Source organism: Camelus dromedarius, unplaced genomic scaffold (genome assembly GCF_036321535.1).
Source record: "Camelus dromedarius isolate mCamDro1 unplaced genomic scaffold, mCamDro1.pat HAP1_SCAFFOLD_48, whole genome shotgun sequence".
In the NCBI taxonomy this organism is placed as follows: Eukaryota; Metazoa; Chordata; class Mammalia; order Artiodactyla; family Camelidae; genus Camelus; species Camelus dromedarius.
Window position 1 is genome coordinate 436,542 of NW_026989843.1, and position 144,179 is coordinate 580,720.

At 44.4% G+C, this 144,179-nt stretch overlaps 4 protein-coding genes and 1 non-coding gene across 5 annotated transcripts; 2 read left to right on the top strand and 3 right to left on the bottom strand.

The window, feature by feature from the left end:
- Nucleotides 1–20,259: 20,259 nt before the first annotated feature.
- LOC105105916 (mitogen-activated protein kinase kinase kinase kinase 1) lies at nucleotides 20,260–32,564 on the bottom strand. Its single transcript, XM_064484150.1, is given in 27 exon segments — nucleotides 20,260–20,417; nucleotides 20,715–20,889; nucleotides 21,430–21,533; nucleotides 21,721–21,779; nucleotides 21,866–21,974; nucleotides 22,782–22,831; nucleotides 22,917–23,016; nucleotides 23,904–23,988; nucleotides 24,369–24,451; nucleotides 24,545–24,707; nucleotides 25,150–25,192; nucleotides 25,955–25,999; nucleotides 26,076–26,119; nucleotides 26,193–26,248; nucleotides 26,752–26,833; nucleotides 27,061–27,177; nucleotides 27,680–27,761; nucleotides 27,986–28,048; nucleotides 28,456–28,587; nucleotides 29,125–29,197; nucleotides 29,291–29,333; nucleotides 29,499–29,546; nucleotides 29,638–29,698; nucleotides 31,134–31,193; nucleotides 31,924–32,014; nucleotides 32,127–32,184; nucleotides 32,353–32,564. Coding segments are annotated over 27 exon segments (2,283 nt in total). The 5' UTR covers nucleotides 32,452–32,564.
- Nucleotides 32,565–33,286: 722 nt separating this feature from the next.
- LOC116151323 (ryanodine receptor 1-like) lies at nucleotides 33,287–85,805 on the top strand. The gene is given in 14 exon segments (XM_064484151.1): nucleotides 33,287–33,291; nucleotides 33,659–33,796; nucleotides 34,629–34,727; nucleotides 51,248–51,290; nucleotides 52,558–52,688; nucleotides 52,790–52,850; nucleotides 53,258–53,404; nucleotides 53,661–53,696; nucleotides 53,698–53,796; nucleotides 84,324–84,480; nucleotides 84,881–84,945; nucleotides 85,039–85,145; nucleotides 85,335–85,386; nucleotides 85,533–85,805. Coding segments are annotated over 14 exon segments (1,236 nt in total). The 3' UTR covers nucleotides 85,629–85,805.
- LOC135320919 (ryanodine receptor 3-like) lies at nucleotides 53,803–56,953 on the top strand. Its single transcript, XM_064484148.1, has 4 exons — nucleotides 53,803–56,045; nucleotides 56,136–56,242; nucleotides 56,417–56,483; nucleotides 56,630–56,953. The coding sequence occupies exons 1-4, from the start codon at nucleotides 56,028–56,030 to the stop codon at nucleotides 56,723–56,725; spliced, it is 288 nt and encodes a 95-aa protein (XP_064340218.1). The 5' UTR covers nucleotides 53,803–56,027; the 3' UTR covers nucleotides 56,726–56,953.
- Nucleotides 56,982–83,931, bottom strand: LOC116151628 (mitogen-activated protein kinase kinase kinase kinase 1-like). The gene is given in 54 exon segments (XM_064484149.1): nucleotides 56,982–57,153; nucleotides 58,955–59,014; nucleotides 59,675–59,741; nucleotides 59,824–59,914; nucleotides 60,113–60,174; nucleotides 60,472–60,646; nucleotides 61,187–61,290; nucleotides 61,478–61,536; nucleotides 61,633–61,742; nucleotides 62,541–62,630; nucleotides 62,712–62,788; nucleotides 63,674–63,758; nucleotides 64,128–64,181; nucleotides 64,183–64,223; nucleotides 64,319–64,475; nucleotides 64,923–64,965; nucleotides 66,533–66,577; nucleotides 66,655–66,698; nucleotides 66,772–66,830; nucleotides 67,335–67,413; nucleotides 67,641–67,757; nucleotides 68,260–68,341; nucleotides 68,574–68,636; nucleotides 69,045–69,176; nucleotides 69,716–69,788; nucleotides 69,882–69,924; nucleotides 70,090–70,137; nucleotides 70,259–70,314; nucleotides 71,685–71,871; nucleotides 72,412–72,515; nucleotides 72,703–72,761; nucleotides 72,858–72,967; nucleotides 73,766–73,855; nucleotides 73,936–73,997; nucleotides 74,000–74,011; nucleotides 74,896–74,980; nucleotides 75,365–75,406; nucleotides 75,408–75,448; nucleotides 75,544–75,700; nucleotides 76,136–76,190; nucleotides 77,754–77,798; nucleotides 77,876–77,919; nucleotides 77,993–78,051; nucleotides 78,556–78,634; nucleotides 78,862–78,978; nucleotides 79,481–79,562; nucleotides 79,796–79,858; nucleotides 80,267–80,398; nucleotides 80,938–81,010; nucleotides 81,104–81,146; nucleotides 81,312–81,359; nucleotides 81,481–81,494; nucleotides 81,497–81,535; nucleotides 83,871–83,931. Coding segments are annotated over 54 exon segments (4,089 nt in total). The 3' UTR covers nucleotides 56,982–57,083.
- Nucleotides 85,806–130,387: 44,582 nt separating the features above from the next.
- On the bottom strand, nucleotides 130,388–130,459 carry TRNAV-AAC (transfer RNA valine (anticodon AAC)). The gene has a single exon. It is a non-coding gene; the product is annotated as a tRNA-Val (tRNA).
- Between the last annotated feature and the right edge of the window lie 13,720 nt (nucleotides 130,460–144,179).

Sequence of the window (144,179 nt, forward strand, 5' to 3'; positions counted from 1 at the left end):
TTAGGTCTGTTAAGATTTGGTAACTTGTGTGTTCTTAGGAATATATTCATTTAATTTAGGTTCTCAATTTGTTTTTGTACAATTTCTCATAGTGTTTTCTTATAACCTACTCTGCTTCTATATTTTAATGTCCCTTCTTTCATTTTTAATTTTAGTTATTTGAGTCCTCTCTTTTTCTTAGTTATTTTAGACAATATTCATTAATTTTGTTAATATTTTAAAATATACAACTCAGTTTCACTGATCTTCTGTATAGTTTTGGATGATTATTACTGATAAGTAGATGTCTTAAACATCAATACAAATAGGAAAAATTACTGAGTAGAAAAAGTCAAATGTAATAGTGGGCAATTCATATTAGAGGAAATCTGAAAAATGAAATAATATACAAAATTTTAACAGGCAAGTTGAAGTTGCAATTAGAACTATACTTATTCCCTGATCCTTTTTTTTTTTTAACTGAATGATTAAGGTATAAACGCATTAGGTAGGGCAGAGCAAGGTAGTAGCTGAAGTGGGTGTGGTGGGGTGGGAGGCCAAGATGGCCCAAAGTGGAGTATCAGAGCTCAAGGTAAAGAGAGCATCCATGTGGTTGTGAGAATGGAGATAAGCTCACTATAGAGGGAGAGAACCAGAATAAAGTCAACAGCACATCAACACATGAGGGTTGCCTGACATGGGGTATCAGAGCCTGAGTAGGATGAGGAGGGTGCCCATGCAGAGAAGGAATTTGACATATCATATCCAAAATAAGTTATGGAGGGTATTAATGTTGAAAATATGGCCTGCCCTAGTAATTCAGCATCTAAGAATGGTATGGAAGATATCCACATGGGGAGAATGTCCTTTTATAGATTATTAGAGCAAGAGCAGTATAAAGGATTTTTACATCTAGAGGAGTGATCAGACTTGGGGAAGGTTTTTATGCAATGGCAAATGTAGATGAGATGAAAGCCTGGAGATGGAGTCCTGGAGTCTGAGTACAGTGAGGAGTGTAAATGGACAAAAGTAGGTGTGGCAATATTGAAGAAAGATGTATTAAACACATGGAGGGTAATCAAGCAATATAATATGCAAAAATATTAAGAATTTTGAGGTTTCTTATTGAGAAGGAAGATACAGAAATAAAAAGTGAGAGAACTGGAAAGATCCTTCTGATATTAGGCTGCAATTGGAGGTACTGGAGTGATCACATAGGTTTCAATATATAAAGATGGAAACAAGAATAAGTATACATGACGTGTGTTTGTGTGTATGCATGTGTATGATTCCCTAGCTCTGTCCCATGGTTTTGTGGTGGTTATATAACAGAATACTCTCATTAGCTTAACATTTTCAGACATGATGAGACATTAGATTAGCAACTTACAAGTAGTTCAGGAACATGAAAGTTATTTGTATTACATATATAAATTTTCTTTAGGTTTGTGACTGTTTTGATTATAAAATAAAATAGAGCAAACTGAATTTATGTTTTCTTATATATGAGCTCCGGAAAAACATACATACTTGAGATTACCAAGTATTGGTACAAATGTGGAACAAAAGGATCTCTTATATGCTTATGTAAGGACGTCAATAGGTGTACTTTGGAGAGTATAGTAAAAGACAGGTTAGCCAATGATTCAGTCATTTCCCTCTCAGCTATGCACCATAAAGAAAGAAATAGTAAGCTTGGAATACTTTTCAGCAGTAAAAAGGAATGGATTAGATAGACCAGGGGTCAGCAAACTACAGCTCACAGGCTAAATTCATTCTGCTGTCTATTTCTATACAATCCACAACAAAGAATGTTCTTAAAAGTTTTAAATGATTCATAAAAAATAGAGAACAATATTTTGCGACATTCTGAAAATTATGTGAAATTTAAATTGTGGTACTCATAAACAAAGTTTTATTGGAAGGCAGTCACAATTCTAAATTTATGTATTGTCTATGAAACTGTAGAGTTGGAACACAGACCATCTGGCCTGTAAAGCTTAAAATATTTACTATCTGGCCCTTTACCAAAAAAGTTTGATGACCTGTAGATCTATATACATCAATTTGTATAAGTCCCCAAAAACAATGTTGCATGAAATAACTAAATCTAAAATGTGATGAAATATCTACATGATCAATACTGTATTTTTAAGCAGCCTTACAGAAATTCTGTAGAAAGAACTTTTTTTTTTTACTGGTTTTACATAGATGTTATATCTCTACTGATTAAATTCAATCACATCTATTTTTCTACTTTATATTAACATGCACACATCCTATATTCTCTACAAATAAAAAGGTCTTGTAAATTTCCAGAGGGGTTAATTCACCTCTGTAACTCTATATGACAAAGAAAAGTGCTTTGAATTAGGAGGTATCAATGGATATTTATGAAAAAGTGAATACATTAAATAAAGTGAATTTTTCTCTAGTAATTTCTAGTAATGAGATAAGGGAGGACTTCTACTGAATTACCTCATATGCCAAACAGTGTCACGAAAAGCACTAGATGATACAACTGCAACTGAATAAATATTTTTCAGCTTGACTTTCTCTAAAACTCTTGATTTGTTAAAAAAAAAAGTTCATGTTATTTTATCAAAGATACATTCAAAATTGTTAGCATGCTAAAATTCTTAGCAAGGCATTCAATGTCCGTTTAAATTCTAGTCTCATATTCTTCTATTTGCCCTTGCAAATAATTGACTCAAGTCACTAAATTGACTCTATCCACTGAATTCCTCACTACTTCTTTCACATAATTTGTGGCCTTGTTTTCCTCTCTTCATCTCTGCTTTGTGAACAACTAGTCATCCTTCAAGTTGCAGTAATATAAGTATCTTTTCCCAAACATGCCAGGAAGAATCATTGTTCGATATGACACTTTATTCCCATTTCTATTATAACCTTGATTACATTGCAAAGCAACATACATATTTCTGTAAGTGTCTACAACTTGACTGAGAATTTTTGATGGTATCAGTGACCTTTTACCATGGTGAATTTCCAGTGTCTAATCCATAATCTGGATTCTCAATAAATATTTGTTTTAAATGAATGAATTAAAAATATACATTTGAAGCAGTAAATAAAACATGAAAATAATAACTTCACAGGAATGTAATGCTTTTATCTTTGAAAACCGCGTGTACTTTGATACCTTTTAGTTTATTCAAGCAGCAGTCCTAAAAGGTAAGGACACATTTATGTCTTGTGAAGGGTAAGCATTTGTAGAATAAAGAAAATGAAGCTGGAGGAGTGCCAAGATGGCAGAGTAAAAGGATGTACAGCTCACGCCAGCCCATGAATACACCAAAAATAGCATCTAAAGACCCATCCATTCATGCAGAACACCTACTGGACTTCGGCAGAATATCTCTTACTTTGAAATACAAGAAGATTCCTCACAAAAACAGGTAGAAAAAAAAAAAAAAAGGAAAGTGGTGCGGGGCCTGTCCCACAGGGAAGAAGCGGTAAACGAGGACAAACACCTTCATGCTGTGATGCCCCATCTCCAGAACAGAAAGGGAACTTTGGAAGCTCTGGGGAGAAAGGAACAACTGCTTGGTAGACAGAACTGGCAGAAACCAGCACACAGGGTTCCTGTGATCCCCAGGCTGAGATGCAAGTGGTGGGGGCGGGTTACAGGCAGGCCAGGACTAGCTGCTGGAGTTCGGTTATGACCCCAGGGAAAGAGCTAGGGCTCACTGCATAAAGGCAGCCTCACGGGGCTGGAGTTGCAAGATATGGCTTGGATTATGGACAGAAGAGAACAGCCTGGGACACCCACAAAAAAGCAGCATTGCTAGTGTGCATGGTGGGGAGGGGCATAACGCAGCCAGACCAGAGGCACTGCCCCCACTAGCCCGGAGGGATGGCACAGCACCAGTGTTGGCACGGCCTCGCAAGAAGAGAGGCAGGGCTCTGTCATAGCCATCACAATCACTGGTGTGAGGCTTCCAGGGAGAGGCAGGGCTGAAACCTGAATCCAGACCCAGTGGCCTTGCAACTTCATAGGTAGCGCTTAGATTTGTTTATAGCTCCAGGCAGAGGAGGCAGATATGCTCCGCTAGTGCCTTTCTGGGCCTGCACCTCTAAGACAAACGAGTTCTGATGCACGGTGGGGGAGGGTTTAGCATTTACAGTGGGCCTGTGTACCATATGTGGGCACTGGGCTAAAGTCCACACTGAACCTGTAGCACACCACAGATCCAGATGCATGAATGCACACTTGTTACGGCGGGTCCTAGTGCCTGACATCGGTGGGTCTGCACCGGTGGCTCTGCGGGCACACAACCCGGGTGGACACGGGAGCTGGTTGCTCACATTACTACAGCAGAGGTGGAGACAAGGGCAGTGTCAACAAGGAGAACTCTGTAAGCCTGCATAACAAGTGACAGACAGCACCACAGAGAGCATTTCCTGCAGAGGGACATCTCCAGCAGAGAAATACTTGGCAGCTCTTCTTCCAGCTGAAACATTCATACTAAAGACAGTGCTCATGACATAAATATAAGACATGCACAGTCTACACAGGAAATCTCCTACTTAAAAAAAAAGCCCTTCAAGACAAGTAGATAACTGATAACCCTAAATCCATAAAGCCAGAGAAATACAAGTAAAATGAGGAAGCAGAGGAACCACTCCTAATTAAAAGAAGAGAAGTTGCCTGAAAGAACCATCAACGAAATAGACCTCAATAGTCTACTAGATCATGACTTCAAAAATGAGGTGTAAAGGCACTGAAGGAAATAAGAGAAACTCTAGACAGACATGCACAACATTATAAAAAGGAAATAGAAACTATAAAATGGAGCCAATTGAATTCAGAAAACTCAATGGCTGAGGTAAGAGCTGAGCTAAAGTCAGTCAAAAGCAGGATAATGCAGAGGAATGAATAAGTGACTTAGAAGACAAGATAACAGAAATCACACAATCAGAACAGTAGACAGAAAAGCAAGTGAAAACCAACGAAAGCAATATAAGGGACCTATGGGATAATATAAAGTGTACCAATCTATCTACAATAGGGGTCCTTGAAAGAGAAGAAAGAGAAAAGGGGATTGAAAAGGTATTTGAAGAAATCATGATTGAAAACTTCCTAAATCTAAAGAAGGAAATAGATATCCAGAGAAATGCAAATCAAAACTACAATGAGGTATCACCTCACACCAGTCAGAATGGCCATCATTCAAAAATCCACAAATGACAAATGCTGGAGAGGCTGTGGAGAAAAGGGAACCCTCCTTCACTGCTGGTGGGAATGCAGTTTGGTGCAGCCACTGTGGAAAACAGTATGGAGATTCCTCGAAAGACTAGGAATAGACTTACCGTATGACCCAGGAATCCGGCTCCTGGGCATATATTCAGAAGGAACCCTACTTCAGGATGACATCTGCACCCCAATGTTCACAGAAGCACTATTTACAATAGCCAAGACATGGAAACAGCCTAAATGTCCATCAACAGATGACTGGATAAAGAAGAGGTGGTATATTTATACAATGGAATACTACTCAGCCATAAAAACCGACAACATAATGCCATTTGCAGCAACATGGTGTTCCTGGAGACTGTCATTCTAAGTGAAGTAAGACAGAAAGAGAAAGAAAAATACCATATGAGATCGCTCATATGTGGAATCTGAAAAAAAACAAACAAAGCATAAATACAAAACAGAAATAGACTCACAGACATAGAATATAAACTTGTGGTTGCCAAGGGGGTTGGGGGTGGGAAGAGATAGACTGGGATTTCAAAATTGTAGAATAGATAAACAAGATTATACTGTATAGCACAGGGAAATATATACAAGACCTTATGGTAGCTCACAGAGAAAAAAAATGTGACAATGAATATATACATGTTCATGTATAACTGAAAAATTGTGCTGAACACTGGAATTTGACACAACATTGTAAAATGATTACAAATCAATAAAAAAAAGTTAAAAAAAAAAAACGAAATAGATATTCAAGTACAGGATGCACAGAGAGTCCCAAACAAGAACTGAAACAGACCTTCACCAAGACATATTATAATTAAGATGGCCAAAGTTAAAAAAATGATTCTAAAGGCAGAAAGAGAAAAAGAGTTATTACAAGGAAACACCCATAAAGTTTTCAGCTGATTTCTCTACACAAACACCACTGGCCAGAAGGTAGCAGCAAGATATATTCAAAGTCCTGAATGAGAAAAAGCTACAACCTAGGTACTCTATCCAGCAAGCCTATCCTGTAGAATAGAAGGGGAGATAAAGAATTTCATGAAAAAACAAAAGCTAAAATAATACAGCAATACTAAACCTATCCTAAAAGAAATATTGAAAGGTCTACTTTAAATAGGAAAGAAGCTATAGAAAGGAGAGAACCATAATTGGAAATGTGATAACCACAATGAGTTGTAAGAAAAAAAAATGAAGATGTAAAAGAAGGCATCAAAATCATGACAGATGGGAGAGGGGAGCAAGAAAATATACATTTTTTCTTTTTTTTCATTCTTTTCAGAATGTGCTTGAGTTTATATGACAACCAGTTTAAAGCAAACAGATATATTACAGGATTAACATACTTGAAAAACAGGGTAACCACAAATCAAAAGCAGGCAACAGAGCCACAAAACCCAAAAAGAATCCAAGCTAATACAAAAGAATAAAATAAGAGCCTACAATATGCTGCCTAAAGAGACCCACTTTAGGGTGAAGGACACAAATAGATTTAAAGTAAGAGGATGGAAAAAAGATATTTCATGCAAATGGAAATGACAAGAAAGTGCGGTTACCAATACTGATATCAGACAAAATAGACTTTAAAACAAAGGCCATAAAGAAAGATAAAAAAAGGACACTATATAATGATCAAAGGAGCCATACAAGATAAGGATATTACACTCATTAATGTACTCAATATAGGAGCACCTAAATATATAAAACAAATACTACAAGACATAAAAGGAGAAATAGATGGAAACACAATAATAATAGGGGACTTTAACACTCCATTAACAACATTGGACAGACCTTCCAGACAGAAAGTCAATAAGGCACTGGAGGTACTAAATGACACAATGGAACAGTTGGGCTTGGTTGATATTTTTAGGACATTACATCCCCTGAAAACAGAATATACATTGTTTTTAAGTGTGCATGGAACATTCTCTAGGCTAGACCACATACTCAGGCACAAAAGAAGACTAAACAAATGTAAAAAGAAAAATTATTTCAAGTATCTTTTCTGACCACAATGGCATGAAGCTAGAAATCAATCAGAGAAAAACAAATGAGAAAAAAATGACTGCATGTAGATTAAAAAACATGTTACAAAAAACCAAGGGGTCAACGATGAAATCAAAGAAGAAATTAAAAAATACTTTGAGGCAAATGACAATGAAAACACAATCACACAACATATATGGGATACAGCAAAAGCAATCCCAAGAGGGAAGTTCATAGTGATACAGGCCTTCCTCAAAAAAGATGAAAAATCACAAATAAATAGCCTAACCTATTACCTAAAATAATTAGAAAAAGAAGAGCAAACAAAACCTAAAGTCATCAGAAGGAAGGAAATAATAATGATCAGGGAGAAAATAAATAAAATAGAGATTAAAAAGCAATAGAAAAAGCCCAATCAAATTAAGAGCTGATTTTTTGAAAAAGTAAACAAAATCGACAAACCTTTGGCCAGGCTCACCAAGAAGAGAAGCGAGAGGACACAAACAAAATAAGAAAGGAAAATGGAAAAATTACAATCAATACCATAGAAATACAAAAAACAGTAAGAGCTTAATATGAACAACTATATGGAAACAAATTGGATGACCTGGAAGAAATGCACAAGTTTCTAGAAACATTTAGTCTACCAAGACTGAATCAAGAAGGAATAAATCACTTGAACAGACTGATCATTAGAAGTGAAACAGAATCAGAAATAAAAAACCTCCCTGCAAAAAAAATGTCCAGGACCAGATGGCTTCCCTAGGAAGTCTAATTTGAAAAGATACATGCACCCCAATGTTCATAGCAGCACTATATACAACAGGCAAGACATGGAAACAACCTAAATGTCCATTGACAGATGACTGGATAAAGAAGCTGTGGTATATTTACACACTGGAATACTACTCAGACATAATAAAGAATAAAATAATGTCACTTGAAGCAACATAGGTAGAGCTGGAGATCGTCATTCTAAGTAAAGTAAGCCAGGAAGAGAAAGAAAAATACCATTATGATATCACTCATTTTAAAAAAGAAAAAAAAAAAAGAAGGCATTAATGAAATCATCTACAAAACAGAAAAAGACTCACAGACAGTAAATAATTTTATGGTTACCAGGGGAAACAGGATGGGAAGGGGTAAATGGGGAGTTTGAGATTTTCAAATATTAACTATTATATATAAAAATAGATAGAAAAGCAGATTTCTTCTGTATAGCATAGGGAACTATATTCAATATCTTATAGTAACCTATGATTAAAAAGAATATGAAAATGAGCACATGTATGTCTATGTATGACTGGGGCATTATGCTCTACATCAGAAATGATACATTGTAACTGAGTATACTTCAATTTGAAAAAAAGAAAATAAAGCTAATTTTCTGCATTATTTTGTTCTTATTTCTTCATGATCCTATTTTCTGACACCTCTGCCAATTTCACGCTGTGTACATTTATCTTGCTAAGTTCTTCCCATGACGGAACCTTACTTAATCTGGCAAGAACAACTATATCAAGTATATATGCTTTTTGTTTTCATTTTACTTCCTTGTTCCTCAAATTAACATCATCATCATCATCATCATCATCATCATCATCATCATCATCATCATCATCATCATCATCATTATCATCATCATCCTCCTCCTCCAAGAAAAGATTCAAATGAATAACTTTTCTAAACCCCTCCAAGGTAGTATGCTAGCCTGATTTTGGAAGCTCTATCTGGTATACAAGAATCAATTCTTTTCTGGAATTCACTCACTTTACCAAACCTATTCCTGTCCCTACACATAGCACAAAATCCTGTTTGGATTAATGAAATATAGCCATTTAGCATAAGCTAGTATTTAAAATATAAAATGGTCAGAAATTTGTATAATTTGTCCTTCCATGTTTAAGAGTTAATGGTCTTTTGATAATTTATACAATATATTCTTTGTACATATCTATTTTACTAGTTGAAATGAATAAAAATTATACAGTGAAACAATTTTTTGCTTTATTGTGATGAAAGTTTAAAACTAAATCTGACTTGCTTTTTTGAGTCTTTTAAATCCTCAAACATGTTTTTTAATAGTAATATGATTATTCATAGAACAATATTGAAGTAATTAGAATTAAATATGGACGGATTAATTATCACATCAGGTGAACTCACCAATATTTATCAAAATATTTGACTGCTTCTCTTTTTAATGATTCAAAGAATCATTCTACCAGTGATTATACAGTGTTAGACTAGCTTCATTTTCCAACAATAATACCTTGATCAGAGCATAATATTCCTGCATAAAAAAGGGAAAATACATTTTGAAAAATTAAAACTCACATAAATAAATCCATCAATCTAATTCACTTTAGAAACACACTCCTCAGTCTGATACAAAGGTATTCTTAAAAAGGGAAGGTCTCAATTATATACTATTACATAACAAAGTATTTTAAAATGTAGTGGCTTAAACACTATTGTTTCTCACAATTTTCTGGATTACCTAGAATCAACTGGACAGTTATATACCACATGTTTTCAGCTCTAGCTACATTTATCTGTGAGCTGAGATGGGTTTGGGATTCGTAAGATAACTTTTCTCACTTATCTAGCAACTCAGTTTAGGTAGCTGGAATGGATATTAGACAGCTGTCCTCTTTCTCCTCGTGTTTTCTCACCATCCAGTAGTTTTACCTGAGCTCTGATACATGGCACTGGATCTCAATGGACAGAAACTGGAAGCTACAAGACTTTTTATAGAGTCTGGGTTTGGAAATGTCAGACTATAATTTTCATCACATTTCAATGGTCAAAAGGTCAAAGTAAGTCAAAAGATCAGCCCACACTTTAAGGAAAAGCAAATACAACCTACCTCTTGATAGGGGGAGGGCAGAAATGTAAAAGTATGGGAATAATTGATGGTGGCATCTTAGCAAACAACCTATCACAAGACACCCTCTGACCACAACAATCCACATACCTCCCAGGTGCAAAATATATTAATTCCCATCCCTCATCCCATCTAAAGTCATTCCTCACTATGGCATCATTTCAAAATCAAGGGTCTCATTAGCGTACTATGTTCAGAAGTATTTAAGGCCTCTCAAGGATGGATAGTCTGTAATTCTATGAACTCAAATTATCTGCCCCTAGACACCGAACATACCATGGTAACACAGAACTAAAATAATCATCATCACAGTTTCTGTCATTCAAAAAAAAGGCACACTAGCACACTGGACTGTTAAAAAGATATAAAACTGTGCCAGGGATACATAACGAGTTCCACCTTCTTGCTCACAGAAGATGTCCCTTGATTAAGGTACAATTCTACTTTTATGGGAACAGTTCCTTAATCCATTGTTCTTAGTGGTTCTTGACTCCACCCTTTAGGTCCTCTGTACTTTTCCATTAAATGTGACCTATGTTTGCAATTGAATAATCCCCTCAGTCTTCTTATTGCCAATTGAAATTTGGTAGACAGGGTCTTCTTTTTACTTGAACTATCTCTATAACTTTTAGTCCAGGATGCTTTTGCAAATATGATTTTCTTAAAACATTTGTGGGGTTTCTGTGAAGCTTATTTGGAGTCATCTCATGCCACACTCATAATTCTTTCTTAGATTTACCTTTCTGTAGTGTGAAAGTGTCAGGCTGCTGTGGGACAATATTTAAAAAAAAAATATTTATCTAGTGAAGGGGAACAAACTTTAACTATTGTTGAGGTCTTTACAAAAATTTTAACTGTACAATTTGTACAAGCTGTACAATTTGATTAGACTACTGGCTTTACTATGATCTGTGCCATTTGGCATTTCTTACTTTTAAAATATTTTGCCAACTGGAGAGACTTGGGTCCAAATTAATTTTCCTTATTTAGCTTAACTTTATATTGCAATACTTGCGATACTTATCATATTCTACCACTAAAGCAAGCTGTTTGACTCTTCCAGCTTTCTGATCAGAAATTTCCCTAGCCAGATCCTCAAATTTATTAGGTTCATTTTCTTTCTTCCATATTATCTCAGGCGGCAGTGTTATTTAACTTATTTGCCAGTACGTAATATAGGTTACTTATTTTCCAGCTTTCAATGAACCAATTTCCTAGCTGGTCTTCTAGTCTCTACTAACAGTCTCCTCATCACTCTTCTGCCTCTGACTCACATTTGTTCTCAAAACCAGTGCATATGTTTTAGCTTGTTGTCCAAGTAGCATTCTATATTTAGATACTAATTTCTGTATCAGCTATCTATTGCAGCATAACAAAATCTTAACACATGATGGTTTGAAATACAGTAATTATTTCTAATAATTCTGTGAGTTGTCTTGGCTTCATTGTGTACTCTTCAACAACATGTGTGCTGGTGTCATTCTTGAAATTGTGTTGAGCTGGGATCTTGGCTGAGGTGGAAACACCCAAGATGAATTCAGTCAAAGTCTTGGCAACTTTGTGGGGATTGCTGGAATAGCTGAAGGCCAGATAGGCTTCTTTCTCCCTTATGATTTCCTCAGTAGGTTATCCAGACTTCTTTACATGGCGACTGGTTTGTAAGAAAGCAAACACAAATGTGTATTGTCTCTCAAGACGTAGGTAGAGATGGCATGGTATTAATTCTATCATATGTGATTGTTTACAGTAAGTCACATTGCCATTCCAGATCCATGTGAAAAGGAAACAGACTACCTTTTCATGAAAGAAATGGCATATAGTTAGAGGAATAGGAAGAATTAGAAGGCTACTTTTGCATATGATCCACCAGACATCGTGTTTTATTCTATGTAACACAAAAAAAAAACAATTGATTAGTTAGGATTTTGATACTGTGATTAGGGATATACTTATGACATCTCGGATATGTTTAGCTATAAAACAGAAGTTAACTAGAATCCAATTTGCTATATCTCTCAAATAATCAGTATTTGTGACATTTCAACCTTTCTTGCAGAGACTAATAGAAAATAACAAGTTAATGTAAGAAGAATATAATTCACTGCTAACTTTCAAGAGATGCTCCAGATTTAGTATACAGTTAGGATAGTCTCCTACATCTTTAACACATAAACTCATGTACACTATGAACTGCTGTACTGGCAGATGACCCTGAAATCACTGTATGGTTTTCAAAGAGAAATTCTATTAAAATCACTTTAATATAGGAGGTACATAAAAGTAGACACAGGCATTTTAGAACACTTAAAAAAAAACAAAATGTAAAACAATGGGCTTTTTGCTTAATTGTCAGTTAAGCAGAGCATTTCAACAAAAAGACTACCTATTTCTTAGGCATTCTAGTTAACCTGGGTTTTAATACATTCTGTGAACTCTAAGTTTTAAAATTAGTTCTATTCAAAGTGTTTTATGTATTCCGAAATCTCAAATATGAACTGGAGATACAATAAACTAAAAGATTTAAAAAGCATATTTTTAAAACTCAGAAGGACGAGTTAGATACAATCATAATTGAATCCAAATGAAGGCAAATTAAATTGATCAGAGTAGAGGAACAATTCTCATAAGTAGAAAAGAAGCCTTTATTCAGGATACAATATTAAATGAAAAAATTACATTCAAAACCATGAAATAAGCAATATTTCTTCATCAAATTTAAACTAGTTTACAATAACTACTTTCTCTTGATACTTACTCAAAGATTTAAAAAACACTAAACTCTGGAGTTTTAAAGAAATTAATCTCTTCCTCTTTTAATTCTTTATACTGATATTTAAACATTGAGAGAAGAAATAGGTAAATCATGGGGTTTATATTTTTGTTTTAGAACAACCCAAAGTAATGAATTAAATAAAGGAAACATGGCAACACAATAAAGAATATTTTTATATTTGGTATTCCATTTAAAAATTATAATTGTTATAATATTGTGGGTGAAAATGAGTAGGAAACAAAATAATACTAACAGAAATAATAAATTAATGTACAGATACAGCAAATATGTATCATGACTGAAAATAACAATTTGTGTTCAAAAATTTCAATTGCATGCCAGCTATTTATAACTTGGAATTCATTTCTCCGATGTATAGCATATAGAACCAATGCTATAATTGAAGGTCATTTCCTCAGATAATGCAGTATTTAAAACAAGTCCTCCACCAGATTTGCTGTCCTGCTCCTAGGTTTTGAGGAAATTTTTACTGTCTCCATGATATTAGGATCAGATTAAAAATATTTATTTTGTGAAAGGAATCTTACTTTTCAGAAGTCTCTCCATACAATATCCTCTCTGCATACAATATCCTAACATCTCATTTTCCAACGATGTATTTTTTATTAAATATAATTTTATTAAATATCTTAAAATCTTTCAGTCCATTATTTTTCCTTCTGCTCTGCCTAATCTGTTATTTAATCCATTCATTTTAGTGAGATATATAGACAGATACTGATATAGATATGTATATATTGATTTATAGTTATTTACACATGTTCATTTATAGAAATATATTCCTTTTATATATGCCATATATTTACTTAGAGAAGTTCTATTTGCCTTTAATTTTATCATTTGAGGGAAACATACACCTGTTTTTATAGAAGTTCTACTTGGAGCACTAGTCAGGAGGAGCCATGTAGGGGTGATGGAAATGTTCTATATCTTATCAGTGGTGATAGTTATGGTGTTTCCACATTGACTTGTACACTTAAAATGAATGAATTGTATTGTATGCAAATTATTCCTCAATAAAAGCAAATCTAAATTATAACTGGAATTAATTTTACCATTGTAAATTTTATTTTGAACTAATTATATCTAACATTAATAGTCATTACTAACCAAAAAGAAATCTAATAGTAGTTATTTCTTCAGTTCTACTAGGAGAATTGTGAATATTTTCATCAGATAATCCAGGACTGTTCTCTTATACTGTTAATCCAATTACTCTGAATACCTGTCATCATTTTCTGTACCAAATTTTAGTTATTTACAGCACTGGTGAAATGAAATTCAAACAGCTGATTTAAAACAAGTCAAAATAGTTCCTTAATTTAGCTGATATTTTCAACCATTCAAGCACTTTTCATATCTTTCCTCAATGTTCCTAAAATATATACAGATTTTCTCTGGTTCCACTACATTGAATAAAGGATAGTTGATTAAATAGTTTTAAGGAACTAAAGCATACTTTCTTTACTCAAAGAATGTAACAACCACGGTTAAAACAGGAAACATCAAAATTGTCATTAGAGTACTCAAGGACAGACTGCTTGAACTTGATAGTATTGTAGGGGGGGCAAACTTCTAACTTTGCCCTCTTAGAGTTCTTTTGGCTGGGCCTGAGAATTAAATTAACATAAGACAGAGCAACAGAAATAAAGCTTTCAAGTTTATGTAATAAAAATTCTATATGGTATGAGAGCTTTCACAGGGAATGAAGACTCAAAGAAATAGTGAAATCCACTTGCTATTAGATTGAACAAAGATAGGCAATTGTGGAAAAGTGACTAAACCATGTGTGGAGGCTGGAGGAAGATAAGAATTATTTTAACAGGATCTGTTTGTAAAGAATTCTCTAAGTCTCAACTTCTCATCCTTGATCATAATAATGTTACTTTATTTCTGGTATAGGGAGAACATCTTTTATTCTGGGAATATTATCTCCTCCTCTAAAAAAAAGAAGGAAGGAAGGTCAGGGTTTTTCTTGTATTTGCTGATTTTTAAGTGCCTTTGACTCAAAAGAGTCAATATGCCACAGTGGCATACTTTGGGGTGGCATGTTTGCAATTCCTTCAGTATTTAAAATCCCTGTTTCAAACATTGATATTCTATTAATATAATTGGCCTAGATTTGTGCCATCTGCCAATTTGATTAGCATGCTATATAACTGGATTTGCATCATCAATAAAATATAGAAAAGAATAAAGCATCCATTTGTCTCACTAACTACTTCCTTTATCAAGGCTTAAATCAATATATTAATCATGACTGTTTGGAAAAATTTAAGTATTTCTTCATCTGTCAGTGTGATAGCTCATGTTATTATTACTCGTTATAATGACCACTATTCTCATACATAATTATATGTTCAATAATCCAGTCAGAATTTTGGCTGGATAGTATCACAAACTGTATATAGCAATTGTTATACAGTTAATTGTGAAAGCTCTAGAATCAGACAGTTATGTGCTGAATCCTGTCTGTCATTTGTAAGAGATGTAGAGCAAAGTTTTTAACTTTCCTAAATATTTTATCTGAAAAAAGCTGGAACGTCTTTTTGTCTATCTCTGCCGACCTCTATGAATTTCCCATCAGTGGTTAGTGTTTTTTGGTTACAAGTAAATGAGAGCTTTATTATTACATTCTTAGCAATTTATAATTATAGGAATTGATCTTTGTAGGAATGATCTTATTTTTCATTTAACAAATCAAGTTCTTTTTCTGATCTGATTTTTTATAGAAGCATTTGCCTTCTTCTTTGACTCTTTAAATATTTTCAGCAGTGTTTCTCTCTGTATTCTGAAATATCAGTATCCTGGCATATAATATGTGTAAACAAGGAGACTTGACTTCATCTGGAACAAAGATTCTCACTTAGAGTCTCTTGTATAGACAGTCTCCTATTTTAATTTTTTACTCAATTTATATCCAATCTTCACCATACTTAAATGGATCCTCCTATATACAGAAAATAGAAGTAAGGGGTGGGGAAATTTGCTTTATTTTTGTTTTCAGCCACCAATAAATGTGCCCCAAACAGTGGACTTAAATTTTCCATTATTCTTGGATACACTGATTTCTTAATGTTTTGTTTTACTGCTCCAAAATAAAACATTGCTTACATTGTACTTGGCAAACGCACATCACCAGGAGAACTGTTTTGTCAACCATGCTGTGTCTTCTTTGATATTTTCAAGATAGGGAACAGGAGGTGGAATCTTGGTGGGCAAGTGTAAGTTACTTGTAGAGGTCAAGTAATGTATGTAAGTAACATCAAAAACTAAAGATTAATAGGACATCTTCTCAAGTGGAATGGCTTTAAAGGAATGAGAAGATATCATCCCCAAATATACACTTTTGTTATAAAATTATTTTGGCTGAAGGCAATTAAGAAGCAGTAAATGCAGAAGAAGTTCCTCATTTTCTGCTTCAAGTCAGGAAATAAATTCTCCTTTTATTGAAGATGGACTCTTAGCCCAGAAATGGCATCAAAGGAATCTGGAAACAAATTTTGTTAAACTCTCCCTTGTTTTCCTAGTTACTTTTAAACCATTTACTACCCCTAGCTCAAATCACAGAGGGTGATAGTTGAGGGAAGCCCATAAATTTTTATTCTATAATTGTCACAAAAGAGGAAAATTGACACAAAAACCCCTGTGTCTTCTGACAAAGCTTTAATTCCAGTGAATACTGCATGGTCAAAGAATTTGAATAAATGAAAAGAGTCTGGTACATTAGTAATATAAATTGTTATCATAAAGAAGAAGGAAAAAATTAAGCATCTATTTTACAGCCTTGAACAGAAGGTGGGCTATTTTGCAGTCATGCCAAATTATTCTTAAATCCAGTTACAAGACAATGTCACTTGATGACAGCTTTCAGCAGATGGATACTAGCATATGTGCACTGTTCAGTCTGATTAATTAAATGACCACAGATTAAGTTTCCTAGAATTTTTTAAAAGGGGAGAAAGAAAGAGATCTCTAAAGGCACATCCTGTCAAATTTAAGGCTTGTAAACTTTCTTCAAATACTATTCATTTTACACAGATGATGCTTCAAAACAAGTCATTACGATTAGTTTTCAACAGTTCACTAACTAAATCCATTTCTTTGGCAAATTAAAAGTGTTTATTCTTTTTAATTTAAAAGTTTTGTCTATATTTTTCTAATTCATAAAGGTGCTAAAGAATGTCACATCAAGAAATAATAAGATGGGGAAAATTGTCATTGAATTCTCAGAGGAATTATGTTGCTAACTATCAGAGTTATCTTTACATCTTCTTGTAAAGAAGAGGATCACTATTCTCTCTCCATCCCATGATACACATGTGTCATATGGTAATGTACAACCATGCCAATGGATAATGAAAATCCTGATGAGAATGGCTAAGAGAAGTAACTGGTACATTTCTGATTGAACCATAGCTTCCCAGGGAAATTCTCTGTTCTGCCGGCTATGAAAATGTGAAGAAAATCATTCACATTTTCAATTTTTTCCTTAAATAAAGTGAAAATCATCAATCAGAAGAAAAGCTCATTTGTATTCACTTTCAAAACCTAAATAACTGTCATTGCTCATTTGATGCTATTTTTTTTTTTGCCTAGTTATAAACAAAAATTCTGGAAGTATCAAATTTAGTTTGAAGTTACACAATCAACATTGTATGTATATATCAGACATTTACATTCTTTAAATTTTTACATATCACACGTTTATACATTTCCTGTGTCATACATTTACACAATAACTTAATAGTTACGAAAATTTACATTAAATGCTGCAGTAGCTGGAGACAACAATCACTATATCTGTTCCCATACTGTTGTCATACAAAGAACAGTATCAAAAGTTTTACTAGCAGTCTCTGCATCAAAGGAAGCAAAATACATACATATCTGATGTGTCAAAGTAAACACAAGTACTGGTATGAAAATTAAGTATTTTTTTATTGCTCTGTGTGTATTTAGACACTAGTATACGATCAAGAGAAATTTACAAGCTCATTATTAACAAGTCACAGAAGCGATGATAGAAGTTTATCCAAAGACAGATTGGAAAGATTTCAATGTAACCTATGTAGATTTAAATAAAGAAATGAATACTATACTCTATTTGCTGCCCCTCCATAAAACACCCAAATGCAAATATAACACCTTAATATGGTAGAAAATTACTTATCAAACACCAACTGTAGGCTAAATACTCTGTGGCATACCTTTATTAGATGCTTATCATGGTAGTTTGAATGAGTTTTTCAACCTAGCAAGAAAACCCTTATTTTTCAGGTTCTTTTCAGGTGCATTTATTTAGCACACACACAGAATAAAGTCAATAGCAGGATGACAACTGACAGTAATGAAGTGTTTTAATTAGTTTTAGCATTTGAAGACAATGGGTGTTTTTACTAAGCACAGCATATGTGCTGGACAAAGGTACCTGCTTGTACAATTTTGCTTGGGTGGACATGAAAAATTTTGAATAATAATAAAAATTCCTACATATCTTCAAGGGCCTATTGGCAAGAACTTAAAATCTATGCAGAGATATTAAGGAAAGTTTTTGTGTTCTTAAATTTGCACAAAAATAAGCTCATGTGTATACATTTGATTAAATGAATTTTTATGAAGGATTTTCAATAAATATATATTTTTAAAAGTTTAAAATTAAACTTTGTCAAATCCTCTAAAGTTCTAAAGAACACAGTTTGAAAACCAGAGCCCTTGAAGACGACAGACTGGAGTAACGTATTCATTCCAAGGTAAAATGTTACCTCTGAGTTCACAACTTAATACGCTGAATAATGTAAATTTCATATTCTATTCTATCATATCTAAAATGGTTCCATGGAAGTTACAAATATCTGCAGTACTCCCTCTATCATCCTAACTGCTACAACTGCTGTAAGTAAGTGAGGTCAAGAAAGCACAAAGTAAGGAAGATAGATGATCTGATGTTGGTGCCATAGTGAGAGGATAAATAGACAAAGAAATAGTGGGGATATGACTTTGAACACCTATCCTGTTGTATTAGTGTGTATATATATATACACACACACACTATATATATATTATATATATGTAGTATATATAATATATCCATCAAACATGAAACTGTCACTCAGATTAATCTAACACAGAATTTCCTCAAAGTAATATGATCCAGAAAAGTTGCTTATATTTGTCAAATAACCTTGCTTCTTTAAAATATTTCATTTGCCCAGACACTTGTGTGAACACTGAGGTAAAATTGCTTTTTTCTTCTCTAAAACAGATTAAGTCAGTTGAAAAATAATTATATTGGAACTTTTATGTGCCAGACCATGCTATAGATATTTGGGATATATAAAGGAACTAGAAAGATGTAACACTCACCTTTTATCCTAATAGGCAGAGATCATAATAAATACAATAAATAATACCAAGTACTGATAAGTTCTATGGTGTCACTAAAACAGAGCAGTGCATTAGAATGTAACCATGGTTTAAGAGAACGATTTTAGTTTGATTGGTTGGGTAAGTGCTTATCTGGATGATTCAAACTTTGATCTGACACAGGAATTATGGGGAGAGACAGTATGAAAAGATCCGAAGAATGGTGCTACAAGCAGGAGGAATAGGAATAGTTAAGTCCCTGAGACAGAGATAAGCTAGACTAATTGAGTAACAAAAAACCCCAGCATCCTAGAGTTCAATCAGGTAGATGTTAAGTTGTAAATTTCTCTCAGACATCGATGTTGAAATGTCCATTAGGCAACTGTATATACAAGGATGAAGACAATGAGTATGTCCAAAGGGATAGAATCAAATGGAGATTTAGGTCTTTATAAAAGAAACATATCTTCCATCATAAAAGGAGACAAAGGAGAAAAATGTGGGTATAAATGTTAATAGGTTGGCAAAATTTAAGGCAATATATTAGTTAAGTGTATAGTTCTCTGCATTTTTTCTTCATGAATTATGCACTGAAGTTATTAGGTAAGACAGAGGTGGCAATTTTAGAAGACATAAGCTGTAAATCACTTCTTGTAGAAAGTGACAAAGTAATAAAACAAGGAAACCTGGGGTGGTTGTGGGTGTCAGACTCGAGTGCTGTGATGCGAAATTTGGGCTTATTGTTGGAGGGAAATGGAAGGCTTGGGAGGGCTCTGAGCAGGAGGTGATGTGACTTTGTTAAAATGAGGAAAGTCAGAGGGAGACAGAGACAGGGACAGAAAATCAGAAACAGATCCAAACTGAGGCAGACAAAGAACGAGCTGGGCAGAGACCAAGAAGTGGGAAAACAGACACACTGAGAAACAGAGATTCAGAGGGGACAATATAGACACAGACAGAGAGGGCACAGAGCAGGTCTGACAGCTGGTGATGTGAGTCACTTCCTCTCTGTGGGCCTTAGATTCCCCGCCTAGGACTTCCTAATGAAGTCCTTCCTTTCCTGAGCTTTGTGGAGACAGGGAGATGGTCAGAGACAGAGGTGCACATCCGAAATCCAGAAGTGACCATCACCTTGTCTTCCTCGACCTGAGTCACTTGTACTGGTCCCTTGTGCTCTGCTTGAGAGGCGGAAGTGCAAGGACCAATTCCACCTCATTCCCCTAAACTCTGCTAGGCATCCTCTGTATCCCCAGGCAAGCAGGCTAAACCCCACCCATCACAGAGTTCCTCACCCCCTCCTTCTCCCCCTCCCCGTCATCCATCTCACCAGTTATATATACCCAACGTTCTCCAGTCCCCTCTTAGTTCAGCCCGCTTCCCAGTTACGCTTCTGGTTAAGCACCGCCCAGCTACCCAGACCCAACGCCGCTAACCTGATAAGCCGCACCCCTCCCAGGACCTGTCCCACTCACCTGCGCTCATCTAGCCCCGCCAGCAGGAGAGCGCGCCGAAGCGCACGGCGTGGAAGAACACCGACTTCGCCGGCTGCCCGGGGCTCACGCCGATGCACACGGCGGGCAGCTCGGAGCCTGGCCCGGTCAGCAGTGAGAACACCGGTAGAGGCGTGGGTAGCGGGAAGAGCACCTGCTGCGGGCCGCTCGGGAAGGGGCGGACTCAGAGGAGGTTTGGGGCGGGGCCTGGGAGGGGCGGGGCCTTGGAAGAGAGTCGGCCTGGGGCTCCCGAATGATTTCCGGAGCCCTCAGTCTTGGGAGGTGCCACCTAGAAACTTGAGGGGCTGAGGCTTCAGAAGGCTCAGAAGTTGAGGGGTGTGGTCTCAGAGTGGGCGTGGCTTCCACTAGGGGGCGTGCCGCCTTGGTGACAGAAAGGCCGGGCCCCCAGTGGGCGTGGCCTCCAAGGCACCAGTCTTAGAGGCTCCAAGAACCTGAATAGGGTCTCCTAAGAGACCTGGCGGGGCACAGGGCCTGAAGAAGAATTAGGCCCGGGGCGAAGGGCGGGGCTTAAAGAACCGGAGGGCCTCAGAAGGAGGAGCCTCCAGGAGAGCAGGCTCTTGGGGAGATTGGGAAGAGACCTCGGGTGGAAGCCCGACTTCAAAGAGCTCTCAGCAGAAGAGTGGAAGGCCCCCGCCACAGAACCTGACAAAGTCCCCAGTGCTTACAGGCCCCCTACCCGGAGAAGCAGGAACTTGTTCATGGGCTGCTGCCACTGAAGCAGGACCACGGATGTCTCCAATGCCCCACACAGGAACGGGCCCCCGGAGCTAGCGCCCTCCTCTGTGGAGGTGGGGAAGGATGGGTTAGGGTCAATCCTGTCTCCCCTGCCCCGCGCCCCCAAAGGCCACACATCTTTCCCCGGGCTCTGCACACCCTGCCTTAATTCTGCAACCCTCTTCAGTGGCTACAGTCCAAGTCATGCCCCTGGCCCCGCTCCCCTCTGAATATCCACGAGTTTCTCGCTCACCCACACAGCACGCCTGGCAGCCTTTGGTATCCTGGATCTTAGTGGAGACCATGTTCTTTCTGCAGAAGAAGGTAGGCGTGAGTGGGGGCGGTGGGGGCAGGAATCAGATATTAGCGGGGTCTGTGGTTCCACAGGGGTCTCGTACCTTGCTAGTAGCCGGTGGGGACTGATGTGAGCAAAGGGTCTTCCTGCTCTGGCCTCTTTCCGTTCCAGCAGGCCCAGGATCTTATGAGAATACAGGTGGGGGGTCTTTCCTGCAGGGTGTGTGTAGGTAGGGGAAGCAGGAATTTATAGGGTACTGCACAATCCCAGCTTTCCCCATCCCTTCCCTAGGCCACATCCCTTTGAAATGCCCAAGCCATTAAATCTCAAGCACCTGTATATGTTAATTTCTCACTTAACATATTTTAAATGCCCACGGGAGGCCAGGCAGTGTGCTTGGCTCTGGTGAACAATGGTGCCTAAAATAAGTACATTCCTAACCCTAGTGGTGCCTGTAGTCACATGAGAAACTATGGACACTTAACCAGTCAGCTGAAGTTACACATATTAAAAAAGTTTAAGAAGAAACATACCTAGAGATTCTGTAAAAGTTTCTCATCCCACATGTGATATTAATGAGCTCACAAATCCTATTTGGCTTGGTGTTTCCTCACAAATGAGAAATTCTTTACACAAAGCATGTGTAAAACAATGACACAAAATTTTAACATACAGCTCGCTCATTCTAGTTTAGTAAAGTGTGGGATAAGGACTGTCATATGACCATCAAAGAAATGTAAAGACTAACTCACTGTAGGAATGACCTCAAAACTGACTTGAGACGTGGCAGTATTGTGAGTCCCATTTTACAGATGGGGAAACAGAGGCTTCGGAAGCCAAAGTCTCTTGCCCCAAGTCCTACATTGAAAACGTGGCTGGGATTTGAATTGTGGGCTCTGTGGAAGGGGATCCTAAGTGTTTTTTTCAGCTGTGCCCAGCTAGCTCCCACACCCTGACCATTGACTCCTTAAGTTCTGACTCCCCCACCCCAACCCATCCCTACCAACCCACAGCCAGACCTGAGAGAGACATGAGGACATTGTTGATGGAGAACACCCAGGTAGTCCGGCTAGAAGAGAGCTGCAGAGCATGGAGGAGACAGCTCCTATAAGACTCCAGCACCTCCCAATTCCAGCCTCCCACCCTTGGCTCACCCGAGGTGCTTGCTGGCCCTCATCATCTCCAGCGTGGCCTCCTGATCATATCGGTTCAGAATGAAAATGCCTTCCTCAGCTCCCAGGAGTGAGTGCTGGTCTTGGGGAACAGATATGAAGTTGCTGGGACCTGCCTCATCATCGAGGACCTCCCAGGCCCCCTCATCTGACCCCAAACACGGGTACTCTGTTCCCAGCCCTGACCCTCAATTCTCTACTTGCCTCCAACACTGACATTTCCAGTCCCTGTTTTCCCAAATCTGAATTCAAACCCTGACCTGTTCCCTGGAGCCGGTCTCACTCTCCCCCCAGCCTCTGACCTCCCACGTTCTGCTGGTTCTTCCATCTCTGACCCACAAATCCTGACCCTCTGTCTCCTCAATTCTGACCTCAACACTAAACATGCCTCCAGTAATAGCCCTCTAAATTCTATCCCCCCTTCTCACCAGTCTGCTCCCTAAATGCTACTCCTATCTCAACACTGATCCTCAAATTCAGATGCCCTGACGTATAGCTTTTTCTGTCCAGTGTGACAGAAAGTAAATTCTTATACTGTTTCCTTAACATTTACCCTTCACTGACCTTGTCTCCACATCTTTGATCCCCAAATACTTTCCCTTTCGGCTACATTCTAATCCCTAAAACTCCTGACCCCAAAATGCTGATCTTCGCCACTCTGCCACTAACCTCCAACTGAGGTAAATGGGGTCCATCTGTCCCTAGGCTTGTACCCCAAACGCTGGCCTTTCTGCCTTATCTGACACTCCTGGCCTCCAAACTCTAATTTTTCTGGTTTTCACTCTCAAACTCATCTTCACTCTACCCATCTTTGATCCTTAAACCCCAACTGTCACCCCTGGCTCTGCCCCCAACACAGCTCGGCCACTCCAACCCCATTAAGACCCTCCCCTTGTCCCTGCATCTGCACCTCCATTAAGGACCCTCCCCATCCCCATCACATACTCTGAGACTCTCCTGAATGCTCACATTTGTTGGAGGGGTGTGTCGAAGCCGCCGTGCTGTGGATCCGGAGAGGGCAGCCATTGAACAACTTTACAAGAAGGGCACAACCCTGGGGGGGCCATAGGGGCAGAGCAGCAGCCCATCCAGCAGAAGAGAGGAGGGGACTGGAAGGTGCCCTGGTTAAGACTCTGGAGTGCCAAGGTTCATATCCTGCCTCTGCCTCCTCAAAGGTTTATGACCTTCGAAATCTACTTACCCCGCTGTTCCTCAGTTTCCCCATTTTGAAATGGGGGACAATATCTAACTCTGTGCTATCTAACTCCATCTGTGAAGGCATATATCATGTAAAGACATGAGGTCAGTGTCTGGCACAGAGGAGTTGCTCAACAAATGTCACCTGTCATCATTATTAGTCTTCAGCCCCGCAACCCCAACCAGGCATCCCCAGCCCCGATCAGCGCTGTGAGTCCTCAGCACAGCTGGCCTCACCTTTCTCTTCATCTTTTCCTTCATGGGGGGCAACAGCGGGGGCTGGTCAGGCTCCCGGAGGGCTGGGTTCCAGAGGGAAGGTTCTGAGATGGGGTGGGGAAAATCAGCTCCCAAAGCACCCCTGCCCTGCCCAACCCCCACCTCTGCCCACCTCCTACCCCAGCCTGCCCTGTTACCTGAGTGAGCGGTTAGGTGGGGGCTTCGGGTGGCTGCGGGAGGCTCAAGTTGGGTTGTGCGGTGGGGAGGCCCACTGGCACAGCGGACCAGTACCCCTGGGCTCAGCTGCCCCTCATCCGCACTCCCCCAAGGACCCTCGTCAGATGGAGAACGGAACTTGGGCTTTGGAAACAGAGAGGGAGAGTGGGGAAATACATGAGATGATCTCCGAGAGAGGGCACCCTGCAGTCTGCCCCTGACAGAACTGATGCTGCATCCTGGGTCTGACCCTCCCCACAATATCCGACCACCACTCCAGCCTTCCCATCTAACCGCCCCCCCAACAATATCAACATACTCTGGCAACTAAAGGGTGAATCCTGGGTACAGCAGGAGTTTCCAAGGAAAAGCTACTGATGAGTGTTCATAAGGTTAAATATTTTGAGTCCCACACCTAGGTTCAGGGATGCCACTTCCAGATCCCAGTAGGATCATCATGATGGTCGTCCAGGACTTCAAGAGACCTAGTGTCTCCTAGACTCCAGCCTTGGAGAGCTCGGTATCCCAGCATCTGTGGACCATTGCCTCCTGGCCCCAGCCCCCCAGCTGTGGCCCAGGACCTAACTTTGGGGGGTAGAGGAGGAGGTATGTCTTCTGCGAGTGTGGGGCTGAAACACACAGATGGGTTAAGTGGGGGAAGAGGGTTTTGGGAGAAAGAACTGGGGTGGGTTAGGGCTGGAAGTCTGAGCTCATGACGGCCAGGATTTGACTGTGTCTGGGCTGGAGCTGAGGGTGAAATTACTAATAACCATGACGATCATAGTAACAGCAACACTTGGATATCAGTGTTGACAGTGCATTAGGTCTCTGCATCATCACAGCCACCTAGTAACACAGGTCCGATGAGCTCCTGGGGGTCGGGTTCTGACTTGGTGCCGGGCATGCCGCATGGGAGCCTACTACAGACGAGATGTGTGGAATGGATCTCCCGCAGGCCTGTGGCTGAGGGAGATGGGGACCTGGGTTGATTCCTGGGGTTGAGGTTGAGTTCTGGGCCTGAGGGTCTGGAGGGGGAAGAATTCCCAGGGGCTGAGATTCAGTCTGAGTTTGGGAGAGAAGATAAAGAAAAATGAGGTCAGGGGTTGGGGGTTATGGCTGCAGTTGAGGTCTGGGTGTTGGAGCAACATCTAGGTGTAGCTGGGGACTAGGATGTGGCAGGGGGTCCAGGGTTGATTTGGGGTGAGTTTAGGGGTCAAGGGTTGGTGGAGAGGAGAGTGGGGGCTGGTCTGGGAGGGTCAGGGTTAGGGTGATTGTAGGTGTGGTTACTGAGTGTGCAGCCAGGGGTCATGGGTGAGTGGTAGAAGGAAAGCAGGGGCTGAGGTTGGGGTCATGGATGGTGGGGCTGGGTGGGGTCTGAGGCGTTCTCTCACATGTCCACGTTGTCGTAGTCATCTTCGGACTCTGACAGGTTCCTCCTGAGGAGGGACAGGTATGAGCCTCGGGTGGTCCCCACACCTATCCCAGACCCCTCCCACGCTGAGGGTCCCTGACCTAGGACTGCTGCTCTTGAAGCCTCCAGGGGGTTGTAAGCGAGCCTGTGGGATAGGAAAGAGTCAGCAGTGGCCCAGGGGGAGGGGAGGGCGGCGGGGCAGTGGGGAGGCGTCTCACCGTGTCAGCTGTGGGTCTGGACTACATGCCTCTGAGCTTCCTGATCTCCATGTGCCACCATGGGGGTTGGGGTGGGGTGGTAGGCAGGTGACACACAGTGAGCTGGGGACATGGATTCGGGAGTAGAAAGAATAGAACTGGGGTGTGGGTGTGGTCTGCAGCCAGGATCTTAGGACTGGAGCTGTCCCTTCAGGGGAGGGATCTTGGTTTACAGGGTTCTCATTTTGGGGTCAAGATTTGTGATCAGGGCGATGGGGGCTCAACATGGTTATAGAGTGTTTATTTTTAGATTCCACTTGGGTATCTGGGATCAGAACAAGGTTTCTGAGGTCTCTGGGAGTCCTGGTGGTTACAGGAAATCTTATGGGATCCGTGTGCAGAGCAGAGAGGTAGGGGTCTCTAGAATCATTTTGTAGATGAGGATCTCTGGGGCCTCTTGTGGGATCAGATGGTAATGGGGGGCCTCTGAGGGTCTGTTTAGAAGCGAGGAAAGTCTCTGGGGTCTCTGGCAATCTGATGAGGGGGTTACAAGTGTCTCCAAACTTAAGGATTCTCTACTGACGACAGCAGTCTGCATCTGGGATCCCCACAGAGCTGGATCGATGGGTGGATCGGAACCCCCGAGGGATGGCAGGGGGTAGCTGGGAAGAGCGGCAGCCGCATCAAGCCCACCGGCCTCCAGCAGCCCAGTCTGGAGCCCTCGGCTCTCCCATAACCTCTGTGCCCCCAGCTCTGTGCCAAGCCCCCCATGCTCCCTGGCTTTTCTCCTTCTAAGAGAGGCAACAAGGGGACACCCCAGGCAGGGGAGCAGCCTGAGCAAAGGTGGGGACCGTCCAGTGCTTTTGTCATCCTAGCAAGGCCCACTCACCTCAGGCTCCTCATCTTCAATCTCGCCAACTGCTGCCCCCTTCCCTGGGTTCCTCAGTTTGTCAAGAAGCTCTAGGATCAGGCCTCTGTTTAGCCCGGGCTGGGACACCAGTTAATGCTGGGGGTGGGAGGAGGAGGCGGTCAGCAGACAGAGGGCTGGGCTGCAGGGAGAGGGCTGGCACAGGGGCTTGAGAACCCATCGAAGGGAATCTGGTGGTGAAGGTGCCAAAAAAGGAAGAAGGCGGGGAAGTCTGGGCAGCTGCCACCTGGGGGATTCTGAGGTGTCTGAAGGGATCAGACGAATTTAGAGAAGTTGGAGAATTCCAGAGGTGTCTTGGGTGTCCCCTGGAATTCCATAGAACCCCCAGGAATAGGTCCTGAAGCCGTTGGCAACTTGTGAGGTTTTAGAACTCAGCATATCTTGGGGGAAAGGTCTGGGGTACAATTTGGAGGGTCTTGGAAGGCGGAGCCCTGGGGATTTCAGAGGGAGCAGGGACTTTGAAAGGGCCATAGGCGTTCTGTGGAATAAAATCATCAGTGTTCTAGGGAGCCGAGGGAGGCCCTGGGGGGTTCTCACAGGGGGTGAGTTTGGGAAGGCTGCTCAGGGAGTGGAGGTTTACACTGAGCATCTTGGTGGCGCCAGGTCGTTTCTTGGCGCTCTCGGTGAGGGTGACTTTGACGAAGATGTGGAAGGCAGCCGACCTTGGGAAGAAAAAGGCAAGTACTGGGGGAGGGTACAGTTCAAGTGTTAGAGCGCATGCTTAGCATGCAGGAGGCCCAAGGTTCAACCCCCTCCTCTAAAAGTAAATAAATAAATAACCCCCCCAAAAGGCAAGTCCTGGGATGAGGGGAACAGAGACCCTCCCATCAGACCATCAGCCCTTACTCTGCCCTCTCTCCCCCGCCTTCCCATGACTCTCTCCTACCATTTGCCTTTTTCCTTTAGCCGAGGAGGCTGTTAGCCACTCTTGGTCATGAGGAAGAAAACTCTAGAAAGCAAGGACAGAACATGGGATTCAGACTTCCCAGTGGAGGTCAGATCTCACGATGTGAGGGACCCCCGATGGCACTGAGGTCAGCAGAGAGCAGTGTGGGTCAGGAGGAGAATGAGGGGTAGGTTTTACGATGCATAGGACGCCACTTCCAGGGGATGCTGCTCATCAAGTTACAGAGTTCCAGAGGGCTCGGGGGAGCCTCAAGGCAGGACTCCCTGCACTGGGGGCTCCTGGTGTGGAGTGGCGAAATTGCATTCTTGGCTGAGGTTCTCTGGTTGGGCTTGAAGGGAGAGGGATCCCCTGTAGGGTGTCTTGATGTGGGGAAGCAGGCGAGGGGTGGTGTTCAGGGTCAGAGTCGCGTGGGATCTCTGGGACCAGGTGGACCTGCCACATCTGCCTACCTGAGAGGATGAACGTCAAAGAGGGGTGGCTGTAGCTCGGCTAATTCAATGGCTGTGATGCCCAGTGACCAGATGTCACACAGCTCGTTGTATCCCCCCTTCAGGGCCATGGCTGCCACTTCCGGAGCCATCCTATTGGCAGAGACCCTCAGAGAGACAGGCGTGACATTAGGAATGGGAGGGGAGACTTCTAGGTAGGGGGTGGGGGGAAAGGATAGAGACAGGTACTGAGCAGGAGAATGGGACACAGAGAGAGTTAGACGCACACACATAAAGAGGCAGAGAGACAGAAATAAAGACGGAGAGAGGTAAAGACAGAGAGTCAGAGATAGACTAGAAAACAGACAGAGAGAAGCAAAGAGACAGGGAGAGCCACAGACTGAAACAGACAGAAATGACAGCCACGGACAGATATGGAGAGACAGAGATCAGGATCAAAATCAACAGAAACACTGAGAAAAACACGTGGAGGGGAGACATGCACAGAAAGACCTAGGGAAATGGAAAACTCAAGGGAGAGCCACAGAGTACACAGAACGCTCAACAGAGAAAGGCAGAGGCAGGGCAAAAAGGCAGGATGGAGATTCCCAGAGATCCATGTTGGGGAAAGCCGCTGCCCACCACCACCAAGCCCGCACCACCCCTGGTTGTCAGCCAGGCACCCCTCACCAGTAGGGTGTCCCAATGATAGAGAGGCGTCGAGCCAGTGTGGCCCCGATCTGGGCCGATATACCAAAGTCAGCTGGAGGCATAGGGAGAGACATACTGACCTAGGGTCCCTGTCCCCTCTGGCTCCCAGCCAGTCCCCCTCCCCACCCCCACCAGCCACTCTCACCCAGTCTGACCTCCCCAGGGTCGTTGATGGGGATGTTGGCTCCCTGGGGAAGAGAGGGGGGATCAGAGGCTGTCAGAGACACCCCTCCCTACTGCCAGCCCAACTCTGCCTCTGCTCCCTGGTCACACACCGCCTGAGCCCTCCAAATACCACTACCATCTCCCAGAGGCCCCCACCCAACAAGGCTACTTTTCTGCCCATAGATCACCTTGATGTCCCGGTGTATCTTCTTCTGTGAGTGTAGATAGGCCAGTCCCTGGGGAGGAGGGTGGAGAGGGGTGCTGTGAGTGTTCTGGGGGTGTGAGCAGGGCCCTGCCCCCACGCAAACCCACCAAGCATCGCCTCACCTGGAGCACTTCCCGGCAGATATAGCTGATCTGGAGCTCTGACAGGGGGCTTGTGACTGCAAAGGTCACCCTGGCATGTTGTCAGATGGGGACCAGGAAACCTGGCCCCAGGAGCCCCTGGCTGCCACCCACACCATGTACCACATGGGGAGGGGGTAACAGGAGGAGACAAGGAATGGTCAGCAAAAGAGAGGCAGCGATGCAGGGAACCAGAGGCCAGAGGGAGATAGATTTATTCAACCGACTACACATTTACTGTGTGCCAGGCGCCGTGGTGGGCAATGGGGACACAGCTGTGGACACAGAGACAGAGATCCCCACCCTCGTGGAGAGAATGTTCCAGTGGGGGAAACGGACAGTAGACAAGAGAAATAGGAGAAAGAAACAGTATGTGAGATGCGAATAAATAGAAAAAACTAAAGCAAGAAAAGACAACCGGAAATACGTGTGGGAAGGGGTATGACGTTTCATACTGGGTGATCAGTGAAGGCAACTCTGCGAAGGTGACGGGGTTGAGGATGGGAGCATTCCCACTCAACGTGAACAAGATGAGCAAGTGCAAAGGCCCAGACGTAGGAAAGTGCCTGGTGGGCCTGGAAAGTGGCAAAGTGGGTGGAGTGGAGAGAAGGTGGGTCAGCCTGGGGTGGTTGTTTGCGTCAGACTCGAGTGCTGTGATGCGAAATTTGGGCTTATTGTTGGAGGGAAATGGAAGGCTTGGGAGGGCTCTGAGCAGGAGGTGATGTGACTTTGTTAAAATGAGGAAAGTCAGAGGGAGACAGAGACAGGGACAGAAAGTCAGAAACAGATCCAAACTGAGGCCGACAAAGAGCGAGCTGGGCAGAGACCAAGAAGTGGGAAAACAGACACATTGAGAAACAGAGATTCAGAGGGGACAATATGGACACAGACAGAGAGGGCACAGAGCAGGTCTGACAGCTGGTGATGTGAGTCACTTCCTCTCTGTGGGCCTCAGATTCCCCACCTAGGACTTCCTAATGAAGTCCTTCCTTTCCTGAGCTTTGTGGAGACAGGGAGATGGTCAGAGACAGAGGTGCACATCAGTAATCCAGAAGTGATCAGAGACCTACACCGCCCCCACCCTCAAATGCTCCAAGAGAGCGAAAAGCAGGCTGAGAGAAGCAGAAATGCATTCACTCCTTAAATGAACATGTGGGCATGAAATGACAATTAGCCAGAAATGCAGAAATACTCAAATTTGTGAGTAGACCTTGGCGAGGAAAAGCAAACACAGAGGAAGATGGGACGGGGGAAGGAGGAGGAGTCACTGTCTGCAGAAAGACTAGGGCTGGACTCTCAGGTCCTGGAGGACAGAGCTCAGGGCCTGCTCTGTCACATCCCCAGCATCATCCAGGTCAGGTCAGGCCCAGAGAACGGGCTCATTGTGTGAAATATGGACCAGAAAGGCAGTCCCAGGAGACACAATGGCAGAGGGACAGAAGGGGTGGATTGGAGGAGCAGGGGCTCCTCTCACCTTTTAGATACCCTGGAGAGAACCCGCCCCACAGAATTCCATGCAGATCCAGAGCCTCTGCAGCCTACAACAGTTGGAGAGCAATCACAATAGCAGTAATAAATCATTTGTAGGACAGCTCCTAGCCCACTGCCTTGTTCTAGTTCAACAAGATCTTCAGTGTAAGAGCTGCCAACTCTCTCTCGCCCACCAGAGTGAGACAGTCCCATTTCCATTTTACCGATGGGGAAGTTGAGGCTCAGAGAGGAAATAATATGTTCAAGGTCAACTGGAATCAAACCCAGGTCTTTGGGCTCCTAAGCCAGAGCACCTCTGCTGTTCCACACTAATCTAGAAGACAGGGTAGAGACTTCACAGGCTGTGAAAGTTCGGAGGCGACAGAGGAGGCCAAGGTGCCAGTTATAGGGAACAGAAGTCATTATTGAGGTGTCTGGGATATTAGTTTGAGGGTCAGGGAATTTAGGGGTTCTTATTAAAGGAACAGATATTGAAACCGGGGGACCCGATGAGTAGGAGTATGAAAGATTGGTTTTAGGGGACTTGGTTCAGGTTTGGTTACACCAGGGATCCATTTTGGGGACCCCTTGTAAGAAATGGGAGTTCTGAATTGGAGATTAGATTTGGGGATCCTTTGGTCAGAGAAGTGGGACCTTGACTTGGAGATCAAGTTAGGGGTGTCCCAGTTAAAAATGAGGATCCATGATTGAGGTCAGGGTAGGGGGTACCCTCGTCAGGAATGGGAGTTCGGGGGTAGGGGCTGGGCTGGGTCCCAGGGCAGGTCTTAAGCTCATCACCAGAGATAACTCCCATGGTAGGCCACGACATTGGCATGCCGACAAGTTTTCAAGATGAGGGTTTCCTTCTGAAGTGTAGAAACATCATCATCTGCAAGGAGGGGCCGGAGAGAAAAGGCCGCTGCAGGGAAGGGGTCTGGGAGAGATCCCAGTGTCCCAGGAGGTGGGGGTGTGGGGAAGGCACTCCTGGGTTCTCTCCTCACCAGGCTGCATCTTCACCATCTTCAGTGCCACCAGGTCCCCCGTCACCTTGTCTCGAGCCTTATAAAGGGGAAGTTGGCAGTCAGGCAGGCTCCATTCGCCTGAGCTCTCCTCAGCATCCTTGAACCAAAGCCAAGGACTGGGACCCTATTGCATCCCCTTCCCTTCTTGGGCCTCACCCCAAAGATCTCTGGTCTGAGGGTGATGGAGAAGGAGGGGATTCCTCACCTTGAAGACTTCCCCATAGGTGCCGCCGCCCAGCCGTTGCAGCAGGTCATAGTGGTCCCGGGGGTCCCTATTAAAGATGTCGGGGTCCGCAAGGTCCATTCCTGGGGGCCGGAGCTGGGCCTGTGCCCAGGGGCCAGCAGGGCCTCAGGGCTCGGAGTGCTGGCACCTCCCTCCCTCCCCACAGGCCCTGCACCCGTCTTGCCTCCACTGGCTGTGGCCTTCCCCCTCCCCACTCTGGCTTCCTGCCCCAGCAGGGCTGTGCGGCCGGCTCCACCCCCTGTCCCCAGGGCCCTGAAAGCCTGTGAGAGGCAGCTTGCCTTGGGACCCAGGGGACCCCCCTCCACCTCCAGGGCCTGGGCTGAATGTAAACCAGATGCAAACTATCTTAATTATGACCTGGGGTGGGGGGGTGCCCTAACACTCCCTCCCTCGTTCTGGGTGGCAGCTAAAAACTGTAGCTGAACCTCTGCTGAGTGCTTGAGACTTTGGCCACAACCGGTAGATGGCAGGTCTGCACGGGGATGACCATGCAGTGTCCATTACTGTTCCGGGGTGGTGGGGGGTGGGGCTCATAAGGCACTTAGTGGTAACCCCCTGTGCAGTGTGAAGACCAGTCAACGTGCACGTGTCTGGATACCCGTGTGCGTACATGTGGATGTACCCAGAGCATATACCTCCACATATACGACACATGCATGTGCTTTCATGCCTGCAGTGTGCAGAACCTGTACACACATGCGGTGCTCGCTCTCACCCACAAGACAGGAGCCTATGGGGACTGGGCGTGATCTGGCGGGGTCCAGGAGCCCCTCACCCCTGTCCCTGACAGGCAGAGCACAACAGCTTTGCAGGCCCCTAACCCTGGCGTCAGGGTGCAGCGTGGGACCGGGTTCAGGACTTGAAATTGTGGCGCTCGGATCTTGCTTTAGGGATCATGGCGTGAGGCAAAGGGGACCTCAAAAAGCACCTTCCTCGGGACTTGGCCATGGCCCAAAGGGAGACTAATACGTGCATTCCAGCACAGCTTTTGAGTTCACGGTCGCGAGCAACGCGACGTGCGTGCACGCCGTCAGGGATCCGTCTCCTTCCCTGGCAGCTCGCGCGCACACCGCAGGCACTAGAACAGGGTAGGCGAGGCCGGGGAAAACCTCAGCCCCGCCTCCTCGCCAGCGTGCCTCGAGAAGGCGCCTGCGCACTTGGCTAGACCAGGCTTTTTCTCACGCCGTTGATTCTTCTCGGGTGGAGCATACACGCATGCGCTAAGTGCGCTTAGCGAAAACAATGACGTAGTTTCCGTTTCCACCAGTCTTTCCTTTTCCGGTCCTCGAGGAGTCCGCGGCGGCCGGGTCCGCGGCTTCACCCCGGGTGTGGGAGGCGACGGAGTCCTGGCGATGTTTGAGCAGGTGAGAGCAAACGTGGGCAAGACGCTCAAGGGTATCGACAGGTCTGAGTTCGGTGGTAGGGAGCGCTTCTGGCCAAGCGGGGTGGAGGAGAGAACTTTCTGGAGTAAGGCGTGGTCAGTCCTGGGCTTGCCCTGGGGTTCTCACCTATCATCCTGGAGATGTTTAAGGAAATAGCACTGCGAAGACCTAAAGGCAGAAGATAGCGTTTCCTACCGCCACTCTCCCCTTTAATTGCCTTAATGTCTCTCTGTGTCTGCTCCTCAGTCTCTTCGTGTCTCTTAGTGCCTCTTTATCTCTCCCTTCCTTCACCTCTCATTATTCATTTAACACATGTTTACTAAAATCTAGTCTGTGAGTGCTGGGCAATGCTGCAGACCAGAGTTGACCAAGACAGCCGCAGGCCATGCTTTCATAGGGTTCCCAGTTCAGAATCCAAACAAACCAAGTAGCTAGTTAGAACCAGTAGTGGTCAGGGTGTGATGAGGGGAGCTAGGCAGGAGAGGACGGGGCTAGACCAGAATGAGATCTGGGGAGGGAAGGTAAGGGTGGGTAGCAAAGATGTCTAGGAGGCTAGGTATACAGTCTGCAATGACTGGCTGTCTGAAAGGTTGAGGAGGCAAGCTAGAAAAGACCCAAGGCTCTGATGCAGTTTAGAGCTTTGGCTTAGGTCTGGGGTGTGGATAAGTTTTATTAGAAATTATAGAGCTGATTCAGTATTTGGGTAGAGCCTAAGTGGCCAGCGACAGAGCTAAAGAAAGGGAAGAAAGGAAGAGAGAGAGGCGCAGGCTACAGTGACCCTCCTCCCTGGCCCCACAGAGTAACTGAGCTCAACTCCTGTCTCCTCTCTGTTCATCCATCTTTATTCTCCTCTAGGTATAATCCTGAGAATCTGGCCACCCTGGAGCGCTATGTGGAGACACAGGCCAAGGAGAATGCCTATGACCTGGAAGCCAACCTGGCTGTCCTAAAGCTGTGAGTTTCTACCTCCATTCCCACCCTCATGCCAGTAGCCAGCATGGTGCCACTCACAACACTGGGTGGGTGGGAGTTGGGGGTAGCCTGCAGGGTGTGGCTATCTTTTTTTTTTTTCTAATTGAAGTATGGTTGATTTACAATATTACATTAGCCTCAGATGTGAAACATAGTGGTTACGTATCTTTATAGACTATATTTTATGTAAAGTTATAAAATATCAGTTATATCCGTGTGCTGTACATTATCCTGTATCTTACTAATTTTATGCCTAGTATTTCGTACCTCGTAATCCCCTTCCCCTGTCTTCGCCTCTCCTCAACCCCACTCCCCTCTGGTAACCACTAGTTTGTTCTCTGTATCTGTGAGTCTCTTTCTGTTTTGTTACATTCACTTGTTTTATTTATTATTTTTTAGATTCCACATGTAAGTCAAAACATACAGTATTTGTCTTCTTTTGAGTCATTTCACTAAGCACAATAGCCTCGAGGTCCATTCATGTTGTTGCAAATGGCAAAATTTCATTCTTTTATGGCTGAGTGATACTCCATTTTGTGTGTGTTTAGGTGTCACATTTTCTTTATCCACTCATTTGTTGATGGACACTTAGGTTGTTTCCATATTTTGGCTGTTGTAAATAGTGCTGCCATGAAAATGTGCATGTATCTTGTGGAATTGGTATTTTTGTTTTCTTTGGATACATAGTCGTGAGTGGAATTGCTGGGTCACTTGGTAGTTCTGTTTTTAATTTTGTGGGGAACTTCCATCCTGTTTTCCAAAGTGGCTGCACCACTTTACATTTCCACCAACAAGAGTTCTCTCTTCTCCACACCTTCACCAACATTTTGTTGTTTGTTGCCTTTTTGACGATAGCCATTCTGACAGCTGTGAAGTAATATCTTATGGTGGTTTTGATTTGAATTTCCCTGGTGATTAGCAGCGTCGAACATCTTTTCTTGTGTCTGTTGGCCATCTGTACATCTTTGGGAAAATGTCTGTTCAGGTCTTCTGCCCTTTTTTTAACAGGGTGGTTTGTTTTTGTTTGTTTGGTTTGGTTTGGTTTACTTTGGTTTTTGACATTGAGTTGTATGAACTCTTTGTATATTTTGGATAAGATGTGGCTTCCTTTGATGTGCAGGATTAGGAAGCCAAGGAAGTTGGGGCAGGAGGAGGGATGGCGTTTTAAAAATTGGTTATAAAACATAAAGGCTAGTACATAAATACAGAGTTCAGCAAGTAATTGTAAATGAACACCCGCGTGATCACCATCCAAATTGCAAAGCTTTGTGTTGCTGGCGCCCCTCGTCCTTTGTCTCATATGCTTTGTGCCAACCGCCCCCACCCTGCTCACCACCTTTATGCTCTCACGGCCCAGCTTTATGTGGGTTTACCGCACACGTGTGCGTCCCGGTTAGCTTAGCTCAGGTTTGCCTGCTCTGAACTGGGAGCTCTCCTGGCATCTTCCACTCAGCCCTGGGTTTGTGAGATCCATCCCCTCTCTGTGTGGATGCAATTTGTTTGTTGTCATGGCTGTATAGTGTTCCACGTGGGACTGTTCTCCTGCTGGCGGACGTTTGATGTCTTCCTCCTCAGTGCTTTGTTGATTTTTACAGGTTGCACGGGCTCGGTTTTGACCTGTAAAATGGAGATAACTGTGCTTGTGTTTGTGAGGTTGTTACTGGTGATGACACTGCTGAGAGAGTACTCCCCACATGGTAGCTTCTGTGCTGTAAGCTTTGGTGCATGAACTCTCTTAGGTGCTGTATGGCCCTTGTGAGGTAGGTCTGGTTGTTACTGTCCCCTCGTGCAAGAGGGGAAACTGATGCACAGAGTGTTTAAGATAAGTAGTCCAAGGGCACTCAGCAGTGAAGTTTAACCCCAGGCAGTCTGTCTCCAGAGCCTTGACCGCTGTTCCAGACTGCTATTTAGGTGTTCATTTGTTTGTGAATCACTGGACATTGTCTGCCTTACTGAGTGGCTGTGAAGATTAAGTGTCCCCATCTACACAGCAGGAGAGTAGTAGGGTCAGGGAGGTTAAGGTCACACAGGCAGAGATTGGCGTGGATAGGATTGGAGCCCAGGCATGTCTGGCTCCCAGCCTCTGGGCTGAAGCAGTGGGCAGCCTGCCCTGGTGAGGCTCAGGGACCTGGGCACGCCTCTGCTACTGTGTCCCTCCTTCCCCTTCTCAGGTACCAGTTCAACCCAGCCTTCTTTCAGACCACGGTCACCGCCCAGATCCTGTTGAAGGCCCTCACCAACCTACCCCACACCGACTTCACGCTGTGCAAGTGTATGATCGACCAGGCACGTGTATCCTTCCTGGTCCCGTGCCGGGTGTGGGGGAGGGCAGGTGAGCTCACGAGAAGGTGATCGGAGTTCAGCCTCAGACACCGAGTGCCTGCTCTGGGCTTGGTCCAGTGCTGGCTGGGGCTGGGGTGCTGTGGAGGCCGAGGCAGGCCCAGCCCTGTCCTCACCGAGCTCACCGTTCAGTTGGGGAGACCCGTCCCCTGTCAGTGACAGCCTGGAATAGTCAGGGCTGGGGGTTACAGGAGCCAGAGGAGGCACCTGACCCTGCCTGGATGTGTGGAAGGCGTCCTGGAGGAGGGAAGGTCCGAGAGATGAGGAGTTGGGTGATGTGGTAGGGAAGGGTGATCCAGGCAGAGGGAACAGTATGCAGGGAAAGAAGGAGGAAAAGAATTGCTTGGTGCTATGTTTTAGAAGCAGTAGAGGAAGTTCCATACAGCCGCACCCCAGAGGTCAAAGTGGAATTCGGTCAGTTTCAGAAAGGGCACTGGGGAGCCGTGGGAGCTTTCAAGCTGCAGAGGGATATGGGTGGACTCATGCTCTACAAGGAGTCCCATGAGGGTTCCCAGCTGGGTAAAGGCAGGAGACAGGAGGGGCTGGGGGCTGGAGCAGGAGCTGGGAGGAGCCAGCTTGTCCGCTGACCTTCAGCATATGTGTCCGCAGGGCCTGGCGCAGCATCTGTCTGGCCCAGTGCTGGCCTTCAGTGAAGAAATGCTGAGGGAAAGTCAGTGAACTGGCCTGCTCACCGGTGGCTGGGCTGGGAAATGGCTTCCTCATTGAGCTTCCTCTGCCAGGCTTGTCCATGGGAGTGCCTGCCTCCAGAGAGATTGTCCCTCTTCTCCTGCGGTGTGTTCTGGTGGCTTAAAAATAGGCATGTGGTCCACTGTTAAAAGTACAACAAAGTGTGCAGTGGAAAAGCCAAGGCTTCCTCCTCCTCCTCCCACAGCACCTGCTCCCCTCCCGCAGACAGCAGTTGTTTGCATTCTTGGGTGCTTCCCACAGAGGCCCTGTAGCTGCACAGGTGCAGGCATGTGTGTTTTGATACAGATTTCTCCCCACCCAAATGGGGGCTGTTGCGCAAGTCATTCTGCGTCTTGCTGCTTTCACATGGCGGTGGGTCTCATCCCTTTCTCCAGGTCAGTTCTGTAAGGGTTGACTCCATCTCAGCGTGTGGATGGCCCGCTGTTGAATTAATCGTCCCCATCACTGGATCACTGGGTTGTCTCTTGCCTTTTGCGATTCCGAACCACGCTGCAGTGAACAAGGTGGGCGTGGACGGTCTAGGATGCAGCAGCAGCCTCCTTGGGCTCCCAGGCCTTTTTCCCTTAACACCTCCTCCCAGCAAGAAGAATGGCCGATCCGGCAGATTTTGTACCTCAGAGACCTGCTGGAGACCTGCCACTTCCAGGCCTTCTGGGTAACGTCCCTTGGGTTCCTGGGGCAGAGTGGTAACTGGGTCATGAGGGGCAGACTGCTGAAAGTCATGACCGTGCACATATATTGGCAGCCTGCGTGGTGGCGGGGACTGTGCTCAGGGCTTTGCTTGTGTGATCTCATGGGACGGTCCTCCTCACCCGGGGCCAGGACTCCCAGGTCGTCCCCTGTGCACAGGCACGCACACGCGCGCACACACACACGCACACACACATGTACCTGTACTTCCCGCAAAAGCTCTCCATCCTCTAAATTCTCTTTCCCTGTCTCTTGCACTAACTGAGCCTGGCCTTCCACTTCTGCAGTGGCTTCCCAAGTGCAAGGAAGGCCAGGTGGCCTCCTAGCTTCTCACTGCCACTCCCAGACTTATCCCCCCCTCCTCTCCCCAAGTCCCCAGCCCTGAAGCTCACCTGTTATCACTTCCTGCCCTTCTTTGTTGGTATCAGCCTCCCCACCCCCAGATGACTGCTCCTCGATTTGTGAAGACTTTAGCTCATTGCCACTCTTTACTACTCCTGTCTTCGTTCTTAGATGCCCGAAGAGGCAGATCAGTGATCCTTCCACCCTCCTGACCTCAGTTTCTGGATCTCTTGTTCTCCCTGTGCCCTCAGCCCCTCAACCCCAGTCACACCCTAGACCAGTTCTCAGCACATTGGACCCTTGAGGAGTTAGAAAAACAAATACTGGTAATTGCATCCTGCCAGAGTCTAATGTGATGGGCCTGGGTGTGCTCCAGGTTTTGGGATTTTAAACAATTATCCCAGGGGCTTCTGATGCGCCGTGAAGGCTGGGAGCCACTGGCCTATACTTGTCTTCACCAGTAATTGCTTCCTCCTCTGCCCATGAATGTCAGGCATTTCCCCCCTCTGACCACTTCCTCCTAGCTTCCCAGCTCGGCCCCGTTGGGTCCCAGCCCCGCATTCTTGTGCCTGACCGGCAGCCCCCATCCTCTGTCCTACATCCTCCTTCAGCCCAATCTGTGGGCTCCTCCTCTCCGCACCTGTGTCTGACAGGATGCCCGAGGCTGGAGAAGAGCCCATCAGGCGCAGGTGACAACGACCCAGGTCCGGTCCTGAGCCCCTCCCGGCCTAGGGTGTTGCCTCCCTCCCTGCTGTGCTAGAGGGCTCTTCTCACCACCGCCCCCACCACTCTGATTTACGTGTTTACTTTTAACAGAGGTGCTGGGGATTGAACCCAGGACCTTGTGCATGCTAGGCACACACACTACCGCTAAGCTGTTCCCCTTCCTCCCCTTCAACTTTTGATCTGGCTTCTCATTTCATGGCAAAATAGAAGCAGCCAAAGCTTCTGCCCCTGGCCCGCTGCCTGCCGACAGCTGACCGAATACTTTTCTGTTTCAGTGGGTGAGTTGTCCCTTCTCCTGTCGCAGGCACCCATCCTCCGGAGCACCGATGCCCTTCCCTCTCACCCACTCAGCGGCATCACACCAACGGTTCTCCCCATTCTCCTGTATCAGCAAACTTGGCCTTACTGGGTTGTTCCTGTCACCACAGAGCACGCCCACCCTGCAGTTAGTCCTAGCCTGAAAGAACTCTCCCTTGATCTCCATACTCCCTGCCAGCTCTGCCTCTCCTTTCCAGCCGTATTCCTGGCTGGGGGACCCACTGTCCCAGTTTGCCTGGGGCTTTCTTAGTTTTAAAGCTGCAAGTCTCAGGGGGGAGGGTACAGCTCAGTGGTAGAGCACTGGCTTAGCATGCACAGGGTCCTGGGTTCAATCCCCAGTACCGCCATTAAAATAAATAAGTAAATCTAATTACTTACAACCCCTCAAAAAAAAACATAAAAATAAAATAAAACTGCAATTCTCACATCCTAGGAAACCCTCGGTCTCAGGCGAGTCAGAACCGCTGGGCAGCCTGCTCTTGGACAGGTTACCTGTGCTCAGCCTCCCTGTCTCCCCCCCCGGCTCACTTGAACCCACTCCATCTAGTCCACTGAGGCTTTTTTGGCCAGCCCCCTGCCCCTGAACCCCCAGCCCACGCATGGTACCGCTCTCGTCCAGATCCACAGTGACGTCCCGTTAGTAGTCTGGTAGGAAGTTCTTGCCCCGTCTTCCCTGTCCAGCCAGCCGCTTCTGCTCCCTCAACCCTTCCATCCCCTGGCTTCCAGGGCAGCTGCTCTCCTGGCTTCCCTCCCATTGTCCTTGCAGGTTCCTTGTGTACCTCACTAATGTTGGGGGGAGCCCTTACTGGGAAGGTGACATTTAAGCAGAAGCCTTAAGGAGGTGAGGGCGCTAGCTATGGGGGAGGAGAGTTCCAGCCCCAGAAACAGCCAGCATGAAGGCCTGGCGGTGGGTGGTGCTTGGCATATCGGAGAGGCAGCGAGGAGCCCCTGCGGCTGGAATGAGGGGCTGAGTGGGAGGAGGTGATGGGCAGATCCTTTGAGGACTTATGAGCCACAGGAGCACAGCTGGCCGTTTCTCTTGAGTGAGACGGGAGCCAAGAGGAGGTGGTTGAGTGCAGGTCGCTAATCTGCATCTGGCTCCTCTCTCGGGACTGTGTTTTCTGCCTGCCAGGTTCAAACTCCAGCTCTGGGATTTGGGGCAAAACACTTAGCTGTTCTGAGCCTTGGTTTCCTCATCCCTAAAATGGGCATTAAGAGAGTCACTGTTACATCATAAGGCGGTACGCAGAAGAACCGTGGTATGTGGGATGCGAACTCACGTGTTCCCTTCTGTCATTGTTAGTGTTACACATGTTCTTGACGTTACCGCTGTTAACATTGTTCCTCTCACAGCAGGCCCTGGATGAAAACATGGACCTCTTGGAGGGTATAGCTGGCTTTGAAGACTCTGTCTGGAAATGTAAGTCCCTCCCTGAGCCCCGGCTCCCCAGGGTGGGGTAGTGGCAGTGGGGTCCTGGGGGTGGCCCTTCACCATCTCTGTCCCTTATTTCCACAGTTATCTGCCACGTGGTGGGCATCACTTACCAGCAAATCGATCGCTGGCTGCTGGCCGAGATGCTTGGGGATCTGACAGGTAAGGCCATCTCTGGGTCCCTAGTGCCAGTCTGGCAGGTCAGAGATGATTGGGCAGCGGGTCTCAGCCAGCTCCTCAGATGGCCCACCCCTGCCTCATCAGATCATTATAAAACATTCCTTTCCTTGGTGGAGATCCTGTGGCACTTATCCTTTCATTCTGCATGAATGCCTGCTCTGTGCCAGACACTGTTCGTGGCCCTGGGGACGCAGCCTTGAACATCACAGAATGGCTCAGATTCGTTCTCCTGGCAGTAGCACCACAGATAATGAATGAGGATGTACGTGTCCAGCGGGAATTCTTGTATGACAGCCCCTGGAGAGGGAGGGCTGGGGGCACGTGGTGGTGAGGAGGTGGCAGCATTGAACAGTTACCTCAGTGGAGTGAGGTGGGCAGCTTAAAAGATCCCTCCAAAAAGAAAAAAAGAGTGTATTTGCTCATTTTGCAAGAAGAACCAGGAAGGAAAATTCAAAAACTAAGGAAAGTGGTTACTCCTTGGGGAATGAGGGTGAAGGCAGAGAGGAGAGTGGTGAGTTGGGGGTGAGATCTGAGTGCCTTCTTGGATAGTTCTGCCTTTTTTGCTTGTCTGTTTTATGAGGGGGGTAATTAGGTTTACTTATTTATTTTTGGAGGAGGTAGTGGCGATTGAACGAACCCAGGACCTCGTGCATGCTGAGCTTGCGCTCTGCCATTTGAGCTATACTCTCCCCCCTTGGATAATTTTGCCTTTTAAGGTGGGTTTTTTTGTGGGGTGTTACTTGTTTATTTTCAGTGGAAGCTAAGTTTTATTGGACAATTTGTCTCAGGCACTATATATCTATGAATACACAGATTTCGGATTGATAAATCTATCTGTCCAACAGCAGCTGCGTTTTTTATGGGTTAGCTGTTTAAGCGGTCTAGGGCAGTTAAGCTTAATTAACGTGAGCTTAGCCTTACATTAATAAACTCCCATGGGGGCTACGAATTGAGAGGGTGAAGGAAAGTAGTCTATATAGTAGCTAATCCGAAGGCTAGTGCTTTCTTGCTGCATTATTTTCTAGAGTTTGCATACTGACAATGAAGTGTTGCTTTGACGTCCTTTTAAGTCAAGATTTAGACATCTTTTGTTTGGTAAAACTCAAAAAGGAATTAATACACCTTTTATGGGAGATGTGAGTTTTTTTTTTTTCAAACTATTATAGCATTTTTCTTGTGCCTCTAACCCAGAATGCAAACGTCTTCTTATTGGATTCGTAACAGTTTGACTGAGTCACATATAGATTTTGAGTTAATTCAGCTAAGATGAAGGAAAGTCTCATAAAAGTGCAGGGAAAGTCCAGGCTCCCTGGCCCCTAAGGCTGTTTTTAGTAATAAGTGAAGAAGTTAGAGATCTGGAGCCGGTGGCTTTGGCTTCTGACTTAATATTTGACAGAATTAAGAAGCTCCTTTAGGTACCTAATTTCCTGCCAGAAAGAAAGCTTAATGCTCAAAAACTTAAGGACTTAAGTGTATCAATTGAAATTCAGTTGTGGGAAAATAAGAAGTTTTGAGCATTCTCTTCATAATCACATGCCTGTCAAGATGAGACATTTTTTGCAACACTTTCCCGGGGTAAAGTGAACAAATCTAAGTATAAAGTCCAATGACATCGATAGCCACGTGACTGCCACACAGGTAAAAATTTAGAACCTTTCCTTCACCACGGAAAGTTCCCTTTCTCACTCGTATCACGACCCCAATTTAACCACTCTTTTGAGTTCTTTCCCCATAGGTAGGTTTGGTCTGTTTTTCAGCCTTAGGTAAAAGGACTTGTACACTATGCTTTCTTGCATAGAAATGTGTCTGGTTCCTTTCACTAGATGTAAATAGTCTTAAATTTACATACAGTTGACTTCATTGTTTTTCTACGTATACATTTCTATGAGTTTTAACACATAATAGATTCCTGTAACCACCGCCATGGTCAGGATACAGCCGCCAAATCTCCCGTTAGAATCCAAAAGCTCCTCCCCACAACGGATCCTGGCAACCAGTGATCTGTTCTCCATCCCTAGTGTTCTGCCTTTCCCAGAATGTCATATAAATCATACATATGCAACCTTTGATGCTGGCTTCTTTCAGTTAGCATAATGTGTTTGAGGTTCTTCCGTGTGCAGTAATAGCTTGTTCCTTTGTGTCATATTCATTCTGCTGTTGATGGTCATTGGTGCACTTACCGTTTTTTGTTTGTGAATAAAGCTGCTATGAACATTTCTGTACACTTTTTTTGTGGACATATAGACTAACTTATCTTTGTCATATGAGTGAGACTGCTTAATTTAAGTGTGAGTTCAGTTTTGTTGGCAACTGCTAACCAGTTTTCCAAACACGGGATGCCATTTTACAAGCAGTGTACCAAACTTCCCACTTGCCTGTGTCCTCACCAACACTTGGCATCACCAGTCTTTTAGATTTTGTCCTTTTGGGAGGATCTCTTAATATCTCACTGTGATTTAATTTATTTCCCTTGATAACTAATGATGTTGAGTATTTTTCATTCTTCTATTTTTATGATTATCTTTTTACTGTTGATTTGTAGTAATTCTTTATGCATTTTTAATACAGATCCTTTGTTAAATATATGTACTATGATTGTTTTCTACTAGTCGATAGACTGCCTTTTCACTCTCTTAATGGTGTTTCTGATGAATAAAAGTTTTGCCTTTTGATGAAGTCTATTATCATATTTTTTTCCACTTTATAATTAGTGCTTTTTGCATCTTAGCTAAGAAATCTTTGCCGCAGTTCCCAAATACATCATTTTAGGGTTTCCTCCAAAAAGCTTTATTGTTTTAGCCATCGCATTTAAGTATTAGATCCATGTCCATTGAGAGTTAATTTTGGGGGAGTGTGTACAGTGTGGAGTAATAAAGGCACTCAGTTGCTCCCATACTATATGGAAAAGAGTTTTCTTTCCCCTGCTGAATTTCATTGGTGTCTTTGTTGAAAATCGGATGGTCATATTTTCTGGGTGTATTTTTGGACTTTCTAGTCTGTCCCCATTGGCCTTCTTGTCTATTCTTATGCCAGTACTACTTGCTCTTAATTACTATAGCTTTAGAGTGTGTTTCAGAACATGGTAGTGTAAATTCTTCGCCTTTTTCATCTTCTTACTCCTTTTCATCCTCCTCCTCTTCCTCCTTCTTCAACATTGTTTTGGCTTTTTAGATCTTTTGCTTTTTGTGTAAGTTTTGTACTCCGCCTGTTCATTGAAAAAGCAGCTCCATGGAAAATGCAAACTCAAAGGCAAAAATCAAGGGGTTTTGATGGAGATGGCGTTGAATCTATAGATCAACTTGGGCAGACTTGACATCTTAATAATAGAGTCTTTCTAATCATAAATGTAGTAATTCTCTCCATTTATGCATGTCTTTGGAAAATTCTCTCAGCCATGTTTGTAGTTTTTAGGGTGGAGGATTTGCACATCTTTTATTAATTTTATTCCTAGGCATTTGATGATTTTATAAATGATTTTTTTTCTTGTGATACTATATATAATACAAAATATACCATTCTAACCATTTTTGAATGTTTAGTTCAGTGGCATTAAGTACATCCACATTGTTGTGCAACCATCACTGCTCTCCAGCTCCAGAACTTTTTTATCATCCTACATTGAAACTCTGTATCCATTAAATAATAGCTCTCCATTCCCTTGCTTAGCCCTGGAAACTACCATTCTACTTTCTGTCTGTATGATTTGACTGTTTTAGGCACCTCATATACATGGAATCATACAGTATTTGTCCTTCTGCTTTATTTCACTTAGCACAGTGCCTTTAACACCTGTCCATGTTGTAGCACATGTCATAATTTCATTCCTTTCTCAGACTGTATAATAATACTCTACTATATATAAAATACCACATTTTGCTTATCCAGTCATGTATAGATGGACATTATTTTCATCTTTTGTTTATTATGAATAATGCTGCCATGAAGATTGGTGTACAGATACCTGTTCAAGTCTCTATTTCCAATCCTTTTGTTTACATATGAGAGGTGGAATTACTGAATCATATGGTAATCCTGTGTTTAATTTTTTGAGGCTATAAATATTTTAAAATTTTATATTTCAAGTATTTGTTAGTCTTTAAAAGTAAAATGAATTTTGGGGTGTTGACTTTATACCCTGTGATACTGTTAAATTCACTCACTAGTCCTAACATTTTATAGATTCCTTTGGATTTTCTACACAGACAGTCATCATCTTTGAATAAAACAGTTTAACTTCATCTTTGATAATATTAATGCCTTTTTTTCTTTTTACCTTATTTCATTAGCTCAGACCTCCAGGGCCATATTGAATAGAAATGGTGAGAGTGGATATCCTTGTTAAATTCTTAGCCTTGGGGGGAAGGAATGTAATATTTCACTATTAAATGTTACCTTACCTGTAGAATTTTTTTAAAGCTACCTTTGTCTGATTGAGAGAATACTGTAATATTTCTAGTTTTCTAAGGAGTTTTAAAAATATCATGAATGGATATTAAATTCAGTAAATTCTTAGTGGTTTTTGATGATCTGAATATAATAACTGAATGTTATTTGTTCAACAAATATTTATTATCTACTAGCCAGCATACAGAAGTAAACAAAATGTACAAAATCACTACCCTCTTGGAACTTATGTTAAAATATATAGAGACAAAGTATAAACAACAAAAAAATAGATATTATATATTATACTAGAAGGTGGTAGTTGCTGTAAGGAAAACAATTAAACAAGGAAAGGGGGTGGGGTGTCATGGTTAGAGGGAGCAGTTGCAATTTTAAAATAGAGTGGTCAGAGAAGGACGTACTGAGTGAGTATTTGAGCTGAAGGTGGTGAGTGAGGAAGCCCTGCAGATAGCCTGGCAAGGTCTGGATGATGTCTGGGAAAAAGGGTGTTCTTGTCAAGGGGAACAGTCAGTGCAGAGTGTAAAGGCAGAACTCCACTTTGTGTGTTTGGGGGCAGCAAGAAAGTTGGTGTGGCTGGAGGGGAGCAAGTGGTGGGTGACAACACAGTGCTGGGAGTAGCAGTAGCAGTAATGGAAATAACGCTAGTGATAACAGAGCCCGGTACCCGCTGTCTAACAGCTGCCTTCTGCCAGACACTGTCCCAAGTTCATGAAACAGTAACAGCAAGGGATGAGGTCGGAGAAGTAAGTGAGGTACATGGGTCAAGTCCCTCTTGTTGGCCAGAGTAAGAACTTGGGATTCTGAATGATGTGGAGCCACTTTTAGGTTTTGAGCAGATAAATGTCAATCTAACTTGAGCATTAGTAGGAGTGCTGAGGCTGCTGTGCTGACAGTAGACGAGGGTTGAACCAGCAAGGCCAGTGAGGAAGCTGTTGTGATAATCTGCACAGTCCCTGGTGGGTTGGAGGTGGTGAGCAGGTGTTGGAATCTGGATCCGGTTTAAGGAGAGAATGGGCAAGATTCTCTGTTGGATTGGAAGTGGGTGAAGGAGAAGGAACATACAAGAACGACTCTGAGGATTTGGCTGAGGGGCTAGATGTGGAGTTTGAGGTGGAGTGGAGTAGGTTTATCTGAGTGGGGTGAGAACTAGATTTTGACACGGTAAATCAATTCTTTTGCTAAATTTTCAACTATGCTATGAGAAGGAACCATGGAAAGTTAGAAAAATAGGTTAAAAGTAATGGTGTTTAAGTTCAGCACTTTTGAAAAAAAAAGTCTTTAGATGGATCGTTTCTTTAGGAATCCATATTTGATCTTAGGATATTGGCTGCAACTTTCCCCCCCTCTGTTTCCTATGGCAGCTGCTTACTATTCTATTAAGTTTATAACTTGCAAATTCAGAGATCTGAATGTCACAAACAAGTATCCTTTAAAAGGGTTTGGAGATTGATACAAGACTGCCAATGTTTTATTTTTCCAACTCCTTTTTTACTAAGTTTTATTTCATCTCAACCTCATGTCATGAAAAGAAGGTTTTTTTGGTTTTTTTTTTCCCCCACCAAAAACTAAAAGACAACAATGGAAGGACAAAATGTCATACAGCCATTTAACTTTTGTGACTTCTCTTCAACCATATACGTTCAGAAGTACACACCTTAAAGAGTGTGGGACAGTCTGTCAGCTGTTTTGTTTCCACTTATGGAGCATTTACTCTGGACTGATGAAGGCATGGAAGGTGTGGATATTCCCTTCTCCTAGCAGGTCTGGGTGTACAGTGAATCTTCTGTTCCCCTGAGTCTACAGTCCATGTCCCTCAGCTATGTGCCATTCAGGTCTTTAAGAGGTTTGTTTTTAAAAACATCATGACACTTAAAGGAGGCCCAATTATTTCATCAGATACAGTCAACCATAGGATTAGCAATCTATTCCATGCTGTAGGAAAATTAGGCTGTGATTGGCTTGGACTTCATTTTCGTACCTTCATAAGAAATTTTGAAGGATAATTTTGGCTGTATGCAATTTTTGCAATAAGGAATGACTTTACTCCATCTTAACATATTGTTCCACTGTGGTCTCAGAACAAAGGATAACCCTTTACATAGACTATTTTAGCCTATGGATAAATGCGTTTTGTTGCCCTTATTTTTCTTATTTTGTTGTAGATGGGTCAAATTTTCATTACAGATATTCATCAATTCTCAGACCTGCAACTGAAAATCAGTAATTCAAGGAAGTGGATTAGGATTGGGATCTTGATGGAGAGAGTTATTTCCTAACCCAAAGTCACAGATAGTGGAAGTATCATCTCCAGCCTCCCTGGTGTTCTTCAGAAGTAGAATTGAAAGATCTGATGTGTCAGGGCCAGGCCCAGAGCCAGGCACATAGTGGGGGAAAAACAAATGTTAATTCCTTTCTCCAGCTTTATCATCCTTCCCGCCTTTATCCCATTTCTAAATGTCACAGCCCTGGCTAGATCAAGAGATGTCAGATGGTAGAGACAGCTGAGTCTTGAGACAAAGCTGAGGTCTCTTTGAGGTATCAGAGTGGAGGACAGGCAAGTTCAATTTCTGGAAGGTGAGATGAGCCGGTGTCCTGAAGCATAAAGGCAAAAGGCAAAAGGCAAGAAAAGTATAAGTGATGGGTGGTTGTTGATATTAGGGAACAACTGGCTAACAGGAAACTCTAGGCACTGACTGAAGGCTGTAGAGAAGAAGCCATGGGCTGAACTGATAAACAAGCTGTGAGAAATATCAGGTAGCTGGCTGGATAAGAGATGCCTACTTAATGTGTCCAGTATGGATGGCTGGATAGCCAACGACGGGTAAGATCCTCAGAGGAGGACAACCTAAGACAGGCACAGCTGGCTGGACCACAGATGGCCTACTCAGTGTGTCCAGCATGGATGGCTGGATAGCCAACGACGGGTAAGATCCTCAGAGGAGGACAACCTAAGACAGGCACAGCCGGCTGGACCACAGATGGCCTACTCAGTGTGTCCAGCATGGACGGCTGGATAGCCAACGACGGGTAAGATCCTCAGAGGAGGACAACCTAAGACAGGCACAGCTGGCTGGACCACAGATGGCCTACTCAGTGTGTCCAGCATGGACGGCTGGATAGCCAACGACGGGTAAGATCCTCAGAGGAGGACAACCTAAGACAGGCACAGCCGGCTGGACCACAGATGGCCTACTCAGTGTGTCCTGCATGGATGGCTGACTAGCCAATGACGGGTAAGATCCTCAGAGGAGGACAACCTAAGACAGGCACAGCCGGCTGGACCACAGATGGCCTACTCAGTGTGTCCATCATGGATGGCTGGATAGCCAACGACGGGTAAGATCCTCAGAGGAGGACAACCTAAGACAGGCACAGCTGGCTGGACCACAGATGGCCTACTCAGTGTGTCCATCATGGAAGGCTGGATAGCCAACGACGGGTAAGATCCTCAGAGGAGGACAACCTAAGACAGGCACAGCCGGCTGGACCACAGATGGCCTACTCAGTGTGTCCATCATGGATGGCTGGATAGCCAACGACGGGTAAGATCCTCAGAGGAGGACAACCTAAGACAGGCACAGCCGGCTGGACCACAGATGGCCTACTCAGTGTGTCCATCATGGATGGCTGGATAGCCAACGACGGGTAAGATCCTCAGAGGAGGACAACCTAAGACAGGCACAGCCGGCTGGACCACAGATGGCCTACTCAGTGTGTCCATCATGGATGGCTGGATAGCCAACGACGGGTAAGATCCTCAGAGGAGGACAACCTAAGACAGGCACAGCTGGCTGGACCACAGATGGCCTACTCAGTGTGTCCTGCATGGATGGCTGGATAGCCAACGACGGGTAAGATCCTCAGAGGAGGACAACCTAAGACAGGCACAGCTGGCTGGACCACAGATGGCCTACTCAGTGTGTCCTGCATGGATGGCTGGATAGCCAACGACGGGTAAGATCCTCAGAGGAGGACAACCTAAGACAGGCACAGCTGGCTGGACCACAGATGGCCTACTCAGTGTGTCCATCATGGATGGCTGGATAGCCAACGACGCGTAAGATCCTCAGAGGAGGACAACCTAAGACAGGCACAGCTGGCTGGACCACAGATGGCCTACTCAGTGTGTCCTGCATGGATGGCTGACTAGCCAATGACGGGTAAGATCCTCAGAGGAGGACAACCTAAGACAGGCACAGCCGGCTGGACAAGACGTGGCCTACTCAGTGTGTCCAGTATGGACTTGGATTTGGAGAGAGAAAGCATCACTGGGTCCTTGAGGTCGTATGAAGTGGCCTTATAAGCTAAGTGAATGAATGACTAAGGAGAGAGGGAGGGAGAGAGAAAAGAAGGAAGGAGGGATGGGAGGGAGGGGAAGGAGGAAGTTGTGCTTAATTAACTCTTATGAGTCTGAATTCTGAGGTGGCTTTAGTGTTCAAAGGGGGCGACATTAACTTGGGCATTTAGGACAACAAGAGAGGGGGTGTATTAGGTTATTTATTTATCTTTTTTTTTAATGGAGGTACTGGGGATTGAACCCAGGACCTCGTGCATGCTAAGCATGTGCTCTACCACTGATCTATACCTACCCACCTAAGACCTTGACTTCTAAATACCATTTTCCTCAACGAGGAACCAAGCAGCTTGGAGAAGTGGCAGATTTCAGGGCTGGGGCAGGGAAATGCAAGATGAGAGTGGATTACCTTATCAGAAAGCAAGGATGTGCTCAACGAAAAATGGTGACCGGCTGAAAGGACCCAGCCACCAGCTAGAAGGGGCCCCCACTGGGCAAATCAGGGACAATCTGAACATCAGGAAGGACAGGAAGGGCTATGAATTGAAACAGCAAATAGATCTAAATCCATGGATTCATAGTAAATCTCTGTTCCACTCCCCATCCCACCCCCTGCAAACAAAACCCATTGGCCACCTTGGCAGGATGTTAGAGCATCGACTCGTCATTTATAAAACTGGTAATGAAAGAGCCTGAGTCATCAGACAAAATTAAATGAAACAGTGAGAAGCACACCATTCCCCAGAGCCAGAGCAAGGCCAGACCGCTGGCCCTGGCTCCCCACCTGAATTCAGGTCTATGTTGTTTGTCTTTTGTTTTTTGTTTTTGCACATCCCGGCTCCAAATGCAAGCCACCTACCTCCCCTAAGCTCCCCAAAAGATGGCAGTAGGGGGGAAGGACAAACGTCACCTGGCACGGGGTCTTTAGAGCCTGACCCCGAGTGAGATGCGACCCCACTGTGTGGAGTCCCCTGTGAGAGAAGGACTGGAATTCCAAAGCCCCCTGGCCTGGCTGGTGGCTCCTCTTCCCTCCTGCCCTGACATCTTGTGGCCTCTTTCTCTCGGCAGGTCTTTCCCCAGCAACTACTGGGACAAGTTCGTCAAGTGGAAGGTGAGAGAATGTGAATGGGGCAGTGGATGGGCCTCCTGGGCTGGGTCCCTTCCTGCCACCTGGCCATCTAAGCCCCATCAGGCACTCGCTGTGTGTGTGACCTTGGGCGAGGGGATTTGCTGAGGGAGCACCTCAGTTTGCCCATCTGGAAATAGGCATGAGAACCACACACCCCTCTCTGGAAAGCGACGATGTGCATAACAAGCATGACGCAGTGCCTGGCACAGAGTAAGTACTCAATAAATACTAATTTTACGGGAGGAAGTAAAGCATTCTGTTTTAAGCACATTGACTCGGGAGCTGGACTGTCTTGTTTGTCTCCTCCTAGCTGTGTGAGCCTTTCGGTGTCTTAGTTTCCCTCACGTTCAAAGTGAGGTAATAAGAGGGCCGCCCCCACAGGGTTGTTGTAAAGTTTATATGACCTACTAGGTGCACAGTATCTGGCCCATAGGAAAACATCAGGGCTGCGGTATGCTCAGTGGCAGAGCACATGCCCACCATGCATGAGGTCCTGGGTCCAATCCCCAGTACCTGCACCTAAAAAAAAAAAATACATGTAGGCTGATACGTTCATTCACTCAGCAGATGTTTGCTGAGCACCTACTACGTGCCAAGAACAATTTTGGAGGGCGTGGAGTCCAAGCAGTAGGTACGTTTCAAGCAGTAAACACATTTTGATGCTCGAGTTGGACAGACAGATGGGGAACACGTTTATGGTGTTCAGGCGGTGATAAGTGCTGCAGAAGGAAAACATAGTCCAGCAAGAGGGTTGGGGGGTGCGTGGGTGCTGGCCCAGAGAGGTTGCTCTTTCTTGTGCAGGGTGGTAAGGGAGTGAGCCAGGGGGAAATCTGGGGGAAGACCGCCCTGGGCAGGGGGAACAGCCAGTGCAAAGGTCCTGGGGGAGGAACATGCCTGGCATATTTGAGGAGCCGTGAGGGGAGCCAGTGTGGCTGGAGCAGAGTGAGTAAGGGGGTGAGGGGGAGGAGATAAGTCCATAGATGACAGGCGGCCCAGTTGTATAGGATTCTTTGCCCACCTGCCTAATAATAATGTTATCCCAAATAATTTGGCTAATGAATTAACTGGACCTTTATCACGTTTGGACCCTCCCCCTGAGGATTTGAAAAAAGCTCTGGCCCTTCTTCTCAGAAAAATGCATTCCCAATTTTTCACACAAAATTCAGAGTGTTCCCAGATGCCTCTCCAACCCAGGCCATGACTCGCCCCACTCCAGGGCTGTCTGCTTGCCCTCTGCTCTCCTGCGCAGGTCCTGGACAAGCACGGGGACATCTGTGGGCGGGAGCGGATCGCCGAGCTGCTGGGCATGGATCTGTCCACGCTGGAGATCACAGCGCACAGTGAACGCAAGCCTGAGCCACCGCCGGGGCTGCTTACCTGGTGAGCCAGGGGTGATCCTGCCCAGGCCAGGGGCAGGCAGGGGAGGTGGCCAGGGTCTGACCCTCCGGCATCTGGCCATCCCTCTTCCCTCCACCTGACAGGCTCATGTCCATCGACATCAAGTACCAGATCTGGAAGTTCGGGGTCATCTTCACCGACAATGTGAGGAGGGACTTGTAGGTGGGGGAGGGACCTGCAGGAGAAGGGTCCTGGGAGGGTTGGGGGCTCCAGCACCAGGGAGCCCTGACCAGGGACTGAGTCCTGAGCCTCTGTGCACCTCTGTTCCTCGGGCACCCACTGAACACCCGCCCAAGGCTCCTTGTCCCCTAGAATGCTCTTGGATTTCCAGACTACGTCCTGCAGAGGGCTCCTCAACCCCACCCAGGATGGCTTCTCACCCAGAGTGCTCCATTGTTCTAGAGTGTTCCTGATCCCTCAAGTAATCCCAAGCCAGCGATGGCACCCTGACACCCCAGAGTGCACCTGACCCTCTTGAATGTTCCGGGGGCTCCCCAAGCTCTCCTTGACCCTCAGGAATGCTCTCTGACCCTGACTCTGTGTGCCCACAGTCTTTCCTGAACCTGGGCTGGTACATGGCGATGTCCCTCCTGGGGCACTACAACAACTTCTTTTTCGCTGCTCACCTCCTGGACATTGCCATGGGGGTCAAGACACTGCGCACCATCCTCTCCTCCGTCACCCACGATGGGAAACAGGTGTGGAGAGGAACTGCCTGAGGGATGTGAGCCGGGCAGGGCCAAGCATGGCAGTCTGAGCAAGGGTGGAGGGGTGAGGGCTGTGCGGCCAGGGTGAGGAGGGGCCAGGAGGGCAGGCCGAGCCAGGGTGGGTGTGGGTTGTGAGGCCCCAGCAGGGAGAGCCACCTGGGTAGCAGCAGGGTCAGGAGCCCGAAGGCTGGGCAAGGTGGAGGGTCTGGCTGAGCATGGCGCTGACCCGCCCCATGCCTGCCCCCAGCTGGTGATGACCTTGGGCCTCCTGGCGGTGGAGGCCCTACCTGTACACCGTGGTGGCCTTCAACTTCTTCCGCAAGCTCTACAACAAGAGCGAGGACGAGGACGAGCCTGACATGAAGTGTGATGACATGATGACGGTGAGCCCTTCCCCCCAACGCTCTTGGGCAACTTCCGACCACCCCTGACCCTCAGGTTTCCCATCTGCCAAGGGGCTTAGGAACAGTGCCTACCTTGTAGGCTTATCGTGAGGGTTCAGTGAGCTGATACTTGTGAGGTACTTCGAACAGTGCTCAATAAACGTTAGCCACTGTTGTTGTATTATTTGAGCTTTTAAAGCTGTTATTATTGGAAAGGTGCTCAGGCACAGTGCCTGACTAACAAGCTACATGTTTTGGGGTTGGCTACTCAGCTTCCCTATGCTCTGGTGTCCTCACCTGTGAAATGACTGTATAATAACAGTGCCTACATCCTAGGGTGGCTTTTAGGATGTAGTGATGCTCCCTGATCATCTAAGACTTAATAGTTGTAGAACACTGCCTGGTAGGGATCAAGGATCCATAGAGGTGAGCTATTGTCATCATTATCTGTAATTAAAAGTTTCACCCAAAGAATGCCATGCAGGTTTCATTTTTTTCTCTTCTAGTCTACAAGAGATGATCATAACCAAATTGAGTTTCTCCTACTAGAGGCATGGGCCACATTTAAATGAATTGTCCCAGGGCTTTATCTCAGAAGATGGCCTGTAATCAGGCACCGTGCTCCTGGGACCTATCCAGCTCCTCAGCCTGACGTTTGAGCCCCACCACCCAGACCTGGACTTGCCAATCAGCCTTGTTCCTTCCAGTCACTGGTCTTAGCCCTTACCTAAGACAACTAGGTTCTCCCACTTCCCAGGGACACAAAAAGGACAGTGTAAAATCTTTCCCACATGCCAGGCAGACCATGTTCCTCTCTCTTCTCAGAACTTCCTCTTGGTTCCCCAGTGCCTTCAGCATGGCTTATGAATAGCCAGGGAATAGCTAGCCTGGCCTGAGTCTAACCACAGTCCTTCTTGCTTTTTGCTCTCTGGCTGCCTGGTGCCCCTCAATTTCCCTAAGATCATGTATTTCCTCCCAACCCAAGCCCTTTGCATCTGACGGTCTCTCTGCCCCACCTCCACCTCAGACCCTGAGTACAAATACCCCTTCCCTTGATGCCTCACCTTTCAACTTAAGTGCTGCCTCCTACAGGAAGCCCTCCTTGACCATCGGCTGGACCTCATTCCTCTTGCTGTTCTTGCTCACGGGAGCTCTACTTTCCAGCTTCACTGACCCTCTTTCACTTCCTCACAGGAACGAGATGTCTTCTTTCCTCCCCAGTGGTGACGTTGCATGTGTGGTTTTCCCTGCCTGGAACACTCTCTTCCACCTAACATTTCCTTCAAGTTCCAGTTCACACATGTCCCTGCTTCTAGGAAGCCTTGCCTGATCACCCAGGCTTTGTGAGGCTTTCAGAGCTTCAGCGCTTCCTGTACTCCCCCATCTCGCCCCCGATTACACTGTGCTTTCCCCGTCCCAGCCCTCAGCCCTCTGCCTGAGCTGTCCCTGTCACAACCCTGATCATTTCTGGGCTGTCACTGTCTGATGCCATGTGAGGGCGGAGCCCAGGGCTGTCTCAGCCATTACTGTGAGTCTCCTGCCCCACTAGCCCAGGGTCCTGTAGGTAATTTGTGAATACCGAATGATTGAATGCATGACTAATGTGCTTCTCACCTTGCCGCCACCGTGTTACCTGTTTCACATGTACGTGGGTTTCCGAGCTGGTGGGGGCATTGGGGACGAGTTTGAGGACTCAGCAGGTGATGAATATGAGCTGTACCGGGTGGTCTTTGACATCACCTTCTTCTTCTTTGTCATCGTCATCCTGCTGGCCATCATCCAGGGTCAGTGCTGGTCGGGGTTGTGGGAGTGGGGATGCCCAGAGGCAGACTAGCTCCTCTGAGATTGCAGGCCTGGGATCTGGTCGACCTGGCTCTGTTTCTCCCTACTGTGAGACTTTGGGCAAGTTACCTCTCTGAACCTCAGTTTCTCCATCTGTAAAATGGGGATATTAATTATACTAGTCTTATAGGGTCGTTGTGAGAAATAAGTCAATTCATATGTATTAAGGGTCTCATGCTAAGTGCTCAATAAATGCTAGGTATTATTTTCGAGCAGCAGGGTGAGATTAGGGAGATGAGAGATTAGGGAATGGGAGGCAAGGCTCAGAAGGGGGTAGCCAGAAGAAGGAGCAGTCTGAATTTGGTCAGAGATTAGGCACTGACTTGCACCCGGCCTCCCCAGGTCTGATCACTGACGCTGTTGGTGAGCTCCGAGACCAACAAGAGCAAATGAGGGAAGATATGGTGGTAGGTCATATCAGGGCGCGATCCAGAGGGATTACAGGACCCTGGGGGTGTCAAATGGGCCTCGACTCTGATGCTTCCTGCCACCCACAGACCAAGTGCTTCATCTGCGACATCAGCATCGGCAGCGATGACTTTGATACGACACCGCATGGTTTCGAGACCCACATGCTAGAGGAGCACAACCTGGCCAATTACATTTGAGCGTGGGCCCGCTGGCTAATCAGGAGGGTGGGGCCGTGGCCGGCAACATCCGGGGAGGGGATACCGGGCTTTGGTCAGTTAGGAAAGGGCTGTGGCTTCCATGTGGGTGGGTTCTCAGCCAGCCAATCAGGAGAAGGTAAGTAAGGCTGGTTCTGACCTATCTCCCACAGCCCTTCCAACCCCAGGTTTTTCTTGAAGTGTCTGATAAACAAGGATGAGACAGAACACACAGGTCAGGTAAGGGGGTGTTAATGGGAGAAAAATGGGCAAGGACATGGAGAATTTTAATAAAATTTCAATCAGCAGGTGGCAGTAAAAAGCTCAGATCATATCAAGCATTTGAAGATGTGATCAACCAACTCTTCCCCAACCCCAACCCCTAGGAATCTTATGTCTGGAAGATGTACCAAGAGAGATGTTGGGATGTCTCCCCTGCTGGTGATTGTTTCTGCAAGCAGTATGAGGACCAGCTTAGCTGAGACACCCACAGCTGGCCCTTCACTCCCACTTCAAGTGCCGTATTCTTACAGCAAGCCCCTTAGTCCCCAAATCCCTCCTCCCAGGGCCGCTGGGGGATAGGTGACCATGTGCTGTAGAAATAAAGTCTGTGCTACATCCCTGACGTTGTACTGGATCGTTGAATTTGTGGGGTGGGGGTCTGTAGGCATCCAGGAATTCGGCCCTCCTCCCCTCCCCCCAGAAAACCAAGATGACAGCAGAAGATATAATCACATTTATTGGGAGACACAGGCATGTCATGACCACTATATTGTGTCCACTGGGGAGGGGAAGGGGTGCAGAGACTGATTCCAAACACCCACCCCCAACCCCAGGGACTCATTCCTGGATATAGAGGTTGCTGGGGGCAGTAGGATCATCTGCTGGGCGTGTCTCCACTACCACAGGCCTGGGGAAGGAAGAGAAAAATCATTTAGTCATTCATTTGTTCATTCATTCATTCATTCATTCATTCATTCATTCATACATTCACAAAAGAGACTACAGAGTGTGTGCCAGCACAATGCTGGGCTTCAGCAGCCTGTGAGCAGGCATGGCTCCTGCTCTCGGGGAGCTCATTCTGGAGCAGCAGCCCAACATGAATCAGTGAATGACGTGAGTGCAAAGCAGCGTGAGGCACACAGCCAGGAAACCTAGCCCAACGGGTCGGCCAACGTGCACCCCCAAGAATGGATGCTGGAGCCTGAAAGAGGTTCAGGTGGGAACTTGGTGAAAGGGCAGGGAAGAGTGTTCTGAGCAGAGACAACAGCCTGCACAAAGGCCTTGAGGTGGGAGGGGGCTTGACAGCAGAAGTCATGGTTGTGTGGGCTGTGGCCAGGATTGGGTGTTGAACAGGTGGAGGGTGACACAGTCAGATCTGGATTTTAAAAGACCCCTGTGCCATGACAAAAGTTCAAAGAGGTCCTTGAAGGGGCTCTCGATGGCTATAACTGGGAGAATTTGTGCCTCTAAATAATGATACTAATACATTACAACCCATAGAATAAAATGGAAACTATTGAGACTATGCTGGAAGAACACACCAGCACATGTATGCAAACATACATGGTGGAGAAGGGACAGCTCTTCCTTGCAGTAGAATGCTAACTAATACATGTAGAAGGAGTGATAAAAATAGAAAACCACCATTTAGTAACCATCCTAATAGTAGACTGAGGCAAAAATCATCAAAGGTAAAACTAGTGTGTGGAAGTCTGATGAGGAATAGCAAATTTACAAACATCTCAACAAATCATCAGAAAAGATACGTATTAATACAAAGGAAAAAAGTGTAAATTTCTAATGGGGAACTTGGCTGACTCCACTTTGTCCAAATAACCAAGGTAACGTTGCCTGTAATGGGAAAAACTGACATCTGCTTCCTGATCTGATACAGTGAGGAGGACACACCATCATTACTGTGGTGTTCCTGCCCAAAACGCCTAACCTGGAAACCTCAATCAAACTTGAGGGACGTTTGGTAAAACAAATATCCCATATGCTTCAAAGGTGTCAAGGTCATGAAATGCAAAGAAAAGTCTGAAGAATTTTTTCGGGTTCAAGAAAAAATAAACATGACTCCCAAATGCAACCCATTGTCCTAGGTCATGTCCTGGACCAGAAAAAAAAAAAAAAAGTATGATTTTTGGTTATAAAGAGCATCACTGGGACAACTGGTGAGACTTGAATGGGTGTGTGAAATAGAAGCCAGTGAGAGCTCAGTGTTAGTTCCTTGATTTTGACAGCTGTATTCTGGTTTGTAAGAGTATGTCCTTGCGTTGGTATAGGTCACATATATTGAACTATTTAGGGATAAATGGGCATCATGTCATCATGTCTATAATTCACATGCAAATAGAAAAAATACTAAACGTATATGAAAGAGAAGAAAAAAGCAAATGTGGTTAAAAAATAAAATATGAGGAATCTGGGTGAAGGGGATGCAGAATTTTTAGTTTTATTTTTGTAACTTCTCTGAGAGTCTAAAAGTCATGTCAAACTAAAAAGCTAAAATAAAAATACAAAATGAAAATTCCCCCTCAGCTGCTGTGTTGGGGATTGGACTATAGGGGGCAGAGATGCTAGCAGGGAGACCAAGTGAGAGAATGTTCAGGCCAAAGATCCAGGTGGCTGGGGACATGTCAGGATGCCCTCCCTCCATCAGAAGCCTCCCCCTTCCCAGTCCTCTGTCCCCTACCCGAAGCTCATACCTAGGGGAGCCAAGCAGACGGAAGGTGAGGGTGGGGCCTCTCAGCTCCTGCAGCAGCTGGGGGAAAAGTTGCATGTGTCAGTGTCTAGAAGACTCCTCCCCTCTCCCTCAAAGAGAGCAGGGAGGTAGTCTCTGAAATCCTCAGGTCCAGAAATAATCAGTCTTGCTAACAACACGTATCCGCTGTGTGACCTCAAGCAAGTGACTTAATCTCCCTGCACCTCAGATTACCAAACATTGACATCATAATACCTACCTGATAGGCGACCAAAAGGATTAAGTAAAATACAAAAGCATAAGGGCAATGTCTGACACATAGTGTTCTGTGAGCCAAGCACCATTTTTCATTCCATTTTCCAGAGGAGGAAAGTGAGGCACAAGAAGATTAGGTCATATGCCTAAGGTCATTGAGCTGGATTCCAACCCAGGCAGTCTGGTCCATGCTCTTAACCCACATATCTCTATAGTGATCCCATTTTATAGTTGGGAGACTGAGGCTCAGAGAGAAGCAAAGTCCATTACTCAAGGTCACACGGTGGCCCTGGATGAGCTCTGGACCTAAGAGAAACTGGGGTAGAGAAGGGAGACCTGTCTGAACTGAGACTGGAGGAAGCTACTCCAGGACTTCACACCCTGACTCAGTTCTCCCCATCCGTGTGATGAATGAGGTCTTTGAAGGAGGGACTGGGTTGTGGGTGCTGGGATGCAGGAGCTTCCCTTGTCTGAGCCTAGAGCCCACACCTGCACTCCATGCTTCCAGAAGGCTTGGAGCCGACCACCAACCAAGCCTGGGAGGAAATCAGTGCCTTTACCCTTGGGTTTAACTTAACCCTCCAACCAGGACCCGGGACCAACCGTCCTTGCACATACCTACGGCCTCCACTGCTTCAGTCATGTTGATCTCTGGAGTTCGAAGCCCCCAGACTGGGGCCCCCTCTGGGGTCACCAGCTTCAGAGACCCTAGAAGGAGATAGAGAGGGAGCTTTAAGAGCAGTAAGTGAGGCTTAGAAGGTTACTGAGGGACAAGACAATAAGTTCAGTGTGAAAAGCAAAGAAAGACGGGCAAGGACCGGAGTTAGCGTTTCTGACAGTTACATGATGTGGGGGTCGGAAATCCGAGATCTAGGAATAGTGAGGGAGAGCCAGAAGGGTCCTTAGCGTCCATCAACACCATCACCTTGTCTTCCTCGACTTGAGTCACTTGTACAGGTCCCTTGTGCTCTGCTTGAGAGGCGGAAGTGCAAGGACCAATTCCACCTCATTCCCCTAAACTCTGCTAGGCATCCTCTGTATCCCCAGGCAAGCAGGCTAAACCCCACCCATCACAGAGTTCCTCACACCCTCCTTCTCCCCCTCCCCGTCATCCATCTCACCAGTTATATATACCCAACGTTCTCCAGTCCCCTCTTAGTTCAGCCCGCTTCCCAGTTACGCTTCAGGCTAAGCACCGCCCAGCTACCCAGACCCAACGCCGCTAAACTGATAAGCCGCACCCCTCCCAGGACCTGTCCCACTCACCTGCGCTCATCTAGCCCCGCCAGCAGGAGAGCGCGCCGAAGCGCACGGCGTGGAAGAACACCGACTTCGCCGGCTGCCCGGGGCTCACGCCGATGCACACGGCGGGCAGCTCGGAGCCTGGCCCGGTCAGCAGTGAGAACACCGGTAGAGGCGTGGGTAGCGGGAAGAGCACCTGCTGCGGGCCGCTCGGGAAGGGGCGGACTCAGAGGAGGTTTGGGGCGGGGCCTGGGAGGGGCGGGGCCTTGGAAGAGAGTCGGCCTGGGGCTCCCGAAGGATTTCCGGAGCCCTCAGTCTTGGGAGGTGCCACCTAGAAACTTGAGGGGCTGAGGCTTCAGAAGGCTCAGAAGTTGAGGGGTGTGGTCTCAGAGTGGGCGTGGCTTCCACTAGGGGGCGTGCCGCCTTGGTGACAGAAAGGCCGGGCCCCCAGTGGGCGTGGCCTCCAAGGCACCAGTCTTAGAGGCTCCAAGAACCTGAATAGGGTCTCCTAAGAGACCTGGCGGGGCACAGGGCCTGAAGAAGAATTAGGCCCGGGGCGAAGGGCGGGGCTTAAAGAACCGGAGGGCCTCAGAAGGAGGAGCCTCCAGGAGAGCAGGCTCTTGGGGAGATTGGGAAGAGACCTCGGGTGGAAGCCCGACTTCAAAGAGCTCTCAGCAGAAGAGTGGAAGGCCCCCGCCACAGAACCTGACAAAGTCCCCAGTGCTTACAGGCCCCCTACCCGGAGAAGCAGGAACTTGTTCATGGGCTGCTGCCACTGAAGCAGGACCACGGATGTCTCCAATGCCCCACACAGGAACGGGCCCCCGGAGCTAGCGCCCTCCTCTGTGGAGGTGGGGAAGGATGGGTTAGGGTCAATCCTGTCTCCCCTGCCCCGCGCCCCCAAAGGCCACACATCTTTCCCCGGGCTCTGCACACCCTGCCTTAATTCTGCAACCCTCTTCAGTGGCTACAGTCCAAGTCATGCCCCTGGCCCCGCTCCCCTCTGAATATCCACGAGTTTCTCACTCACCCACACAGCACGCCTGGCAGCCTTTGGTATCCTGGATCTTAGTGGAGACCATGTCCTTCCTGCAGAACAAGGTAGGCCTGAGTGGGTGTGGGGGTGGGGGTTGGGGGCAGGAATCAGATGGTAGAGGGGTCTGTGGTTCCACTGGGGTCTCGTACCTTGCTAGGAGCCGTTGGGGACTGATGTGAGCAATGGGGCTTCCTGCTCTGACCTCTTTCCGTTCCAGCAGGCCCAGGATGCTATGAGAATACAGGTGGGGGGGTCTTTCCTGCAGGGTGTGTGTATTTAGGGGAAGCAGGAAGTTATAGGGCACTGCACACTCCCAGCTTTCCCCATCCCTTCCCTGGGCCCCATCCCTTTGAAATGCCCAAGCCTTTAAATCTCAAGCACCTGTATTTCTTGGCTTCTCACTTAACATATTTGAAATGCCCACGGGAGGCCAGGCAGTGTGATTGGCTCTGGTGAACAATGGTGCCTAAAATAAGTACGTTCCTAACCCTAGTGGTGCCTGTAGTCACGTGAGAAACTATGGACACTTAACCAGTCAGCTGAAGTTACACATATTACATAAGTTTAAGAAGAAACATACCTAGAGATTCTGTAAAAGTTTCTCATCCCGGATGTGATATTAATGAGCTCACAAATCCTATCTGGCTTGGTGTTTCCTCACAAATGAGAAATTCTTTTACACAAAGCGTTTGTAAAATAATGACACAAAATTTTAACCTACAGCTCGCTCACTCTAGTTTAGTAAAGTGTGGGATAAGGACTGTCATATGACCATCAAAGAAATGTGAAGACTAACTCATTGTAGGAATGACCTCAAAACTGACTTGAGAGGTGGCAGTATTGTGAGCCCCATTTTACAGATGGGGAAACAGAGGCTTGGGAAGCCAAAGTCTCTTGCCCCAATCCTAAATTGAAAACGTGGCTAGGATTTGAATTGTGGGCTCTGTGGAAGGGGATCCTAAGTGTTTTTTCAGCCGTGCCCAGCTAGCTCCCAGCCCCTGACCCTTGACTCCTTAAGTTCTGACCGCCCCACTCCAACCCATACCAACCAACCCACAGCCAGACCTGAGAGAGACATGAGGACATTGTTGATGGAGTACACCTGGGTAGTCCGGCTAGAAAGAGCTGCAGAGCATGGAGGAGACAGCTCCTGTAAGACCCCAGCACCTCCCAATTCCATCCTCCCACCCTTGGCTCCCTCCCACTCGCGGTGCTCCCTGGCCCTCACCATCTCCAGCGTGGCCTCCTGATCATTTCGGTTCAGAATGAAAATGCCTTCCTGAGCTCCCAGGAGTAAATGCTGGTCTTGAGGAACTGATATGAAGATGCTGGGACCTGCCTCATCATCGAGGACCTCCCAGGCCCCCTCATCTGACCCCAAACACGGGTACTCTGTTCCCAGCCCTGACCCTCAATTCTCTACTTGCCTCCAACACTGACATTTCCAGTCCCTGTTTTCCCAAATCTGAACTCAAACCCTGACCTGTTCCCTGGAGCCGGTCTCATTCTCCCCAGCCTCTGACCTCCCACGTTCTGCTGGTTCTTCCATCTCTGACCCACAAATCCTGACACTCTGTCTCCTCAATTCTGACCTCAACACTAAACATGCCTCCCATAACAGCCCTCTAAATTCTATCCCCCCTTCTCACCAGTCTGGTCCCTAAATTATACTCCGATCTCAACACTGATCCTCAAATTCAGATGCCCTGACGGATAGCTTTTCCTGTCCAGTGTGACAGAAAATAAATTCTAATACTGTTTCCTTAACATTTACCCTTCACTGACCTTGTCTCCACATCTTTGATCCCCAAATACTTTCCCTTTCGGCTACATTCAAATCCCTAAGTCTCCTGACCCCAATATGCTGATCTTAGCCTCTCTACCACTAACCTCCAACTGAGGTAAATGGGGTCCATCTGTCCCTAGGCTTGTACCCCAAACGCTGGCCTTTCTGCCTTATCTGACACGCCTGGCCTCCAAACTCTAATTTTTCTGGTTTTCACTCTCAAACTCATCTTCACTCTACCCATCTTTGATCCTTAAACCCCAACTGTCACCCCTAGCTCTGCCCCCGCCACTGCTCCTCAACTCCCCCCCCATTAAGACCCTCCCCTTGTCCCTGCATCTCCACCTCCATTAAGGACCCTCCCCATCCCCATCACATTCTCTGAGAGTCTCCTGAATGCTCACCTTTGGTGGAGGGGTGTGTCAAGGCCGCCGTGCTGTGGATCCAGAGAGGGCAGCCATTGAACAACTTTAGGAGAAGGGCACATCCCTGGGTGGGCCATAGGGGCAGGGCAGCAGCCCATCCAGCAGAAGAGAGGAGGGGACAGGAAGTTGCCGTGGTTAAGACTCTGGAGTGCCAAGGTTCAAGTCCTGCCTCTGCCTCCTCAAAGGTTTATGACCTTCGAAATCTACGTACCCCGCTGTGCCTCAGTTTCCCCCATTTTTAAATGGGGGACAATATCTATCTCTGTGCTATCTATCTCCATCTGTGAAGGTATACACCATGTAAAGATATGAGGTCAGTGTCTGGCACAGAGGAGTTGCTCAACAAATGTCACCTGTCATCATTATTAGTCTTCAGCCCCGCAACCCCAACCAGGCATCCCCAGCCCCGATCAGCACTGTGAGTCCTCAGCACAGCTGGCCTCACCTTTCTCTTCATCTTTTCCTCCTTGGGGGGCAACAGCGGGGGGGCTGGTCATGTTCCCGATGGCTGGGTTCCACAGTGAAGTTTCTGAGATGGGGTGGGGAAAATCAGCCCCCAAATCACCCCCCCGACCTGCCCTACCCCCACCTATGCCCACCTCCATCCCCAGACTGCCTTGTTACCTGAGTGAGCGGTTACGTGGGGGCTTCGGGTGGCTGGGGGAGGCACAAGTTGGGTGGTGCCAGGGGGAGGCACACTGGCACAGCGGACCACTACCCCTGGGCTCAGCTGCCCCTCATCCGCAGTCCCCCCAGGACCCTCGTCAGATGGAGAACGGATCTTGGTTTTTGGAAACAGAGAGGGAGGGTCGGGAAATACATGAGATGATCTCTGAGAGAGGGCACCCTGCAGTCTGCCTCTGCCAGATCTGATGCTGCATCATGGGTCTGACCCTCCCCACAATATCCGACCACCACTCCAGCCTTCCCCTCTAACTGCCCCCCGAACAACATCAACATACTCCGGCAACTAAAGGGTGAATGCTGGGTACAGCAGGAGTTTCCGAGGACCAGCTACTGATGAGTGTTCATCAGGCTAAATATTTTGAGTCCCACCCCTAGGTTCAGGGATGCCACTTCCACATCCCAGTGGGATCATCATCCTGGTCGTCCCAGACTTCAAGGGAACTAGTGTCCTAGACTCCAGCCCTGGAGAGCTTGGTATCCCACCATCTGTGGACCCTGGCCTCCTGGCCCCCAGCCCACCAGCTTTTGCCCAGAACCTTACCTTGGGGAGTAGAGGAGGAGGTATGTCTTCTGCGAGGGAGGGGCTGAAACACACAGATGGGTTAAGTGGGGGAGGAGGGTGTTGGGAGCAAGGACTCGGGTGGGTTAGGGCTGGAAGTCAGCTCAGGAGGGCCAGGATGTGACTCTGTCTGGGCTGGAGCTGAGGGTTAAAGGACTAATAACCATGACGATCTTAGTAACAGAAACACTTGGGTATCAGTGTTGACAGTGCATTAGGTCTCTGCATCATCACAGCCACCTAGTAACACAGGTCCTATGAGCTCCTGGGGGTCGGGTTCTCACTTGGTGCCGGGCACGCCGCATGGGAGCCTATTACAGATGAGATGTGTGGAATGGATCTCCCCCAGGCCTGGGTCTGAGGGAGATGGGGGCCTGGGTTGACTCCTGGGGTTGAGGTTGAGTTCTGGGACTGAGGGTCTGGAGGGGGCAGAGTTCCCAGGGGCTGAGGTTCAGTGTGAGTTTGGGTGAGAAGATGAAGAAAGATGAGGGCCAGGGGTTGAGGTTTATGGCTGCAGTTGAGGTCTGGGGGTTGGAGCAACATCTAGGAGGAGCTGGGGACTAGGATGTGGCAGGGGCTCCAGGGTTGAGTTGCGGTGAGGTTAGGGGTCAAGGGTTGGTGGGGAGGAACGTGGTGGCTGGTCTCTACCAAGAGAGATGTTGGGATTTCTTCCCTGCTGGTGATTGTTTCCGCAAGCAGTATGAGGACCAGCTTAGCTGAGACACCCACAGCTGGCCCTTCACTCCCACTTCAAATGCCTTATGCTTAGAGCAAGCCCCTTAGTCCCCAAATCCCTCCTCCCAAGGCCGCTGGGGGAGAGGTGACCATGTGCTGTAGAAATAATGTCTGTGCTGCATCCCTGACGTTGTAATGGATCGTTGAATTTGGCGGGGGGGTCAGTAGGCATCCAGGAATTCGGCCCTCCTCCCCTTGCCACAGAAAACCAAGATGAGAGCAGAGGCTAAAGTCACGTTTATTGGGAGACACAGGCATGTCATGACCACTATATTGTGTCCACTGGGGAGGGGAGGGGGTGCAGAGACTGATTCCTAACACCCACTCCGAACCCCAGGGACTCATTCCTGGATATAGAGGTTGCTGGGGGAAGTAGGATCATCTGCTGGGCGTGTCTCCACTACCACAGGCCTGGGGAAGGAAGAGAAAAATCTGTTTACTCATTCATTTGTTCATTCATTCATTTATTCATTCATTCATTAATACATACATTCACAAAGAGTCTACAGATGATGTGCCAGCACAATGCTCGGCTTCAGCAGTGCGAGAGCAGGCAGGGCTCCTGCTGTTGAGGAGCTCAGTCTGGAGCAGCAGCCCAACATGAATCAGTGAATGACGTGAGTGCTGGGTACTAGGATGTGGCAGGGGCTCTAGGGTTGAGTTGGAGTGAGGTTAGGGGTGAAGGGTTGGTGGGGAGGAGAGTGGGGGCTGGTCTGGGAGGGTCACGGTTAGGGTGAAGGTAGGTGTGGGTACTGAGTGTCCGGCCAGGGGTCACGGCTGAGTGGTGGAAGGAAAGCAGGGGCTGAGGTTGGGGTCATGGATGGTGGAGCTGGGTGGGGTCTGAGGCGATCTCTCACATGTCCACGTTGTCGTATTCATCTTCGGACTCTGACAGGTTCCTCCTGAGGAGGGACAGGCATGAGCCTCGGGCGGTCCCCACACATATCCCAGCCCCCCTCCCACGCTGAGGGTCCCTGACCTAGGAATGCTGTTCTTGAAGCCTCCAGGAGGTTGTAAGTGAGCCTGTGGAATAGGAAAGAGTCAGCAGTGGCCCAGGGGGAGGGGAGGGCTGCGGGGCAGTGGGGAGGCATCTCACCGTGTCAGCTGTGGGTCTGGACTACATGCCTCTGAGCTTCCTGAACTCCATGTGCCGCCATGGGGGTTGGGGTGGGGTGGTATGCAGGTGACACACAGTGAGCTGGGGACATGGATTTGGGAATAGAAAGAATAGAACTGGGGTGGGGGAGTGGTCTGCAGCCAGGATCTTAGGACTGGAGCTGTCCCTTCAGGGGAGGGATCTTGGTTTACAGGGGTCTCATTTTGGGGTCAAGATTTGTGATCAGGGAGATGGGGGCTCAACATGGTTATAGAGTGTTTGTTTTTAGATTCCACTTGGGTATCTGGGATCAGAACAAGGTTTCTGGGGTCTCTGGGAGTCCTGGTGGTTATAGGAAATCTTATGGGGTCCGCTTGCAGAGTGGAGAGGTAGGGGTCTCTAGAATCATTTTGTAGATGAGGTTCTCTGGGGACTCTTGTGGGATCAGATGGTAATGGGGGGCCTCTGAGGGTCTGTTTAGAAGCGAGGAGGGTCTCTGGGGTCCCTGGTAATCTGATGAGGGGGTTACAAGGGTCTCCAAAGCTTAAGGATTCTCTACTGATGACAGCAGTCCGCATCTGGGATCCCCACAGAGCTGGATCGATGGGTGGATCGGATCCACCGAGGGATGGCGGGGGGTAGCTGGGGAGAGCGGCAGCCGCGTCAGGCCCACCGGCCTCCAGCAGCCCAGTCTGGAGCCCTCGGCTCTCCCGTAACCTCTGTGCCCCCAGCTCTGTGCCAAGCCCCCCATGCTCCCTGGCTTTTCTCCTTCTAAGAGAGGCAACAAGGGGACACCCCAGGCAGGGGAGCAGCCTGAGCAAAGGTGGGGACCGTCCAGTGCTTTTGTCATCCAAGCAAGGCCCACTCACCTCAGGCTCCTCATCTTCAATCTCGCCAACAGCTGCCCCCTTCCCTGGGTTCCTCAGTTTGTCAAGAAGCTCTAGGATCAGGCCTCTGTTTAGCCCGGGCTGGGACACCAGTTGATGCTGGGGGTGGGAGGAGGAGGCGGTCAGCAGACAGAGGGCTGGGCTGCAGGGAGAGGGCTGGCACAGGGGCTTGAGAACCCATCGAAGGGAATCTGGCGGTGAAGGTGCCAATAGAGGAAGAAGGCGGGGAAGTCTGGGCAGCTGCCACCTGGGGGATTCTGAGGTGTCTGAAGGGATCAGACGAATTTAGAGAAGTTGGAGAATTCCAGAGGTGTCTCGGGTGTCCCCTGGAATTCCAGAGAACCCCCAGGAATGGGTCCTGAAGCCGTTGGCAACTTGTGAGGTTTTAGAACTCAGCATATCTTGGGGGAAAGGTCTGGGGTACAATTTGGAGGGTCTTGGAAGGCGGAGCCCTGGGGATTTCAGAGGGAGCAGGGACTTTGAAAGGGCCATAGGCGTTCTGTGGAATAAAATCATCAGTGTTCTAGGGAGCCGAGGGAGGCCCTGGGGGGTTCTCACAGGGGGTGAGTTTGGGAAGGCTGCTCAGGGAGGGGAGGTTTACACTGAGCATCTTGGTGGCGCCAGGTCGTTTCTTGGCGCTCTTGGTGAGGGTGACTTTGACGAAGATGTGGAAGGCAGCCGACCTTGGGAAGAAAAAGGCAAGTACTGGGGGAGGGTACAGTTCAAGTGTTAGAGCACATGCTTAGCATGCAGGAGGCCCAAGGTTCAACCCCCTCCTCTAAAAGTAAATAAATAAATAAATAAATAACCCCCCAAAAGGCAAGATCTGGGATGAGGGGACCAGAGATCCTCCCATCAGACCATCAGCCCTGACTCTGCCCTCTCTCCCCCCGACTTCCCATGACTCTCTCCTACCATTTGCCTTTTTCCTTTAGCCGAGGAGGCTGATAGCCACTATTGGTCATGAGGAAGAGAACTCTAGAAAGCAAGGACAGAACATGGGATTCAGACTTCCCAGTGGAGGTCAGATCTCACGATGTGAGGGACCCCTGATGGCACTGAGGTCAGTAGAGAGCAGTGAGGGACAGGAGGAGAATGAGGGGTAGGTTTTACGATGCATAGGACGCCACTTCCAGGGGATGCTGCTCATCATGTTCCAGAGTTCCAGAAGTTTCAGGGGAGCCTCTAGACAGGACTCCCTGCAGTGGGAGCTCCTGGTGTGGACTGGAGAAAATGCTTTCTGGGTTGAGGTTCTCGGGTTGGGCTCGAAGGGAGAGGGATCCCCTGTAGGGGGGTCTTGATGTGGGGAAGAATGCAGGGGGTGGTGTTCAGGGTCAGAGTCGAGTGGGATCTCTGGGACCAGGTGGACCTGCCACATCTGCCTACCTGAGAGGGTGAACGTCAAAGAGGGGTGGCTGTACCTCGGCTAATTCAATGGCTGTGATGCCCAGTGACCAGATGTCACACAGCTCGTTGTATCCCCCCTTCAGGGCCACGGCCGCCACTTCCGGAGCCATCCTAGGGGCAGAGACCCTCAGAGAGCCAGGGGTGACATGATGAAGGGGAGGGGAGACTCCTAGGTAGGGGGTGGGGGGAAAGGATAGAGACAGGGAGCGAGCCGGAGAATGGGACACAGAGAGAGTTGGATGCAGACACATAAAGAGGCAGAGAGACAGAAATAAAGACAGAGAGAGGTAAAGACAGAGAGTCAGAGATAGACTAGAAAACATAGACAGAGAGAGGCAAAGAGACAGGGAGAGCCACAGACTGAAACAGACAGAAAAGACAGCCATGGACAGATATGGAGAGACAGAGATCAGGATCGAAATCAACAGAAACACTGAGAAAAACACGTGGAGGGGAGACATGCCCAGAAAGCCCTAGGGAAATGGAAAACACAAGGGAGAGCCACAGAGTACACAGATCGCACAACAGAGAAAGGCAGAGGCAGGGCAAAAGCCAGGATGGAGATTCCCAGGAGATTCATGGTGGGGAAAGCCGCTGCCCACCACCACCAACCCCGCACCACCCCTGGCTGCCAGCCAGGCACCCCTCACCAGTAGGGTGTCCCAATGAAAGAGAGGTGTCGAGCCAGTGTGGCCCCGATCTGGGCCGATATACCAAAGTCAGCTGGAGGCAGAGGGAGAGACATACTGACCTAGGGTCCCTGTCCCCTCTGGCTCCCAGCCAGTCCCCCTCCCCATGCCCACCAGCCACACTCACCCAGTCTGACCTCCCCAGGGTCGTTGATGGGGATGTTGGCTCCCTGGGGAAGAGAGGGGGGATCAGAGGCTGTCAGAGACACCCCTCCCTACTGCCAGCCCAACTCTGCCTCTGCTCCCTGGTCTCACACCGCCTGAGCCCTCCAAATACCACTACCATCTCCCAGAGGCCCTCACCCACCAAGGCAACTCTTCTGCCCCCAGATCACCTTGATGTCCCGGTGTATCTCCTTCTGTGAGTGTAGATAGGTCAGTCCCTGGGGAGGAGGGTGGAGAGGGGTGCTGTGAGTGTTCTGGGGGTGTGAGCAGGGCCCTGCCCCCACCCAAACCCACCAAGCATCGCCTCCCCCCACCCAAACCCACCAAGCATCGCCTCACCTGGAGCACTTCCCTGCAGACATAGCTGATCTGGAGCTCTGACAGGGGGCCTGTGACTGCAAAGGTCACCCCGGCATGGTGTCAGATGGGGACCAGGAAACCTGGCCCCAGGAGCTCCTGGCTGCCACCCACACCAGGTACCACATGGGGAGGGGGTAACATGAGTGGACAAGGAATGGTCAGCAAAAGAGAGAGGCAGTGATACAGGGAACCAGAGGCCAGAGGGAGATAGATTCATTCAACCGACTACACATTTACTGTGTGCCAGGTGCCGTGGTAGGCAATGGGGACACAGCTGTGGACATAGAGACAGACATCCCCACCCTCGTGGAGAGAATATTCCAGTGGGGGATACGGACAGTAGACAAGAGAAATAGGAGAAAGAAACAGTATGTGAGATGTGAATAAATAGAAAAAACAAAAGCAAGAAAAAAAGGAAATATGTGTGGGAAGGGGTATGACATTTCATACTGGGTGATCAGCGAAGGCAACTCTGAGAAGGTGACGGGGTTGAGGATGGGAGCATTCCCACTCAGCGTGAACAAGATGAGCAAGTGCAAAGGCCCGGAGGTAGGAAAGTGCCTGGTGGGCCTGGAAAGTGGCAAAGTGGGTGGAGTGGAGAGAAGGTGGGTCAGCCTGGGGTGGTTGTGGGCGTCAGACTCGAGTGCAGTGATGCGAAATTTGGGCTTATTGTTGGAGGGAAATGGAAGGCTTGGGAGGGCTCTGAGCAGGTAGTGATGTGACTATGTTAAAATGAGGAAAGTCAGAGGGAGACAGAGACAGGGACAGAAAATCAGAAACAGATCCAAACTGAGGCAGACAAAGAACGAGCTGGGCAGAGACCAAGAAGTGGGAAAACAGACACATTGAGAAACAGAGATTCAGAGGGGACAATATAGACACAGACAGAGAGGGCACAGAGCAGGTCTGACAGCTGGTGATGTGAGTCACTTCCTCTCTGTGGGCCTCAGATTCCCCGCCTAGGACTTCCTAATGAAGTCCTTCCTTTCCTGAGCTTTGTGGAGACAGGGAGATGGTCAGAGACAGAGGTGCACATCAGAAATCCAGAAGTGCCCATCACCTTGTCTTCCTCGACCTGAGCCACTTGAACTGGTCCCTTGTGCTCTGCTTGAGAGGCGGAAGTGCAAGGACCAATTCCACCTCATTCCCCTAAACTCTGCTAGGCATCCTCTGTATCCCCAGGCAAGCAGGCTAAACCCCACCCATCACAGAGTTCCTCACACCCTCCTTCTCCCCCTCCCCGTCATCCATCTCACCAGTTATATATACCCAACGTTCGTTCTCCAGTCCCCTCTTAGTTCAGCCCGCTTCCCAGTTACGCTTCAGGCTAAGCACCGCCCAGCTACCCAGACCCAACGCCGCTAAACTGATAAGCCGCACCCCTCCCAGGACCTGTCCCACTCACCTGCACTCATCTCGCCCCGCCAGCAGGAGAGCGCGCAGGAGAGCGCGCCGAAGCGCACGGTGTGGAAGAACACCGACTTCGCCGGCTGCCCGGGGCTCACGCCGATGCACACGGCGGGCAGCACGGAGCCTGGCCCGGTCAGCAGTGAGAACACCTGCAGAGGCGTGGGTAGCGGGAAGAGCACCTGCTGCGGGCCGCTCGGGAAGGGGCGGACTCAGAGGAGGTTTGAGGCGGGGCCTGGGAGGGGCGGGGCCTTTGAAGAGAGTCGGCCTGGGGCTCCCGAATGATTTCCGGAGCCCTCAGTCTTGGGAGGTGCCACGTAGAAACTGGAGGGGCTGAGGCCTCAGAGGGCTTAGAAGTTGAGGGGTGTGGTCTCAGAGTGGGCGTGGCTTCCACTAGGGGGCGTGCCGCCTTGGTGACAGAAAGGCCGGGCCCCCAGTGGGCGTGGCCTCCAAGGCACCAGTCTTAGAGGCTCCAAGAACCTGAATAGGGTCTCCTAAGAGACCTGGCGGGGCACAGGGCCTGAAGAAGAATTAGGCCCGGGGCGAAGGGCGGGGCTTAAAGAACCGGAGGGCCTCAGAAGGAGGAGCCTCCAGGTGAGCGGGCTCTCGGGGTGATTGGGAAGAGACCTCGGGTGGAAGCCCGACTTCAAAGAGCTCTCAGCAGAAGAGTGGAAGGCCCCCGCCACAGAACCTGACAAAGTCCCCAGTGCTTACAGGCCCCCTACCCGGAGAAGCAGGAACTTGTTCATGGGCTGCTGCCACTGAAGCAGGACCACGGATGTCTCCAATGCCCCACACAGGAACGGGCCCCCGGAGCTAGCGCCCTCCTCTGTGGAGGTGGGGAAGGATGGGTTAGGGTCAATCCTGTCTCCCCTGCCCCGCGCCCCCAAAGGCCACACATCTTTCCCCGGGCTCTGCACACCCTGCCTTAATTCTGCAACCCTCTTCAGTGGCTACAGTCCAAGTCATGCCCCTGGCCCCGCTCCCCTCTGAATATCCACGAGTTTCTCACTCACCCACACAGCACGCCTGGCAGCCTTTGGTATCCTGGATCTTAGTGGAGACCATGTCCTTCCTGCAGAACAAGGTAGGCCTGAGTGGGTGTGGGGGTGGGGGTTGGGGGCAGGAATCAGATGGTAGAGGGGTCTGTGGTTCCACTGGGGTCTCGTACCTTGCTAGGAGCCGTTGGGGACTGATGTGAGCAATGGGGCTTCCTGCTCTGACCTCTTTCCGTTCCAGCAGGCCCAGGATGCTATGAGAATACAGGTGGGGGGGTCTTTCCTGCAGGGTGTGTGTATTTAGGGGAAGCAGGAAGTTATAGGGCACTGCACACTCCCAGCTTTCCCCATCCCTTCCCTGGGCCCCATCCCTTTGAAATGCCCAAGCCTTTAAATCTCAAGCACCTGTATTTCTTGGCTTCTCACTTAACATATTTGAAATGCCCACGGGAGGCCAGGCAGTGTGATTGGCTCTGGTGAACAATGGTGCCTAAAATAAGTACGTTCCTAACCCTAGTGGTGCCTGTAGTCACGTGAGAAACTATGGACACTTAACCAGTCAGCTGAAGTTACACATATTACATAAGTTTAAGAAGAAACATACCTAGAGATTCTGTAAAAGTTTCTCATCCCGGATGTGATATTAATGAGCTCACAAATCCTATCTGGCTTGGTGTTTCCTCACAAATGAGAAATTCTTTTACACAAAGCGTTTGTAAAATAATGACACAAAATTTTAACCTACAGCTCGCTCACTCTAGTTTAGTAAAGTGTGGGATAAGGACTGTCATATGACCATCAAAGAAATGTGAAGACTAACTCATTGTAGGAATGACCTCAAAACTGACTTGAGAGGTGGCAGTATTGTGAGCCCCATTTTACAGATGGGGAAACAGAGGCTTGGGAAGCCAAAGTCTCTTGCCCCAATCCTAAATTGAAAACGTGGCTAGGATTTGAATTGTGGGCTCTGTGGAAGGGGATCCTAAGTGTTTTTTCAGCCGTGCCCAGCTAGCTCCCAGCCCCTGACCCTTGACTCCTTAAGTTCTGACCGCCCCACTCCAACCCATACCAACCAACCCACAGCCAGACCTGAGAGAGACATGAGGACATTGTTGATGGAGTACACCTGGGTAGTCCGGCTAGAAAGAGCTGCAGAGCATGGAGGAGACAGCTCCTGTAAGACCCCAGCACCTCCCAATTCCATCCTCCCACCCTTGGCTCCCTCCCACTCGCGGTGCTCCTGGCCCTCACCATCTCCAGCGTGGCCTCCTGATCATTTCGGTTCAGAATGAAAATGCCTTCCTGAGCTCCAGGAGTAAATGCTGGTCTTGAGGAACTGATATGAAGATGCTGGGACCTGCCTCATCATCGAGGACCTCCCAGGCCCCCTCATCTGACCCCAAACACGGGTACTCTGTTCCCAGCCCTGACCCTCAATTCTCTACTTGCCTCCAACACTGACATTTCCAGTCCCTGTTTTCCCAAATCTGAACTCAAACCCTGACCTGTTCCCTGGAGCCGGTCTCATTCTCCCCAGCCTCTGACCTCCCACGTTCTGCTGGTTCTTCCATCTCTGACCCACAAATCCTGACACTCTGTCTCCTCAATTCTGACCTCAACACTAAACATGCCTCCCATAACAGCCCTCTAAATTCTATCCCCCCTTCTCACCAGTCTGGTCCCTAAATTATACTCCGATCTCAACACTGATCCTCAAATTCAGATGCCCTGACGGATAGCTTTTCCTGTCCAGTGTGACAGAAAATAAATTCTAATACTGTTTCCTTAACATTTACCCTTCACTGACCTTGTCTCCACATCTTTGATCCCCAAATACTTTCCCTTTCGGCTACATTCAAATCCCTAAGTCTCCTGACCCCAATATGCTGATCTTAGCCTCTCTACCACTAACCTCCAACTGAGGTAAATGGGGTCCATCTGTCCCTAGGCTTGTACCCCAAACGCTGGCCTTTCTGCCTTATCTGACACGCCTGGCCTCCAAACTCTAATTTTTCTGGTTTTCACTCTCAAACTCATCTTCACTCTACCCATCTTTGATCCTTAAACCCCAACTGTCACCCCTAGCTCTGCCCCCGCCACTGCTCCTCAACTCCCCCCCCATTAAGACCCTCCCTTGTCCCTGCATCTCCACCTCCATTAAGGACCCTCCCCATCCCCATCACATTCTCTGAGAGTCTCCTGAATGCTCACCTTTGGTGGAGGGGTGTGTCAAGGCCGCCGTGCTGTGGATCCAGAGAGGGCAGCCATTGAACAACTTTAGGAGAAGGGCACATCCCTGGGTGGGCCATAGGGGCAGGGCAGCAGCCCATCCAGCAGAAGAGAGGAGGGGACAGGAAGTTGCCGTGGTTAAGACTCTGGAGTGCCAAGGTTCAAGTCCTACGCAGCGCTCGACTGCAAAGGTTTATGACCTTCGAAATCTACGTACCCCGCTGTGCCTCAGTTTCCCCCATTTTTAAATGGGGGACAATATCTATCTCTGTGCTATCTATCTCCATCTGTGAAGGTATACACCATGTAAAGATATGAGGTCAGTGTCTGGCACAGAGGAGTTGCTCAACAAATGTCACCTGTCATCATTATTAGTCTTCAGCCCCGCAACCCCAACCAGGCATCCCCAGCCCCGATCAGCACTGTGAGTCCTCAGCACAGCTGGCCTCACCTTTCTCTTCATCTTTTCCTCCTTGGGGGGCAACAGCGGGGGGGCTGGTCATGTTCCCGATGGCTGGGTTCCACAGTGAAGTTTCTGAGATGGGGTGGGGAAAATCAGCCCCCAAATCACCCCCCCGACCTGCCCTACCCCCACCTATGCCCACCTCCATCCCCAGACTGCCTTGTTACCTGAGTGAGCGGTTACGTGGGGGCTTCGGGTGGCTGGGGGAGGCACAAGTTGGGTGGTGCCAGGGGGAGGCACACTGGCACAGCGGACCACTACCCCTGGGCTCAGCTGCCCCTCATCCGCAGTCCCCCCAGGACCCTCGTCAGATGGAGAACGGATCTTGGTTTTTGGAAACAGAGAGGGAGGGTCGGGAAATACATGAGATGATCTCTGAGAGAGGGCACCCTGCAGTCTGCCTCTGCCAGATCTGATGCTGCATCATGGGTCTGACCCTCCCCACAATATCCGACCACCACTCCAGCCTTCCCCTCTAACTGCCCCCCGAACAACATCAACATACTCCGGCAACTAAAGGGTGAATGCTGGGTACAGCAGGAGTTTCCGAGGACCAGCTACTGATGAGTGTTCATCAGGCTAAATATTTTGAGTCCCACCCCTAGGTTCAGGGATGCCACTTCCACATCCCAGTGGGATCATCATCCTGGTCGTCCCAGACTTCAAGGGAACTAGTGTCCTAGACTCCAGCCCTGGAGAGCTTGGTATCCCACCATCTGTGGACCCTGGCCTCCTGGCCCCCAGCCCACCAGCTTTTGCCCAGAACCTTACCTTGGGGAGTAGAGGAGGAGGTATGTCTTCTGCGAGGGAGGGGCTGAAACACACAGATGGGTTAAGTGGGGGAGGAGGGTGTTGGGAGCAAGGACTCGGGTGGGTTAGGGCTGGAAGTCAGCTCAGGAGGGCCAGGATGTGACTCTGTCTGGGCTGGAGCTGAGGGTTAAAGGACTAATAACCATGACGATCTTAGTAACAGAAACACTTGGGTATCAGTGTTGACAGTGCATTAGGTCTCTGCATCATCACAGCCACCTAGTAACACAGGTCCTATGAGCTCCTGGGGGTCGGGTTCTCACTTGGTGCCGGGCACGCCGCATGGGAGCCTATTACAGATGAGATGTGTGGAATGGATCTCCCCCAGGCCTGGGTCTGAGGGAGATGGGGGCCTGGGTTGACTCCTGGGGTTGAGGTTGAGTTCTGGGACTGAGGGTCTGGAGGGGGCAGAGTTCCCAGGGGCTGAGGTTCAGTGTGAGTTTGGGTGAGAAGATGAAGAAAGATGAGGGCCAGGGGTTGAGGTTTATGGCTGCAGTTGAGGTCTGGGGGTTGGAGCAACATCTAGGAGGAGCTGGGGACTAGGATGTGGCAGGGGCTCCAGGGTTGAGTTGCGGTGAGGTTAGGGGTCAAGGGTTGGTGGGGAGGAACGTGGTGGCTGGTCTCTACCAAGAGAGATGTTGGGATTTCTTCCCTGCTGGTGATTGTTTCCGCAAGCAGTATGAGGACCAGCTTAGCTGAGACACCCACAGCTGGCCCTTCACTCCCACTTCAAATGCCTTATGCTTAGAGCAAGCCCCTTAGTCCCCAAATCCCTCCTCCCAAGGCCGCTGGGGGAGAGGTGACCATGTGCTGTAGAAATAATGTCTGTGCTGCATCCCTGACGTTGTAATGGATCGTTGAATTTGGCGGGGGGGTCAGTAGGCATCCAGGAATTCGGCCCTCCTCCCCTTGCCACAGAAAACCAAGATGAGAGCAGAGGCTAAAGTCACGTTTATTGGGAGACACAGGCATGTCATGACCACTATATTGTGTCCACTGGGGAGGGGAGGGGGTGCAGAGACTGATTCCTAACACCCACTCCGAACCCCAGGGACTCATTCCTGGATATAGAGGTTGCTGGGGGAAGTAGGATCATCTGCTGGGCGTGTCTCCACTACCACAGGCCTGGGGAAGGAAGAGAAAAATCTGTTTACTCATTCATTTGTTCATTCATTCATTCATTCATTCATTAATACATACATTCACAAAGAGTCTACAGATGGTGTGCCAGCACAATGCTTGGCTTCAGCAGTGCGAGAGCAGGCAGGGCTCCTGCTGTTGAGGAGCTCAGTCTGGAGCAGCAGCCCAACATGAATCAGTGAATGACGTGAGTGCTGGGTACTAGGATGTGGCAGGGGCTCCAGGGTTGAGTTGGAGTGAGGTTAGGGGTGAAGGGTTGGTGGGGAGGAGAGTGGGGGCTGGTCTGGGAGGGTCAGGGTTAGGGTGAAGGTAGGTGTGGGTACTGAGTGTCCAGCCAGGGGTCACGGCTGAGTGGTGGAAGGAAAGCAGGGGCTAAGGTTGGGGTCATGGTTGGTGGGGCTGGGTGGGGTCTGAGGCGATCTCTCACATGTCCACGTTGTCGTATTCATCTTCGGACTCTGACAGGTTCCTCCTGAGGAGGGACAGGCATGAGCCTCGGGCGGTCCCCACACATATCCCAGCCCCCCTCCCACGCTGAGGGTCCCTGACCTAGGAATGCTGCTCTTGAAGCCTCCAGGGGGTTGTAAGCGAGCCTGTTTAATAGGAAAGAGTCAGCAGTGGCCCAGGGGGAGGGGAGGGTGGTGGGGCAGTGGGGAGGCGTCTCACCATGTCAGCTGTGGGTGTGGACTACATGCCTCTGAGCTTCCTGAACTCCATGTGCCGCCATGGGGGTTGGGGTGGGGTGGTATACAGGTGACACACAGTGAGCTGGAGACATGGATTTGGGAATAGAAAGAATAGAACTGGGGTGGGGGAGTGGTCTGCAGCCAGGATCTTAGGACTGGAGCTGTCCCTTCAGGGGAGGGATCTTGGTATACAGGGGACTAATTTTGCGGTCAAGAATTGTGATCAGGAAGATGGGGGCTCAACATGGTTATAGAGTGTTTGTTTTCAGATTACACTTGGGTATCTGGGATCATAACAAGGTTTCTGGGGTCTCTGGGAGTCCTGGTGGTTATAGGAAATCTTATGGGGTCCGTGTGCAGAGCGGAGGGGTAGGGGTCTCTAGAATCATATTGTAGATTAGGTTCTCTGGGGCCTCTTGTGGGATCAGATGGTAATGGGGGGCCTCTGAGGGTCTTTTTAGAAGCGAGGAGGGTCTCTGGAGTCTCTGGCAATCTGATGAGGGGGTTACAATGGTCTCCAAAACTTAAGGATTCTCTACTGACGACAGCAGTCCGCATCTGGGATCCCCACAGAGCTGGATCGATGGGTAAATCGGAACCGCCAAGGGATGGCAGGGGGTAGCTGAGCAGAGCGGCAGCCGCATCAGGCCCACCGGCCTCCAGCAGCCCAGTCTGGAGCCCTCGGCTCTCCCGTAACCTCTGTGCCCCCAGCTCTGTGCCAAGCCCCCCATGCTCCCTGGCTTTTCTCCTTCTAAGAGAGGCAACAAGGGGACACCCCAGGCAGGGGAGCAGCCTGAGCAAAGGTGGGGACCGTCCAGTGCTTTTGTCATCCAAGCAAGGCCCACTCACCTCAGGCTCCTCATCTTCAATCTCGCCAACAGCTGCCCCCTTCCCTGGGTTCCTCAGTTTGTCAAGAAGCTCTAGGATCAGGCCTCTGTTTAGCCCGGGCTGGGACACCAGTTGATGCTGGGGGTGGGAGGAGGAGGCGGTCAGCAGACAGAGGGCTGGGCTGCAGGGAGAGGGCTGGCACAGGGGCTTGAGAACCCATCGAAGGGAATCTGGCGGTGAAGGTGCCAATAGAGGAAGAAGGCGGGGAAGTCTGGGCAGCTGCCACCTGGGGGATTCTGAGGTGTCTGAAGGGATCAGACGAATTTAGAGAAGTTGGAGAATTCCAGAGGTGTCTCGGGTGTCCCCTGGAATTCCAGAGAACCCCCAGGAATGGGTCCTGAAGCCGTTGGCAACTTGTGAGGTTTTAGAACTCAGCATATCTTGGGGGAAAGGTCTGGGGTACAATTTGGAGGGTCTTGGAAGGCGGAGCCCTGGGGATTTCAGAGGGAGCAGGGACTTTGAAAGGGCCATAGGCGTTCTGTGGAATAAAATCATCAGTGTTCTAGGGAGCCGAGGGAGGCCCTGGGGGGTTCTCACAGGGGGTGAGTTTGGGAAGGCTGCTCAGGGAGGGGAGGTTTACACTGAGCATCTTGGTGGTGCCAGGTCGTTTCTTGGCGCTCTTGGTGAGGTTGGCTTTGACGAAGGTGTGGAAGGCAGCCGACCTTGGGAAGAAAAAGGCAAGTACTGGGGGAGGGTACAGTTCAAGTGTTAGAGCTCATGCTTAGCATGCAGGTGGCCCTAGGTTCAACCCCCTCCTCTAAAAGTAAATAAATAAATAAATAAATAACCCCCCCCAAAAGGCAAGTTCTGGGATGAGGGGACCAGAGATCCTCCCATCAAACCATCAGCCCTGACTCTGCCCTCTCTCCCCCGCCTTCCCATGACTCTCTCTTACCATTTGCCTTTTTCCTTTAGCCGAGGAGGCTGATAGCCACTCTTGGTCATGAGGAAGAGAACTCTAGAAAACAAGGACAGAACATGGGATTCAGACTTCCCAGTGGAGGTCAGATCTCACGATGTGAGGGACCCCTGATGGCACTGAGGTCAGTAGAGAGCACTGAGGAACAGGAGGAGAATGAGGGGTAGGTTTTACGATGCATAGGACGCCACTTCCAGGGGATGCTGCTCATCATGTTACAGAGTTCCAGCAGTCTCTGGGGAGCCTCAAGACAGGACTCCCTGCATTGGGGGCTCCTGGTGTTGACTGGAGAAAATGCTTTCTGGGTTGAGGTTCTCGGGTTGGGCTCGAAGGGAGAGGGATCCCCTGTAGGGGGGTCTTGATGTGGGGAAGCAGGTGGGGGGTGTTGTTCAGGGTCAGATTCGAGTGGGATCTCTGGGACCAGTTGGACCTGCCACTTCTGCCTACCTGAGTTTGTGAACGTCAAAGAGGTGTGGCTGCAGCTCGGCTAATTCAATGGCTGTGATGCCCAGTGACCAGATGTCACACAGCTCGTTGTATCCCCCCTTCAGGGCCAAGGCCGCCACTTCCGGAGCTATCCTAGGGGCAGAGACCCTCAGAGAGCCAGGGGTGACATGATGAATGGGAGGGGAGACTCCTAGGTAGGGGGTGGGGGGACAGGAGAGAGACAGGGTGCGAGCTGGAGAATGGGACACAGAGAGAGTTGGATGCAGACACATAAAGAGGTAGAGAGACAGAAATAAAGACGGAGAGAGGTAAAGACAGAGAGTCAGAGATAGACTAGAAAACATAGACAGAGAGAGGCAAAGAGACAGGGAGAGCCACAGATTGAAACAGATAGAAAAGACAGCCACGGATAGATATGGAGAGACAGAGATCAGGATCAAAATCAACAGAAACACTGAGAAAAACACGTGGAGGGGAGACATGCACAGAAAGACCTAGGGAAATATAAAACTCAAGGGAGAGCCACAGATTACACAGATCGCTCAACAGAGAAAGGCAGAGGCAGGGCTAAAGCCAGGATGAAGATTTCCAGGAGATTCATGGTGGGGAAAGCCGCTGCCCACCACCACCAACCCCGCACCACCCCTGGCTGCCAGCCAGGCACCCCTCACCAGTAGGGTGTCCCAATGATAGAGAGGTGTCGAGCCAGTGTGGCCCTAATCTGGGCCGATATACCTAAGTCAGCTGGAGGCAGAGGGAGAGACATACTGACCTAGGGTCTCTGTCCCCTCTGGCTCCCAGCCAGTCCCCCTCCCCACGCCCACCAGCCACACTCACCCAGTCTGACCTCCCCAGGGTCGTTGATGGGGATGTTGGCTCCCTGGGGAAGAGAGGGGGGATCAGAGGCTGTCAGAGACACCCCTCCCTACTGCCAGCCCAACTCTGCCTCTGCTTCCTGGTCACACACCGCCTGAGCCCTCCAAATACCACTACCATCTCCCAGAGGCCCTCACCCACCAAGGCTACTCTTCTGCCCCCAGATCACCTTGATGTCCCGGTGTATCTTCTCCTGTGAATGTAGATAGGCCAGTCCCTGGGGAGGAGGGTGGAGAGGGGGGCTGTGAGTGTTCTGGGGGTGTGAGCAGGGCCCTGCCCCCACCCAAACCCACCAAGCATCGCCTCCCCCCACAAAAACCCACCAAGCATCGCCTCACCTGGAGCACTTCCCGCAGACATAGCTGATCTGGAGCTCTGACAGGGGGCCTGTGACTGCAAAGTTCACCCCGGCATGGTGTCAGATGGGGACCAGGGAACCTGGCCCCAGGAGCCCCTGGCTGCCACCCACACCAGGTACCACATGGGGATGGGGTAACATGAGTGGACAAGGAATTGTCAGCAAAAGAGAGAGGCAGTGATACAGGGAACCAGAGGCCAGAGGGAGATAGATTCATTCAACCGACTACACATTTACTGTGTGCCAGGTGCCGTGGTAGGCAATGGGGACACAGCTGTGGACATAGTGACAGAGATCCCCACCCTCGTGGAGAGAATATTCCAGTGGGGGATACGGATAGTAGACAAGAGAAATAGGAGAAAAAAACAGTATGTGAGATGCGAATAAATAGAAAAAACTAAAGCAAGAAAAGACAACAGGTAATATGTGTGGGAAGGGGTATGACATTTCATACTGGGTGTCAGCAAAGTCAACTCTGAGAAGGTGACGGTGTTGAGGATGGGAGCATTCCCACTCAGCGTGAACAAGATGTGCAAGTGCAAAGGCCCAGAGGTAGGAAATTGCCTGGTGGGATTTGAAAGTGGCAAAGTGTGTGGAGTGGTGAGAAGGTGGGTCAGCCTTGGGTGTTTGTGTGCATCAGACTCGTGGGCTGTGATGCGAAATTTGGGCTTATTGTTGGAGGGAAATGGAAGGCTTGATAGGGCTCTGAGCAGGAGCTGATGTGACTTTGTTAAAATGAGGAAAGGCAGAGAAAGACAGAGACAGGGACAGAAAATCAGAAACAGATCCAAACTGAGGCAGAGGAAGAAAGAGCAGGACAGAGACCAAGAATTGTGAAACCAGACACATTGAGAAAGAGAGATTCAGATGGGACAGTATAGAACCAGGCAGAGAGGGCACAGAGCAGGTCTGACAGCTGGTGATATGAGTCACTTCCTCTCTTTGGGCCTCAGTTTCCCCGCCTAGTGCTTCCTAATGAAGTCCTTCCTTTCCTGACCTTTGTGGAGACAGGGAGATTGTCAGAGACAGAGGTGCACATCAGAAATCCCGAAGTGATCAGAGACCCACCCCGCCCCCACTCTCAAATTCTCCAAGAGAGCGAAAAGCAGGCTGAGAGAATCAGAAATGCCTTCACTCCTTAAATGAACATGTGGGCATGAAATGACAATGAGCCAGAAATGCAGAAATACTCAAATTTTTGAGTAGACTTTGGAGACAAAAGCAGACACAGAGGAAGATTGGGCGGGGAAAGGAGGAGGTGTCAAGGGGCTTAGGAATTGTGAATACCTTGTAAGCTTATCATGAGGGTTCAATGTGCTGATACTTGTGAGGTACTTTGAACAGTGCTCAATAAACGTTAGCCACTGTTGTCGTATTATTTGAGATTTTAAAGCTGTTATTATTGGAAAGGTGCTCAGGCACAGTGCCTGAATTACAAACTACATGTTTTGGGGTTTAGCTACACAGCTTCCCTATGCTCTTTTGTCCTCACCTGTAAAATGAGTGTATAATAACAGTGCTTATATCCTAGGGTGGCTTTTAGGACGTAGTGATGCTCCCTGATCATCTAAGACTTAATAGTTGTAGAACACTGCCTGGTAGGGATTAAGGATTCCATAGAGGTGAGCTATTGTCATCATTATCTGTAATTAAAAGTTTCACCCAAAGAATGCCATGCAGGTTTCATTTTTTTCTCTTCTAGTCTGCTAGAGATGATCATAACCAAATTGAGTTTCTCCTATTAGAGGCATGGGCCACATTTAAATGAATTGTCCCAGGGCTTTATCTCAGAAGATGGCCTGTAATCAGGCACCGTGCTCTTGGAACCTATCCAGTTCCTCAGCCTGACATTTGAGCCCCACCACCCAGACCTGGACTTGCCAATCAGCCTTGTTCCCTCCAGTCACTGGTCTTAGCCCTTACCTAAGACAACTATGTTCTCCCACTTCCCAGGGACACAAAAAGGACAGTGTAAAATCTTTCCCACATGCCAGGCAGACCATGTTCCTCTCTCTTCTTAGAACTTCCTCTTGGTTCCCCAGTGCCTTCAGCATGGCTTATGAATAGCCAGGGAATAGCTAGCCTGGCCTGAGTCTAACCACAGTCCTTCTTGCTTTTTGCTCTCTGGCTGCCTGGTGCCCCTCAGTTCCCCTAAGATCATGTATTTTCTCCCAACCCAAGCCCTTTGCATCTGACGGTCTCTCTGCCCCACCTCCACCTCAGACCCTGAGTACAAATACCCCTTCCCTTGATGCCTCACCTTTCAAATTAAGTGCTGCCTCCTACAGGAAGTCCTCCTTGACCATCGGCTGGACCTCATTCCTCTTGCTGTTCTTGCTCACGGGAGCTCTACTTTCCAGCTTCACTGACCCTCTTTCACTTCCTCACAGGAACGAGATGTCTTCTTTCCTCCCCAGTGGTGTCGTTGCATGTGTGGTTTTCCCTGCCTAGAACACTCTCTTCCACCTAACATTTCCTTCAAGTTCCAGTTCACACATGTCCCTGCTTCTAGGAAGCCTTGCCTGATCACCCAGGCTTTGTGAGGCTTTCAGAGCTTCAGCGCTTCCTGTACTCCCCCATCTCGCCCCCGATTACACTGTGCTTTCCCCGTCCCCGACATCAGCCCTCTGCCTGAGCTGTTCCTATCACAACCCTGATCATCTCTGGGCTGTCACTGTCTGATGCCATGTGAGGGCGGAGCCCAGGGCTGTCTCAGCCATTACTGTGAGTCTCCTGCCCCACTAGCCCAGGGTCCTGTAGGTAATTTGTGAATACCGAATGATTGAATGCATGACTAATGTGCTTCTCACCTTGCCCCCACAGTGTTACCTGTTTCACATGTACGTGGGTTTCTGACCTGGTGGGGGCATTGGGGACAAGTTTGAGGACTCAGCAGGTGATGAATATGAGCTGTACCGGGTGGTCTTCGACATCACCTTCTTCTTCTTTGTCATCGTCATCCTGCTGGCCATCATCCAGGGTCAGTGCTGGTCGGGGTTGTGGGAGTGGGGATGCCCAGAGGCAGACTAGCTCCTCTGAGATTGCAGGCCCGGGATCTGGTCGACCTGGCTCTGTTTCTCCCTACTGTGAGACTTTGGGCAAGTTACCTCTCTGAACCTCAGTTTCTCCATCTGTAAAATGGGGATATTAATTATAATAGTCTTGTAGGGTCGTTGTGAGAATTAGGTCAATTCATAGGTAGTAAGGGTCTCATGCTAAGTGCTCAATAAATGCTAGGTATTATTTTCAAGCAGCAGGGTGAGATTAGGGAGATGAGAGATTAGGGAATGGGAGGCAAGTCTCAGAAGGGGTTAGCCAGAAGTAGGAGCAGTCTGAATTTGATCAGAGAATAGGCACTGACTTGCACCCGGCCTCCCCAGGTCTGATCATTGACGCTTTTGGTGAGCTCCGAGACCAACAAGAGCAAATGAGGGAAGATATGGTGGTAGGTCATATCAGGGCGCGATCCAGAGGGATTACAGGACCCTGGGGGTGGGGTCAAATGGGCCTCGACTCTGATGTTTCCTGCCACCCACAGACCAAGTGCTTCATCTGTGGCATCGGCATCTGCAGCGATGACTTTGGTACGAGACCGCATTGTTTTCAGACCCACACGCTAGAGGAGCACAAGCTGGCGAATTACATGTGAGCTTGGGCCCGCTGTCCAATCAGGAGGGTGGGGCCGTGGCCGGCAACATCCGGGGAGGGGATACCGGGCTTTGGTCAGTTAGGAAAAGGGCTGTGGCATCCATGTGGGTGGGTTCTCAGTCAGCCAATCAGGAGAAGGTAAGTAACCTGGTTCTGACCTGTCTCCCACTGCCCTTCCAACCCCAGGTTTTTCCTGATGTGTCTGATAAACAAGGATGAGACCGAACACACAGGTCAGGTAAGGGGGTGTTAATGGGAGAAAAATGGGCAGGGACATGGAGAATTTTAATATAAGGTCAATCAGCAGGTGGCAGTAAAAAGCTCAGAACTCATCAAGCATTTGAAGATGTGACCAACCAACTCTTCCCCATCCCCAACCCCTAGGAGTCTTACATCTGGAAGATGTACCAAGAGAGATGTTGGAATTTCTTCCCTGCTGATGGTTGTTTCCGCAAGCAGTATGAGGACCAGCTTAGCTGAGACACCCACAGCTGGCCCTTCACTCCCACTTCAAGTGCCTTATTCTTACAGCAAGCCCCTTAGTCCCCAAATCCCTCCTCCCAAGGCCACTGGGGGAGAGGTGACCATGTGCTGTAGAAATAAAATCTGTGCTACATCCCTGACGTTGTACTGGATCGTTGAAATTGGGGGGGTCAGTAGGCATCCAGGAATTCGGCCCTCCTCCCTTCCCCCCAGAAAACCAAGATGACAGCAGAGGCTAAAATCACGTTTATTGGGAGACACAGGCATGCCATGACCACTATATTGTGTCCACTGGGGAAGTGTGGGTGTGCAGAGACTGATTCCTAACACTCACCCCCAACCCCAGGGACTCATTCCTGGATATAGAAGTTGCTGGGGGCAGTAGGATTATCTGCTGGGCGTCTCTCCACTACCACAGGCTTGGGGAAGGAAGAGTAAATCAGTTTACTCATTCATTTGTTCATTCATTCCTTCATTCATTCATATATTCACAAAGGAGTCTACTTAGTGTGTGCCATCTTAATGCTGGGCTTCAGCAGTGCGTGAGCAGGCACGGCTCCTGCTGTCGGGGAGCTCATTCTGGAGCAGCAGCCCAACATGAATCAGTGAATGACGTGAGTGCAAAGCAGGGTGAGGCACACAGACAGGAAACCTATCCAACGGGTCGGCCAAGGTGCCCCCCCCAATAGTGGATGGTGGAGCCTGAAAGAGGTTCAGGAGGGAACTTGGTGAAAGGGCAGGGAAGAGTGTTCTGAGCAGAGAGAACAGCCTGCACAAAGGCCTTGAGGTGGGAGGGGGCTTGACAGCAGAAGTCATGGTTGTGTGAGCTGTGGCCAGGATTGGGTGTTGAACAGGTGGAGGGTGACACAGTCAGATCTGGGTTTTAAAAGACCCCCTGTGCCATGTCAAAAGATGAAAGAGGTCCTTGAAGGGGCTCTCGATGGCTATAACTGGGAGAATTTGTGCCTCTAAATACTGATAGTAATAGATTACAACCCATAGAATAAAATGGAAACTATTGAGACTATGCTGGAATAACACACCAGCACATGTATGCAAACATACATTGTGGAGAAGGGACAGCTCTTCCTTGCAGTAGAATGCTAACTAATACATGTAGAGGAGTGATAAAAATAGAAAATCACCATTTAGTAACCTTCCTAATAGTAGACTCAGGCAAGATTCATCAATGGTAAAATTATTGGTTGGAAGTCTGATGAGGAATAGCAAATTTACAAAGATCTCAACAAATCATCAGAAAAGATACGTATTAATACAAAGGAAAAAAGAGTAAATTTATAATGGGGAACTTGGCTGACTCCACCTTGTCCAAATAACCAAGGTAACGTTGCCTGTAATGGGACAAACTGACATCTGCTTCCTGATCTGATGCACTGAGGAGGACACACCATCATTTCTGTGGTGTTCTTGCCCAAAACGCCTAACCTGGAAACCTCAAACAAAATTGAGGGACGTTTGGTAAAACAAATTTCCTGTATGCTTCAAAAGTATCAAGGTCATGAAATGTAAAGAAAAGTCTGAAGAATTGTTTCGGGTTCAAGAATAAATAAACATGACTCCCAAATGCAACCCATTGTCCTAGGTCATTTCCTGGACCAGAACAAAAAAAAGTATGATTTTTGGTTACAAATAGCATCACTGGGACAACTGGTGAGACTTGAAAGTGTGTGTGAATTAGAAAGCAGTGAGAGCTCAGTTTTTGTACCTTGATTTTGACAGCTGTATTGTGGTTTGTAGGAGTATGTCCTTGCGTTGGTATAGGTAACATATATTGAAGTATTTAGGGATAAATGGACACCATGTCATCATGTCTATAATTCACATGCACATAGAAAAAAACTAAACGTATATGAAAGAGAAGAAGAAAGCAAATGTGGTTAAAAAACAAAATATGAGGAATCTGGGTAAAGGGGATACAGAATTTCTGATTTTGGGCACTGGCCTACTTTTATATAGAAGATGAGGCACTCACTCCAACTCAGTTTTCTAGCACAAACAGCCTTTACCTTGAACCGGCTATAGGAAACACGCTGAGAAAACAAGGTAAGTGTTTCTAGGTATAACCTTACCCTTGGAGCTAGATGAAAGAACGCTTATCCACGTGTTCCATTCTGACATTCGAATGTGTATGCAAGCCCCCCTCACATACCTTGTTCGGAACACAGTTTCTGTGTTAAGGGCACTGGGCTACCTATGTATATAAAGGGAGGCACTCAGTCCAACTCAATTTTCCAGTGCAAACAGCCTCTACTTTGAAACTGGCTCAATGAAACATGCTGAGAATTCAGGGAAATTATTTCCACGTGTACCCTTTCCCATTCTAGTAGATGAAGGAACGCTTCTGCAGATGTTCCATTCTGTGATCCTAATGTGTGTGGGAACCGTCATTCACCTACCTTGTTCCGAACACAGAGACTGTGGTTTACGGGAGCTGGCCTACCTATATATATTAGGGGTTGCACTCACTCCAACATGTTTTCTTAGCACAAACTGCCTTTACCTTGAAACCAGCAGTAGGAAACATGCTGAGAAATGAGGGTAATTCATTCTAGATGTATCCCTGCCCTTTGTGCTAGAAGAATGAAAGCTTTTTCACATGTTGAATTCTGGGATTTGAATGTCTGTAGCAGCCATTCTTCAACTATGTTGTTGGGAACACAGAGTTTCTGGGTTAGGGGCACATGCCTAACTGTATGTAAGTTCAGTCACTGGCCACAACTTGGTTTTCCAGGGCAAACTGCCTTTACCTTAAACCCGCTCTAAGAAATATGCTGACAAATCAGAATAAGTGTTTCTAGATGCACCCTTGTCCATTATGCTAGATGAATGAACGCTTCTCCAAATATTCCATTCTGGAATCTGAATGTGTAATCAAGCAGTCCTTTCCCTTCTTTGTTGGGAACACAGACATTATGGATTACGGGAATTTGCCTAACTATATATATATAATGGGAGGCACTCTCTCCAAATCAGTTTTCCAGAGCAAACATCCTTTACCTTGAAACCAGCTCTAGGTAACATGCTGAGATTTGAGGGTTCGTGTTCCTAGATGTACCCTTTCTCTTTGTGCTAAATGAATGAACGCTTCTGCACATGTTCAATTCTGGGATCCAAATGTGTATAAGCCACCCTTCACGTAAAATGTTAGGAACATGGGGTTTGTGGGTTGGGGGCCCTGGCCTACCTATATATATATATTAGGGGAGGCTCTCACTACAGCTTGGTTTTCCAAAGCGTTTTGTCTTTACCTTGAAACAGGCTCTAGGAATCATGCTGAGAAATTAGGGTAAGTGTTAATAGATGTTCATTGCCCTTTGTGCTTGGTGAATGAAAGTTTCTCCATATTTTCCATTCTGGATCCAAATGTGTGTGGAAGCCCTCTTTCACCTACCTTGCTGGGAACAGAGTTTGTGGGTTGGGGGCCCTGGTCTACCTATATATATTAGGGGCCCCACTTGCTCCAACTCAGTTTTTTAGTACAAATTGCCTTTACCTTTAAACCAGCTCTAGGAAACATGCTGAGATATCAGGGTACGTGTTTCTAGATGTACCCTTGTCCTTTGTGCTGAATGACTAATCGCTTCTGTACATGTTCCATTCTGGGATCCAAATGTGTGTGGAGGCCGTCCTTCACCTTCCTTTTAGTGAACACAAGAGTGTCTGGGTTCGGGTCACTGGCCTACCTATAGATGTAAGGAGAGGCAATAGCTTGAACTCCATTTTCAAGCACAAACTGCTTTTACCTTGAAGCCGGCTGTAGGAAACATGCTGAGAATTCAGAGTATTTCTACATGTACACTTGCCCATTCTGCTAGATGAATGAATGCTTCTGCCCATGTTCCATTCTGGGATCCAAAATTATGTCAAAACTGTCATTCACCTTCCCTTTTCCAAACACAGTTTCTGTTTTAGGGGCACTGGCCTACCTATATACATTAAGGGGCAATCCCTCCAACACAGTGTTTTAGTGCAAACTGCCTTTACCTTGAAACTGGCTTGAAGAAACATGCTGAGAAATCAGGGGAATTTTTTCTAGATTTACTCATTGTGCTAGATGAATGAAAGCTTTTGCACATGTTCCATTCTGGTATCAGAATGTGTCTGGAATCTGTCCTTCACATACATTGTTGGGAACACAGAGTTTCTGGGTTAGAGTCACTGGCTTACCTATATATATTAGAGGAGGTACTGTTCCCAAATCGGTTTTCCAGTGAAAACTTCCTTTAACTTGAAGCCATCTCTAGGAAACATGCTGAGAAATCAGGGTAAGTGTTTCTAGATGTACCCTTGCCCATTGTGCTAAATGAATGAACCCTTCTCCATAAGTTCCATTCTGGGATTCAAATGTGTGTAGAACCTGTCCTATACTTATGTTGCTGGTAACACAGAGTTTCTGGGTTAGGGTCACTGGCTTACCTATATATATACAGGGAGGCACTCACTACAACTCAGTTTTCCAGCAAAAACTGCCTTTATGTTGAAACCAACACTAGGAAACATGCTGAGAAATCAGGGTAAGTGTTTATAGATTTACCATTGCCCTTTCTTCTAGATAATTGATCACTTCTGCACATGTTCCATTCTGGGATCCGAATGTGGTGTGGAAGCCGTTCTTCACCTATGTTGTTTGTAGCAGAGAGTTTTTCGGTTAGTGGCACTGGCTTACCTATATATGTTAAGGGAGGCCATCACTCCACCTTGGTTTACCAGTGCAAAAGCTTTACCTTGAAACCTGCTCTAGGAAATATGTTGAGAAATCAGGGTTAGTATTTCTAGAGGTACCCTTGCCCTTTGTGCTAGCTCAATGAATGCTCCTCCACCTGTCACATTCTGGGATCTGAATGTGTGTGTAAGCCACCCTTCAACTACCTTTTTGGGAAAAAAGGGTTTCTGGGTTAAGGGTAATAGTCTACCTGTAGTAAAAGTGGAGTAAATTGCTCCAACTCCGTTTTCCAGCACAAACTGTGTTTACCTTGAAACTGTCTCTAGAAAACCTGTTGAAAAATCAGGGTGTTTCTAGAAGTACTCTTGCACTTTCTGCTTGATGAATGAACACTTCTGCACATCTTTAGTTCTGGGATCAGACTGTGTTTGGAAACAGTCCTTCACCTACTTTATTCTGAATGCAGTGTTTTTCGGTTAGTTGCAGTGGCCTACGTATTTATAGAAGGGGAGGCATTCACTCAACTCAGTTTTCCAGAGCAAACTGCCTTTACCTTGAAACCCCCTGTAGGAAACATGCTGAGAAGTCACAGTAATTGTTTCTAGATGTACATTTGCCCTTTGTGCTAGCTGAATGAAAGCTTCTCCACATGTTCCATTCTGGGATCCGAACTTGTGTGTGTAAACCACCCTTCAGCTACCTTGTTCGGAACAGTTTCTGGTTTAGAGGCACTGGCCTACCTCTATATATAAAAAGGGGAGTCACTCCCTCCAACTTAGTTTTCCAGCACAAACAGAATTTACTTTGAAACCATCTCTAGGAAACATGTTGAGAATTTAGGGTAACTGTTTCTAAATATGTCCATACCCTTTGTGCTGCAAGAATAAACACTTCTCCACTTGTTCCATTCTGGGATCTGAATGTGTGTAGAAGCAGTCCTTCACCTACATTTTTGGGAAAATAGAGATTCTGGGTTAGTGGAACTAGCCAAACTTTATATATAAGGGAAGCACACACTCCAACTCGGTTTTCCAGCACAAACTTCCTTTACCTTGAAATCAGCTTAAGGAGCATGATAAGAAATCAGGGTAAGTGTTTCTAGATGTAATCTTGCCTTTTCTGCTAGATGAATGAACACTTCTCTACATGATTCATTCTGGTATCCAAATGTGTGTCGAATCCGTCCTTCACATACCTTGTTCTGAGCACAGAGTTTCTCAGTTAGTGGCACTGGCCTACCTATATATAAAAGGGGAGTCACTCACTCCAACTAGGGTTTACTGACCAAACTGGCTTTACCTTGAAACTGGCTGCAGGAAACATGCCGAGAAATGAGGGTAATTGCTTCCAGAAGTACCCTTGTCTTTTGTGCTACATGAATGAACGGTTTTTTACATGTTACATTCTGAGATCTGACTGTGTGGAAGCCTTCATTCAACTACGTTTTTATGAACACAAAGTTTCTTGGTTAGTGGCACTGGCCTACCTGTATATACAAGGGAGACCCTCTCTCCAAAACTGTTATCCAAAGCAAAGAGCCTTTACCTTGAAACCAGCTGGAGGAAACATGCAGAGAAATCAGGGTATGTGTTTCTAGATGTACCCTTGCCCTTTGTGCTAGATGAATTAACGCTTCTCAACATGTGGCATTTTGGCATCCCAATGTGTGTGGAAACCGTCATGTAACTACCATGTTGGGAAAACGGAGTTTCTGGGTTAGGGGGCTGTCCTACCTTTATATATAATGGGAGGCACGTGCTTCAACTGTTTTCCAAACAATCTGCCTTTACCTTGAGACAGCTTGAGGAAACATGCTGAGAATTCAGGGTAAGTGTTTGTAGATGTATCCTTCCCATTTGTGCTAGATGAATGAATGTTTCTCCAATTGTTCCATTCTGGGATCTGATTGTCTGTGGAAGCTGTCCTTCATCTTGTTGGGAACATAGAGTTTCTGAGTTAGGGGCACTGGCCTACCTGTATACATAAGGGGAGTCACTTGTTAAAACTCGGTTTTCCAGCACAAACTGTGATTACTTGGAAACCATCTCCAGGAAGACCCTGAGAAATCATCATATGTGTTTCCAGGTATATCCTTGCCCATTGTGCTAAATGAATGAACGCTTCTCCACATGTTCCATTCTGGTATCCTAATGTGTGTGGAAGCCGTCCTTCAACTACCTTGTTGGGAACAGAGAGTTTCTGGGTTAGGGGCACTGGCCTAACTATAAATATAAGTTGATGCACTCTCTCCAATTAGCTTTTCCAGGGCAAAAAGCCTTTACCTTAAAACCAGCACTAGAAAACATACTGAGAAATCATGGTAAGTGTTTCTAGATATATCCTTGCCCTTTGTGCTAGACAAATGAACGCTTATGCACATGTTCCATTCTGGGATCTGACTGTGTGTGGGAACTGTTCTTCAACTAACTTCTTGGGAATATAGGGTTTCTCATTCTGTGGCACTGGTCTAGCTATATATATATAATGGGAGACACTCGCTCCAACTCTGTTTTATAGAGCAAAGTGCCTTTACCTTAATACCCTCTCTTGGAAACATGCTGAGAAATCAGAGTGTTTCTAGATGTACCCTTTTTCTTTGTTCTAGATGAATAAATGCTTCAGCATATGTTCCATTCTGGGATCTGAATGTGTTTAGAAACCATCCTTCAACTACCTTGTTTGGAAAACACAGTTTCTAGGTTGTGGACACTAGCCTACATATATAAGGAGCGGCATGCGTTCCAACTTGGTTTTCCAGGGCATACTGCCTTTTCCTTGAAACCGGCTCTAGGAAACATGCTGAGAAATCATGGTACGTGTTTCCAGGTATATCCTTGCCCGTTGTGCTAGATGAATGAATGCTTCTCCACATGTTCCATTCTGGTATCCAAATGTGTGTGTGGAAGCTGTCCTTCACCTGCCTTGTTGGTAACACAGAGTTTCTGAGTTAGGGACACTGGCCTACCTGTATATATAAGGGGAGTCACTCACTAAAACTCAGTTTTTCAGCACAAACGTCCTTTCCCTTGAATCCAGCTCTTTGAAACTTGCTGAGAATTCTTGTTGTTTATACTTGTACCCTTCACTTTCAGTCTAGCTGAATGAAGGCATCCCCACATGTTCCATTTTTTGATCTGAACGTGTGTGCAGGCTGTTATTCACCTACCATGTTGGGAACACAGATTTTTTGTGTTATGTTGACAGGCCTTTCTAAATACATAATGAGAGGCACTCTCTCCAAGTCGGTTTTCCAGCTCAAGCCTCCTTTACCTTCAAACCATCTCTACAGAGCTTGATTTTTATTTCAGGGTAATTGTTTCTAGATATACCATGGCTATTCTGGCTAGCTGAAAGAACGCTTCTCCACATGTTCCAATCTGGGATCCAAATGTGTTGGAAGCTGTCCTTCAACTACCTTGTTGGTAGATTTTCAGTGTTAGGTTGACAGGCTTACCTATATATACAAGGGGAGCAATCACTCCAACTCGATTTCCCAGCACAAACTGCCTTAATTTGAAACTTTCTCTAGGAAACATGCTGAGAAATCAGAGTATGTGTTTCTAGATGTAACTTTGCCATTAATGGTAGGTAAATGAACGCTTTCTGACGTGTTCCAGTTTGGGATCCAAATGTGTGTGGAAACTGTCCTCCTACTTTGTTGGGAACAGTTTCTGTGGTAGGCTCACAGGCCTAAATATATACATAAGGGGAAGCACTCACTCGAACTCGGTTTTCCACCACAAACTTTCTTTACCTTGAAACTTTCTCTAGGATACATGCTAGGATATCAGGGTAAGTGTTTCTAGATGTACCCTTACTTTTCAGGCTAACTGAAAGACAGCTTCTCCACATGTTCCATTCTGGGATCAGAATGTGTGTGGAAGCCATCCTTCACCTAGCTTGTTGGGAACCCATAGTTTCTGTGTTAGGTTGACTGGCCTAACCATATACATAAAGGGGGGCACTTGCTCCTACTAGGTTTTCCAGTGCAAACTGCCTTTAACTTGAAACTGGCTGTAGTAAAATTGCTGAGAAACCATGGTAAGTGTTTCTAGGGAGTATCTTTATCCAGCCTAATTCACATATTTCCTTTCTGAAATCCATAAGACCAGCACTATTTACTGTAGAGGAATTCAGTAACATTATCTCGTGTATCACCTTTCTGTGAAACTTTAAATACATAATTCCTTGATATATCTCCCATGTAATACCTTATTCTCTTAAAGATTTAAAAAACTTACTTCTTATAAACTTGTCAAGTTTTCTCTTGATATTTATGGCAAAAGAAGAAGAGTGACTGTGTTACTTAATTCCTAAGACCTAACAGATTGCATGCAATGGCTATTTATAAATGTCACTGGACTGTCACCTTATTCTTTGAATACCCTATGTAACTTAGCTTTTGAATACCCTAAGGTTCTTACAAGAAAAATCACCAGTGGGCAATATGTTTACCTAGAAGCTAATTTGTGACTGTCTGTTTTACCTTCCACTTCTAGATTCACTCTCAAGTACCTGGCATAAAATTAGAGTAATTAGGCAACTTAGGACCATAAAGAAGTGGAATAAAAATAGTGGTCAGGAAAAACAGTGTATAAATAAATAAATCAAGCACCACACTGTATCTGCAACTAGTATTCCATGAGACAAAATCTTTCCAGTGTTAGTATGTCCCTACTCTTCTTACTTACTTACAGAGTGATGAGAATTCGAATTCTGGAAATTGGAAATTGGATTATTTTCCATTGTATCTTTAGCACAGAGAATCCAGCACATACAGGCACTCAGTGAAGTAGAAAAATAAATTCAAAGTGATTTTTTAGCCACACAAACATATACCACACAAGTGAGCTATAGTCACTTTTGTGAAGGACACATCAAGTTTATTGAAGTAAACTTGGAGGTAAACTTAGAGGTAACTTAGACTACTTGAAAAGAAAAGAAAAGAAAAGAAAAGAAAAGAAAAGAAAAGAAAAGAAAAGAAAAGAAAAGAAATCTTTATATTTAACAATTAGGTAAAGTAGCTTGATTTATGTCCAAAACTCTAAGGATCTCAAAACACATATTTCTCAACTCTCATCTGTGGACCTATGATTTTATGGAAAACCATAGGTTCTCTCCTTGTGCCACTCTTTACTTCCAACCTTAAAACTTTGCTTTGCATTCAGTAGTATCTTTTATCTCAATATTTATTGACAGGCAAACTATTCTCAGCCAATTCGAATAGTTCTGTAAACAAAATATTTTTGTGCAGGGCTGTTGATCCGGTTGGCTCCTGCGTAAAACTGCCCGGCCAAAAGAACTGGAAATGTAGTGTCTTGGTGGTTGCAGAGAGCCTCACCATCCCTCTAACTGATCACCCTCCTCTCCTTCTGTTGTGAATTCTCTCCCACACTGACCAGCACAGCCACCTCAGCTGAATTCTGTAACTTATTTGCTCAGTTGCCTCTCACAGACTTGGACTTTTTTCCATATTTCTTTGTTCAAAATCTTAAGAAAGATGTCCAGTTTCTAGTTCCACATGCAAAGAGACTGGAAGTCACTACTTCATTCTAACAATAAGTAAAAAGTTTAATGGATTGAGAAATCAGCAACTCTTCTAGGATCCATAAGAAAAGAGAGGACACATGACAAGCTGCTACTTCCAAGTTTGGAGAGACATACAGGTAAATATAGGGAGACATGGCTCACTAGAGCAGAGACTCACCAGCAGAAACTGCCACAGGAATCAGTGCTGGAGCAAGAAAACCTGGGCTGTAATGGATAGATATTAACCAGCTATATCTGTGATCACTTTGAACATCAATATTCTAAGTGCATCAGTTCAGGGTGGGGGACATAGCTCAGCGATTCAGCACATGTTAGCATGCATGACGTCCCGGGTTCAATTCCCAGTCCCTCCATTTGAAAAAAAAATTCAAATAATGACTGAAAATATAAATCCATCACTAGAGGCAGTATTGTTTTGTTTTTTAATTTACAAACAACATTCTTCTCAGTCATCTCAGGAGTAAATAGAAGTGTCTTAATGGGGACCCATCACTATCTTTTACAAATTTCCCCGACATTTTGTTTTAGATAAGACCAGAGACTGTCCCAAAGACAGTTTCTTATCTACTTAGCACCAAGTTAGAATAAGTTTTGTGATCTCTTTTGTTTTCTAAAAATGCATCACTAATTTCACATTTTAAAGAAGACATGGAGCCCTAGTGATTATGAATATAATTAAGTGTATTTTCAAAGACTCAAATTTCAAGAACTGAGCCCAAGGTAAATTCATTCTTCTGGATCATTGTTGAATATTTCTACTATGTAATTTTCCCAACTCTGTTGTTATGTCTTGAAGAAATAAATGTATATCTGGTGGATTAGCCAGTGCATTTGGATTATTTTATTTTCTTTTTAAAAAGAATCATAATATCTGGATCACATTGTGGATAAGAGGTTCGAGTTTAGCTTCATCAATATGTTTTATGTGCATTTCTTTCTTTACATTTCTAGCAATATTTGAGTCTTCTTAAAGTTTTAAAAACTTGAAAACTTTCTGTAATGTATAATCCACTGATTAAAGGGATTAATTATAAAAAGGAATCATGAATTTCACAGTCATTGTTTCTAATTTAAAAATATGTTCATTGTGCAATTCTCAACATCTGTAAAGTTAAAATAGAAATTTCCCTTTCCTTTTCTCCAATTTTACATGCCAGAGATAACCATGGTTAACATTTTGACATGTATCTTTTCAGATTTTATTTTCCAATTCACATAGAAACATGTGTGTACATAGATTTTAATTTAGTTTAATCTTTACTGTGAAAAATTTCAAAGTTGTGGAAATTAGAATATTATAATGAGCGAATATATACCTTTCACCCAAATTGAACTCTTTCCATTTTTCCTCAGTCTTGCTTCATCCACACTCCCACCCAATGTTTTCCATCCCTCACTGGGTTATTTGTAAAAAAAAAAAAAAAAAAAAAAAAAAGGCATAATATTTTATTAGTCAGTACTTTAGTATTTATTTATCTCTAAAACATGACATTTAAACACCATTACCATACCTAAAATTTTCTAAATAAATAACTTCAATAAAATGAAGTAGTGTTCAAGTATTCCTAAATATCTGAAAAATATATAAACTATATACATATATATAACAGAACTATACTAGACATAATGCTAGTTTATTGCAGAATAATTTAAACTAACAAAACAGGTACCCCTTTTGTATATGTAACACTCATGAAAATAAGTTGGCTTTATATAACTCCTTTGTAGATAAATGAATAATTTTTTTTTATCATTTGCTTCTTAAAAATAGAATATTAATTGCATAAAATATATTTTCTTTCAAATTCATAGTTTTTCCCAATACTATCTGGACTTGTTTACATAAGTCAACCTATAGTCTGATTTATTTTAAACACTCAGTATGTGCTTCTGTCTGTTGCTTTATTAGAGAGCAAGAATTCTTTATTATTTTTAATAAAATATACTAGAAGGAAACTATACTGGGATTCTTCCATTCACAGAGTCAAGCAATGATACCTGTTTTGTTAGATCAAGTGTCTAAGACTCTCAACTTCCAAAAGATTACATGGACAAAGTTTAAAACGTCATAAGTGATCAACTAACAAAGTTAAAAGTAAATGGTAGATGAAAGAACATTATTGGGATCCATTGAGATCTCTGAGCTTATGCTTTACACTCCTATTAATTTTTGAAATTCTATCTGAGGTCAGTCTTAAAGCTCACTTCTTCCATAAATGACTACTCATATCACCTGTCTTTTCATGTGTGTATTTTACAATCCTATATCATTAGTGAAATGCCTTTTAATGTCTTTTGCCCATTTTTTGAATTGAATTGTCTTTGTTTCTTTATTTTACTGTGGAGTTTTGTTATGGACTTAAGAGATGAATCCTTGGTCAGGTGTGTGGTTAACAAATATTTTCTCCCTTGCTCTAGCTTCTCTTTTTATCCTTTCAACAGTCTCTTTCATATAGCAAACATTTTTCATTTTGATGAAGTCCAATATGCTGATTTTTTTTTCCCTTTATAGGTCATGCTTCTGGTGTCAAGTCTAAGAAGTCACCAATCAGCATCAGCTCCCCATGGTTTCTCTTATGCTACATCTAAAAGTTTTATAGTTTATGTTTTACATGAAGGTCTATGATTCATTTTGAGTTAATTTTTGCATAAGGTGTAAGACTTAGGTCAAGGTTCACTTTTTTCTATGCATATCCAATTGTCCCAGTACCATTGGTTGAAAAGACTCTTCAAAAATTGCTTTTTGTATATTTGTCAAAAATCAGTTGCCTGTCCTTGGGTAGGGGCTATTTCTGGGTTTTCTATTCTATTCCATTGACTAATGTGTCTATTGACTAATATAAATTTTATGTAATGGGTCTAAATATTTCCTACTATACAATCTAGTAGCCTGTCTACTGTAGTCTCCTGTTCATTGCTTCCTCAACCAGGGACTCTTATCATTATGTTCCTGGTGTAAGTTTTTTGGTTTGGGGGTGGCTTTTTTTGCCCTATAAAAAAGACATAGATAATCTTGAATATTATTCTATTTAATGATATGTTGTGAATTTCCTTGTGAAGAATTTAGTCTATTTATTAAGCTTTCTTAGAGAGAAAGCTCTCAGCCTCACCATTCAGTATGTTAGCTGTGGGCTTTTCATATGTAGCATTTATTATGTTGAAGTAGTTATCTTTTATTCTTGTTTGTTAAGGGTTTACATCATTAAAAGGTGTTAAATTATGTCAAATGCTCTTTCTGCATAAATTGAGATGATCATGGGTTCCCTTCACCTTTATTCTGCTACTGTGGCATATTAAATTAATTAATATTTGTATGTTGAACCATTCTTGCATTCTAGGAATAAATTCCACTTGGTCACAGTGTATAATACTTAAAAATGTGCTGTTAAATTCTGTCTGCTGATATTTTCTTGAGAATTTTCATCAGGGATACTGATCTGCAATTTTTATAGTGTCCTTGTCAGGATTTGGTAACAGTGTAATGCTGACACCATAAAATGAGTCTGGAAATGTTCCCGCCTCTTCAATTTCTTGGAAGAGTTTGGGGGAGAAATAGTGTTAATTCTGCTGTAAATGTTTGGTAGACTTCACAAGTGAAGTCTTCTGGTCCTGAGCTTTTATTTATTGGAAGATTTTTGATGACTGATTCAATCTCCTAATTAGTTTTGGATGTTTAGATTTTCTATTTCTTTATGGTTCAGTCTTGGTAGGTTTTGTGATTCTAGGAATTTGTCCATTTCATCTCAGATATCCAATTTGTTGGTGTACAATTTTTCATAATGCTCTTAAACATTTTTTATTTCTGTAAATTTTATTGTAATATCCCTTCTTTCATTTATGATTTTAGTTATTTGAGTCTGTCTCTTTTTTCCATAGTCAACCTAGCGAAAAGTTTGTCAATTTTGTTTATGTTTTCAATAAAGCAACTCTTGGTTTTATTGATTTTTCTCTGTATCTTTTCTGTTCTCATTTTGAATATCTCTGCTTGAAACTTTATTATTAACTTCCTGCCAGTAGTTTTGCATTTAGTTTGTTCTTTTTTAGTTCTTTAAGGTGTAAATTGTTGCTTTGGGAATCTTTCTTTTTTTAATATAAGCATTTGCAGGTATAAATTTCCTTCTTAGTACTACTTTTACAGAATCCCTAAGTTTTATATGCTAGGTTTTCATTTTCATTTGACTCAGTTTTCCTAAATTTTCTTATGATACCTTCTCTGACCCATGGGTTGTTTAAGGGTGTTAATTCCTCACATTAGTGGATCTTCCAAGTTTTTCTTCTGCTATTGATATTTAGTTTCATTCCATTTTGATTTAAAATATTATTTATATGATTTCAATCTTTTTAAATTTATTGAGACATTTTTGTGGCCTGACATAGTGTAACCTGGAGAATATTCCATATGTACTAGAGAAAAATGTGTTTTGCTGTTGTGAAGTGGAGTTTTCTATATATATCTCTTAGGTTCAACTGATCTATAATGTTGATCAAGCCCCCTATTTCCTTATTGACCTTCTGTCTTGTTGTTCTACCTATTATTGAAAGTGTGTTATTGATGTCTCCTACTATTATTGTAGAGCTGTCTATTTCTCCCTTCAAGTTTTTCAATGTTTGCTTCATATATTTAGGATATTTGATGTTTGTTACAAATATCATTATAAACTACATTTGTATAAAAATTCAATTGAAAAATAGGCAGGAGACCTGAATAGACATTTTGCCAAATAAGACATACAGATGGCCAACAAGCACATGAAACAATGCTCAACATCACTAATAATCAGGGAAATGCAAATCAATCCCACAATGAGGCATCACTTCACACCTGTCAGAGTGGTCATCTAAAAGAACACAAATAACAAATGTTGGCAGGGATATGGAGAAAAAGAATCCCTCATATGCTGTTGGTGAGAATGTAAATTGGTGTAGCCACTGTAGAAAACAGTATGGATGCTCCTCAAAAAGCTAAAAATGGAACTACCATATGTTCCTTGGTATATATATACATACACACACATACACATACATACATATACACACACACACATACATACAATGGGATACTAATCAGCCATAAAAAGTGAAAATTTGCCATTTACAACCACACGGATGGACTTGCAGGGTATTATGCTTGGTGAAATAAGTCAGACAGAGAAAGACAAATACTGCATGATAACACTTATACGTGGAATCTTAAAAATACAACAAATTACAAGCTAGTGAATATAACAAAAAAGAAACAGACTTATAGAGAACAAACTAGTGGTTACCAGGTTACATTTTTTGTCTTTGTGTTGCTTTGTTAAGTGACTGTGCTAGTTTGTCATCATTCAGGAACATCAGGTTGTGCTTAAATAACACATTACTCATAACAATTGAATTGTCTTACTTTTTGGGACTCTTAAGAGTTTCTTCACTACTAACATATGAGAGTTTTCTCTTGCACAGTGAAAAAAAGTGACAATGAATATATGTATGTTCATGTATAACTGAAAAATTGTGTTCTACACTGGAATTTGACACAACACTGTAAAATGACTATTACTCAATAAAAACATTTAAAAAGAGAAAAAGAAGAAAAAAGAAACATTTTTAACACAAAATAAAACGCTCAAATTTAAAACAGAAAAAAAAAAAGAGTTTTCTCCTGGATACATCTCCCTGTAATCACTTGAAACTCTCATTTTAAAATGTTGCTTTATTGTTTGGTTTGAAGGTTCTAACCCTAGTCTGTATTAACTTTTATATCTTTTCCTTTTTTAAGTTTAATTGAAAAGAAAACTAGGAAAAAATAAAAAACCTCTGGCAGCTGTGATACTAAACAGAATTATATTACAATAAAAGTCCTATAAAAGATGAAAAGCATTTTAAACACCTGTAAACAGAACTTACCTGCATGAGGTAAGGTTATTAACCCTAATGTATGGATTTTCCTTGCTTCTGCTTTTGAAGTCCATGATGCAGAACTAGCATAGAGTTTTGTTGATGTATCACTCCATGGTGTCATGCAGGAGGTCCCCCTAGAGTGGGACAGAGAAGGACCAGTGATACACTGGGCAGGAGATCGTGTCTGGTGTGAAAGCAATGATCATGGCCTATGCTGGGAGGAAAACAGTAAAGGGAGCATTAATTTAGAGCCTTTATAGTTATGGTCAACAGATAAGACAGAACTTCATTTTCAGCAGTATATATATATTTTTTAAGATTCAGAAAACTTAATTCTTTCCTGTAAACTGGATATAGCTAGTGAATATCTTAAAGTCTTTGAGCAACTGCTTTAAAGTAGAGTGGTTACTTTACTTTTAGTCTTTAACCTAAGGGAATATCCAGAAGTCCAGTGGCAGTTCAAATGCAAGGGCCTGATCCTTGCCTATTACATTTTTTAAGTACAGTAAGAATAACTGTAGACTACGGTACTGTGGATAAGTCAAGAGGTGCTTGGCTATGTTATATGTAATTTATATTTTCAAAAATTAGAAATATCATGAAAATAAATCAACCTTGGAGATCTATTTGGTATAATTTAATCTTTAATAACGTACATTTAGATAGCCCTTTTGTATATATAACACTTATGAAAATAAGTTGGCTTTATATAACTCCTTTGTAGATAAATGATTAAAAATTTATTTTTTTATTATTTGCTTCTTAAAAATAGAATACTAATTCCATAAAATATGTTTTCCTTCAAATTCATACATTTTTTCCTATACTATCTTGACTTGTTTAGACAAGTCAATGCATAGTCTGATTTATTTGAAACACTCAGTATTGCTTCTGTCTATTGCTTTATTAGAGAGCAAGAATTCTTTATTATTTTTAATAAAATATGCTAGCAGGAAGCTATACTGGGATTGTTCCATTCACAGAGTCAAGCAATGATGCCTGTTTTGTTACATAAATTATCTAAGCCTCTCAACTTCCAAAAGATTACATGGACAAAGTTAAAAACGTCATAAATGATCGACTAACAAAATTTAGTGTGTTCCTTGATTAAAAGTATAAATATGGGTCAGAGTTAAATTCGGATGTAAAGCTCTTATGAATGACATGAATTTTCTCCAAAATTCCTTAATTTGGGCTTTAAACCTTCCAGTAATAAACTGGTTTGAAGGAAGAAGAAAGTCGAGAATAGATTCAATCCAAATTCTATGGGAATAAGCAAAGCTAAGTGTTTCAGTCATTTTTTTGAAGCAGAACAGATATGTTTTCTGCACCATATGATTTTAATAGTATTCATCTGAACATATGGTTTAGACACTGTGATACCACAAACCAACAAACAAGATCTCAGGCAAAGCAAGAAAAACAACTGAGGGGATTTTCTACTGCAAAATTTCCCCAAACTAGAACTGTAATAAGGAGAACAAGTCTGACGCCATATTGTATCTGTTCCTTCAGTTTGAAGCACTGTGCCCTGTGTTCCAGGCTTAATCTTGCTGGCTCTGCACCTTTTGTAAAACGACGTTGCCTTTAGCCTAAAACCTACAGGAAAACCTATTCTCGGGGCTCTGACCTTTAAGGATGTTAGCAGTTCTGCACTTATGCAGAGATGGAAAGTTGCAAAATACAGAATAACCTTTGCTTTGTTGGAGGCTTAAAGGGACACCATAGCCTGACACACATGGACGGCTGCAAGAACAAAGAATGCCTGCAGCAAGAAGTCTGCACAGTCAACCACACCCCCTCCCCTTTTTAGTTTAAAAGGAGCCTGAATTCTGACTTGGGCAAGATGATTCTCCCGGACATTAGTCACCAAACTTCTTGGTCTGCCAGCTTTCTGAATAAAGTTACTATTCCTTGCCCCAAAACTTTGTCACATGATTTATTTATTTATCACTGTTGTGCAGTGAGCAGAACAAGTTTGGCCTCGGTAATAGAACCAGCTTTGTCATTCCCTCTGATGTGAAATCTCTCTGGGTGTACACGTGCTTGCCTGGTGGTGGTGGTGGTGGTGGTGGTGGTGGTAGGCAAAAATATTTCACTTCTCCTGATTTCAATAGGCTAAAATTTCCTGCTATTTAAGTCAACTCTAGACTTTTACAGAATCACCTGCAGATGTGCTTCTGGAAGCTACAAAAATTCCAACAATGAAAATAATTCTATTGTCTCCAGACAAGATAATTTTCCTCAAAACTGAGCAGCTCTGAGACACACTTCAGGAGTACAGATACATGCAGTGTGCTTCATTTCCCATGCTGTTCTGACACAATTTTCCACTTATATCAAAGTAAATTAAAATTGGCCTTCAATATCAGATGCTCTGGCATGATACAACAATGTCAATTCCACTTATTTATTGAGCCAGAGCAGCTTTAGAATAAATGATTTTATACCAAACTCCTGCGTGATATCCTGTCTTCTCCCTGGTGGCTAATTCCTTCTTCTTTCTTCCTAAAAGTTCTCCTGTTATGGGAAGTTAGCCTTTACTGCGCACATTCAATTGGGAAGGCACAAATTAATTATGTGAGGGGATGACATGCATATTTAATTCTTACTTATACATATATACAAGCACAAAGGACCTATGTCTTGTAAGATGTAACTTCCTAATGTGGGCAAGAGGATGGTCTATAGTTCAATCAATGATCTAAAAGCAGTTTTCTAGGATATAATAAAGCAATGCTTGAGTTATAAGACAGAACAACTCCTGGATATGAATCAGTGGCACCAATCAGTGGGTGCACATGTGTGCATACACACGCCCATGCACACAGAGCAGCCTTGGAGACACTCCATCTGTGCTGATTAGCAAAGTCATGCTGGGAAGATGAGGAAAAAGTGCCTAATACAATCAAACCAGGACACCTGAGTAATGGGTAATAGGAGTCGATTGAATTTTCTGGTTAGCTGAAGGTCAAAAACACTTTTAGTTTCAAATGTCATTGCTAAAAATTTCCTTAAAGCACAGGAGCCTGTTTTCCTGCCTTGCTTAGTGTCATATGGCATATTAAACATGACAGATTCATACTTCTCTGACTGTGGAACAGGAAAGGCCTTGCTGTCATATTCTGAACATTAGTCTATGTTTTGCAGCACAGTGAATACTGAAACTGGGGCAATTTGAGTGAATGGGAATGGACATAACCTAGCAGTCATTGACTGTGTGATTTGCCAGCTTTCTCCAAAAAGTAGGGGTCGCAAGCAAATCAGATAAATTGAGGGTTCTTGGGGTGGGGAGTCGAGTGGGCTGACAGCTCGGTGGTCCCAGGTAGCTTGTTTTACTGTGTAAAATTGTGACTATGATCCAGACAGTGACACATTGTCAAATTCTTGTGCCTGTAGCTTTGATACCTGGCCAAGTCTGTGCAGCCAATTTTATCGATGGTGCATAATGAAGATAACTAACATTCCCTGAGGACCAGGTTGTGTGACTTCCATGCATTGACTCACTGAATTCCCTAAGCACCCTTTGTGGTACATAGTAGTCTTAAAATATGCAGCAGGGAATTATTCTGTTTGCAGGTGATAAAATGAAGCTCTGAACTGTTGAAGCCTGACCCGAAATCATGCAGATGGGAAGACGCCGTGCTGGGAGCTAAGCTTGGGCCAGACTACAGAACCTGAAGGGCCCAGCAAGTCCCCTCACCCAGGAACCTGGCCCGCAGCCACTGCCAGGCCTTGTTCTTTTTCTATGAGTGCTCATGGGAAAATGCCAGGTACTCAGGGTCAATGTGACTTGATTAAGAAATTCAAACTGGGATAGCCTTTTGTTGGGGACTGTAACCTGGGAGTGAAACCTGCAGTGAAGTAAGGGAGGAAACAGCCCTGGTTGTAAGAATATTTCATATTTCTAGGGAAGAAGTGCCCTGATGGGCTGGCATGGGAATCGCTGTGGTTGTGAGCCCCCTGTTTCCCTGTGGGAGTGTGGGCAGGGAAGGAGAGAGACTATTCAGACTGGTCATAAACAGTACAGTTTGTAAACAGCTGAGTTCTGTTCCTTCACAGCTCAGACACATGCAGGACATGAGGATGCTTAGCTAATGACCAACAGTGTGTAGCAAAGGCCAAGAGTGGGGTAGGGAGGAGAGATGGGATCACCTTCTGGAAGAACCTCTGCCCCAGGGGACCAGGAAGTTAATGAATGATTGGGGATGCACAAAGTGTTTATATGGCCTCATCAGGTAGTTCCTACCTTAAACTGATAGTCTGGAACATATGGTGAAATACGGTGGAATGACTGCTCTTATTTTAGGTTCTACAAACTCTTAAATGGATAGATTTCTATCTCCATTATACAAGCACTGCTGGGTGAACTTTAGAGTCATGTGAGGATCAAAAGAGTGAGTACTTGTTAATACTATTACCATGTTTCTACTGAATTAATACTTCAGCAACAGTATAATGGCCACACTTCTTAACAACTGCCTCTGTAAGAGCTCTTGTAAGTCATAAATAATAATTATAAAGAAAATATATTAAAAATAATAATTACAGTTGCAACAACTATGTTGTTTATAACGATGGTAGTGTTAGCATCTCCCTCTCGTATTAAACAATACCTAACACTGGATTCCTTAGGAAGCAATGCCAATGCATTTTTGGACTCTTCAAGGTCTTCACCCCATGAAGCCTTTTTAATCACATTGGTCCACCACAGCCAGAATTGCTGTTCCTTGCATGATGGGCTGCCACTCTGTGATGTTCTGGGCTTTTTCTGGCACCATGCATCTATACCGGGTAGTCAAGTTTCCATGTACCCACTCTGATTTCCAATATATTGTTCTCCACAGCCAACAGAGGGGCCACTGGAAAGAGGCCACATATAAGGTGGTGAACCCAAACTGAATACCTGTTGAAGGAATGGACACACAACATGGAGTGGTGGATGGATGGAAGGAAAACATCAATTCCTTTATTCCTGTAAAGAGAGAGGGGCAAATGGTGAATTAAATCCCAAAGAGAAAAGACATTCATAGTAATAATAATGTTCAACAGTGAAAGAATCCAAACAAAAGGCAAATATAAAATCTCTGGGAAGAAGACTAATTACAACCTGTTTCTTTCACATATATACCCTTAGTAGGAATAACATACTTAAAAATCTTTAACCAACCATAGTTATTTGCTGATAATAAACGGGAATCTTGAAGCATATTATTCACTCTCAGTGTTGAAATAATACAATCTTGGAAGATGATTTGTAATTGAGGGTTAAAAAAGAATATTGTGGATGTATCTAACAATTTAAATAGAAATTATAAATGTACCTTTGGGAAAGCTATGCATAGAGAATGTTGGAGGAAATACACTGAAAATAGGCAAGTGAGAAAGCTCCCTTGGGTCTGGGAACGTGAGTGCAGCCCATTCAGAGAGTCTATGAAGTTATTACAAGTCACAGAAAGCTATGCAATTAAAGTGCCTTCATAAGCAAAATATCCTTCTTCAGGAATTTTTATCTTGATATTTCTATGGTCTGTGTGGTCACAGGAAGTCAAAGTTATGGTGGTGGCTTAGAATTTCTTTTCTCTTTGTCTGTAATTTACAGGACATTGCTACAGATGGGGAAGCAGAGATCTGTGGTAAGCTGTTCCATGTGGTGGGGGAGTGGTTAGAAATGATAAGGTCAGAGATCTAAAAGACTGTTAGACCCTCCCCTCCTAACTGGCAGACCTTTAAAGTAAACTAGCACATGTATGTAACTAAGACAGTGGATGAGAGGCAAATTTATAGTCCCTTTAGTGTTACTGCTCAGTCAAGGGGTAGGGACCACTCTGGCCAGGAATGGCAAGACCATGGATGGGGTGGATGGGTAGGAGGAGCTGACATTTGCTTCTGACCTGAGAGGCAGGGGTGTGTTGCAGAAAAGCCGACAGTGCTGGAAAGATGCAGCAGGTCCACAGCCCAAAAGGAGCTGTCATATTCAGGGAGGTCAGAGAGCAAGAACCAGAGTTAGTGACACCACAGAGTCAGCAGCGTGGCAGCAGTGACATCAGTATCTGTGTCCATAACCCACCTAACCCTACATGAGCTCATCTGCCTATGGGGGGCATGTAAGTAGCAGAAATGTGTGGAGTGGGTGCAGCCACTGGCAAATTGGCAAGTGGACATCCTAATGAAACGCATTGCTCACAGTCGCCATATTGGAAATAAGGCCCCACACTCTCAGATCTCCTTCTTATTCAAGAGAAGCCAGAAATTAAGAGTTTATTAGCAATCAACCCAGCTCAAAACCCAGAAAAGATATCATTTATAATGACAAAAAGGCACAGACTATTCAGAAATAAATAAATGAAAAATATTAAGATGATTCTGATAAATGATTTAAAAAAAGAAAAAGAAAGATGATTGAATGAACAGTAGAATGCACCATCCTCTTCAGTGGGCAGACTCAAATTTGGGGAACATAGAACATTTTTTCTCCAAATTAAATTTAGTATCTGAAGGCAAATTTAGTTAATAATCCCAAATGGATTTAAGAAAAAATCTGAAAGGTGATCCTAAATTTATTCCAGAAATACACCCATATATACAAATAAAATAATGAGGAGGGATGTTTGAATTTGTAGTATTAGGGACATTCTGGAAAAGGATAAAATAGGACCAACTCTAGGAGTTATTAATCTATGGTCATGGAAACAGTATAGAAATAGTGCATTGAGAGTATGAATGAAATAGAATACATTTCAAGAATAGACGTGGATATTTATGAGTATTTAGTAATATTATAAAACTGACACTTCAAATCAGTGGATTCAAGTACTGCAGTAATTAGCTAAATCATTGGAACACCTGGTAGAGTGTCCTCATTTATGACATTAAAATAAATTCCAGATAATTTTTTAATTAAAAAAATAAAACACCAGAAATAACCCAACATGATTTAATCTGTTCAGATTTTTAAGCGAGAAGAACTTTCTAAAAAGCTTTTGGATCAAAGACCAAAAATAGCAAAGGCCTAGCAACTCAGCAAGGCCAGAAACGCCCACTGTAAAACAAAACTAACCCTCGCCCAACCGTCTCTCAAGGCCCTGTATTGCTCTCTGATACGTTCTACACTTTATTCTTCCCTTTAAAGTCCAGTTTCTTGGAGAAGTACCTGCGCTGATGACTCCTCCAGGGCTCAGATCCCTGTAGCCCCCACGGCCTTCACCGCAGCACTGAGACGGGAGTTGCGCTGCCAGTGGCTGCGTGTTTCAAACCAGTGGGCATTTTCAGCTCCTGTTTATTTGATTACCAGTTAGCTTTTGCCGTGGACAAATATTTTCCTCTCAGTGGAATGTTTTCCCCCTTTAAGTTTTGTTTTACTTAAATAAATTTAAAAAGCCCAGACAGAAAAGTGTGTGTGCACATATGCACACACACAGATACACACAGATCTGTTTTTTAAAGTCTACCTAAGTATAGTCCTCCTCCTCCTTTTCCCCAGTCTTGTCAATTAAAGGTGGGCTTTAGCTCTTGCTTTTTTTGCCCCACACACCCCCCTTTCTCACTATGCTCCTTTTAGTCAGTGTTCAAATACCTCTTAAGCCAGGTTACAGCCTTCTCTGTGTTGCCTCAACTAGTTTCTCCCAACTGCTCTGCTATTCTTCTTTCTCTTGGTGGATTTCTCTTCTCCCATTTGCCATGTACATGGCAATTTTCCCCAGGGCCTCGTCTTCAATCCTCCACTTGGCAGGACTGAATCTCCCCCATGGCCTCACCCACAGCTCCTCTGAGCTCCTGACTGGTGAATCCAGCATAACAACGGACATCACCCCTCAGATGTCCCATAGACACTTTGCAATCAAAATGCCACACACAGAACCATCTCCTCGAAACCATCTCCTCCCCTTACACTCCCCCTGCAGATCTGCTCTCCAGATGGGTAACTGGAAAGTCACCTCAGCAGCTCTGTGGCCCACTGCCCTGGCCCTGCAGTCCCCTCTGCAGCAGTCACCAATTCTGCCACCCATGTCTCTCTCCCTCTGCCCAGGGCCTCTCTGCAGGCATGAGCCACTTGTTGTCTGGGTTACCTGGGGTGGTCCCCGAAATATCCTTTCCCCCCAAAATATGGGCCTCCCCCCAAAAATAGTATCTTCCACTCTGCTGCCAGTATAACCAGATATTCTTCAACATAATCATTATGCAATTCTCTTGCTTACATATATTCCAATATTTCCCTGTTTCTTTAAGGATACATTCAAGTCTAAGCACACAAGACCCATCATGACAGAGGCCTTGTTCACCTGACATTCCCACCTATGAATCCTTTGTTCTAGCCCTACATGTTGTTCTTCAGTCTGGCCAAGCCGCTTCATGCCGTGTACTCTTATATGTCTCTACCTCTCTGCATGAAGTGTCCAGTCCCTCTACCACACATTAGAGAGCTAACTTCCTTTCACCTTTCAAAATTCAGTTCAAATATTTCCAGCTCTATGAAGTCCAATGTGTGTTCACCTGCATAGCAATCCATCAACTACTCGCCAAGCCTCGCCTGGCCTGGGGAATGCAGACACCAAGTCTTACCTGACTTGGTCTCCCCAGCAGTTGATACAGTGTTTGGTATAGCAGGTGCTCAGTGTTTGTTGGATAGATAAATGAATGAATCAGTAAAGAGATGAGAGGTCTACAATCCCCCCCAGTTACTCAGCTGCCATTTTGGAAAGTTCATTCTGCAGAGTTAAGGAAATGTCTGTGCAGGTGGTGGGCAGACAGAACAGAGGTGAAGGCTTGGGGGAGACAGGCCTGGTCCTGGAAAGCACAGGAGAGGTGTGGGTGGGATAACACTGGAGAGAGAGGAAATGGAGGGGTCGGGTGCAAGGAGATGTTGAAGAACAACTGATATTAACTGCAGTAAATTAAATGGAGAACATAATAAATGAAGGGAAGATCAAGTTAACACAGCAAGTGTGGAAAAGGCAGTACCAGAGACGAAGAGTTCTCACTGCCTCACTCACTGCATTTCACTTATGGCACCCGCCCTCTGGGAAGGCAGTGCCAAATTCTTGAGAGACTGGTGTTTGTGCTGTGGGTGCTCTAAGTACAAAATGGTATCTTATGGCTTCCAGATTTTAAGACTGATAGATTATTTCTCTTATGTCCCATGTCTGAGTTCTCAAACAGCAGGATCTTTTGCTTGTGGGGGGAGAGCTGTTGTGGTTAACAACTCAGGGTTACTCTAATAATCTCAAAGGACAGTGGGGAATTCACTAAAACAAATAAAAGAGAAATTTCACTCAGAATAAAACATATGCCCTATAGAACCTTGTGGGGGCCTTGGCAATTTTACTGCCAACTCATCAAACAGTTGTATGTGAGTGTGTTGAAACTCCAAGCTCAAGTCACTTAAACACGTATGAGAACCAGGGTCCAGGCTGTGGTGCTCCAGACATGGACGGAAAGATGAAAAGCCTGACTACTGCCTCCTACAGGATCAGTCCAGCCGGGGAGCACAATGGACACGGACACGATCATGCACCATCAAGACAAGAATCAACTGCAATTCATGCCTAGAGAAGAGAGCAGAAAATCTCTAAAAAGTGGAGGGTTTCCTGCCAAGGCTTGGCAAGAGTCCTTCCAGGCAGAAAAGCAGAGAAAGGTACTTCTGGTGAAGGAGACTAGTGTTGGTGGCTGGGTGCGAAGCCTAATGAAGCACGGGTGGAGGGCTCCAGGGTCATCTGTCAGTAGCTGTTCCCCTTCAGCAGCTAAGAGGCATAACTAAAAAGGCAGGTGGGGTGTCATTAATGATCATGTGTAAAACTGGTAGGAGGAAACTGAGGTCAGGAGATCACCACCAAAGGCACTTTATTTTAGAGGAACAAAAATAATTCAAAAAGCACTTGGAAATTCTATCTCCCATGAACGAAAAGAACACAAAATAAGTTTCACTCCAGCGTTGAATACAGAATAACAGACTGCCTACTCTCAGAAATGGATTGAATTTTCTAATTCATTAGGGATTATTTATATAATAGGAAAATGAATAAATCTGAACAATCTCTCTAGAATAGCTGTTACTCCATCCTGTTATGTAGGGTAGAGTTAGGCTGAATTATTTAATTGGTACTTTATTGAGACTATAAAGTTCTAAAAGTCCTAACAATTTCTCCCAAAAGCGTACAACTTTTCCTTTCAATGACCTTTATTTGACTTAAATAGAACAATAACTATTTTCCAAGGCTTTTTTCGTTTGTGTAAAAATACCAAATGATATGCTGCCTTCAGAATGTTGTTGTTATTATTAATGCTGATAATAGCCCCAATAAGACATATTTACGATTATGACTCATTTTGGAATAACAGGTCATTGGCTTTAAGTCCTTTTGAAAATAAGCAGAATAAACGAACATAATTTCTACACCAGGGACAGCAGCTGCACCCTTAATCGGACCTGGTCACTAAACACAACAAAAGCAAAGATGAAACTCAAATCAGACACCAGGCCACAAAACATAGCTGACTGAAGATGCCACAAAATGACCTTTCATTCACCGAGGGAACCAGATGCGTTTCCATGTATATTGTATATTTTTAAAAGCAATTATTTTATATATAGAATGTAATTTACGAAAAAGAAAACTCCCTCTATCTGTAGACTTATAAACAGGAAGCACAAAGGGGTGCCTTTGCAGACATGAACCCGCATGCATAAATGCAAAGCCTATTGACCAAAATCCTTTCCTGTCTCCTAAGCTTAAAAAAAGAAAACTAATTCAAGGCAGTGGTGAGCTGAAAGGGCTCAGATACAAAACGTGCACATCATTAGCCTTCTAGTAGATAAAAGTGTGCCATGCATAATAGAAAAGATGACGTTTCCTATGGAAATCTATTTTGAGATGCAACAATTTAAAGGCAACAAAGAGCTGAAAACCAAGTTCAACCAAAGAGAAACAGAGCCCAAGCAAATGTACAGAAATGGACAAAGACATTGGAGAAGGAGGGGATCTGTGTTCTACCAATACGCCAGATCAGCAAATTCATCCTGAATTCAAGCCAGTGATGTGCCATGAAGTCACTCAAGGAACCAGGCAGAAACCATCTGCCAGAAGAAATAGGAACAATGTGAAAGGCAGATGTGAGATGTGGAAGGGGTGACCCTGTGAATCTTGCTGACATGAGGCAGGATGCTCTTGCAGGCTTTCTGCACAGGCTGGCTGGCTCACATGACTCTGTTTAGAAGGATATCAGCCAACAGCTGTGCCACACGGGCTACAGCCCGAGCTGAGTCACATCTAGTAATGGTTCTGAGTTCATCCTTAGACAACATGACCAGAAGGATCTGAGAATCAATGGTGGAGATGTACCTGAATGAATATTCCATTTCATTCCTTGGCAGTAAATCTTCAGCTTTGTACAACATAAATATTGACAAAGATATACACAGGCAACCTATTTGAAAGCCTGACTGCATAATTGCATCTAATTGAGAAAAGCGAGCTCCGTTTTGGTATGCTAGGTCATTGTTTGGCTCAGTAACTGATGCTTCTGAGACCCAAAGCATATTCTAGTATAACCGACAGCACAGAAATCTCCACTGATGACTTACTCATTTCAGGGTATTCATAAAATAACCCCAGTTTGCCCATGGGATACAGATGGTTGTCCCGTTCCCATCGTGGGGTGGTCTGTTCTGCTCCTGAAACTGTGGCACCATTAGATTCATGACCCAGCTGCCAAACAGATCAAATTATAAGGCAGGATATTATCAGACCAAGGTCATAAAAGTATTACTGACATTTCAAGCTGAACACATCATCTTCCCAAGAATTTAGTTTCTTATTTTCAGGATAAATTTCTTTTTATTGCTGCCTCCCTACCCTCAAATATTGTGAAAACTAGTCCTGACTACATACCCTGGGTTTACCAAAATTGTAACGACTACTACTACTTTATCTCCTACCTCCTTTTCAGGTGGGCATTTTAGCTTTTAGAAGATACCTTCCCTCATTTGTTTTTTCCCCCCATCTCTCTGCTATTATCCACCATGGCCTTTCCAGTCTGTAAATTGTCACAGAAAATAAGTAAAAGAAAGAAATACAGGGTCTGTGAGCTGGTGATAAGTGCTGCAGAGGAAAATAAAGGAGGGTGAGGAATGTGTGGTAGGGAGGAGTGGGGATGGGGCAGTGACCTTTGAATAAGGCAAAGATGGAGGCAAAGGGGTGGGCAGAGGGAACAGTGATCACAGGCCTGGAGGTCCCTCATGCTGGACAGACAGCATGGAGACTGGTGTGGGCCAGAGTGAATAGGAAATAAGTGGTGGTTTTGGGGGTGGCACCTTAGAGGCTGCCGTGAGGATGTGGGCATTTTTCCCTCTGAAGGAATTGCGGAGCCATGGAGGGTCACTGAGCAAAAAAGTGATACTCTAACATTGGATCGAACAGGTCCAAGACCCTAATTTAAGCTGAAGAAATCAAAGGCCAAAGAAGTGACATGCCACCTCAAATTCAGTGCAGAGCCTGAAAGAAACACAGCCTTGACTTGCAGCCCAGTGCTCTGCCCCCTTCTGGATGCTGTCCCACAGAGCTGTCTCTAAGGTTATGTTTTTTCCTCACTCAGAGGCTTGTGGGCCAACTGAATGCTTCCCCCTTTTTCAAATAGCAATTTGTCCTGAAATGAAATCGGAGTTGGCAGTGAAACAAGGCATGGACCTGTAGCCTACAGAGCTGTTGTCCCTGAAAGCAACAGCTGGCGCATGGTTTACTCGTGAAGTTCAGCAGAAGAGACAGAGCAACAACAGACATCTTAGCGTCTGGCGGAGCTTTGGCTGACTGCACTGCACGTTTGGATGGATTTCAAATTTGGACAGTGAGGCGGCTTCACATGAAAGGCAGGTGTATACATCATACATGCCCACACGTCTGTATGCACACACACGTGGACACACACAGAGTACATGATGTGACTTGTAAAGAGCTGCCCCTGCTTGGTTTCCCATGGCCTCTAATCTCAGCGTTAACCTTTCACTGGCCATGCTCCCACGTTTGCTATGAGATTTCTTTGCAATGGAACATGCCCTTCGCTTCACAAACTTTCCCCACTTCTTTCAATAACATTAGGGGAAGAGCAGGGAGCTCTGGGAAGTGGTGGGGATATGGACTCGAGATACCCCTGAATCTGAATCCACACTTCATGGCTTATTTGTTATTTAACTTTATTTACATTCAAAATGCAATTGTTGCAGATCTCAGAAGATTTACACTCACTGCTATGGCAGAATGTTGCGGTTATTAGACCCACCACTGGATCCTCTTATTCAACATGTTCTTCCAATAATTCAGATATTATTGTATCACAAATGCCCATTTCTATATTTTGATATCTGCTTTTCAGTATAATTATCTTCCTTCTTTATTCTCTAAATCTTATGATTTTAACACATTTTTTCTGAGAAGTGTTCCACAGGCACTTTACATATGATAAGTTGATAAAGAGATCCTGGAGATCAAAACCACATTTAAATCCTGAGATAAACTCAACTGTGTCATATACATGGCTAGGTTTAGTCTGCTTCCTTTGTTACTTTGTTTAGTAATTTTTGTTTCAAACAACAAGATCCTACTGTATAGCACAGGGAACTACATTCAATAACTTTTAATAGCCTATAGTGGAAAAGTATATGACAAGGAATATATATATATATATGTATGTATGTATAAGTGAATCACTATGCTGTACACCAAGAATTAACACAATATTGTAAACCAACTATACTTTCAACAAAAAAAGTTGAAATAAATTTGGGAGATGAAACTTCCACTGCCCAGGCTGCTGTCAGGATGAAACGATTCAAAGCAGGCCAGGTATTAGCAACCCCCCAACACATCAAAACCCCATGTGGGATCTTCTTTTTGAGCAGCACAGGCTAACTGGCTGTGGTCACCTGTAAATAAGGTTGAAGTCACTTAGACCCTTGGCTTGGGAACACCATGGCCACAGGGGTGGGGGTCACTGCAGCACCTACGAGAATGACGGGGACAGCCTGCTGCTGAAGCCGCTCCCCAGGCTGCAGCCCAGAGCTCTGCATTCAGGTCTGAGGTTCGGCCAGGGCACACAGCTCCACAACCACTGGGAGACCTGTGGTGAGCGTGGTGCTGGGACTGCGCTCGTCCATCACCCTTCCTGGCACCCAGACTTGGGAGTCTCCTGGGGGAATTTTTCTCTGCCTCATACTTCCTGTCCCAGCCTCTTGTGGAATCCGGTCCATGCCCCAGGGAAGCAGGGCTTTAACCCTCTGGGACCCAAATCCATCATGGTTTGGATCCAGGATGAAACTTCCATGTTAACTCACCTGGCGCTCCCTTCTTGTGCTGAACTGCCCTCCCCCGCCGATGGCATCAGGTCGTATTAGAAGCCCCGACTGGCTTGTCCTTAGCTAAGGCTCTGAGCCTCTTGCTCAGTCTTCCTGAGTGGAGCCACTCTTCTGTGACAGAAAAGCTTGGGCTGTCGTCTACCCATCATTGTCCTCGGTCCTTTGGATTTTCTGTTGGGTTATGGTTCTCATGCAGGGATACCAATTTGCACATGAGAAGCACCTGTAGACATTCTAAAAAATACAGACACTGGATCCTCCCCACTCTCCAGCCAAGGATGGAAGCTTTCTCCCTCCAGCAGGGGTTACACAATCATTTGCTTGGGAATTGACCACACATATTGGCATAATCATAGTAAATTGCCCTTTACTCTGTGCTTGCCACGTGGCATTTTCTACTTCATGTTGTCTTTGTACCCTCATTATCACATTTAATCCCTGCATTATAGATTATCACCGTTTCTGCTGAGGACACTCCTACTTGCTAATCTTGAATACAAGTATCTTTGATTCTCTTAATCTATTTCATTCCTGAGTTTCCTGTTCCTGAATTTAAAGAGTGAATTATGGACACATGTACTTAAGAGTCTCCTATTATATGTATCTGACTCATCCTCTAACCAAATCATATCTGGAGAAGAGAGATTTTCTCTTTTAAACACTCGCTTTTTCTTATTATATAGAAGTGCATACCCACGGTGGAAAATGTAGAAAACATATAAAGTAAGAAAATTACAGCCATACATTATCTAAACACCAAAGGACAATGCTATGTCATGTTGGGCATTTAACTATTTTTCTTAATATTTTATCATAAAATTTCCCTAGGGCAAGTTACTTAACCCTGGAATTGTACTAGACTTTTGTCAAGTACAGAGTAACATTCCCAGAAATGACCTCAACATCAAAATAGTATGTGAGGCTGAGAAGGCCACAGGGCACTCAACTTATTCTCTGAGTCCTACAAAGAGTGCTGTTAATTCACTATGTTATGCATTTGATGCCTGTGAGTCACTCAGCTGGCTCAGACTGAGACCTACTTTATACCAGGTGCCGATCCAAGTGCTGGGGAGACCCCAGAGGGAGCCTGGATCACAGCATCACTGTCCTTCTTCATTTGCTCCCAGAATCCTACTCAAGAAACCCACATGGGATTGGGGGGTGGAGGCAGGTGAGATATGGTGAAATTCATTTCATTATGTTCCTTTAGACATATTTAAATAGCATGAAAATAGTCGCTAACTTTGATAAGTTTTCTTTTCCCTTCCTATTTATTTTTGAGGATGGGTATAGTTTTGGTGCAGCAAGAGTAATTGATAGATCATTGGAATGTTAGGATTTTATATGAAAAATTAAGAAGGAAACTGGCACCTTATACAAAGAGAAGAGGCAGTGAGGAAAACACAAGCCACCCTCAGACTTGGCTACAATTAAGAATTCCTGGTTTTCAAAAAAGGGAAACATAATTCAAAATATATTCCCTAAATATTTTAGCCCATAGTAGAAATACATGGAGGCAAAGTTCTGCTCACAGGAACCTACAACAATGTGCTTACTTAAACGAAGGTATAAACAGACCACAGATACAATAATGCATCCTTTACTTTAAACTAGTTCATGTGAGCAAGTTTCATTTCACATGAATTGCTCAGTACCAATTTAGGAAATATATCCTTCTTGATTGGTAAAAATAGCTCACTGATAACCAGATTCTACAAAATTTTGTGTTAAATAATTTACCTATTTCCTTCAGGAAATGCTTTTGAGTAATCTGAGTTAAGTATTTCCTCTATCTGATCTATTTCTTTTCACAGAGAAAAGTAGTATTATTTGCACATGAGCTACTTTTACTCCTCTGGAAATATCTGACTGTGAGCTCAGGGTAAGAGTTGTCTACTGCACAGTATGGAAAAAAAAGATTCATTTCACAGCAAAGATCAGAATCTTTTTTTGAGGGGCGTGGTGAGCTGTGGGTCAAGGGAAATGCCTTTGTTTAGAGACAGACCACAGTAATCCATACTGAAGCTGAAAGATGAAGCCCTTGTGAAGAAATGTGGAAGGACACACTGAAACCCAAAGCTGTTCACTCTGCAAAAACAGAAAGAAAGAAAGAAAAAATAATTTAACTGCCCTATAAAGAGAATGGACAGAAACTTGGTAATAAGGGAGAGTGAAGGAAGGTTAGGGAAGGGAGGAGAAACAATGAAAGGGAACTTGGATGCGGTGGGCAGAACAGCAGTTTTCTGGAGCCTACAATGAAGGATGATAAGAAAAAAAGTAAAGTTTAAAAAAGTTACAAAGTTTAAAATAGTTTAAAAATTAAAAAATGAAGTTAAAAAATAAATTTTTTATACTGGCATGGAAGATTTTAAAATGATGGAGGTTTTTAATTTCAAAATTCAAGTTGTTTGAGTTTCTCCTCCATGCTCCAAACAACAGTAAGACCTGCTTGTGTAATTGGTTTTGGGGGACAACACAGAGAGGGGCGATCTTTGCAGTTAGGTTGGCCAGGAGCAGAATGCTGGTGTGGAAGGCAAGACAGAAGAGAGATCAACAGTTTCATGAGAACAGAAACTCAAAGCCAGAAATTATCTTAAAAATGTTAGTGTGGTAGGCAGGAAAATGTTCCCCCCCAATATGTGTATGTCCTTATCCCCAGAACATAGGAAGAGGTCAGATTCCCTGGCAAAGGGGGCCTATGTTTGCAGATGTGGTTAACGTTGCTAACCAGCCGACTCTAAGAGAGATGAGCTGGATTATAGAGGTGGGCCCAGTGTAATCACCAGGGTCGTTAAAGGAGGAAGAGGGAGGCAGAAGAGGGCAGAGAGGAGAGGAGATGTGACCACAGGATCAGAGTCAGAGGCACATAACCATGCTGACCTTGAGAGAGAGAAAAGAGGTCACAGGCCAAAAAATGTAGGTGGCCTCTGGAAGCCAGAAAAGTCAAAGATACAGGTTCCCCTGAGGCCTTCAGAAACAGCCATGCCAGTACTTTGACTTCAGCAGGCTTCTGCGTTCAAGAACCCTACAAGGTTAAATTTGTGTTGTTTAGTGGAGACTTTTTCTTTTTTCTTCCTACTACCATGACGTTTGGGGATACTTGTTATAACAGCAACAGAAAGTGAATACAGTAAGCTCCTTGAAATGTTCAGAAATTACAGATAACACTGGACTGTCCACTTTGATATGGGATTGGGCTCATGTGAAAATCCAAAGGACAGTGTGACTTTTGCTAACATCTGCTTTTCTCATTTTTAGGAAGAGAACAGTAAGTCAAAACTTCTGTAATTATTATTTTAGACAAGTGTCTCTTAAAACATTATGTAACTCTGTGCCTTACGACCCCAAAAGAGTCTCTGTTCTTAGAAGAACATGGATTCCGTGAGATAGGGTCTTACATCTGAGTCCCACAGTGGTCTCTTATTGGCAATGAGAACTTCGGCAAATCATTTACCCTCTTTAAGCCACAGGATCTTCATTTGCAAAAGGAAGATAAGAATAAGGATTATTTGGGTGATTAAATTGTACACACACACACACACACACACACATATGTACAACATTTAATACAGTGAATAACACATACTAGGCACTCAACAAATTCCTTTTATGGATTTTTAAATACATGTATAAAAGGAGGAGAAAGTTGTGGGAAGTTGTGGGAAAACTTAGTTCACGGCCCCAAAAAGGGCCATCTCTCAAAGGGCTCTGATCAGTCAGTCCCCAGTGATGGGCTAGTAAGCAGAAACTATAGCACTTGAGCATTTAAGTTAAACATAAAAAGGAAGGTATTTAAGCATAATTATTAAACAGCAGGTATGGTTTACACTGTTGTCTGGGTCATCTTATCTGGAGAGCTTTAATAAGCAGAGAGTCTCCCCTGTTCTAGAGATGGGCAAGCAGGAAAATGACTTGGATGGGTGGGCCATTCTCACCCCAAGATCACATGACTTAGTATTCACGGAAGTAACACTTCTTGTATGTTATTCCAGATTGACTGTCCTCCCATGATTATTGTCAGCTGTGTCATCAGTTCAAGGAGACAGCCACCTGGGTCACACTGGAATATTAGAAAGAAAATCTCATTTAAATTTTAGATAGCTCTAACATGAAATAAAGTCATTATTTTATGCCTAAAAAAATCTGAGGAACAGAGAGTAAAGACACTCTTCATTGGGCAACTAAGAGAAAACATGAAACAGGTTAGACTGTCAGAACACAAAGCTGTATTCACACGTCTTCATTTCTGTATTTTCACAGCCAATACACCAGATCTCCCGGATAAGTCACAAATCTGCCCTTAAAGAATGTGATGTATAAACATGAGGAGTAGTAGTTGACAAACAGGAACAAGAACACCTTCATGGCTAGGTTGTTCTCATAGTCAGTCTGGTCCTTGGGAGCTCTGCAGCTAGAATAAAGAAAAGTTAAGTCTGTAAAACTGTGAATGGCTTTTATATCCTAATCAAAGCCACGGACACATGAGTTAACATGGTAAATATGTATATATATATACACAATTCACAGTGTTTTCATTTAAGCTGTTTTGAATTCCTTAACATAGTTACTATGTTAGTTCCAAGTGTACACACTGTGGTAAGAGTTTCTCCCACTATGAGCGCAATATCCCACAAGGCAAAAAAAAAAAAAAAAAAAAGTCAGCTGTTCCTTAAAATTTATAAGCACAACAGTATCCAATGGGCAAGAACTGTCCTCTTTCAGGTGTAATTTGACAGAAAGCTACTTCTATACATCCTGCTAAATGATATTCTCTTGTCTCCTTGAATGGCAGTAAGGTAGGAGTATTGAAGAAAACAAACAAAAAACGGGGCAACTTGCTAGAAGCATTTGGGGAACATAAAACGGGTCATCCTCCTAGTTCAGAATTTGAATTGGTCTTAGTGTTTTCAGAAGATGACCACTGAGCAGACCACTGGGAGAACGACCCAGCCACATGCAGCGTGTGGGAAGCACTTAACTTGGGCCACTAAGCTGATGGCTGGGATACAAGCCAGAGAGAAAAAACATTTATTAAAGAAGCCACAGCTGATGAGAATGGAGCTACACTAACAGGAACAGCATGGGGGGAAGACACATAACACTGTGATTACTTGTCCTCTCCATAACACATAAGCAAATCTGCCACTGGAACCATGACCCTCTTCCACTTATTTGCAATACAGAGACTATTTACTTTCAAAAATAGGGTACATGATCGAATGCAATTGAAATTATTATTAAGCACTGACCTGTTTACACAGAGCTTGGACATTCTAATGCTTCCTTTGTCCCTTTTACTAATCCAAAGCTGGAGATAATTCACTTCTCACATAGGCTAGAGAAAATACATTTACACTTGAAGTTTTCTAAAGACTGTAATGTACTGGAATTGTAGTGCCTAAAAGATACAGTCTCTGTTCTGACCTGGTTCTAAAACTGGTGTAGAAATGACCTCAGCTGCAGTAGGAGCTTACCAGAGTCAGTCATCATGATTGCCACTTTCTCATATATGGCATTCAGTGTCACGATGATGACAAAACTGATGAGGGAAGCAGTGATGGGCGTGGCCCTCCTGAACAGTTAGGTACTTCTGGATTGGGTCTCTTCCATTCAGGTTCTTGGGAAGTTTTGCAGAAAATACAATGAACACTGAAAGTCCGTAGACAATGATCCCAATAACTGAAGCAATGGTCAACAGGACCTGACAACCCAAAAACCCAGCAGCATGAGAATCATTAATGATCATATTTTTACACAGAAAACTTGCCCCAACCCACGCTTAAACAGACAACATGCATGTGCTGTAAACCTCACATAAACGTGAGAAGTGATGTAAATTGCATGTAAATGCCACAAGAGACGTGAATATCAGTCATGTTAAATTTCAGTGGAGGAGGAATGAAGGATGTCAAAAAGAATGAGTGCATCCACTAATGTAACATGCTGACAGCAGGAGCAGCTGTGTGCAGGGCATAGGGAATATATGGGAACTCCACTTTCTGTGAATTTTTCTGTAAACCTAAAACTGCACTAAAGAAGGAAGCCTGTTAAGTATATCTTTAAATGGCTGAAAATGGAGTAACTGGTGGCATGTTCTTTTGGAGAGAAGTCTGTGATAGCAGAACCAAAGAAAGTATCCCTTCTACATCTATAGAATTACTTAGGTTATGAACTAGTTGTAACCAATGAAGGGGATATGCTTCCTTTCAAGGGAGAACCTATCACTGATTCAGGGGTCAGCAGGTGCTAGCTGTCATCTTCATCTTAATAGGACCAGTGACGCTGCAGACATGCCCTGAGGGAAACACTGGAAATGACAGCAGGTCTCTGCTGATGGAAGATTCACATGCTTTTCATACTCCTTGAGATCTTAAAATGGCAGGTATTCCTACTCCCTGCATTTGCACAAGATTCATGTCCCTGATCCATTGTAGTTCTGACTGTGTGGACCCAAGGGTAATGGGGGTGTCTGAAGCATAATTTTCACATGGCTGATAGGGTTTCAGTTCCTCACTAGGCAGGTTTTTTTTCTGGCCACTGAAGAATGCACATTAAAGATCCCATTTTTAAACTGTTTTCCTTCCATCTACCTTCTTGGTCATAGTCCAGAAGCATGTACTCAGTGTCCCTGGCCGCTCCTGATGGCTGTCCCAGAGAGAAAGCTACAAAGAATGTGAATTTCAAGACTAAGTGAACCACATCATGTTATTTACAGTAACAGCGGGAGGCTGGCTTGCACCTGCAGGGGAGAGAAGAGGGAGTGTTTACAAACCCCTCCTGGAGCCACACTCCTGCATCTGGATCCCAGCTCCGATGCTAGCTGTGGGGCCTTGTGCAAATTTCTTAACCTCTAGGGGCTTCCATCTCCTCACCCATATAATGGGGGGATAATAATAGCAATTTATAGGTCTATTGTCATGAGTCAATGATTTACTAATTGTGAAAACAATTAGAACATTAACCACAGACATGTGGAAAACTCTACCTAAGTATTAGCTATGAATATGGTGACCAAAGTCTTAAAAAGGTGTTTTTCTTAGTTTTTAAGCCATCAGTATGTAGAGAAAGCATTTTATTTTCTCCTCTACTCTCTTTCTTCATCCTTTTCTTCACAGTTAAGTCTTCATGCTTGTGAAAGAAATAACTTATTGGTGTGTGTGTGATTAAATGTGAAAATTAGTTAAGGCTAAAAAAAATGTATTATAGAAGGTATATTAAGCCTTCTTCTCTTGTACAGCACATATAGGCCATTTAAATAGTATGCATTTTTAAGAAGTCTGCATAATAATTTTTTAATTATGTATTAAGTAATCATAATAGTTAAGATTCCTTAAATGCTTACTATTGCTTCAGCACACATCTATTTTTCTAAATCCTCACAATCACTGTGGGGAAGGTAATATTATATCTCTTTTACAGATGAGGAAATAGAGCCACGTGGAGATGATGCAATTTGCCCCAAATGAAGCAACTATTAAGTGAAAGAACTGAAATACTCAAAGAGCCCAAAGACACACTAACTGTATAGCACTGTCTCCTACATGGTCTGTGAAATCAATTGTAATTCATTTCAGAACTTTTACAAACTTGACACATTTCCATTTTTCTTCCAAGCACTTAATGGGTTCAATATTTCTTAAGAAACAGGAAAGCCTTTCCATTCTACTTCCTCAAGTTTCTTCTTATTTATCATCTTTTCTGACCATAACTTTAATATTTGCTCATTAAAGAAAATTTGAAAGTACTCAGTAGTGGACAGAACTGCTGTCCTGGATCTGTCCCCAGTCTTAGAAGAGGACCCAGATTTTGCTTTTGGATAAATAACCTCCTTTCTGTTTTTAGTCCTGTGATTTAAGCTTGATTGACCCACTCTTTCTGAAGCACCAGAGGTAGATCTCAGTTGGTTTAAGACAAATAATACCCCTCATTCTATTGGCCTCACACATGATTGGAGAATTGGCAAATAACCCAGGAACAGCCACTATTATGTGAGGAGATACGTGCTGGTGCCCATGTGAATGATAAGCTTCCTCTATCAAGAGAGGAAGCTGCCAAAAGAGACCTCTCTTGGTTTGGATGGATGTGTGATCTGGGATGCTGAGTGCCTAGAAACATCATGCTGAGACATCCTTGGACACAGAATGAAGACAGGACAAAACCAGCCCTTGACATCATCTGGGCTACAGTATCTCTCCTTGACTGAAGCCAGACCTCAGACCTGAGGTTTTCATTTACAGGAACCAGTAAATCCCATGCATCCCAATTTTTTGGCTGTTGTTTAAACCCATTGGAGATTGATTTTGTCACCTACAATCAAAAGACTCCAACTCTGAAAATGAATAAAAAATAAAATAAGAAAAATGCTTCTACCTATAGACATAATTCATTCAGTGTGGTGCATTGTTTCTATATTACAAATCATTTTATATATTAATTTTATTCTCAGACCTATCATAAGCATAACACTTTGACATGTCATAAAATATTTTCATGGACACACTTTTTCATGGCTCCATAATATTCTACTATGTGAAGGTTTGGAAGAATATTTTGGCTGATATATATATATATATATATATATATATATATATATATATATATATATATATAAAAGTATGTCTGTGACTTGCATCCATACTGACTTTTCCCTGCCTTTTTGAAATACTTCCTGATTAAAAGATTTTCAAAGCTGAATTAGTGGATTAAAGCATATGAATATTTTTGACTCCTGATATGAACTGCCAGACTGCTTTCTAAGAAGGCTTGAGGATTACACCAGAAATTAACACAGCATTGTAAATCAACCATACTTCACAAAAAATATCCAGTAACCTAGGCATGGGATTGGTGATCACTGGCGCTTCATCCTTATAAACAGAACTGTGTCACTTGAGAGGTGGAAAACTATTTCATTTTGATGTGCACTGACTGAATTACCATTGGAGTGTGACATCTATTTTTTCCTTTGTGAATGTGTGTTCATCTTCTCTGCCTTCTATGCTCCTGAGATATTTTGATGATACCTTTGAAGTGATCTGAACTCTCTATGTATTGAAGGAATTAGCCCCTTGTCAGACGTGTAAACAAATAACATCCTCTGGTGTTTTGTTTAAAATTACTATGCTTCTGATGCATGGAAATCTTTATATATTTTCCTCTGAAACTTACTGTTCATCTAGAGGTTGTATATTCATCCACATTTATTTCTAGTTTTTTTTCTAATTGTTTTACTTTTTTAAATGTTTCTGGAATTTATCACAATATATGGTTCACTGTATGATTTCAATCTTTTCTTTCCCTCCCAAGTAGCTAACAAGTGTTCCATTTGCTGAATATCCTTTATTTATCTCCCTGATTTGTAATGCCTTCCATCCCTTATATTAAATTATTATTGATATCAGAGCCCATATCTGGACTTCCTTTCTTATTTTCTAATCTGGCTATTCTTGAACTAGTAAAACTCTCATTATCTTATTAATTATTATATTACTAATATTATTTTATTCACAATAAACCCCAAATCTATTTTATAAATTCTGATATTTTGGAGATATGATCTTTTAATCTAGAATCATGTGATTAAAGCATCTTTTATATCTTTCAGTAGTTTTTATTTTTATTTTTTTGATAGTTCCTACTATCCTTCTGTTAGGCTATTCTTAGACATTTTACTTTGGTTGTTATTCTTGGAAAATTTTAGAATTTTTAATGCCTCCATCTGGTCTCTTAATCAGACCCTGGAGAATCCTAAACCACTGATCTCATTTGAACAAATGAGGTGAAAAGAATTGGGGAAAGCACTGTGAGCAGAAGAGACTGTGGAACCTCCAGAGCGGTACCCTGCATTGGCTCAGATGTTCTCTGGAAAAACTTTTCTCTATGAGACTACATAGTTCCCAGCTTGACTTTCAGTTTTCTCAGCATTTCACATAAGATTTTAAAAAGTCTGTGGCAGGTTCTTACCCAGAAAAAGAGCACTTGCACAAAGGGTTATATGTATACACTTTCTCCAGGTGGTAAAGGGAAAACGCTCTTCTCCCTAATTAAAAAAACAAGTTTAGTCAATCAAGGGATTACACCAATGAAATGATTTTTCTCCTAACTGGTCACTAAATCCTAAACATAATTTAAAAAATAATAATAATTTTCAGACATAGCCTCCTTATTTGTAACTGCATGGGTTTTTTTTTTCTTTGTTTTTTCTTTTCTTTTCTGTTATCGATGTAAAACACACAACAAATTATGTACAGTGTTCATTTTAATACTGTTTTTTGAAAATGCACATGTGAACAGTAAACTGTTTCCCTGCCATGGTCTGAGCTTGGGGGTCTGGGTACCTGATGAGGCCAAGCTTTAAAGCTCTATTCCTTAGCTTGCCTTTGATTTCAGAAGTGATGGTAGTGACAGCTTAGAGTCTGTGGAGGACAGAAATTATCAGAGGTGTCTGCAGCTAACTGGTCTCCACTGTGTGTTTCTTGTTTGAGCTTTATATGTTAATTAGCTACAACTATGAAGTTTTAGAATTTCCATTTTAGAGGTTATATTTAGATTTTTTTTAGAGATGAAATCAGTAAGACTTGAGATTTACCTGGATTATAAAAGCAGATATAGTATAATAATAGCTGTAACTAAGTACATGGCCCTTCCTCTGTGCCAGGAAGTCTTCCAAGTAGATTCTGTACATTAATTCGACCTGTCCTTACCGCAGTCATGAGGAAGCAACACTTTTATTCTTATTTCATAGGAAACTATGGTGCAGAGAAATTAAGTTGTCCAAGATCACTCAGGAAGCAAGCTGCTGTGTTCAACTATGTATTTAGGCAACTACATTCCCAAGCTCTCACTACCACAATGCTGGCCTCTCTAAACAATGGAGCATGCTTTCACAAGTAAAGTAAAACGCTTCAATTAAATAACTAAAAAAAAAATTAAACAATTTTTTAAATAAGGAAGAATGATAAAGTGAAATGAGTCTTCATCTTCAATTTTTCAACAAGCATGTTCCATTGAAAATTTGAACTTATTAGTTGGCAAATTTAAATTTAAAATTGGCAGTTTAAATGACCAAAAATCTTTTCTTCAGTATTTTTTGTATGCTGCCAATATGATAAGTTTTTGTTTTTCAGGACTCAAAAGCATTATGAACATCTAATTTTGTCTAAGTTTCAGCTTTCATCTCTGAATGTACAGTCTTTCACCAACATATGCTTTTACCCCCAACTTCAGTTGTAAACAATGAGAACTGTTCATAATTGGGATTATTAGAAGCTTATTACATTGTAAAAGGCAAATGTCACTTTCTATTTGTAGCTGAACCTCATTTTTTTCCATTTATAAAAAGAGGAGCTTGACCTGCTCCCTCCAGACCTTTTCAGTGCCAACATTCTGTAGATCTGTGATTCAATTTATTAAATCTATAGTTGGAGACATTTTCAGATGCTCCTAGTAAAAGAATTTTCTTTCCAAGTGTTATTTATGCTCACAACCTTCTGTCCTGCTGCTGCTGACTGCAAGTACCATCAGCTCTAAATTATCTCAGCTGATGGAAAGAAGCAATAATACAGATGACTCAAAAAATCATCTTTTCATAGCTCTGGAATGTTGATACAAAGACATATAGTTTTATTTTTTTTAATTTTGTAGCAGGAGTGGCAGCAATAAATTTACATTTCCAATTATATATAATGCCTAGATCAAACTCTGCTCAAACACTGATGGCACCTCAACAAAGGTTTCCCTGATTCTTCTACCCTTTCTCTGACTTTAGGATGAGAGCCACACTGCTTTGTGCACATCCCAAATGGAAGGGGGAGCAGTGACTGGGACTTAGTTCAAGACAAAGGGGCACCTAGTCTATGATGAAAAGGAGGCTGCAATAATGAAGGCACATGTGAAAAAATGAGAGTCAACTATAAAAACCAATCTGTCTTTCCTTCTACATCCAAGTCATAGTGGTTAATTTTTATTTTGCATTTTTTTATTGGTGTTTTGTAAGGATAAAAATCAATGCCTCTTTTCTTATACATTTATACCAGTCTTTTTCATTTCCCTCTTTTTACTGTTATTATGAATGAAGGACCACACTTCTTTTCCGTCCACCATTCCAGGCAGTGCTCCTTCACCTTGGCTGCACATTAGAATAACCAGAGGAGCTTTAAAAACTTCCCTATGCCAGAATGCACCCCAGGGCACTAAGTACCATCAGAGTTTGCAGTAATGGAATCCAGGCACCAACATTTTTGAGGTCCCCTGGTGATTCCAACATGCAGCCAAGTCTGACAAGTCCAGAAGTAAACAGACTAAAGTGCATCTAAACAGAGCCCACTTTTCCTGGGTAATCTCATCTATCTCCATGTGGGGACACCGCTCCTCCTATTCTGGCCAGACTTGTTCTTCCTGTTCAACCATGTCCCATTCTTACCCAAGTTCTTCCTGGTGCTGCTTCCAGAACTCCAGAAGTAAGGTGACTAACAGAGAGAGAGAGCAGCAGAATGTGGATCTTCAGTGATGACTGATGCTTCAGAAATCTATACTTAATATTTATTACCCTTAACACTTTGGTAAATGGTTAATAAAATCACATTTTATTTATAGGTGATACTAAAGAGAAACATGAGTTAATGCCTTTTTTTAAGAAAAACTTGTGAAAACAGACTATGTAGCTCTCTAGCTCAGAGGAAAGGTATTAACGTGATGGTCAGAGGCAGGTGACTGTGTCTGATGCTAAAGTACCTGCTACCAGCACATTATGCCTACTAAAAACACAAATATCGGGGGGAAGTGTGGGTATAGCTCAGTGGTAGAGCACTTGCTTAGCATGTACAAGGTCCTGGGTTCAAGCCCCAGTACCTCCATTAAAAAAGAAAGTTAAAAAAAGCACAAGTAACTATCATAATTTAAGAGCAGTGCACGGTCCTCCCTCCAAGCCTTCTCCTCACATCCCTGTCTCTTCTGTCAGAAGGACTTGAGGGTGGGGAACGGGATGAGAATGCTTTAGTAGCCCCTGCATTTCCATTTTCCACCACCCCAGTCACACAAAATTAAAATAATATTCTTAAATAAGGAAAACTGTCATTTTCCTCAATCTTTGGTAAACTAACTTTTAGAAATCATCATTCTGCTTTAAGACTCATAACCTCAAATAGTAGACAAAAACAACATGAAAAGTTAATTGAAAATGTGGCTTCAGGGTAAATCCCCTAAGCCTTTCTTCCAACCAGGCTGTTAACCCTAGGCCCCAACTCTAGAGAAATTCCAGAATAACCACTGTTCCCTCCACCATTATACCTGAGTCTCTACCATACTCTGAGAATAAAGAGAAAAAGACACAGTCCCTGCTTCTGGGAGTTCCTAGGTGCACAGGACTCATCGTGAAATGATGGCTGAAGAGGCGTGTTAAGAGGGCTTGGATAACAGTCAGCAGAGGGTGCTCAGGGCAGAGAGCCAGAACTGTAGCCAAGGCTTTCCCAGAGGAGGGAACCACTGTGGTGAGTTCTGAGATGCCCTAGAAGTGATCAGGTGAAGGTATAATTTTAAGGCCATTTCTCCCTGGGGAGCTGCACATGCAAAGGAGGGAGGCCAAAGAGAGCCAGGTCCCTTCCAGGAACTGCAAATAGTCTGGAAGTGAGCATAGGTTGTGGGAGGCAGGTGAGGCAACCAGGTGGAGATATCACTGGTGCACATCACAAAGGACTCTGTGTGCCTCCAAGGTAGAGGAGACATGCAAAGTGATCTAGAAAGAGACAAGATAGAGGCAGGGAGACCTATTGGCAGGTTCATGTGAAGGCCTGCTGAGGCCCCGCCAGGAGGAGAGAGAAGAAAACATTTCAGCAGGTGGACAGATTGGCCACAGGTGTGATGGAAGGGCAGGAAGAGGTCAAAGATGCCGACCAGCTTTCTGGCTTTGGCAGTGTCCTAAATTATAGTGCCATTCCCTGAAATAAGAAGGGCAGGAAGAGGAGCAAGTCATGAGAGGAGACAACTGATTCAGTCCTGGTTGGGTGACTGTGGGCTCCAGGAGAGATATCCAGTAGGCAAATAAAAGTCTAGAAATCGGGAGAAAGTTCTAGGCTGAGCCAAGTAGGTTTCCTGTTTCAAGAGGATAATGAGTGTGAGTGGACAAGCTCATGAGAAGAGGTGTGGAGGGGTAGCTCTCACCCTCCTGCATATGGGAAGCATCTGGGAGCTTTTAAAAAACAGTGTGCACCAGCCTGGAGTGGGGCCTTTGTGCTATTTTTTGTTTTTATAATCTTTCTTTTTTGCTGTTGGAGGGGTAATTAGCTTTATTTATTTTAATGAAGGTACTGGGAATTGAACCCAGGAACTCATGCATGTTAAGCATGTGCTCTACCACTGAACTATACCCTCCCCACCTTTTTTTTGTTGTTGTTGTTTTTAGACATTAGCTCTACTGAGCAGTCAGGGTTGAGAATCAACCTGTAAAGAGTAGACAGCCTTGGAGTAGAGAGCAAGGAGAAGCTGCCCAGAATCCTGCAAGCCCCACCAGGGGCAGCCGGAGACACAGGGAGCCTCGGGTGGGCTGTGAGGAATGTGAACTCAACACTCCCCAATGGTGAAGATGACAAAAATGTTTCAAGCACCCACTTCCCAGCAGCATTTGTTCTGACTTTACTAGATTTCCAGTAATACTGAGAATAGAAATAATCTGGACACAGGGATCAAATTCAAATGCTGGTTCTGACCATTCTTAGCTGCGTGATTGCTGATTAAAATGTTACCTGTCTGCCACACGTAAAATGGGGGACCTAGAACCGTGCTCGTGGGCTGCTGTGAGCATAATGAAATGACACCTATAAAGGCCCTCCTGACTCTCAGAGGTAATTGCTACTATTGTCCCCATTTGGGACACCAAGAAACAGAGGCAGAGAAAGCTTCAAATATTTGCCCAAGATGAGGGTTCGGGTCAGGATTCAACCCAATGCCTTCTTGGCTCCAGAGCCCAGGATCTTCTTACAAACAACATGGCACTGCCGAAGCTCCCTGCTCTGAAACCCACCTCCCTTTGGCTCAGTTCTATGGTGCTTGCTCTGCACAGATGTATTCACTGCCTGCCTGCCCACCCAGTGTCTGACCCTGGCACTCCTCCCTCCATCCACACATCGCTTCCTTGGGCACACCAACCCTCAAGAGGCCATTGCTGTGGCTACTCGGATGTTTACATGGAAATGCAGGTGGCAGCCCAGCTTTTTGCTATAGATGCTGCTGTCAGTGGAGGCAAAGAGCTCACAGTTGGTGGGGGAGGCCACTTCTGGTCTCCTCCTTGGCTGGAGAGCTGGATGAAATCTAATTTCCCTCTTCAACTTTAACATACAGCATGAGAGTTATGTAAGGCCATCTGGCCTCTCAACATAGAAATGATGTCCCCGCAGTCGTACTTAACATTGTAATCTCCTGGCTCCACCAGGGAACACAGACCATGGCCTGTTTTCCACCAAGTTCTGTCTCCTTGCACGACAGCTACAATGGGGTGAGTTATCACTGGGCAAGGAAATCTACAATTCCATATTATTTCCTGACACTTTCAGGTCACCCAAATAGCCCAGATCCTCCAAGTAAACAACTTATAAGAGAAACTGAGCTGGCTCACCTGTCAGACTCCTGATGGCAGGAATGATTTGGCCTCTCCTGCTCTCAGGATGATCCTTTCTCCTTCTGTGTGCACTTCTCCAACTGAAAGAGACTGTTCTTTGTTTATAGGTAAGGGAGTATTTGTGGCTCTCTGACCAGAACCTTCAAAAGTAGAGCTCTTGGTGAAAATGGAAGCATGGCACCCACATCTCATTAGCTCAGCTGCCAAACAGCCTCATCTAGCCAAGACTGTGGCCAAAGCCAGTGGTCCATGCTGTTGAGTGTTGGGTCTGGAGAGCAATGTCTCCACCACTGAGAAGCTGCCCCACCACTTGTGCCCTTGCCCCCATCCATGGGGAGGTGATGCATCCATGGGATGAAAGCCTTGAGGGCACTAGGTGACTGTGAATGGCTGGTCCTGCTCCCCATGTGACCCATGTTAGCCTCACGTGCAGAAAATCCCCAGAGACCCCTGCTTGAGGGAATGAGTCACCTATAAACCAACTGTCCTTGGGCCGCCTAAGAAACAACACAGTATACACAGTGAGCCACCCACTCACTGAAGTCCCCTAGGCTCACAGCTCCCTAATGTGACACCAAGTACCCCCAACAAACAGAAGACCCTTACTGTATAATTGACTTGAGAATTCTACTGCCAACACTGCCTTCCACCTTCCACTCATGAAATTCTTTCCATTCTGCCCCCTGTTCTGCAATTGTGCAAACAGTCCAGAGCTCCTTCATGAGACAGGAGGGAAGGGGGCCGGGCACAGCCATTAAAAGAATGGCACAGCCATTAGCACCAAGATGGTGGAAGAGTCAACTCCCACTAGATCTTGAGCTTCAATACACTCACTGAAATACAGAAGGATGCTAAATGACACTCCCACAGGTGCCAGGACAGGTTCAAGGCTGACCATAAAAGATCAAAGGGTGAGTGGTCGCCCAATTCCTGGGAATCCCAGCACCATCCCCAAAGCAGTTGGAATATTCCTCCCACTTGTTAGCATATGAAGATACTGAGTGCATAAAAACTAACAACCCCACACCTCGTGGCTGTTCTCCAATCTGAGGAAGACGGCCCACACTCTGTCTGTGGAGTGTGTATCTACTTTTACTTTAAACTGGAGCACCCAACCCCCACACCTCATGGCCTTCCTCTTGCCTTCTGAAACAGCCCACTCTGTCTATGGAGTATGTATCTCTCTGAGTAAATCTACCTTTACTGAACTGTGGCTTGCTCCTGAATTCTTTCCTGTGCAAAGCCAAGGACCCACACTTGGTGAGGTGTGTCTCAGGGACCCAACCAAGACCTGGGATATGGCCATCCTCTCCCCCACATTTTCCTGTATCATACTTTCCTTCCCAAAGGATCTCACCTTGTGCACTCCAAACTAGACAGCACTCATGTGTCCTGACCTTGATCTGCTTCTGCATGTGTCATTTCTCATGTCCACTAGGACATCACCTTCATGAGGGCAGGGATTTGGTTCTGTTCACAGAAGTAGCACCAGCAAATTGCAGGTGCTGGAGGAGTATTAGTTGGGTGAATGAGCTGTGGGAAGTCCTGGGAATTCCACATGGGACTTCTAGCCACTTGGGTCCCAGCTGACACCAGCTGCTCCCTGCTATTCATGACTGACCTCTAGCCACCACTCTCTGCTCTGCCATCACCTGAGCTGGGGTGAGCTGAGATGAGCACACACCCCAGAGACTGTGGTGGCTGGTTCATGAGGTTTCAACACCCTTCCCCCTTGACTGCCAGGGGTTACTCAGGACGGACTGAAGGCAGTACCATGTGGACCGCCCTACCCCACAACTCACTTGAAGCACCAGCACCACACACAGGGGAAACGCTGGCCCTTTCCAACCTAAGGAGAGGGACCATGGGTGAGAAGAAGGTGTCCATCAATTAACAGTCTTTTTACAAGCCCAGCCTAGGAAAAGCTCTTTAAAGACACTTTGGGTATCTTCCTTGTGTTTCTGTAATCCCTCTAGATTTTGTCATTTTAATCTACGCATTAGAAATACAGATTCTCTTGAAATCTGTATTGATTTTCAATGAAGAAAATCCTCAATTTCCTTCTCTGCTAAGAAAATTACTTCACTTTATATTAAAAAAGCAGCTTCCTTTCATTAGTTTCTATCTTCAAACACCTAATTTCAGAAGAATCTGTGATGCAGGACATGAAAATCGTGCTGTGCTTTAGCACATACAGGTGGGCAGGGATGAAATGAATGAGGACTGATCTCATGAGGCGGGAAGGCTGGGGCTGTTTCATTCCTGCTACAGACGGAAGGGTCCATATCTGTGAGGGTGAGGAAGGACCAAGGATGAGAAACCAACATTTTCTAACCCATTTCTAATTTTCAGAGTCCCAGACAAAACAGTGCAATTGTATCAACAAAAACAAGTACGTCTGCACCCTTCTAAAAGCACGCTACAACTTTACTACTACACACAGCACTCTGTCGCTGACCTAAAGGCTGATGACAGCAGAGAAATTTGCAGGGCTCTGATTCTGTGCTCATCCCTTTTTGTCTTAGGAGACTCAGGCAATTTCCCTCCTCTCCGTGAGTGTCATTTTCCTCATCCTTCAAATGGGAGTGTAACAGCCATTCATTTCCTCAGTGTCTATCCAGCAACAGGAGACTGCTTATGGAAACAAACAAAACAAAACAAACAAACAAAAAAACAAAGCAAAACAGCAATTCTGATCTGTGCTGTCTTCCTCCTCCTCCCTGAACTTGAACATACAGGGTAAAATGGCATCTTTCACTAAATCCTGAAATTAAGGAGCTGTTCTGATGAGGGTCACAGGACTAACGTGTCAGAGAGAAATGACCTGGTGAAAAAGAATAAGTTGCCAGCAAATCCTCAAAACCCGCAAGGGTGCAAACCCTGGGAGCTACAGGCATGTGTGGGAGTTCCTTAGTTCCCCATTTCACAAAGCCGAGAACTTTGCAGGGTCCAGGAAAGACACAGATAGCCCAGTTCAACCACGCCATATTTTGGAGTACACTGGGGCCAAATCACTGCTGACCTGCACTGCTGTGTGTCCCAGAGTGAGAGCCCTGGGTGGGGTGACTGTGTTTGAGGCTGGAGAAGAACTTCCTGTTCTGTCTCTTTTGCTCTCTCTCTTCCTGCAATAAAACAACTGGCAGGACTCTGGTTGGGAGCCCTGCACACATATTCTCTGGCAAACAACACACCAGCCAGCTCTAGCTGATCAGAGAGAGGACTCTTCTATGAACATATATACACCAAAGGCAGGCAGAAGGCTGCCTGCGACCTTGGGAATCCAAACCAGCTTGTCGTGTTAATCAGGATATTAGACATCTAAAGAAAGTGTGCACCAGATGAAGACAATGCCTGTAGACAGTGTAGGTGGTTATGTCCAGCAGTGTCTAAGGACAAGGCATGCTCTCATAGATGGGAGCACTTTGGTTGCTTTAAGAGTTTGCTGCTGAAGGGCTGGGGGCATTTCATTGGGCCTTGAAACTCCAGACGTCTATACTCACAAAGGCAGACAAGGTAGGTGAGCCAGCTCAGCCTTTATTCCAACTTCCTAACCAAAAGGCTATGAGGTTAAAAATATATTTCTCAGACTCTCCTGCAGCAAGGGTTCCAGATGTGGCTTTAAAAATGCCCATCAGATTTTGAGATCAGCAAATATTAACTACTATATATAAAAATAGCTAAAAAATAAATATCTTCTATATAGCACAGGGGATTATATTTAATACTTTGTAATAACCTTTAATGAAAAAGAATATGAAAAGGAAGTTATACATATATATGTGTATATGAATAACTGGAACGTTGTGCTGTACATCAGAAATTGACATATTGTAACTGATTATACTTCAATTAAAAATATATATGTATATATATGTGTGTGTGTATATATATATATATATTTTAAAAATGCCCATCAGCAGCATCTGAGTGTCACTGAAAGAAGAAACCCAGATGAACGGAGGCAGAGGTGGTTGGAGGAGCTACATTATTTTGCTGGGTTGGATGCAGCCAGCATGGCAGAGATCTAGATGGAGTGGTCAAAACAGCCACTCACTGATCTGCAAGTGAGTTAGGATAACAGCTTCCTGAAATCCTCCCCACCCCTCCTGATAAGCCAGGTGTCTGGCGTTTCTCTGGAAATCACTAGGTGCAGCCTGGAACTCAAAGGTAAAAATTAAAAACTGCATTCAGGCAGTGAAGAGACTGGCAGGATGCGTTGGACAAAAGTAGGTCAGAAACAACAAGGAATGGGGAGGGGAAAAAACGTGTACTGAGGACCCTGACTTCAGCAGTGGGTTGTTGGTGTTGAGGACTCTGAGTCAATATGAGTAGATGGACTGTTGTAGACTCAAATGGTGGCCATTGTTCAGATAAGTGTGTGATTTGGACTATATTTATTAGAAGAGTTTTTTTGCTTTTCCCTTCAACATTGATCATTTCTAGGGAGGAGAAAAATACTCTGCCACATAACATCTAAGTGCAAAAGAGATGCTATGGGATGATGGTGGTATGAAAAATTTCAGTTCTGCAGTTCCAAGGTTTCCTTAATGAGGTTCACAGCAATAGGTAAAATAAAGACATCATCATATGTACATATCCTTAAAGATACACATATGGTGCTATAAGTGGGCCTGAAATGTGTTCTGTATTCTAAAATCTGATGAAATAAAATCAGTAGCTCAATATGCCTGTCAGCTCTATAAACATGATGTAGCTAATGATCACAGAAAGCAAGATCAGCTAGGAAATTTGAGATATGTCTTTTCCAGTGTCAAAGTTAATATTTTTTGCTTTACTTAAAACCATTTTTTTTTAAATTAAGGCTGTCAGATCCATTGGTATATGGGGTTCAGTAGATGTGTTCAGATGTTCTAGACAGTGAATCAGAGCAAAGACTGAGGTTTAGACAGTAGTTAAATGTCTCACCCATGTGATCAGCACCAACATATTGATATACTGAAAATCCTTTAAATTGAGAACTTCATTAAAGTAACGAAAAGAAAGGGAAAAAAATAGCCACAGACTAGTGGAAGTTTTGTAACATGTAAAAATGACAAAGGGCTATTCATGAGTGTATTTTTAAAAACTCTGACACTTTAATGAGAAAAACAACAAACTGACAACAGGTTGCACACTGCTCCCTGTAGGAGAAGCCATGAAGATGGACTCTTATGTGCATGGGGCTGGAGCTGTAGAATTAGATAGTCTTGCAAGTAACTCACTTAAAAACAAATGCAAATGGGATACACTTCTCGAATATCTGAGTGAAAATTTTGGAAAACTTACTCCTCTATGAAGCAATGACAATGGAAAAATTTGTTAAAATTAACCTCTGCAGAACTCTGGAAATTAAACAAAGGCTTCCAGCAATCTGTGGAGTGTTTATTTGAGAAAAACAAAAAAAGACAGCTAAATCGCCATAAAGATAGTGAGTTTTGTGGCATTGTAACTTGATCTACCCCTATCCCCGTATCCTCACCTAAATGGTGGCCTTTAAAACAACAGTCTCACAATCAAGGTATGGGCAGAAGTGGTTTGAAGTTACCCAAAAAACCCACCCCAAGAGAGCTGTCTCTATTTGACCTATCTCAAACTCATGCTGTGCAAACAGCCTATCACCAGAGTGTTTGTGGAAAACAATCAGCAGTGAGTATTTAACATTACAATTGCCTGAGACAGTGGTACCAGTTGAGGTTGACTAGATGCTGACTAGGAAACTTAGAAGGCAAAATTGAGTAATGAGATGTTCTAGGGGTGGAGGTAGGGTTAAAAATCTCCAAAAAATTTTGAGAATTGTAGAAGACCATACACATGTGTGGCACATGGCAAGGAAAGACTTGAGAAAACCTTAAGCCTTCAACTCTGGCTGAACTAGAGGCTCTGCATAAGCAAGGGCTAAAGGCTATTTAAGAGCCGCAGACTGCCTGATGGTGCTGAGGGCATCCTCAGCACACAGACACACAGCCACCTGGCAACAGCTCAAACGATTGGCTCCAGGCATTGAAGGAAATCACTGTCCAATCATTATTACAGTGATGACAACTAGGCTTTCTGTACTCATACAGATCTCATGGCCATTTATGATAAAGAATACAGACTTTACAGAATTTGTTCAAGAAAGTAACTAAATAAATAGCTGCAGCAGCAATGACAATGGAAGCAATGATAAACCCTGGAGATGAAGAAAATCTGGCTCTCAGATCTGGCACATTATAATATTTTAAATGTTCAGTTTTCAACAGAAAATTACAAGATGTACAAAGACACAGAAAAGTTTGGCCATAACACAGGGGAAAAAGTAGTCAATAGAAACTCCCTGAGGAAGCCCAGCCACTACACTTACTAGAGAAAGACATAAATAAGAAATTACACATATGTTCAAAGAGCTAACAGAAACCATGCCTAAAGGATTAAAGTACATGAGCATCTCATTGTACAGAGAATATCAATAGATAAAATTTATATTAAAAACCAACTAGAAATTCTAGAGATACAAATATAATGACTAAAATGAAAAATTCACTAAAGAGGTTTCTCTGTAGATATGAACTAGTTGAAGAAAAAGTCAGTTAACTTAAAACTATTGAGATTATCCAGTCTGTGGAACAGAAAGAAAAAGGAATGAAAAAAAAATGAACACCTTGTCAGAGGTAGGTAGGATACCATCAGCAATACCAATACACACACAATGGGAGTGCCAGAAGGAAGGAGAGAAAAAAAGGGGCAGAAAGAACATATAAAGAAATAATGGCTGAAAAACTTCACAAATTTGATGAAAACATTAATTTGTACCTCCCAGCAGCTCAACAAACTCCACGCAGTATAAACTTAGAGACATCTAAACATAGGCACACCAGACTCAGTGTGTCAAAATCCAAGAACAAAGAACCCTGACAGAAGGAAGAGAAAAGTGGCTCAACATATACAAAGGCTCCTCAGTAAGACAAACAGTTGATTTCTCATCAAAAACCATGGAGACCAGACAGCAGTGGGATGGTATCATCAAAATGATAAAAGGAAAAGATTGTCACCACGTATTTTAGATCCAGCAAATGATTCTTCCAAAAAATTAAAGGAGAAATTAAGACACTCCTACAAAAACAAAATCTGAAAGAATCCATTGCTACCAGGCTTGCCCTAGAATAAATACTATGGATAGTCCAGCAGGTGTAAATGAAAGGACACTCACCTGAAAAACTAAAGAGTACTAGTAGAGATAACTACATAAGTAAAAAAATAAATTAAATAAAACAGTATAAATAGAGTATTACATGTAAGTGTTTTCTTCTATTTGATGTAAAAGACAACTGCATAAACAATACTTATGAAACTGTGTAAATGGGCTTATAAATGCATAAAGATGTAATTTGTATGACAGTAACAGCATGAGGATGGGGATGGAAAAGATTGATATCAAAGCAAAATTTTTGTGTACTATTGAAATTAAGTTGGCATTCATGTGAACTAGATTGCTTTAAAACATGATTTCAATTATAATCTCCAGGGCAACCACTTAAGAAAATACAAAAAACAAACAAACAAACAAACAAAACAAAACAAAGAATGCTTCACAAACTCGTCTAAAAATGAAGAGGTGGGCACACTTCCCAATTCATTCAATGAGACTAGCATTACACTGATACCAAAACCAAAGTCATCACAAGAAAACTATAGACTATCTCTTATGAATATAAATGCAAAAATCCTCAACAGAATACAAGCAAATCCAATCCAGTAACATATAAAACAGATCACAATCAAGTGGGAAGTATCCAGGTATGCAAAGGCAGTTCAACATATAAAAATCAATTCATGTAATGTGCCATATTAATAGAATAATGAATAAAAACTACGAATAGAAGAGAATTTCCTCAACTTGACAAAGAACATCTATGAAAAGCCTAGAGCAAATATACTTAATGGCAAAAGACTGAATTCTTTCCTCCCAAGATGAACATTTTATTAGAGGTTCTAGTTAAAGCAACCAGACACAGAAAATAAAGCCTCTAGATTAGAAATAAAGAAATAAAACTATTTTTATTCCAGATGACATGATATTATATATTAAAATAATAAGGAATTCACCAAAAAACCTATTAAAATAAGCCAGTCCAACCAAAGTTGTAAGACACAAATCAATATATTAAAAAGTAATTATATTTCTATACAACAGCAGTGAATAATCTAAAAATAAAGTGAAGGAAACACTTTAATTTATAATATCATCAAAAAGAATAAAATACTTAGGAATATTAAGAAAAATGTGTGGAATATGGAGAAAAATGTGTGAAACTTGTATATTGAAAACTGTAAAATACTACTGATAGAAGTTAAAGATGACTTAAATAAATGGAAAGCTCTTCTGTGTTAATGGATCAGAAGCCTTATTACTGTTAGGATAGCAATTGTCCTCAAAATGACCTATAGATTCAATGCAACTCTGGCTTTTTTTGCAGAAATGAACAAGCTGATCCTAAATTTAATATGGAAATGCAAGATACCCAGAATAGTCAAAACAACCTTGAAAAAGAACAAAGTTTTGAAGTTTCCAAATTCAAACTCACAAACAAAACTGTAATCCATACAATGTGGTACTTACATAAAGGACAGACAATAGATTGATAAAAAAGAACTGAGAGTCCATAAACAAACTCTTACACTCATCCAGTTACTTTTTGACAAAGGTGCCAAGACAATCCAATGGGGAAAAAATAATATTTACAGAAATGATGCTGGGACACCTGAACATACATCTGTAAAGAAAGAAAACTGAAACTTTATCTTACACCATTTACAAAACTTAACTTAAAATAAATCACAGACCTGAAACTATAAAATTTTACAAAATGAACACTGAGAAAATCTTCAGGACGTTGGATTACAAATGCTTCTAAGATATGACACCAAAAGCACAAACAACAGAAGAAAAAAAAATCAGTCTAACTGGACTTCAGTAAAATTAAAAGCTTCTGTGCTTCAAAGGACATCATCAAGAAAGTAAGAAGACAATCCACAGAATAGGTGAAAATATTTCCAATATTTTCCCTGTTAAGGGACTTTTATCCAGAACAGACAAAGAACACTTAAAACGTGACAATACAAAGACAATTACAATTAAAATGGGCAAAGAATTTGAATAGATGTTTCTCCAAAGAAGACATACAAATGGCAAATAAGCACATAAAAAGATGTTCAACATCAGTAGGCATTAGGGAAACAGAAATCAAAAGCACAATATCATGTCACTTCATACCAACTAGAATGACAAATATATATGATATATGATATATAAATATATACATATAAACCCGGTAATTAAAAGTGTTGATGAGGATGTGGAGAAACTGGACTCCTCATACATTACTACTGGAAATATAAAATGGTGCGGTCACTTTAAAAAATACTTTAGCAATTGCTCAAAATGTTAAAAGTAGAATACATCCCAGCAATTCCATTACTTGATATATTCTTGAGAGAATGGAATATATGTGTTTGCACAAAAACTTGTCCATGAACATTTACAGCAGAATTATTCATCATCAACTGATGGATGGATAAGCAATGTGGTGTATTTACAACAATGGCATATTATTTGAACACAAAAAGGAATGGGGTACTGATATATGCTACACCATGGATGATCCTTGACAACGTCACACTAAATGGAAGACAACAATCACAAAAGGCAGCATACTGTACAGTTCTACTCATATGAAATGTGCAGTACACGCAAATCCATAGAGGCAGAAAGTAGAGTGGCGGCTGCCGGGGCTAAGAGAAAGGAAGGTTAGGGAGTGACTTACTAAAAGGTACTGGTTCCTTTTGGGGGTGATGGCTGCACAACCCTGAAATGTACTTAAAACCCTAATGCACACTTTCAAAGGCTGCATTTTATGGTATGCGAGTTACATCTCCAAAAAGCTGTTATTCTTGAAGCTGAGCCCACCTGTGGAGCACCTGGCACAGCACTGACTGCGGCATCTGGAGGGGGAGTGACCTGCCCCTCCAACGCAAAGGAGAGCAGCACCTTACCCAGTGTTGGAGGGGTGCGATCTTCTTGTCAACAGACACTATATGCAGCACAGAAAAGGGGGCCAACAGAGGGCCTCTAGAAACAGCAAGCTGAGTTCGTGAAACAGGGCGAAGACACAAAGACCTCTCAGTAAAACCATTAAGAGCACACAATCTCTAGGAGAACACATCTTTGTTTTTTAAACCTTTTTTATATCTGTTTTATTTTCTATTACCTTTTTAATCTTTACTTTGTAAACAGTTGTGTATGTTTACAGTTCTCATTTCATTTTTAATTCTCTTGGTTTTGATCTGTTATTGATTATTCACAGGTTTCAAATATTGTGTTTTGATTTTTTTGTTCTTTTTATTAAGGTTTTTAAAAGACATCTCAACTCGATTTCTATTCTGCTTCAACTTGGTCTTCTATTATTGATTACACAATGTTTTCAGTTTTTTTCCTTATTTTAAAATTCACTTTTTTGTTAAAAATCTATTATATTTTCTATTACCTTTTAAAAATTTACTTTTTAAACAATTGTCTATGTCTCCAGTTTTAATCCCTTAATTTTTTTCTTTCAAAATATTTTTATTTTTATTTTTATTACTTTAAAAAATACACCTCATTTCATTTTTATTTCTCTTGGTTTTGATGCCCTGTTATTGATTATACACAGAATTCAAATATTGTTTTCAGATCTTTTCTCCTTTTTTTAAGGTTTTTAAAAGACGTCTCAACTCAATTGCTATTTCTGCTTCAACTTGCTCTTCTATTATTGATTATACACTGTTTTCAAACCTTCTTTTCCTCCATTCTTTTAAAATCTCTCTCTATTTTTTTAAGTTTTATTCCCGCATAGGCTTTAGATAGATAAATAAAAAATTTCCTTAAGAACCAAAATAGATAACTGATACTCCTTAAGCCATAGTGCCAGAGAGATATGAGCAATATGAAGAAGCAGAGGAACTACTCCCAATTAAAAGAGCAAGAGAAATCCCCTGAAAAATTGATCAATGGAATAAACATTGATGGCCTACTAGATCAAGATTTCAAAAAAGAAGTGATCAAATTACTGAAGGAACTAAAAGAGATAGTGTTTAGAGACATAAAATATGTCAAAAACAAAATTGAAGCTATAAAGAAGAGCCAAGTAGAATTGGTAAATTCATTGTCTGAAATGAGATCTGACCTAAAGGCTGTACAAAGCAGACTAGATAATGCAGAGGAATGAATAAGTGACCTAGAAGACAGGACAACAGAAAGCACCTAATCAAAACAGCTGAGAGAAAAACAAATAAAAAACAATGAAAACAATATAAAGAACACATGGGATAATATAAAGCACGCCAATCTATGAATAATAGGGGTTCCAGAAGGGGAAGAAAGAATAAAGGGAATGGAAAAGGTATTTAAAGAAATCATGACTGAAAACTTCCTAAACCTAAAGAAGGAATCAGACATCCAAGTACAGGAGGCTCAGAGGTTCCCAAACAGGAAGAGCCCAAACAGACCCACATCAAGATATATCATAATCAAGATGGCCAGAGTCAAGGATAAAGAAATGATCCTAAAGGCAGCAAGAGAAAAACAAAGAGTGAGTTACAAGGGAATCCCCATAAGTCTCTCAGCTGATTTCTTTACACAAACACTACAGGCCTGAAGGCAGTGGCAAGATACATTCAAAGTCCTGAATGAAAAAAAGATGCAGCCTAGGATACTTTTTCCAGCAAGGCTATCCTTTAGAATAGAAGGAGAGATAAAGAATTTCACAGACAAGCAAAAACTGAAAGAGTTTAGCAACACTAAACCCATGCTAAAAGAAATATTGAAAGGTCTACTCTAAATAGAAAGGAAGCAGGATGCTACAGAAATGAGAACTCATAACTGGAAAGGTGATAACTACCATGAATTACAAATAGAATAACATTAAATTGCAAAAGAAGACATCTAAATCATTGAGTGGGAGAGTGAAGCAAGAAAATATAGAGTATTATTTTCTTTCTTTTTTTTTTAATTTTTTGTTCTCGGTAGGATGGGTTTGAGATTACATTACTATCTGTTTACTACACACAGTTACAGTAATTGGTTAACAGACTTACAAAAAAGTGTAACCACATCCAAAAACTTACAAGTGAGTCACAAAAACTAAATGCAATCCAAGACAATACAAAGGAAAATTACCATACCACAAAAGGAAGAAGAAAGGAACAAAGAGGAAATACCAAATCAACTGCAAAAATTAGTTCAAAATAGCAAGAAACACTCATCTATCATTAATTACTGTAAATGTTAATGGGCTAAATGCTCCAGTCAAAATACAGAGTGGCAGACTAGATAATAAAGCAAGAACCTTCAATATGCTGCATACAAGAGACCCCCTTTAGGGAGAAGGACACATATAGAGAGTGAATGGATGGAAAAGGATATTCCATGCAAATGGAAACACCAAAAAAGCAGGTGTATGT

Bases quoted from the DNA above. Each gene is read 5' to 3' on its own strand.
- LOC135320919 (XM_064484148.1), top strand. The intron at 56,243-56,416 runs TTGAGCGTGGGC...TATCTCCCACAG, and splicing joins CACAACCTGGCCAATTACAT to CCCTTCCAACCCCAGGTTTT. The intron at 56,484-56,629 runs GTAAGGGGGTGT...CCCAACCCCTAG, and splicing joins AGACAGAACACACAGGTCAG to GAATCTTATGTCTGGAAGAT.